Raw genomic sequence first — 144,179 nt, forward strand, 5'->3', positions numbered from 1 at the left:
TATTGAATTCTAAATTATTTCCATGTTCCATTAATGGAAAATCTAGAGATAGGTATAGGTGTATAACACCTGATACAAGCTTTGTAGGAGAGAATATTTTTATAAAATTTTATTATTGAATTTCCTCCTCCTACCAACCACTTTGAGATTTTTCCTAAGGACCTTCAATGTGACTTTTGCAATGTCCTCAGTGAGAAAATTACTTATGAATTGTTCTTAAAATTTAAGCTTGAATATCAAACAAATCCTCATCTTTTCTTGACCACCGAAGAGGGTAATCACATAGGTCATGTTACTTAATCTTCATAAATTTGTAAGGAATCTTCAACCTACCAATATTCCCTCATGATCTCTGATCATCAAGATTTTTCGATTCTTCCCTTTTAATGCTACCTTTGTTAAGACACATACTGAAGAAAATTACATGTTCCATCTTCAACATCATATTTCAAGTGAGTCTCTACCTAAATCCTCCATCGAGCCCCTAATTTTAAATATGACTATGACTCTTTCACCATTTGTGAGTAAAAGCATGAATGCTACGATGATTACCATCACACCATAACACTTAATGATCACTTGATTTTCTCTGGCCTTCCACGTTCGATGATGATCAAATTCAACCTCATGATTATGATTTCTCTTTGACCTCTCATAAATGTGTATGTAATTATGTTCATCCCCAAACATATTTTGAACTTCTATACCCTATAAATGATGTTATCTATGATAATTATGATAATTAAAGGTTGAATTTTGGTTATGAAAGTAGTTTTCTTGAACTGCTTGATGTATACTTCTTTAGGGATGTTGATAAAGAAGTCTTCACTTTTGTTCTTGGAGATGCCACATGAATTGATCCAGTTGAATTTCAAAGGTTTGAAATTGAAACATCTAATGCATACACAATTTATCTCATTTGTGATATTAATTATTCAATATTGTATTGATGTAGTTCTTGATGTGAGCCACAACCATGATACGTGTGAAACTCTTGACATTCTTCATTAGAGAAAGTTTGAGGTAAAAAATGGGCCTCAAAACAAAAATGTACAACCCAAATGACCTTTATAAGAACCAATAGGATTCAATAAGATGATGTCAATCATGGGGGATGATTCACCATTTTTGGAGTAAAAAGGTAAAAAAAATAAAAAACTACTTTTTCAACTCATATTTTCAAATTATCTCCCTACAATTTTACTTAAATTTCGAGCGGTTGAACTCATTGGATGTATAATTTAATTGCTCATCCAAGGAGTACTCGTGTTGCATACTTTCAATGGGCCCTTCTACACAAAAAAAGATAAATACATGAAAAAAATTGATTATAATCATGTTTTTCATGTATTTTTCATTTTTCATGTAACGGGTTCCATCGAAAGTATGAAACATGGGTACTCCTTGGGTGAGGAATTAAATTATGCATCCAACAAGTGCTCCCACTCGAAATTTGAGTAAAACCATAGGGAGATAAGTTGAAAAAGTAGTTTTTTATTTTTTCCCTCTCAAATTTGATGATGTAATCTAATCTTATTTTATTATTTCCATTATTATTTTATAATATTCTTTAGGAGGCCCATTTTAGACCTCAAGATTTCTCTAATGAGTATGGTCTCCAACCTTATGATTTTTGGTTGGCATGCCATACAAGATGGTGGGAAATTCTTCTGGCTTCTGGTTAAGCCTTCATCATCACTACATATGGTTTTTCATTGACAAGACAATCATCCTTTCTCGATTATCAACCCTCATAATGTAGATTTAAAATTTTAAGCATAATTTTATTAGCTCTATTGTGACAAATTGTCCAAAGCAATATCCATGTTAGTTTATAAATCATATTGGTATTAGAGAAGATTTATTTAGGTATACTATGGGGATTTTTATGGGATCTAGATCATCTAAGTTGAAATTCATATAATGCCAATGATGATCAACGAATATGTTAATAACCCTCAAGATCTAATAGAGGAGAGGTTTACATAGATGGAAGCACAAGCTGCATATATAAATCATAATGTTAGCCTTCTCATGGTGGCCCTAACCAATAAACTTGGGTTATTCAGAGAAGATGGAGGTTCTAACTTGGAGGATAGATCAAAGGGGAAATTGATAGATTAGGAAGAACCAAATAGGGAGTCTAAGAAAGAACACAAAAAGGATCAACTTGGTTTTGGTGTTGTGAACCATTCATAGTCCTTATTGAAAATGGAAGCAAAGAGATCAATCCATATCAAGATAAGATTGAAACACTAAAGTTAAATCATTAGTTACATCAATTAGAAGCTTATTTTAGTATTCATCATGTAGAGGAAGAAAAAAAAATATTTCATTCACTCGACTAAAATTAGAGGGCCATGCCCTAACCTAGTGGGAAATCCTTACGAAGATCTTGAGGTTGGAGGGAAATCCTTATGAAGATCTTGAGGTTGGAGGGAAATCCTCCAATGACTAAGTGGGATGATTTTAAAACCATCATAAATTCACAATTTGACCATATTGGGTATGTACAGGACTAGTGGATTAGGTGGAACTACTTCAAGTAGAGACATGGGCAGAGTGTATAGGAGTACACCACGAAAATTTAGAAACATGGCTAGAATGTTTGGTATCTCCCAATGAACTCATATGTACTCCTCAAGTATCTAGTCAACCTACATAGCCATTTTTGAAAGAAAGTGATGATGTTCAATCCCATATCGGTGGATGTGGATTTTATATAGGCATAGTACTTGGAGAACATAGGCCAAAAGAAATAGCAATCAAGTCGGTCAAAATAGAAAGAGCACCAAGAAGATTCTAAGGAGGGGAAGAAGAAGTGAAGAGGAGGAAAAGACAAAAATAAAGCAACAAAAACACATAGATGCAAAGATCACATAAACCATTGCAATCACTATAACATTGATAGTCATACAAAGGAGAAATGTTGGAAGTGACATCCAAAGATCAATCGAAGAACAAAAAGAAAGATACTAATAAGAAAAATCTCATGGCAGGTGGATGTGTATTGATTACAAGGAACTAAACAAAATTATGCTTAAAAAAATATACCCCTTTACCAATATTGATGATCTACTGGATCAATTGCAGCAAGCCAAATGCTTAACCAAGTTAAACTCAAAGTCTAAAGATCACCACGTTCAAGTCAGAGAATAACATACCTAGAAGATGGTTTCCAAAACCAGGCAAGGTTTGTATGAGTGGTTGGTCATGTTTTTTGGCCTATATAATGCACTCGCTATGTTTATGAGGTTAATGAATGATATATTTTTCCATTTTATAGATTCATTTGTTATTGTCTATTTAAATGATATACTAGTATATAATTTTACCTAGGAGGAGAATATCTCACATTTTATGCAGGTGCTAGAGACATTAAAGAGTACCAACTACTAGAAAATATTAATAAGTGTGAGTTTTCACAATAGTCTTTGGTGGATATGGGATATTTGATAGGTGGGAGAGAGCTAAATATAGATCCTGTGAAGATGGAGGCCATCACGAAGTGGTTGTTTCCTAGAAATATTTTCGAGGTCGAGCGTTCCATTGGGGTCACACTATAACTTAGGAAATTCATAGACTCATTTTCAATAGTAGCAACACTACTCCATGCCATAATAGTGAATGGAATGAGATTATAGTGGGGAAAGGGTAACAGAGGGCCTTTGAGGAGTTAAATATAAAGATTAGTCAAGAACCTATTCCAGAATTACCGAATTTGTAATAACTCTTAAAAGTGGAAAGAGATGTGAATGGGTATGCTATGGGAGCAATCTTGATGCATGGAGGAAGGCCTCTATGCTACCATTCCAAATTATTTCATGGGGCAATTGTTAACTACCATAACTACGATAAGGAGCTCTATGCCCTGGTACAAGATATCAAGAAGTGGAAACAATATCTTATGGAAAAAGAGATAGTAATCCACATAGATCACAAACAACTATAGTACCTATAGGACCAAAGTAAGATACAGCAGACCATGCATTACAAGTGGATGGGGTTTCTACAATAATTTCATATATTAATCAAGTACAAGAAGGGTGGAACAAATAAGTTGGTGAAATTGCTTGCAAGGCCACCCGAATCAAATATTGTAGCTTTGGGAACTCTAATGCACATTGAGTCTTTCACCCATGATACATACAAAGAAGCATATGTAGAATATAATGACTTCAAGGACGTGTTTTAGTAGTTGCAAAGCATGAGTCATTTGCACAATAGTGACATCACAATTGACTGTCATTCCCAAAATTTGTTACTCTATAAGTTAGATAAGTTATGTGTTCAAAAGGTGAGTGATTGCATATTATCAAATGGTCTCACACCTCCAAGGTTGTAGGTAATTTTGGTGTAGGAAAGATAATGGCCACCTTACATATTTATGTGTATGGACCCAAGATGTAAGAAGAGGTAGTTATATTCATAAGAGGATGCATGCTTTGTTGGAAAAGAAAGCCTAGTAACAGGAAATAGGTTGTATATAATCCCTTTCCTATACCAAATCATCCTTGGGAAATCATTTCCATGGACTTTGTTGGAGGTTTACCAACAACTAGGAAGGGACATGATTACCTATTCATGGTAGTTGACAACTTCAACAACATCTATGTTCTAATTCCCTTTAAAAAGACCATCAACGAGAAAGAAGAAACAAACATTTTCTTTGCAAAGGTTTGGGTGCACTTTGGGATACCAAGGAACATATTTTCGGATAGGGACACTTTTGGAGAATCTAGTAGCCTAGCTATTTAATTCAATCCTCCTTATACTTAATAATTACCTGTGAACTTTAGTAATCTTCTTATTGATCTTTATCATATATATTAATCAAACAATTATCAAAAGTAGAAATAGTAAATACAATAGACACAAGAAGTAGTATCCATGCCAGGGAAAAACCCCTCCAAATGGAAAACCAAAAAAGAATCTCTTCTCTTCTTATAGAATCTAATCAAATGAGAAAACCAAGACCCAAGGACCAAATTCAAAACTTCCTCCAAGCACCAAGTCAACCCTCAAAGTGATCTTCTACAAAAAAAGACAAGGTCTACCAAAGTCAATAAAAGTCAACTCCTTCAAGGTATTCTCCAATCAAGGTTTCGACCCTCACTTCAAATATGCATCGGCCCTTACTTCAGATCTGCAACTTCGACTTCTAGAAATAGTAGAAACCCTAGTCTTCTTGCATGTGACAATCTTCCAAGCAATCTTCCTTCAAGAAAATTAAGGGCTTAAAGGTCAACCAAATTCAAAGTTACTCAAGTCATAGTCTTGACCCTTTATCGAAGTCTGCAACTTTGACTGCAACTTTTGGTCCTACAACAATAACAAAAGCCTAATTCCTTCGCACATGTGAGCAGAAATATGCACGAAAATCAGGATTTTGATTTCTTCTGAAGATGCTTCCTTTTCTTAGATATTTGCTCATTTCTTCTTGTTTCTTGATTGATATCGAATTGTAGTTTGTATCCAAATGAATCAAACTCGCTTCATTTATATAGCCTTTTTGTGATGTTGAGTATGCCTTTTCTAGGACGACTTGTCACTGGTAGGGATGACTTGTGCTTGGAGGCTTATTTTGACTTTCTAGAATCAAAATAATATATTTTACATGTTACAACTTGCCCAATAGGGTCTTATACAAACTATGAAGACTCTTTTGACTCAAGAAAAATATTATTTTGACTAGAGAAACCCTGGGAGCATGAAATGCATGCTTGACCTAGATGACCAATACCAATAGAGCATGAAACCCATGCTTAAAAATAATAATGTTCTTTCTTATTTTAATTGTAACATAAGATACACATAATTAAATGAGTACAATGAAAATTATGGAGACCGAAACTAGTTACATTTTCCAACACTCCCTCTTAACTAGGGAGGTATTCATAATTATACAACTGGTACTAGGATATTCTCAAATTGACGAGTTCTCATAAGAAGAGTCGGAATGGTTAGCCATCTTTAAGCATCAACATCATGACCAACATTGTCAAGATAGTAAGGCCTTAAATTGAAAAGCTCTATTTATATTAGAGCATAATGTTGGGAGGCTTTACGTGAGACAACAAACTACCTATTAAGGTACATACCTGATATGGATGTTCACTAGGTATGTCTTTTTAGGTCTATCCTTATCTTGGATTCAAATCCTCAAATAATATTGGTCCTCTTTGACTACTCTTTTTTTGGATACCTATCCAATCCTCAAAGAGTGTCAGTTAATAAGAATACTTCCTATCTTGGATTATTTATCCTGAAGCGGTATCAAACTTAGATTCTTGTCTAATCACCCATTCTCCTTCCTAGTGCCTTCACTAAGACTTACAGTGGTTAGCCTGGTCCAGTGCATGACACATTGATAGTATGATGTCTTTAACATTTCTGCCTCTCAACCTAGATAATATATCCTCATTCCCTCTTAATTGGGGAATAGATCCTTGCTCCTTCTCAAACATTTAAGGATACTTCTTACTCCCTCTAAATCATAGAGAATATTCTTTTACTTCCTTTCAAATGGGAAGCTTTCTATTGTGTCACCATTAATACATCAACTACTATTCCTTCATGGAGATCTTCAAGTAGCTACATGGATCCTCCTCTTCTTCGTATCTTCATGAAATTGAGATTTCATCTTCCTGAATGTACTAGAGCCAAACTATGATAGGATTCAGGCCATCAACCTTTCATATCACTTTTCTCTAGTCATCATCAACAAAGGCATTATATTTAGCCAATCAAAGTAGAGCTTAGTCATAACTTCCTTTAAACATGAAAGTGATCTTCATCATCATCAAAATATGAACATCAAGTTATCTCTTTGTACTGCTACCTTTTAATCCCAAGATGATGTAAACATCTTGACCATATAATCCCTCAAGTATTACCAAATCCACCCAATCCATGTATTCATTAAATTGAGTTCAAAACCAATAGTTGTAGATATACTTGCCTCAACTGCCATTATGCTTTTCTGTAATTTCCTTCTAGGTAGAAAAACATATATTGACCAGATAACCCAAATCAAAACATTAATATCAAAATTACCTCAATATGATGGCCTCTTCAGATTTTTCTTACTTCTGAGATCAACATCCTTTTGCATAATATATATTCATATTTTACCAAAGAGTCTTCTCCATGCTAATCACTTGTAATAAAAGTTCTCATGGAGAAAGTTGTGATGAATTCTTCCTTGGAGTTGTCATTATTAACTCTCTTTCTTTTCATAGGAGACCACACTTGATGTTGCTCAATATCATTACGTCAAGTCTTACTTTTGTGGAAAAGTCTTGATCCAAACTTCAAGCATCAAGTAATTGTATGAAAGAATTCCATGCATATTTTTACAACCATCTCCTCTTTGCAAGATTCATGAATTCTGTGTAAAGAAGAGTTAATAAGAACATACATACCTTTTCTTTCATATAACCATCTAGCCATCCTTCCTTGAAAAAGCATGCTTGTTATACGTATTAAAGATAGGTTTCTTTTCCTAAGAGGAGAAATACTTTAACTATGCCTTTCATAGTAGATTTGAGGCTTCTGCGATCTGCATTTTGTGTGGTGATGTCTTCCGGAGTAATTGCATTCATGTTTTTTGTATCGACGTTTTGAGCCAACCTTTGTGGTTCATCATCAAGGTTAGATATGTGAAAAAGTCAAAGATTCATGGGTAATAAATAGAGGATAGGGTAGGGATGGTAATGTAAGGAGCCGACAGGTTTGATAATGCTATGAATCAGATTTAGTTTAATTAATTAATTTTATTATTAAATTTTTTATTATTATTAAAAGAAAAATTATTAATGATTATTAGCATATTTAATAGTTGTAAGTTTAGTTTTTGATTAAAATATTGATATTAATTGCTATGATATACTATTAGTAATGGTTGTGCACTAACTAAATATTTCCTGTATTTAATTAGTTTTGTTGAAAATAAGATTATTAATGCTTAATTAGCTTTTTATTAATACTAATGTTCTAAATGTTGCAAGATCTTTATTAAAGCATGTTAATGCCTTTCATACTACAACTTGATCATATACATTCCTTCATCCTTCAAGAGTATTGTTTCCACACTAGGTGGAGTATACTAGTCATAATGCTTCTTCCAAGAGCCTTTCCTAGATGATCGTGATTATAGGAGGACCTTGATGATCCTTTCTACAAGATGACTACCACTAATATTATATTAGAAAACACTTGGATTAACTATGATGTGTAAGATGGTCCAAATCTTCTCATTCTTATTAGCTAGATGACTTTTTCCAAAGAAATTTTATCATGTAGACTCTAATTCATCTACTATCATACGCTTTCTACTATGATGCCATGCTTCCTTTCATGATGCCACAGAAATAATAATAATAATAAAAAAAAAAAAAAAAATCTTCTGGAGAATTCAATGATGCATGCTACTCTAACTGCTACTTTCTAATAAAACAAAGACAAGTTTTACATAAACCTAATAGAGATGGATCTCCCTTCAATAATATAGATCCTTGGGATCCTCACCTTTCAGCTTCTTCTCAAGTTCTTCCTTTTCTTTAGTTGTGTGAGCTCCACTCATTTCCTTCCTTTTGTCTGTGGATTATTCGGACAGTCTCTCTTAAAATGTCCATACTCATTGAATTCATAGCATTGAAACTTGGACATATATGGTTTTCCTTTGGACTTTCCAAACATCCCTTTCTTCTTCTTCTTGTATTTTACAACAAAAGCTTAAGACTTCTCATTTTATTTGGTGTCATACTTTGACTTTATCCTAGTTTCTTATAGGATACATTGATCCCATAGTTCATCAAAAGGAGTAGTATCCTTTCTTGAATAGACAGTATTTGCAAAACTATTTCAATCAGGTGGAAAAACATTTAATACACAAGTAGTCATTTATGAACTAGAAAAGACTTCCCAAAGCCATTACAACTGGTCCCTTATTTGAGATATTTTCATAAGATATGTGGATATATCTTCATACTTTAACATCCTTGTTCTATATATTTGGTTCTTCGAGGATATTTTTCTGACTTGATGTACTTTCATTGAGTTCTGTCAGATCTTGTTAGGGCACATGTTAGCCCTAATACTCTATTGCAACCTCTCCTTACAAACATGTGTTCTCTTCCAATCAACTGCGATGGAACTTCTATGCATGCAATCTAGAGCTTGGATACTTTCTAGGCGTGATCCTTCTTAAGAGAGAGTTATTTTATGTGAAATACAACATAAGGTCTACTTCCTACATAGAAATGCACCTCAGATATGAACCAAAAATGCCTATACTTCTCCTTCCATCCTTTGGCCTCCTGCCTATGAAACTTAGACCTCTAAACAGTTATGAAAAGTCACAAAATTGTACTTCTTTTCTCCTTTGCTGAGGTCCTTCAAATTTGCGGTCAAATCAGAGAAATCTTCTTAATGTGTTTTCACTTGGATTATTTCAATAATCTTCAAAAGATTTCAAAGATGCCCTAGAATGATGACTTCTAAGATGCTTTTAACAACAATGTCTTCAAACAACTTCAAAGATTGAATGATGATCCCAAGATTCTTTAATGCTTCCTTTTCTTCAAGATGATGGAGTGCACTAGAGAGCCTTTAACAAGAGTTTATCCTTACTTTCTTCAATGAGATCTTAATCCTTCTTAAGGTGATGAGGTATTCAATGAAATATTGATGTACTAATATTCCTTCTAGGTCAATAAGTCTTCTTCTTCTTTGCTTGTGTCCTTTTGCAAATGATTCCCCTTGACAAGAAATCCCTTCTCATGTCAACAAGATTATATTAAAGCTACCTTCTCTTTCTTCACCTTAGCTCTAATGCCATGTTGGAGAATCTAGTAGGACAACTATTTAATTCAATTCTCCTTATCCTTAATAATTTCTTGTGAACTTTAGTTATCTTCTTATTGTTATTTATTATATATTTTCATCAAAAAATTATGAAGAGTAGAAAAATTAAATAAAATAGACACAAGAAATAGGCTCCAAGCCAGCGGAAAACCTAGAAAGAAACTCTTCTCTTCTTATAGAATTTGATCAAATGAGAAAAAAAGGACCAATTGACCAAATTTAAACCTTCCTCCAAGCACCAAGTCAACCCTCCAAGCAATATCCTCCAAAACAAGACAAGGTCTACTAAAGGCAACAAAATTCAACTCCTTCAAGGTCTAATCCAATCAAGGTTTCGACCCTCACTTCAGATCTACAACTTCAGCCTCTAGAAATAGTAGAAACCCTAGTCTTCTTGCACGTGTCAACCTTCCAAGAGATATTGCTTCAATAAAATTAAGGTCTTCAAGTTCAACCAAAGTCAAACTTGATCAAATCAAAGTCCCATCGCTTTATCCAAGTTTGCAACTTCGAGCTACAACTTTCGGTCTCACAAATACTACAAAAACTCTAATTCCTTCGCACGTGTGGGCATAAATATGCACAAAAATTAGAATGTTGATTTCTTCTTAAGATTCTTAATTTTCTTAGATCTTCACTCTTTCTTTCTTTTTTTTTTCTTGTTTGAGATTGAATTGCAGTGTGTATCCAAATGAATCAAACTTGCTTCATTTATATAACCTTTTCATGAGGTCGAGTATGCCTTTTCTAGGTTGCCTTATCACTAGTAGGGCTCACTTGTGCTTGAAGGCTTATTTTGAATTTCTAGACTCAAAATAATATCTTTTACATCTTACAAATTTCCCAATAGGGTCTTATACAAATGATAAAGACTCTTTTGACTCAAGAAAATAATTATTTTGACTAGACAAGCCCTAGGAGCATGAAATGCATGCTTGCCCTAGATTACTAATACAAACGGAGCTTGAAATCCATGCTCAAAAATAGTATTTTTCTTTCTTCTTTTTCTTGTAACATAATATATACATAATGACATGAGTATAATGACAATTATGAAGATTGAAACAAGTTACATTTTCCAACAAACACAATATTTCTTGGTGCATTTTGGACTACAATGTGGCAGAATATGGAAATGAAGTTGAAGAGATATACAATGTGGCAGAATATGGAAACGAAGTTGAAGAGATATACCACATTCCATCCACAAATAGATGGGAAAATTGTAGTCAACATGACTTTGGTATGGATTTTGAGGGGTAACAATAAGAAGAATTTGAATACTTGGGATGAAACTATGGCATATATACAACACTCTTATAATAGAGGATGTAGAAACTCTCACTGTAGATTAAACTAATTATGCAATGTACTAAAGAAAAATACTTAATCTACTTCTACAATCATACTTTCGGAAGCTTAATTGATTTTTGAGAAAGATCAAATAGAACACATATAACAGAGAAGAAGAATCAATCACGCATGAAACACAGAAGAATACTTTGGGGAAAGCCTCAACTAAAAACCCCGGCTATCTATATTATCATACAAGTGGAAATATCTCAGGATTACACAAAGCTTTAGCTCACAAGCTATCCAACTCTCAATACAATCCCTCATTGCTGCTCATAGATAGAATAAACAACACATATTCCTGCTCCTCTATCCTCCAAGCCTCCTATTTCCTTGTGCAGTTTTCCCTGGGTCCTCCAGTTGTAACCTGTGTGATTCTGACCTCACACTACTCTAACCTCTGTAGTAACTGCGCAATCCTCAAGGAATGAACTCCTTCTGCATGAAAGAGATATTCACATGGGAATATTCTAGCAGCTGATAGTACAATGTCCCTGCCTTTAATATCAATTGGGTCTTTGTCTGAACTGACATGCATGAGTTATTTATGAGAGAATATTCAGTTATCTGGAGAACACTAGTTGCATGCATGCATGCATTAACTGAATGAACTCACAATTAGTTCCACAAACTGTTTGGAACTAATTTAACTGGACTTAACTCAGTTACTTGAGCTAACTAATTACAACTCAAATACAACTCATCCTTATCTCCTTAATTAAGGGACAACTGTTGCATGTCTTCACAAAGACTTCATGTTTGATTTTCACCAACTAATTAACTCAAGATGAATTAATTAATTATTTTTCAAATAGCTGGTGAGACTAAATTTAAATTTTAATTCAAGGACAAATTAAAATTGGATGGAATGTTGTAGAAATCTTCAACTTCGTGTCCATCTTCTCCCAAAATGTAGTTCAACTACATTGAGAAATATTGTGTTCTTGTATGTAGTTACACTCCTTGGTATCCCAAAGTGCACCCAAACCTATCCAAATAACAATTTTGGTGTTTCTAGCTCATTGATGGTCTTTTTATAAGGCATGAGAACACACATCTTTTTGAAGTTGTTAACTATCATGAACATGTATTCATGTCCCTTTTTGGTTATTGGTAAGCCTCCCACAAATTCCACAAAAAGCTATTTCCCAAGGATGAGTGGGTATAGGTAAGGTATGGTATAGACCTTGTCTCTTGTTACTAGGCTTGTTGTGATGATAAAGTGTACATCCTCTTATGAGCCTAGCTACATATTATTTCATCCTAGGCTAGTACACATACCACTCTAAGTTGGCCACTATTTTCCCTACACTAAGATTCCCTATAACCTTGCAAGTGTGAGCCTCTCTAATTAGTTGCATTTTCTCACCTTTACAAGCACATTACTTATTCAGCATGCAGAGTAACCCATTCTGGAGATGATAGTTAAATTTATTGTCACCATCATGCACATGAATCTAGTTCTACAACTATTAAAACATCTCCATGAAGTCCTCATCCTTTGTATATGCCTCTCTATATGCATCATGGGTGAAAGGTTCCATGTGCATCAAAGTCCCAAATTGTGATATTTGATGTGGGTGGCCTTGAAAGAATGTCAACCAACTTGTTTGTGTTACCCTTCTTGTACTTGATCACTAAATGAAACTATTATAAAACTCCAACCACTTGTAGTCTTAGGTCTATCGTAACTTACTCTAGGCCTAGATGTATTATAGTGGCTAATGATCCATGTGGATGGTTGTCTCATTTCCCATAAGATATTGTTTCCACTTTTTGACTACTTGTACTAGCACATAGATTTCCTTTTCATAGATAGGGTTATTGAGAACCACCCCATGAAACACTTCAAAATGGTAGCATACATACCTTCATCACATCAATATTTCTCCCATAACATACCCACTCGCCCACTTTGAATAGCTACTACAAGTTCAATAATGGAAGAACCAATGCTTGATTTATTTTGTTACTTAACTTATCAAAGGCCTTATGTTAACCCTTTCCCCATTAGAAACTCTTTCCACTCACTATTATGGCATGGAGTGGTACTACTACTACTTATAATGAGGCTATGAATTTTCTCATGTATTATGCTACCCCAATGAAACTCATGAATGTAGAAACATTTGTAGACATTAACCACTTCATGATGGCCTCCAACTTGGTGATATTTATCTTTATCTCTCCTCAACCAATCACATATCTTTAATACAACAAGTAATATTATGTAAAGTCACATTCCTTGAGATTTTACTACAACTTGTTTTACTTTAATGTCTCCAACACCTATATTAAATGTGATATGTGTTGCTTCTAGGTTGCACTGTATACTAGTATATCAGCCAAATAAACAATAACAAATGGATATTAAAAAGGGTGCAATATGCCATCCATTAATCTCATGAATGTATCAAATGAATTGCATAGGCCAAATGGCATGACTAGCCACTCAGACAAACCTTGTCTCGTTTTCAAGGCATTTTTCCATGTATCTTATTCTCTAAATCGAACCTGATGATACCCCAATTTTAAGTCAATCTTAAAAAGGTATTTTGGTTGTTAACTATTCCAACAAATCATGTTTCCTTGATAGGAGGCACTCTTTCATGAGCATAATTTTATTTAACATGTTGTAATCAATGCACATTCTCCAAGTCCCATCCTTCTTTGGCACAATTAGGATGGGCGACCCACATAGTGAAGCACTTGGTTGAATAACACCCTACTCCAATAGTTGTTGCAATTACTTATTCACCTCCTTTACTTCTATAATGAATTTCTTATACATCTTGATGTTTGGAAATAGGGAGTTCGTCAATATTTGGATCTCGTGCTCCACTTCCCTCTTGGGTGGTAGCCCTTTAGGCTCCTAAGCAACTCTCTTTTGTATTCTTGTAGAAACTCTTCTACTTATAATCTCTAATCCTCAATCAAACCCTCCAAGTATGACTCTACTCTCATTGACTCTTCTACTAACTAATTTTTCCTTAAGAATAAGAAAACATACTTCTTTTTGGAACTAATCAATTTCTTAGCCTGGTTGGCACATACTAGCGAAATATTTGACTTACCCTTGTGTTCATTGATGATGAAGGATTCTACATCCTTAATGAGGTGATATTGGTTGGATCTCTACATGAAGATAGTGCCCCACATGTACATATACAGAATTCCAAACACAACTCCACATACATCAAGTGGAATTACATCCAATTCCACTTCATTAATAAAAGCAACATTAATAGTAAACTTCATTCTGCATTGTTTGGTTACTTTTATTTCTATCTCCTTATTGGCCCATCCAAATGGAAATGGACTAGGATAGCCATAACCTCCAATCCAAGTTAAATTTTTTGACCATGCCCATTTCTATGAGATTTTCCTGTGATCCTAAGTCGAAGAGAACATCAACTTTTGTCTTCTTAATCTATATTTATATATGTAATAGTTTGATCATCATCTCCTCTTCATGGTGTTGAAGGATACTCAAATTCACCCCCTTCTGCACCGATGTATAGACAATCTTCTCATGCATATCTAAGCTTCTTTTCACTTGATTGCTTGAATCTATGGCAATGAGATTTTTGTTCTTCACATTTTTCTTCTAATTCTTTGGCTTTAGCTCCAGATGTAATTTCCAACATTTCTCCATTGTGTTACCATTTTTTGTATAGGCATCTTAGGCCTATGTTTGTCATCATACATAATGTACTATGTAAATGTTAGTAAATCTTGGTAACTTTATATGGTAAAGTGAATGGTTGGTTGAGAGCAGGTGCAGTTGCCCCAACCACATTATCCATGTATAAATATATGTAAAGTCTAATAGAAACGTGGTTGGAATACCATCCCAACTTTGTTTATGTTTGTGCATTCTCATGTATGTTCTTGTTTTTCTGCATGATGTATTCTATTCTGACTACACGAAGGCTAGGTTAACAAGATCTTGGTTCCATTGTCATCGATACTTGAGTCTGGGACTGTAGCAATATTAAAAGAATATGTTGAGAACCTTCAAGAAGAAAAGAGAAATGAAGAATAATCTATAAGAAGATAAAAGATATGTAAATTGAAGATATACTTGAGAAAGATGGTTTTAGCGAAAAGCTCGTTGCCTGGAAATTGTTAGTGAACGTTAAACCTTGTGAAGAAGATGCAACCTTTAAGTTTTAAAGAATAATTATTAAGGAGTTTCTCTTGAATATGACGAATTTGTATAATTGATCCTGCCAGTAAAATAAAAGTGAAAATATTTGGTGTGAAACCTAAATGAAAGTTAGGACAAATTTGTGCAAAAGAAATTGAATAAGGAATTTTCATTTACTCATGATTGGATGTGAGAGAGAGTGGTTGTTATTTTTTTGTATGTCCATTATATAATTTGAAACATGGAAATACATCTACTTTTGGTGTGAGATATTACGGTTGAATATTGTGGTCATTCATCCTATTGGCAAGAAATTGCATTACAAGTCGATGTTTGAGTTACTTCTAAATGATATAAAAAGTATATTTGTTAAAACTAGATCGATTTTGATAACAAAATCGATTGAGAAAATGGTTTAACTTAGATCAAAAATTGGACTCATGTTGGAAAAAATTTAATGCATAATGTAGATAAAGAAAATTTGCAAAGAGTTTTTTTTTATAAAATTGTGTGCTTGTTCGTTCAGTTGTTGGGTAAATTTTTTGCATGACCAGTCGGCATATTGGTCAATTTAATTACACACTTTGATCAAGTTTAGACCTTGACTAATTTCGACATGTTTGGCCTGGATATTTACTAAGGGTACAATACTGTCGATGGGTTCTTGTATTCTGGACATTAATTGTTGGAAGAAAATAATATGACCACTTATGTTTATCATTGTCAACTAACTGGTAAACTTGACTAGAATAAAGCAATTAGATTTCAATTAGATTGGTCAATTTTTTACTTGTGCGATGAATGAATGATTTTGGTCAGCATGAAAATTTCTTAGGTTGCTTGGCAGTTACTTGTCAACTTATATCAAGCAATTGTTAGGATTCAGTTATTTAAGAAGAGTGTTTGGGAAGGCCAATTCCATATTTTAAATCTATTATTCTTATTGATTCCATTGTTCCTGGTTGAATAGAAATTCCATTTATGTTTGCATGTTACCATTTATATCATGTGATGGCACTTGGCTTACTCACTATAAACTGTGGATCACCCTCTACAGTGTTGTTTCCCCCTCAATAAATAAAATCTTGTCAGTTTACCACAACAAAAATTGATGGCTATTATAGTGATTGTAGCTATGCTTAGAGTAATGTTTATGAAGTAAATTATTACAGTGGTCAAGAATAATGCGTTGGTTTCAAGTCATCCAAGGATTTTGCTTCCCCAACAATGTCCCTCTTGGTAATTTCGGGCTAGTGTTTGCAATTTATAAAAGTTTCATTATTAATTCTCTCAAAATATGATAGAAATTTGTGATAAGCTAATGATATTGACTTATTGTCTAAAAAATATTTCTAGACTAGCATGAAAACATCATTTTCTATCTAGAAGATAAATATAGGAAAAAGCAGTCACCGATGTGGAATAAAGGTTTCAACAATTTGAATTTGGACCAGACCATCTCCCACATTAATCGGATTGAATTCTATAGACCATCTGAAAGATGGTCGATATAGTGCCCTTGACCCTACTAATGGAAACTAATAACCAATTTTTTTATGTTAAGTTGACTTACATAAGCCAACGACCGAATAAATCCACCACGACTTCGACTTGTGGTAAATCTGACCAAATGGAACCTTGAATTAATAGGATCTAGTCGATCCATTCAATCAAAAGGAGAGTCGGGCTCATCGACTATAATGTATATTGTACTATTTAAGCTATATCCATGATCTTACACATTTTAAGAAAATGGGTGCATGAGATGTTTCTATTGGTTTAAGTGTAATAGAGTTATACATTGTACTTAAATTTTAAATTATGAATACAACTACCAAAACTCATGGGACATTGTTGGCTTAATGGGTCATGACCCAAGTTCAGAGTTAGTTGCACCAAACAAAGCCCTACACTACCAGCCCTTTTGGCATCAATTCGCGTAGTGCAGACTGAAGGCTCACCCGAATCAGTATGGGGGGATGCTAGAACCAAGTTTCCACATACAGAGATCAATGTGATGTCTTTTTATGCCCTAGATATGCCTTCGCACAAATCTATAAGCCCTTAGGGCTTGGTAGTGCAATTCCCTTCAAACGTTTTTCAGTCCTTCGCGAAGGTCTACGACTGGCTTTTGTAGACCCTGAATAGAGGAATTAGCTACTTACGCACACCTTAGATTACTCTTAGATCAATATGTACTTAGATATACCCAAGTGTTCAATAAACCTAACAGAAAGTGTTATGATCTTCGCGTAATCACTTAACATTAATTGCATTCATTTAATAAGACAGATCCAATAAATTCACGCATCAATACATCATTATTTCATAAAGACATTATTCATTACAACATATATCACAATCATAAATAACAGAAGTATGGAAATAAAACAATGTAATTTCTGCAACAACCTTCTTTATTGATCTTCAGTTTAAGTTTACAGACTTAAAACTTCCTTGCGCACTCATATGCAGGGGTCCACGCACTTAGTTACAGACTCTACTCTAGGCCTCTGCGCACTCAGCTACAGAGCCTTTCCCCCTTCTAAGACGTACTTCTATGTGCTAATTCTCTAAGATTCCATTCATCGTGCCCATAGACAAAGACATAGATCTGCCTTAGACTCTCTAAGACACAACTATTTATACAATTCCATGGTCCACGGACCATGGGTAGAACTTCCAAAACTGACTCAAGTTTACATAAATGAGGGTAAAAACCCTTTTTGAATATTAACTAACTACATGCTCCATATCCACAATGCACCGATACTTTACTACTTTTTATCATACTGTACATCAAAACTTGGGCTTTTGCCCCAAAACTGACCTAGGGAATCCCATCCCAACAGGCTCCCAACACAAAGTTCGTTACTCTCCCTCGAGTCACTCGGCTGACATGGTGATCTTGATACGAAGATCCCCCAACTACACCTGTACAACTTCTACTTCAGTCGCGCTCTATGTGGCTGCCTGCTTCACTTATTTGACCACCTACTCTATAGTTGGTCCTTCGCCAACTAGCTTAATATTTTGTTGTGTGAGTTGCTAGTTCATTAGCTTTTCCTAAATGTTGGTTGAGACTTGGTAGGCTTCTTCCAACCAAGGATCCAACCTGGCCTTAAGCAATGCCTCTTTTTTCTACGCTGCTTCCACTTGTGCAAGGAGTTTCTTCTCCTCCTACAGCTTGGCAAGGCGCTGCACTGTAGAAATGGAGCACGTCATCGCTTTAACCTCGTCGTAATGCTTTTGGAGCTCGCGGACCTCCGTACTCAATATCTACAGGTTGGGATCTTCCTGCAGGGTATTTACTAATTCCATGGCCAGTTCAAACAAAGTTGTGCAGTCAACAACCGCGACATCCACAATAACAATCCCTTCCTTCATGGCAGTGTCGCGTTGTTCCTTGACCTCAGGCTGAGTCGAAGGCTGTGACTTGAGTTCTAGCTCTGTGATTTTCATATTGAGTTCAAATTGAACTATCACCACCTTTACCTTTGCATCGCAGACATCAGCAACAAGTTTCTGGATCTTGGCCTCTGGTTGGGCGTCCTCAGGTATGTGCAACTCCGGCACTGTTCTGCATGCCTCTACAATCGCAGCCGCCAACTGGGCGTTCTGCACCTAAATCGTATCCCTTTCTTTCAGGGCCTTCACCTTCTCAATGAAAATTTGTGCATTGTTCACCTGATACTCGCCTATTAAACTGAGATCACGTTGCTCTCGTGCTCTCAATTCCATTGTCACTCCTGTCTGCAACACATGAAGAAATTCGTTAGGGAGTGATGCAATATTGAGGTCGATGTTCTTCAGGGTGCTAACGATGACCTTATCATCAACTGATTCCACACTCAGGGATCCTTCTGGCAGTGCAACTTTCCTGAGGTCCATTGTCCTAACCAGCTCGGTATCCTGACTTATCCTCGGTGCCAGGCTCGTTTGTGCGCCACTCACCTTACCTACACCCACCTATATTCTACTAGTCTGGATCTGAAGTTCATGCAGATCCTTCTGAACATTACCCAATGACTACATGTACTATTGCTCGAATTGCTGCAACACTTCAGCTGTAGTGTCCTGCACTCTGTCCTCGATCTCGTTGAGATTTCCCTCCCTCAGCATAATGGGATCCACCTGTGGTTTAGTCACCTGTTTTTTCTTCTAGGACCCCTCCTGCTATTGTTCTCTACACTTCCTTACTTGAAATGGGGTGCTTTGCCCCTCATCGCCTCCACCGCCTTGCACCAATTGCTCTTCCTCTTCCATTTCGGGTGAAGGGGATTTACCACTTTGTTCGAAGTCGTGTTGTTCCTGTTCAGCCTGCTCCTTTGCAGCACGCTCCTTTTCCATTCGGTCCTTCTCTTCAACCTCCTTTTTTCACTACGCAGAAAAATTTTGTGCCACCTGTTTCGCTGCATCCTTTCACTTCTTCTCTGCTAATCTCCCTGTGCCTTTGTTGGTACCGACGACCAAGTTGGACGGACTGTGCTAATACACTGGCCAGCGCTTGATCACTTCCTGTATGGCATCATTAGTGATGAGATACGGTAGATCGAACCACTTCTGTTGTGGGTCCTTCCGTGCCCGGATGTAAATGCGGTGGAAGTCTACCTTGAACTCGGCATATTCATACAGTTGTTCATACAAGGTTGGGGAAAACCTTGGGTGCAGGTTGATCACCATACGGAAGCTCAACTCCATCAATACCCAGAAAATATTTATTTTTGTGACTCGCCCGGGGTCCTTCATGCCCTAGAGGGCGGCAAACTGTGCCGCCTCCAGTAATCCTACCTGCAATGGAGGAAACTAACTATTCTCCTAGAGATCCCATGCAACCAGCACAATAGAGAGCAATAGCCAGGCGTAATGGAAGGTCTTTCTCTCATCTTGGGCCTCACGACAATTTGCAAGGAAATCATTGCATAAGTATCGCAACCAGTTAAACTGCACGCCCTCTGTGTATTATGTAGCTAATGAGATCACAAGCACCAGAACCTCGTTCGCGCAGTAATTCCTCATAACTTTGTCGGCTAGTATCTGGGTGGCAATATTCACCGCGGGATCGTTGATGGATGTTATGGAGTAGCTACGCGGTTTTCTTGATAAGCTCAAATTTCTTTTTCATCCTTTCCACCAAGTCTCACTCGCTTTTCTTTCCGCCAAACTCCTTGGTTAGATTCAAACCCTCATGTGGCAGGTGCGTGATCCTATGGATGAGAATATCCGTGATGGGGATAGGTGTGCCAAGCCATAAGCACCCATCATGCACCAAAGTAAGCAATTGTCGTATACAGGTGGTATTAATGTTAGAGCAGTGGTAGTGGGGCACCCACAGCAGGTTCAACGACTCGGATTGCTCTACTCCGTGGATCCATTCAACTGTCTCCAACTCAGTGACACCTAACTCTTTGTATTACACATGCCTCATATAGTTTTCTGTCGTGAGGTGCGGAAACCTCTCATGGTCAGTCAGGTCCCAATCTTCCATCTTTAATAGAGGAAACCGTGCCAAGCACGGACCTTCAAAGGTTATCTTCTCTGGAAACAGGGACGTGTGAATGAAAAATTGCTCCAAGTCTGGGTCCTTGGTGACCTTCGCCTTCCCTTTACGTGGAGGGATATATTCTAGCAAATTGGTGATGGGCTCCACACCCTCAGCATCTATATCTTTAGCGCCCTCTTCAGCCTCCAAATCTAAAACCTTCTCAGGATTCTTATCCTTCTTCTGTGTCTGGGCAGTAGAATGCTTCCTAGGCAATTCGCGCACTGGCATCGGCCTATTTTGCTGTCTTTCTTCGACTTTTTGGTCTCTCACACAAGTGTAGGCTTCGGCCTAGGCGACCTTGATGCCGTAGGCACAGGATCTAGAGCCTCCATGCTCACAACCTCTAGAGAAGCTCCTTCAAAGGTGACAGTTCCTCTAGTGCTTGCAGTCTCAGCGGGGCCTATTCCTGCGATGGTGTCGCAAATGAATTTCTGAGTTAACTCGAGCAATTGATCAAATGCAGGGCTTGCGACCAAATCTTCAAAGAACTTATAATTCATAAGCGACAGATAACACAACTCAAAAACTCTAAGGGTGAAAAGTGTTCTCTGCTAGACTAGTACACATAATTTATAGGATAATTCAAATTCAAATCTAACCGTTCCCCCCAAAATCCGTCCATTAATGCTGAGTGGGCGGCAAATCTCCAAAGATTTCAGCCTTAAATGTCACCCACCCTCTCCTCTTAACCATCTCCAGGCTGTCAAATCATGAACAGTGACTCTAACGGTCCCTTTCGGGCTATGCTGCATGGTATCTCCCTCCATAGTATAGCTCCCTTCACACAGCCTCTGATACAGTGACAACTTCCTTTTATGCGTAGCCCCTCTATCGCGTAAATCCTTAAGCCAGGCAGTGTAGTTTATAGTCCTACGCTTCCTTGCAGCTGCCTAGAGTGCTAAGACTATCCGACCATCATATAGTCATTGAGTCGGATCTCCTGTATACAACTTCAATTGGCTTCCATTTACTTTTCCCAGAAAAGGTTCTTCGTTTAGCTTTGTGAGCTGAACCGTGCCCCCATTTGTGATTTCTTTGATGACATATGGCCCAACTAGTGCATCTGAAACTTTCCTGGAAACTTACCGAACTTACTATCATATAATAAAACCAAGTCATTTACCTTAAATGTGTGCTGCTTGATGTGTCAATCATGTCATGCTTTTTCACGTTCCTTTTGTACTTGTTGATGGAATCCAGCCAAGAACCTGTCTTCTTTGATCTCCATCACCTATGCGAGCCATTCTTCTAAGGCTCCGCGGTCTGCCATCCCTGTGAAATTTGCTATACATAGACTAGGCATGATATATTCCATAGGCATCACAGCTTCTATGCCATATACTAATCGGAAAGGTGTTTGACCTATTAGCTTTTTGCAAGTAGTCTTGTATGCCCATAATACTGTCGGTATGCACATGTCCCAATCATTCCGCTGCACGTTGCAAATCTTTGTCAGCGTGTTCTCCAAATCTTTGTTAGCCTGAGGATGACATGGTGTACTTTTCTGATGGTAAACCTGGAACTCTTTGGTCAGCACGCTGATTGTTTCATTGAGGAAGTGTGTACTGCGATCACTCATCAGTACTTTTGGGCAACTGAACCTGGTTAACACGTACTCAAACAAGAACTTTTCCATTGTAACCCTTGTACAATCCTTCACAGGTTGTGCCTCTGCTCATCTGGCCAAATACACTGTCACGGTGATGATATAGCATGCACCTGTTTTCTTGCCTAGGGGATGAATTGGTCCTACAAAGTCGATTGCCCATTTCTCAAATGGTTGCAATGACACCTAAGGGTTCAAAGGTAGCTCATCCCTTCACGATGGCATGCCCGTTCTCTAACATGCATCACACACCCTACAATATACTTTGGTATCCTTATGTAATGTAGGCCACCACAAACCCGCACACAAAATCTTCTACGTTGTTGCTTTTCCTGCATAATGTCTCCCTAGATCCTCCATGAGCTTCAGCGAGGATGCTATTTCGTTCAAAATTGGGCACATATCATCAGAGTATCTCGTTTGATCCCATATTATATAAATGTCCTGCAATTACTGAGAATTTGGTCATGCGTACTACCAATGCTTTCTTCTGTTGACCCGTGTATCCTTCTGGAGTTGTCCCTATGGTCAAAAAGTGGATCGTATCTGCAAAGTGGTTATCCGCTACATGCAGCATGAAGAGCTACGCGCTGGGCAACCCTTCCTCCAAATTAGTAGGCTCCTCCCCTGTTTCAATTCGTGACAAATGGTCAGGTCTTGCATTCAACCTTCCTGGCTTCACAATTACCTCAAAGTCATATTCTTGAAATAGCAGCAGCCATCTGCATATCTTCCCCCCCAACACAGGCTTATTGACTAGATACTTCAAGGCAGAATGGTATGTGTACATCTTGAAATGTCCACCCAACAGATAGTGTCTGAACTTTTGGAGCGCGTACACCATAGCCAATCCTTCACGCTCTGTTGTTGAGTAATTCTTCTCAGCCTTTGACAACTTTATGCTTGCAAATGCTATAGGATGATCCATCTCTCCTTCACTAGCCTGTGTCAGTACTACTCCCAATGCAATACATGAGGCATCAACATGCACATGGAATTCCTTCTTCCAATTCGGGAAGACCAAGATTAGCGCAGTGACCATTTTTTCTTTCAATACATCCAGACTGCATTGACATTCTTCATCCCAATAGGATGTAGTGCCCTTCTTTAATAGATTCTCCATAAACACGGTAATCTAGGCATAAGTCTTGATGAAATTTCGATAATATCTAGAATGGCCCAGCGTTGTGCACAACTGTTTGACACTCCTTGGGGCCTCTTAATTGACTATTACCGTGATCTTTGCAGGATCCACCATTAGTCCTTTCTTGCACACCACATGACCCAACAAAATTCCAAAGGGGACACAGAATAAGAACTTCTTCAGGTTCAACGCGATCTAATACCTTCGACACGTATCCAACATCAAGCGTAGACTGGCTACATGGTGCTTGACTAACCCAAACACTTTCCAGTCATCAAAATACACCTCCAAGAATTTTTGAATGAACTCCTTGAACGGCGCGATGACTATGCAAGAGAATATTGCCAACACATTCTTGAGGTCGAATGGCATCACCGTGTACTGGAAACAACCCCATTCTATCGCGAAGGTTTTTTTCTCCTGTCTTCTGGCGCGATCATAATATGATGGTATCCATAGAACCCACCAGTGAATGAATAGGCATCATGTCCTCCAACATTGTCCAATACCTTGTCAGAAAATGGTGTCGGAAAAGGATCATGGACGCAGGCATCAATGAGTTTCCTAAGATCTATGCAAATCTGTATTTCTCCCTTCTGTTTCTTTTCTTGGACCACCATTGGGCTCACCCATTGGATTCCTCCATAGGTTCGACAATACCTACCTTTAGCATATTGTCCAACTCTAAGCGGACCTTCTCCTTATATTTGGGATTAATGTGATATGGCCTCTACTTAATGGGCTTCGTTTTGAACAGACCCAAATCGCCTATGATGCTCTTCAAGTCTGAAAATTTTGTAGGAAACAAATCCTAATATTCGAGAGCAACTCAACAACTTTATCTATCGTGGCATCATCCCAGTAATTTCCGATCTTCACAAATTTTGGCTCTGCTTTAGTACCAATGTTTACTTGCTGAGTCTTCAACAGTGTAGTGATATCTAGGTTTTCTATTTGCTGACCTTCGAGCTCATGATGGCCTTCTGCCTCTGGGATATTGATATTTCTTGGATCCTCATCCTCCCCTTCAACAGTCATAGTATAGCATTCCAATGCATGGCACAGCTGGGTGCTCCAATTTGGTTGAACCAATTCCAAAGGATCCTATGGGATTCTGAAGATCACTGCCTTAACCTCTTACAAGGCTTCATCAATGCTTTTGAACCCATCTTCAAAACTAATGGTCATCAAAAATCCTTCCCTTAAGATATCCCACTCTGCGGTGCAATGGTGGAGCTCCGTTTCCAGGTACCAATTCATAGGGATTATATCTAGAGTGTGATAGAATAAGTGCACTCACTCTAGCTGCGGCTCTATTCCGTAGGATTTAGTCCACTTTGCCAAATGATCACATGGATCATTCCTCCCATCATATTTCTTGGTTAATCACACGTTAGGATGACCAAATCACGTCCTCACCATCCTCATGTAATTGTGCCATTCATCAAAGTCGTCCTTGTGTGTACCCCACCATTGAGCAGGCGTAGTGCGCAGTTCCAAATCCAGTGCTTGAAAGCAATGATCCTCCGAGACTTCTCTTTCAAAAGCATCTAGAAAATTATCTACGTCAGTCAAAACATCATAATAAGGTAAATTTATTACCTCCGATGACACACAACGCAGTGATTTAGCCATCATGTTGCAGCGTAGCGTAGATACTTCATGCAAATTATTTTGCCAATGCTCCAATTATTCATATGAGTCTAAGGTACAGGATCTTTCACAGTCCCATTCAATCCATCCATCAAATATCAGATTAATCTAGTCTTGGTCTTGCGCTATAATTTTATAGATCTAATCCAAATCGTCATCATTGTCTTCATAGTCGCTAACTGGTTCAGTATATCGCGGTCTTTCTGTAGGGTCCAATGGTACTACAATGCGAAGTGATTTCCTTTCAAATGACATTGTCCGCCTCTTCAAATTGATTACCCCGCTCATATCAATAGCCCAATCAATTCCAGGGAGCGTGGGGTGTGGATTGTTGTCATCAACAATTTCTATCACTTCAAAATTAGCCAATGCACTCACACCTTCTATATCTACGGTAACTTCATGTAGACATCCCATAGGGATAATCTTATGCTGGTTCTCCATCTTCAACTGAATTGGAGAGCACTGCAGCGCAAGTATCCCTATTCTCTTCCATGTCTTTTTAGGCAAAACGTTCGCATCAGATCCCATATCCAAAATAACCTAGTCCATCTCATAGTCTCCTACTTGCGCGGTGAGCCTCATCTCATGCCCTGTTCTTGTCCTATGTTTGCCAATCTTTTTGACTATGTAGAGTCCTTCAGGAGAAGTTTCCTTACCAGCATACTTATTTATCAACTCCTATAGCCCTTTCATAGCCTTGCTATCACACAACAGTTTCATACAGGTTTCTAAGAATGTGGTGAGTACTGAGGGATCAATCTCTGCGGCCACACTGGTTTCTGGTAGTTTGTCCTGACTTCCTGAGGTGGATGCTTCAGTGAAGCTTTTCTTTTCCTCCATAAATTTCTCCTTCACGTGTTTTAGATCGAAGCCAACTTCCTTTTCTGGGGCCTTGCGGACCCACCCACTTTCCCCAGGTTGTTTTCATTTATCATCACCAGTCGTTATTCCGCTTCTCAACATGATATTCACATTTGTATCTTCCTCGCGGGGCTCAACCCTCATCATCTACAAGTTCTGGTTAGGTTGTTGAGGTTGCACCTTCTTTTCCTACATCTTATATATTAACACAGGGAATTTTTCTATTGTGTGGTCAAACTGAGTGTAGTATTGACATGACGGGCGTGTTTGACTTGTACACTCCCGTGCGTAGTGCCCTGGTGTTCTGCAATTATAGCAAATGACCTATCCATGACCTCTACCAAGCCCTCCTCCTCCTTGGCCTCGTTCATGCCCCTGATATCCTCCATGCGCTCCTCTAGCGCCTTGAGCCAAAGGCCAAGTTTCTTCTTGCATTCGATACGTAGTCATCCTTTCCATCATCAATTTGTAGCTATGGCAGTGGCGCTCATTGTGACCCACCATTTTGCAGAAATTGAAGAACAATTGTTGTAGTTTCTGCACAAACTTTCGCAACAAATGACAATTATTTGTTACATGTTTTCCAGCCACCTGAAAAATAGTGCACCACAGTGCGGGCCCCATGCCTGGTCCTGCTGGAGCTTCCTGCCTTAGGGGAATTACCCCCCCTCCCCCCCATGATATAATTCATGAAGACATGGCAGGATAGATCTGTAATGGTTTCTAGGTTACAAAGTGAGAATTTTATCTGATGGATGTAGCACACAAATATGTTTGAGTTTGTAATTGCAAAGTGGGTCAAATTTTGATAGCATTATGGAAGAATGTGGATCTTAGGTTGACTTCTTGGCCCAAATCGTAGATCCATTCTCAGATTTTGACTCGATTCATGGGCCATTGACTCGATATGTCTACATCATATGACAACATTTTTGTGATATGTGCAAAACTTTAAGCTATGTGTTTTTATTGGTTATTTTCAATTCTAGTAACAACAGTTTGTGTAAGATAAAAAGAAATTAAAGCCAAAGTCAAGATATCAAAAGGAAATGGTACTAGTTGATTGTGCCCATAGAGTAATGGAAAGATGACAAATTGTAATTTTACATATACTAAGAAAGGATACCATTCAGGCAGTTGTAAAATTTTAAAGAGATTCAAGGTGATGTGTGGTTGGATTTTAGATATTCGATGAATCATATTAATTGATGTTTTTTCTAGTGTGTGATTGTGTTGATGAGTTTATATAATAAACATGTAATGGATCTATTTTTTATGAAGGATTCTTGAGTCAAGTTGTCAATTGAGCCTTTCAGCCTGTGATTAAAGTCATCAGTTAGGAAAGGGTGAAACATCAACCTTGTTCAAGGCAGGCGATCTTCTCCTCCTTTATAATTTAAATCAATTCTTTGTTGATGAGATCATATTCTACTAAAATTAGTTGTAAAAATCCCAATGCTAGCACAAATCAGTCTGTCTAGTCATGATAAAAGTATCCTTCATAAATTTAATTACAAACTCTTATAAATCAGTATTAACGAGCAAGCAATCATCCCAGTCAATGTAGTGGTACATTACCAATAATCAATAGATACAAAACAAAATCCAATACAATACAAACACTAGAACATCCATTACAGCTAGCATACATAATTTTACAATAGAACTAATAGACCAATAGCATAAATAATTATTTGACAGAAATACAGTGGGTGAGGAACGAAATGATGTAGTCAATAATGAGACCAAATAAGCAGAACATACATAAATAATTGAAATCATAAGATAATGATTAGTAAACTGATCGTATCTCCCTAATATAAAATTACATCTTTTTTCTTGGGTTGTGATAGAAGTAAAATGTAAGATGGTTGATATGGTAAATGTTTAGTTATTTCTTGTTTGTATGAAAAGTATCTAAGGAATGACAATTACATGCTAGGCTCATTCATAAAGAAAGTGAAAAGGATGCCTCTGGATTGGAGAGGAGTTGCCTAATGGTTCCTAGTTGGAGTAGCAATCCATATGATTGAGAGACTACAGAGAATGTGAACAGTTGATATCTACAGTAAGTGACCAATAGATAAGTATAAGTCATAGTAAGCCTCATATACATGCATATTCCTATGTAGTTAGTGGTTTTTGTGGTTGAGTTACCTATGCAGACCGGTATGCATGGTTGATGTACAATAAGGATACTTCTATAAGAAATAGAGATTCAAGACTTTGTTGCATCCTTGCTTGGGACGAGCAAGGAATTGGGGGTGGGGGAGATGTTGTATGGGAATATTAGGCCTATGTTTGTCATCATACATAATGTACTATGTAAATGTTAGTAAAACTTGGTAAGTGTATATGGTAAAATGATTTGTTGGTTGAGAGAAGGTACAACTGCCCTAACCACATTATCCATGTATAAATATACACAAAATCTAATAGAAACTTGGTTGGAATTCCATCCCTACTTTGTTTCTCTTTGTGAATTCTCATGTATATTATTGTTGTTGTTCATGATGTAGTTTTTTCTCACTACACGAAGGCTAGGCTAACAATGCCATCAATGTTCTGGACAGTTGTTTCTAGGATATTTGCACCAGTGTGTTATGGTTGTCATATTTTTTTCCTTTCCTCATTTCCACTTCTTCTTCCCCTCTTAGAAGCTTCCTAGTGTTCCCTCTACTTTGATCCACTTGGCTACCCTCTCTTTTGGCCTATGTTTTCCAGGTACTATGCATTTATATAAGCCTTATCGATCATTCTGGGTTTGAATAACATCTTTTTCTTTCATGCATGATTGTGTAGACCCCCTAGACACTTGAGGATTCCAAAAAAGATTTTAAGGATATACTTAACATTATTTCCATGTTCCTAAATTTAGTGGTCTACTCATGTATACTCTAACCTTGTCTCTACCTAAAGTAATTCCACCAGATTCACTTTCCCTATACATACCTGGTAGGGTAGAATTGGGACTTTATGATAGTTGTAAAATCCTCCCACTTGGTCATTGGAGGATCCCCCTCTAGCCTTAGTTCTCTTTGGATTTACCACCAATTCAAGGCTTGGCTCTGTAGTTTCAAATGAGAAAATGAAATTTGGTGTTCCTTCTCTATGTGATGAACACTAAAATAAACCTCTAACTATTTGTTGAGATAGGGTTCCTGGGGTCAAGTTTGGTCAAATTTTGAGTAAATTTTGTAATATCTTTATGAAAGAATGTAAAGTCTCTGCGAAATGTGGAAGTGGAGCACGAAGCTAATATGAGTCAAAGGGGCTTTAGTCCCTTAGGTGGGTAGGGGCTCGAGTCTAGAAAAGTAACTTTTTGATAAGAATTGTTGCAAGGGAAAGTAAACTCAAGCAGGAAAGGTCGGCTTCCTATACTTAGGTGAAAGGGAAAGGATCTTGCAGCTAAGTGCGTGGAGACCTTGATAAGTCTACAAGCTGAGTGTGCGGGCCCCTACAACTGAGTGCGCAGGCAAAAGAAGTATGTACTTGAATGATTCTACTTAATAAAGATATTTTTGAGCCAATTCTGATACACACATTGGAGTATAACAAATTCAGTCGCAGTTGGCAAGCCTGCACATGGAGTTGCAGAGTTTGAAGATAGGAAAGGAAGCTCAGCCTGAGGTGCGCATAGAAGTTTGGTGCATAAAATGTAAAGATAAGGGACATGATAAGGATCAATGTCTGGTTTATTAGAATTACCTGATTGGATGAGGTCTCGTTCCTTTCAAGACTGAGAACATTTCAGGACCAAGCGTAGGAGTACCGTTATGGTGTGTTATCTGCCAAATAGCTGGGAAGCATGTGACCAACCATTGTCACCTCTTGCAAAAGTTTGTACAGAATTCGAAACAGTTGTTTTGTACCTTTTGTAAATTGGTTGGGCATGATGAGCGAAATTGTCGAAGCTATGAATTGTTGATGGATTGAACACCTACATATTGAATGCAAGTAGAAACTTGGCCTCATGATCAGGGCGCGAGTACAACATGTGGAGAATTCTAGGTCTGAAGAAGAGGAAGAGGAGGAGGGGTTGGAAGAGGTAGCAGACAAGTTATTTGCTACAACTGTCGAGAGGTCGGTCATTTTGTGTGTCACTGTCAGAACCTGACACATCCATCCTATCAGTATTACAGACAGTTTGACCATGTGATAGAAGATTTCCTGGTGCTGATAGCCAATATGCAGGAGAAGGAAGACACAGATGCATCAAAATTGGCTCAAAACTTTCTTTATTAAGTAGAATCATTCAAGTACAAACTTCTTTTACTTGTGCACTCAGCTACAAGGGCCCGCACACTCATCCTGCAGACTTAACAAGGTCTCCACGCACTTAGCTGCATGAGCCTTCCCCTTTCATCTACATACAAGAAACATACCTTTCCTGCCTTAGCTTACTTTCACTTACAAAAATTATTATAAAAAAATTTACTTTTCTGGACTCGCTATGACTCCTTTATATATAGCATTTCACTTACAATACCATGGTCCGTGGACCATGGGCGGGTCTCAAAACTCTTTATCACCTACCCACCTAAGGGACTAAAGCGCCTTTGACTCATATTAGCTTCGCGCTCCACTTCCATGTTACACGGAGACTTTACATTCTTTCTAAAAGATATTACAAAATTTACTCAAAATTTGACCAAACTTGACCTAGGGGCCCTATCCCAACACTATTGTAACCAATGATTTAATTTCAAAGTGTCAATATCACCTTGATACGGCTTAATGTCAACCTTCATTTCCATATTGAAGAGGGAATGCAAATGGTTTACAACACTTGAACCAAGCTATTATTTTCATATTCTTTGTTAAACTTCTTCCCTGGTTCCTCTCAAATCCTCAATTTTCCCTCTAATTTGGACTTTGAGTTGTAACCTCCATCTTCTCTAATTCCAATATTGTTTTCTAGAGTCTCCATTAGGAGATTTATATTGAGGCTTATATATGTGACCTTCTCTTCCATTGTTGAGAATATCTCCTTTGCTAAATATTAAGGGTTATTAAAAATAGTTTCATTGACCATGACTAGGATTTTATGAATTTCTAGTTATATTGATCTGGATCCACTACAAATTCCCACAAAAACCAAAATACACCTACTCTCATAATAATATGGTTCATAAAATTTTGTGGATATTCCACTGGATAGTTCATCACAAAGGATCTAATGGAAAATAAGAGACTATAAATTGAAAACTGTAATATGAGGGTTAATTTTCCTTAGATTTATTAATTTACTATTTTCTTTGCTTATGCATGTAATAGATAAATTACAGAAAATAGTGAACAGTGAAAAAAAGCACACACCAATCACAAGAAAACCAAATATGACTTGGGAAACCATTTTGGGAGAAAACCTAGTTAAAGGTTGAGCTCTCTCTTCTCTCTCTCCTTATTTGAATGGAAATTATGAAAATACAAAGGAGTGACACCTTTGGCCCATGGGATACTATAGAGCACAAACCTTATACATTCTTCCATCTCTCTCTCCACTCTCAACTACTTTTCTCTTCTATGAGACAAAATCCACTCGAATAGAATGGAACCCCTTTTCCTCTTAGTGGCCCAGTTATCAAATAACATGATGACCAACTATTGGTTAAATTTTACCTATTCAACCCTAAGTAAGAGTTACAAATTGACCCTTGCAAATTATTCTTCATAGTTTTCACTTTGGTGGCCCATTTTCTATGAATAATGGAGGTTGACGTGGCATCCTCTCGAATTATAATTTTCAATCATGATGCATCAACTTCTATGATGCATAAATTTTGCATCTAAACTCTTATTGACATGAATATTACACTATTGGAAAGGAATTTGAATGTAGAATATTTCTAGGGTGTGTAAAAAGTGGCAAATTTTTACCCCCGAGAAATGTCATTTAAGGCCTCAAATTGGCCCTAGAAGGTTTATGACCCAAATTATCCAAACTTGTCCACTCGCTAAAAATACTCTTGTAAGATGATTTCTTTGATTTTTCCACCCATAAATCATCAAGATGGATGAAAAAAAATATAATGATCCAATCCAAGTCACTTCATTATGAACTTAGCACCTTATCCTTGCTTCTTTCCATTTCTCAAAATTAGCAAGAAAAAATTCTTTGTACTTCCCATGATTCTTCTAACTTGATAAGAATTAATCAAAGACAGTTTGGCTTTATCCTTTTTCATTTTTGATATATGCTTTTCCATCCTCAACTAGCATATTTTTTTTCCTTTCCTCCTATAGATAGCATCTCTCATGCATAAGTATGGACTTCACAAAACAAATCCACTAAATCCTATGGAACAACTTTTGTAATCACTTAATCAACAAATTTCTAGTTGATGGAAAACTTGAATTCACATTTGTTTTTCACCTTCAATTCCAATTCTTTCCTCACGCAACCTAGGGGGTAATATTTTGGATGATCCTATGTCTCTAGCCCAAGTTTCTCAACTAGTTATGTAAAGATCAAGTTGGACTAGGAATTTGGATCAAATAAATAATCTACCATTCTTTGTTTCATGTGGATTTTAATGCAGAATAACTTGGTCATCTCCTTCTCCTCCTTGTGACTGTGAGAAACTAATTCCATCATTTTATAAAGGTTAGTGTAATTGATCTTCCCTTGTAGGTCTAGGGTTCTATCCACCCTTTCTTCAACATCCAATATTATTAGCACTTTCTTCTTCTCCTCCTTTTGGAAATGTTTGAGTGCTTCTCAATGTTGTGGAAGGAAACCTTTTTCTTTGATTCTATGTGAGAAAAACAAAATTGTTCACAAAATATGGGTTTACCCCTTAATTTATCAACTATCCAATTAAAAATTATAATTTTTGTATAAATTTTCATAATGGTTAATGTAGTGCATGACACAAAAATCTATGGAAAATATCTATTACCCCCCGACCCCCCCCCCCTACTAGCATGGTGGATAATGGCTTGGGGTTGAGGCGGTCTGTAATAAAACTAGGTGGTGAACCATTAGTTGTACATGATAGATAAATATTTTTTGCATCCTCCCCTTCCCCTCCCCACTTGTGCAATTTAAAACTACCAGATGCCCCCCCCCCCCCCCCAAAACAAATTTCTTGTTGATGTATGGGTGGTCTCACAACACACTACAACATGATGGGACTGGGCATCTGACAAGACGATTGATAACCAATGGATAGACAATGGGGCCAAATGATAAGTGAACATGTTGATAGTAACGGTGGTCTGGCAACTGATATATCAACTAAACTAGTAGATGAGAATGTAGTGATGTCGATGTAACGTGGCATGACACGTGGAAAATGACATTGGCATGATGTTAGGTGACATGACCCTCAAAAGTTCAACAATTAAATTTCATGCCAATTTCATCCAATATTGATTGCCACATAGTTTGAAGGAGTATTTTTGAGGTTGAAAAGGAAAAGTGATGGGTAAACTATCACCATGTTTAAAAAATTTGGACAAGAATAATGCCAGAGCCAAAACCATCACATTCAAAAGAGTCCTCAGATATATTCAACCATCAAATCTAGGTCACCAAACAAACTTTGATTATTTGTATTTCCTCTTTCCTATCTATTATAAAGAAAAAAATATGAAGATAAGAAGTTCCTTTGCATCTGAGTCTACTTGTCTTCCCAACCTTAAAGAATTGAATCTAATTGGCAGACTCAAATGTCTTTAACACTATTATCTCTCACTACCTATTCAACCTGCATCAACAAGCCCTCACATGACTAAAAAAACTGTAAGATTACCTTTAGGCTTGGGAGTCAAATTTCGCCAAATTTATTGTCCCACAAACCTACCAATTTCTCAAGTTTATCATGTGGTGTGCCAAAAACCACATTCTGAGTAAAAGGAGAATTATTTCATGGAATGGAATCATTTTTTCCATATCAATTTATATTTCATTTTTCAAATGATTAAGGTAATTGTGATAAATGAAAATCAACCATTATAAGGAGAAACCTTAGTAGACTCATTCAAAGGATTATCCATTGAAGAAAAGACCACCCTCATGCAGTCACTTCCTGCTCCAAAAACCATTGTTCCTAAAAGTATTCCCCCATTCAGTAGTGATTTTTTCCCATACATTCCTCATTAAATTTTTACCATGATTTGTTCTATATTATGGTGTGATAATGATTAGAAAATAAACAAAATTATCCTAGGTTTCTTGAAATTTCTCTGTCTCATTACTACTAATAAATTTTAGTTAGGTTTTGTTTAAGTGAATATTTGGAAGAATCCATTCATTTGCAATTATTTCAATTCAATTTGACTACAATTTTTAGTGTCAATCTTATTTAGTCTATTTTTCCTATTTTTTCAAGTTGAAAAGTTTGTTAGTTTTCATTTAAATCTTCAAGACAACATGGATAACTCTACTTATGTCATACAATGGACCTCCTTAGTATGAAAACAACCTCAAAATTTTTGTTTTTCATATTTTGTAAAAAAAAATATTTCAATTGTCTATTTCGTCATTCATGAAGAGTTTCCCTCGAGAGTGTTCCCTAAGGTCAAGAAAAAAATCCAATTAAGTCCTGATACTAGGGTAGGCAATTGGTACTATATGTAGATCAAATTTTATGGTTTTGATTCTCCTCCTTTTCAATTTTATGTCTTTATAACAATGAGTATATTTTCCTTATAATACATTAGAATAATATGGGGATAGATCAAGTACATTTCATTGCAAAAAAGTAACAAGCCACATTCGAATTATAGACGCAAGTTGGGCCATTCATTGTGAATATCAGAGAACCAATTTAGAGGTTGATAGAATGCCAAGAGAATTAAATTTTCCAATAGGATATCCTTGGGAATATGATCCCTAGATGATAATTTCAAACAATGAAAAGACTAAAATATGGGTCAGTTTCTTATATACACTAAGAAAAACCAAATTTTTAGAAGTTAGCAAATCAAGATTGTCGCAGGATTGACTAGTAGGTCCTATAGAAAAACCTATAGATTCACAAGCTCATGTAATATAATAAAACAAGATACAAGAATCTACTTCTACTCTTTACAACGGAAGCCCATAAACATCGATCAAACAATAATCAATAGAGGAAGAGAATCAAAGGCACATAACACAATAAATATCTGAGGAAAGCCACAACTCAAAACCCCACTATCTGTTTTGTATTAATCTGGAAAATCAAGATGAAATTACAATGCTTGTTCTCTCTAGAACAATCCCAACACTCAGCAAATTCAATCTCCAACTCATAAGAAAGATCAAGGCCAAAGCTTAGCCTCTTCACAAGCTCTCCAAGTCTCTATTCCAATGTGTAATTCCTATGAAGGATAGCTTGTATTTAAAGGGAAATAAAGCCTCTAAAAATAGCACAATCACTCAAGGATCAGTTCCTAATTGCATGCACTGTCAGTGCAACTCAAAAAAATCTAAAACAAATAGTACATTGTCCCTGCACTCTAGTCTCAATTAGGTCTTTCTCATAATTGACATGCATGAGTTTTTGATGGTGGAATCTTCAATTAACTAGAGTAGCACTAATTAGGTCACTAGTGTCCCAACTGACTATTTACTCACTATTATTTCCTGAAACTGATTGGAACTAATTTAACTGGAGTTACCTCAATCAATTGAGTTAACTAATTACAACTCATTCATAACTCATCTTAAACTCCTATAAGTTAGGGAGAATATATACATATCTTCTAAAAGACTTCCAATTCGAATTTCCTAAATTAATTTAGTTAATTAAACTTAATTAATTATTTTGAAATTGCTATGAGAAAAGAATTCTATTTTAATTCAAAGTTTAATTCAAGGACAAATTAAACTGGAATTTCTTGTTGCCATTTCTCAACAGGTCCTTCGATAACAAGTTTTAGAGACAGACAAGTCTTATTAGCCTCCCATAATTCATACACCTTAGTAGAATTATAATATTTGTATAGAATCATAAATATATTTCACAGTTATCCTTTGAGATGGATGAACATGATCAACAATCACTCAAGAAGCAAAGAACAAAGAATCAAGGAGATGACAAAGAAATTTCAGTTTAGAGTAAAGTCAATACTTTGTCAAGTCGGACTGTTTTTACTATGGAGTATGTAAACAATGATTTCAACACCTTTCAATCAAGGCAGTCCTACAATCACTCCATCATCTAAAGATCAAAACAAAAAGGAAAAATTATTTTCTCAATATTTGAAGATGAAGGGAAAAAATATAAAATCCAAGAAATATTTGTGTGTCGAACTTTGGAAGAAAGGCTCTTCTCAAGCCAAGTTGTTATCAGCATTGGATTTTTAAAAAGGAAAATTAAATATGGCTATTCTAGAGCCTAATGTTTAAAATGTCAAGACTATTGAATACTAGAGGCATTGAAATTCTCTATGAATTTGTATAAAATATATCTAATTAATAAGATGGATTTACATAGATAGACTAGTGATATGTCTTAGAGATGTTATTAAATCTTCATTAAGTATGTCAAAGGCACAAACCGTGGTTTCCAAAATTGACACTCAACTTAAATAGGAAAAAGTTGCCATTAGAACAAAGCAAATGAGGAGATGAATTTGAACATTGGGTAATTATGCTAGGAGTTAATCCCTCTGATTCTAGCTCCATTCAAGCTTTGATAAATTCAAAGGATATTGATGTCCTTGCCTTAAAAAAAAGATTGAAAATTCCTAGTGTTGAGAATGTTCAAACTCTATAGCTATTAGTAATTGAGACAGAAAATGACCAACTATTAAAACATATTATCTAGGTGAACACGTAAATAGAAATAATGAGAAACAGATTGAAACATCAACAAAATAGATATAACATGTATGTCATAATGTTTCATGAAACCACTCATCTACATCAACACCTACACTATTCATATCAAAAGGTCCATCAGAAGATATAGCCAAGAATCTTTCTAATTTGAGTTTAATAGAAGTAGAAGTAGATAATTTAAAGAGAAAATTCACTATTAAATATGATGAAATCCACATTCTAAAAGAACATTTTTCTAAGAAATATGGCACCATTACAACCTATCATGAGCTTAAAGAAAAATTACAATAGGATATAGATCACATGTCAAATAGTTATTAAGGAAAACTTATTTGATTGGAGTCGGGCATATCCTATGGGATCAAATTATATCTAAAACAAATGTGAAATTACTTTATATTTATTGGAAAGGAGTTTGTATTGGCAAATAAAACACAACAAGCTAGTTGACAAACTTGGGAGGAATAAGAAAACAAAGCTTTTATTGCCAATAGAATTATATAATTTCTCAATCCTAAGTCTTGGTAGGAATTAAACACACTTGGCATCACATATAGGACATGATTAATCATGAAAACAAACAAAGTCTCGACAAAGAAAATCTTACTTAGCAAGCTCAAAACAAGTGCAATACAATAGAAAAAGGTGTGAAACAATGAATGAACAAGTTCAGCAATTTGCTAGAGATAGGTTTGCCCACTTGTTGGGGTAAAATGGGAAATATAATTTCATAGGAAGCATATAGGGCTTTGTTATTGAGAGGAAATAAAGCTACCTAATTTAAAGATATGAAAAACACATTATAACTGAAAACAATTATGGATAATTTAATAAATGGCTTCTATCTCTTATGGTGGATCAAGAATTTATTTTATACACGTCCTACACATATATAGAATTAGATATAGCATGCAAGAAAATGTCTACATTCGATTATGCTACAAGTGATGATTGGGATTTCCTTGCTTGGTTTGTGCTATGATGATTCATCAATGTAGTTGGAAAATGAAAGCATGTGATACTAGGCATGTGTCAATATTACAACTTATTTCTCCAATTAAAGCTATCTTTGTAATTATGGCCCGAAAATCCTACTCAATGTAACTAATAGTTGTTAGTTTTATTTTTTATAAAAACATTTGAAGGCTTTATACCAAGGGATTGAGGTTCTTGTATCTTTTGAAAAGGTGTTACACTAGACAATAATTTCTTTTCCAAGGAAAAAATTCTATAGCATTCATTATATAAAATAATAAAATTTGCATTAGTAGATGCACGAGCATTCCTTGGATGACACATACTCCCGAATAGAAAAATATATTTCCTTCTATGTTCGTCTATATTCATCAGCATGTTGATATAAAAACAATCCATCAATGTTGATTTACCCAATCAAAATTCATAGTGTGAAACAATAATATCCACTACAAAGACAACAACATTGATGTCTCTATAGTTCCCCCAAATGTTGCATGTTAGATACAATAGTAAGATAATAGAAATTTTGATTTATCAGATATTAAAAAAGTATATGGAATGATATAAAACCCACTAGAGGACTAGCCAGACCCAAGGGTCAAAAATATTTTTTGTCCTCTAGCCTTCTTTATTTTTAGATACCTTGCATGTTCCATGGTCTAGATCCATTACACACTTCAAGATTCTGTCAGCTTCTTCATTCTTGTGCCTGTAGATGTTATCAAAAGTAATATGAGTAAAATATGTGATGTTGTGTGTGATTTTTTAATGAAGTGGAAGTAAGGAATAATACTTGAGGACAACTTTCCCTTGCATCCATTTTATGACAAACTGTGAATCACCATATATGTGTATGGAGAAAACTTCCCAAGGAATGGCCAAAAGGATGATGGTATGAAGGGAAAAAAGGTTCACTATAGTTATTTGTGGCCATACCTATATTTGCAGAGAAAGATAGAAAATGGGAAACTGACAAATCTAATACTCCTCTAGTTCTTCCATGATAAGGTGAGCCTTGAGCCACCCCATCAAAGAAAGCCTAGGGAAAGTTTGTTTGTAGTTCCATTGGAATAGGAGGGATGGATGCACTGATAGAGGAGGAAAGAGAGATAGAGGAACAAATAACAAGACATTTAGAAGACATTTTGTAAGAGTTAGGTTCTCCATTATTAAATATAACAAGATTTTGTTCCAGCCAAATACTCCAACTAATACATAGGGGAAGCCCTTTTTTGTGATTCAGGAGCTTATGACAGAGTTAAGTCTATAGGTAGAGTGAGATATTACTAGCTTCCCAAAGGGGAGGTTCAGGGAGAGAGAGGGAGAGAGAGTGTTGACACGGTACATGAAATATTCAAGCAATCAGATTAGATCATTTGCATACATTAAAAAAGTGTTGGTAAAAGAATTTAAGAAGCCGAAGTCTGAGTCACAGTGTATCAAAAAGCTAAAAGAAATCAAACAGAAGCTTATTGAGTCTATTTGGGAATTTGATCAAAGATTCAAGATATTATTGGATCAGGTGAGCTTTGAAATAGCTCTGCAACAACATAAATAATGGTTTATAGTTGCGTTTCTTCCACATATAAGATTTCCTTTATCACAATAGAAGATAGAAACTCAAGCCGAAGCTTTAGAACTTGCAATGAAATTAGAAGCTTTGCCTATAGGGGATACCAATGCAGGTATGCAGCAAATCTAGAGTCAACTGGAAAATTTGACTCTGCAGATACAAGATATGAAGAAAAGTAAGGAAGTCAGAGAAGAAGTGTGGTGTACAAAGTGTAAATCAGAAGGCCACTCTAAAGAACAATGCCCTCTCTTCAGAAACTACATGGCTAGTGGAGCACTGAATCCTTTGAATCTTGGATCCAGCTTATGGTGCGAGATATGTAAAACTAGAGGTGAACATCGTGCAGAAGATTTCTACCTATTGCAGAAGTATGTCCAGACTCCAAGAAACTTATATTGCAAATTCTGCAAATCAGTAGGGCATGATGAGAACAACTGTCGAGCTTATGAATTGATGATAGAGCACAGTACTGATGCCTATAGAATGCAAGCTAAAGAACATGGACATGAGGAACATGGAAAATATAGTGGTCTAGGTGCATATCAAGGTTGAGGTCAAGGTGTTGGTCAAGATGGCGGAGTTGGTCGAGGTCGTGGATAGATTATTTGTTACAACTGCAGCCCATGTAGGTCACTTTGCAAGGGATTGTCAGAATCCTACTACGACATGTAACTATTGCAAATCATTTGATCATGTAATTGAGGAGTGTCTGATACTTACGGAAAAAATGCAAGAAAAGAAAAATCAACAACTGAGACAAAACATTTACATGATGACTATGAGACCAAGAACCAATGAACCTCACATTAATATGGTAACAAGGAGTGGAGATGTGAATGATAAAGCAAATGGAAAAAAGGAATTTGAAGCTACATGGGTTAGAAATACTGTGGAGAAAGCTCTTGTGTTTGATATTCAAAATAAAAAATAAGTCTTTATGGAAGTGAAGTGAATCTTTATGGATGTAGGAGCTTCGACATCTAGCTCGCAACAGAATTAGAAGAATAACTGCGATATATAATCTTCAACACAAGGCCAAGCTCTAACAGTACAAGAACATGATGCAACATATAAGGTAGATATTTTAAAATCTTTTCTTCAAACTTGTATGAAATTGTTTCGAGATCAAAGAGTTGTAGAAGGACGTCAAGAATTGATAAATTCTTGTGAATCTAAAGAAGTACCACAGAGTGAAATGTGCGAAGCTAACAATTTACATAGACATAAGAGAACTAGAAAGGAAATGAGGCTTAGTGTACAAATAAGAGAATATGACATGGACCAAGTTAGTTTAGATCTGGTATCTGAAGCTAATTTCATGACAAAGAAAACATGGGATTTAATGGGTAAAATAAAGATGCAATGGTCACATATTCAACTACGAATGGTGAATCAACAAAAGATTATTCCTCTAGGAAGATTATCAGACATTACAGTGGACGTTGAAGGGGTGCGCACTACTACTGATTTTGAAGTAATAGAAATTGTGGATGACAATAACCCCTATTCTACGTTAGTTGGACTGGATTGGGAATTTTACAACATGGCTATAATCAACTTAAAGAAGAGGCAAATGATATTTGAAACCAACAATATGAGAGTGATCATTCCCTTGGATCCATCAGAAGGAGCAAGGTAAACTGAACCAATCAAAGAGGAGTACAAAGAAATTGATATAGATAACATCTATCAGATGATGATAAAAGAACAAGACTATGTTAACCCTACTAAAGGCAAGTGGAGTTGGAAGCATGAGAGTTCGTGTGCTTTAGTTTCAGAAGAAGAATTGGAAAAATTAGCAAAACAGGTTACATGAGGTACCTATGAGGCGATGTGCAAGAGTTACTAAAGCAGTTCTTTGTATGATAGCTGAGGTATGTGACTTACCTTTTTATGATGGTTTGAGTGATATAAATACTTTTCTGGAAGAATATGAAGAACAGGTACCAAAGTGTCAAAGATTGTTAGCTCTGGATATAGCCCTAAGAGCTACTCCTGCTAGATGGTGGGGTACACATAATAAGAATATAGGAACTTGGCAAGAATGTTGAAGGTTGATATGGATAAGGTTTGGTCAAGTAGAAACAGAGTTGGAAGATAAGTATGATGGTAAAACCAATCCTAGAGAGTAGATACAGCTCCGCATGATAGCATGGAAGGAGATTCCACAAGAAGAATGGGTGCATGGGTTCATCCATACGTTAGAGACAATTCCTCAAAATTGGTACCTGGAAACAGAACTTCAACATGGTATTGCGAACTAGGCAGAGATGGTTGATGGGTTTATATTGACATTTAGCTTTGAAGATGATTGTCCATGTATAGATTCAGCCCTTCATATAGTTAAAAATAAGATTTTTGAGAATGAAATTCCACTCACTTGGTGTTATAGACATTTTTGTGCCTTGCAGCTCCAAGCATGAAATGTCCATAAACCAAGGGCTCCTAAGTCCCTAAAAGTGTTTTTCCAACCCCTAAAGGAACAAGGTCAACAAATTACAGCTTCTCCTAGAAGTTCTCCACCAGAAACTGCTCAGAATAAGTCAAAACAGGATCATTTCAGCTGCTCCACTGGCTAGCTGCGTTGCATAGCACCTAAACACACTAGCTAGGTGCGTTGCAACGCACCTAAATGCACTATGAGGGTGCGTTGAGCGGGAAATGACAAATGGCAGTGCCATTCCGCGAGGTGGAAAGACAATGGAAGCTTCCAGAATCTTCTCCTATGACACTTGCCTCACTAAATTCGACCAAGGATGAGTAAGAGGCTTTCAGTCTCCAAGTGGAAGCAAGAACTGATAGAGAGAAGACACTAATCAAATCACAAGCTGACTCATCCTCCTTGCATACATCTATATATGGATCCCTCATCCCAGAGATCCAGAGGCTGGAATTTTGCACATTGTAAGGAATTGTTGTTGGTTTTGAGATTGATATCAGAGTATTGGGTGATTTATGCTTTGTTGGAGGTGAAGAGGGGCTTCTTTGCTGGGAGGTTGATGCTGGGTCAGGAATCATCGGTTGTAAATCCTCCCGGATCTTCTTGTATATCAATAAAAACTATTTGAGTTTTCCCTCCATGCTTTTGTATCATTGATGCTTGTTACATTTGTATGGTTAGCTTAAATCTGATCCTAAGCTGTTTATGAATATAGATCCATGTCTTTGTATAGTTTTCTTCTTCTGTGATCTTACAGGTACTTGGTGAAGCTGGGCAAGTAAGGGAGCAGGTAGCTGGAAGCTGTCAAGGAAGAGAGGGATTGGATCAAAGGAATAGCGCAAGGAACAGGTTGGTTCTTTCTATCCCCCTCTATCTTTAATTCATAAAGGAAATACAAAAGTAGTTTTCACTGTTTGTTTCTAAGGCAGCTGTCACACCTTAGTGGGATAGAGCAGTTCTAAATAGACACTTTTCCCGGTAACAAAATGGCGACTCCACTGGGGAGATTGTCTAATTAGTTTGTTTGTGTATCTCTTTGTTGTTTGTTTCATAAACTTATAAGTAGCATTCGAACTGCATTTGCCATAACAAATGCAAAGTAGACATCTACTGCTTCAATCCATTCACTGGATCTGTTTATGATTTGAACAGCTGATTCACAAATGATTTGATTGCCCTTTGTGATAGCTCTTAGACCCTCCATAGATCTACCCCCTGATTGTGCATTACGGATTGCTTTTACTCGGCCAAAAACCAAAGACTAAACTGCAAATCGTGACCCAGAACCCGGACAGATTCTCGTTTCTGGCCCAACGCAAGTACTGTTAAGAGTTCCTGCATTTCAGCGCACTTCCCAAAAGGGTAACCTACACTGCAATCCAGTTTCTCTGTGTTACAGGTGCGCTGATCAGACTAGCCCTGTGCAGCTGAGGTTCTTGTGTTTCATTCTTTCCAGTTTTTTCTCTGATTTTTGCAGCCTGTGATCAGTATATGCCTGTTTAAAAACCCCTTTTCCTTGCTGTTATTCCACCTCCTTTGTACAAAAGAAACTGTAGATGTTTTTGTGTGTTTGTTGCGTCGTTTACAGTTTTCCATTGCAAAAGTAGAATAGTCGTACTATCGTCCTTTGATTTAGATATGTCGTAAGTGTCGATTTCGATCATAGGATAAAGTTTGATTACTGTTGATGGTCGATTATACTTTTACTATTGCCTTTGGTCTGAATTTGTGAGTTTTCTAGTGTCAAAAACAAGTGTTCATTTCAAAATCGTAAAGTGTCGTAATCATCTTTATCTTTTGATTTCGAAAAGAATCTTGTTTGTGTTTGTCGCTTGAAAGCAAATTCAGATTTGTACATCAACTTTATTTTTAGCATCAATATTAAGAAAGTCGAAAACAAATACATGCACATGTGCATTTGCATATTGACAGTCTGTTTGGCTTGCTTTAGGAAAGTGCATTTACAGTGTGCTCTTTGCTCTTTGTGAAAAGATTGTGTCTTTCTTTTCCCTTAGTAGCTAGGATTTTCATTGCAGAAAAGAGATAAAAGTTTGCTTATCATCTTTAGATTGCATTTTAGGAATTACATCTACATCTCGTGGTGAACCCAAAAGGAAAACTTCATAAGAAAGATCAAATTAAAATAAATTCAATGAATCTAACAACGCTTTGGAACTTAACGCACAACATTTAGAGGTCTAGGCTAGAGACGTATTACGGCGTCGTAAAGCCTGGTAACTATTGTCCTCACTGATGGTTGGGTGATTCCTCCACTTTGAGACGATAAGTGCCAGTACGGACTTGTGCTCCCACGTACCGTCGAGTATATTTTGGGAGACCCCTATAGGCTTAAATCCTTTATCCATAGGAAGCCGTGCCTGCCGCCCTATCGATCGCAATGCACTGAACACAGCATTCGGGAAGATTGACTGCCGTACCGTAAAAGGTATTCTGCAGTTTTGTGATTGGTTTGGTACTCCCTCTACCTAGATCTCCAGAGCAGTCCCTTTCGTTCCTTTTCAGACTCCTTAACGGAAAAGGTCCATCTGAGCACTTGTCACTTCAGGCTCATTAAAAATCGAAGGAGACTAGAGTCATATTTTGCTTTTTCTCGACTCTTAAAAACTGAAAAAACAAGTTGTGTCAAAGCGTCTAAAAATTTATTTTAAACGGAATATTCGTTACCCTTTCCTACGTTGATCTTGGGTTGAGAAAATGGAGTCTACCAACCAAGGAATTCCCCTTGGAGGAAATCCTAGTCCCTTCTCCTCTTGGGGAGATGTTGGTGCGCCCCATATGGCCACATTGTCGCTTCCAGGACTGACAATTGGTTTGTCTGTATGGCTCTTCTCAACCTCTGTGTTGTTGGGAAAAGTATCCAATACGGAATGACCCTATCCCACTCTAAGGGTGATAGTTCCTTAGCAACAATCAAAGCAAAGCTATCTGAGATTACTTCTTTATGAGATGTAAAAGAGGGGAGAAAGAGATCCACTAACCGATGTCTTTCGCTAATGATTGATCCAATCTTCTCTCCTTGCTGCTTGCCCCCAGCTCCTTGCTCTTTCACTGGCCCAGCTACACCAAGATCCTGCAAAATAGCAAGAGAGGGAAACTACAAGAAGCATACATTCATAATTGATTCAAGGATTAGAATAAATCAAATACACAAGTATAACAACACACCATTGAGACACATGCATATAGAAGAACCTCAAATGCTTTATTAATGGAAGAAGTAAGGTTCAGGAAGTGATACAACCATAAAAGACCCAATCCAGCATCACCTTCCCAGCAGAAAGAAATCTCCTCTTCACCTCCTTCAAAGCAAATCACCCAATAGTTCTGAACTCAAACCAATAGCAATTCTTTACATTCACCAGATTCCAGCCTCCTCAGACCTCATGAGAGAGATCTATATATAGGAGTTTTGGAGAAAGGATGAGTCAGCTTGAGGCTGGCATGAAGCTGACTAGTGTCCTCTCTCACTTCAGTTATTCTTCAGTTCTTGAGTCCACTTGGAGGTTCTTGCTTCCACTTGGAGATTTAGAACCTCTTACTCATCACCAGTCGAATTCCCTGATCCAAGTGTCATTTTGGAAGCTCCCTGGGCATTGACACCTTGAGGAATGACTGTGCCACATGTCCAAACTCGCCCAGCGTAGGTAGCCTTCTTTGCAGTTGACATTCAACGCAGGTAGACAGTGGAGCAGTTGACATTCAGCGCAGATGCTCAGTGGAGCAGTTGACGTGATCCAGAATTGCCTTGTTTTTGAGTGTTTTCAGGTGGAGAACTTTTATTCAGTGCTGTGGTTTGCTGACCTTGTTCCTCTAGGGGTAGGAACAACCTGTTTAGGGACTTTGGATCCCTTAGATTATGGACATTTCATGCTTCATGCTGCAAGGCACAAAAATGTCTATAACAGTTGCCCCCTAAAGTATGAGGTCGTTTATCGGGTGAAATGCTTTATCAGGAGGATCCGAAGTTCATTCAATCGCTGGGAGGTGACCTGTAATAAGATACAATACAATACATTATTTTTCATACTGCTTTCATGATCTAGCTGAGGCGGGCATTCCCATGCTCAGCTTTATAAATACATTTTTTTGTACATAGAACAGACAATCGTCTGATGGTAGACTGATAATTCTCTGCTGAAATTATCATCCTTTGAGTAGGATAATCATCTGCTGCACATGTCAATGTTTTTATTTCCTGAATATATATCGCAGCCCGGATGGATGAAACTAGATCCGGGGTCTTCAAACTCGTCCGATCTTCACTCTAAGTACAAGTCGGTCCATGTGAGAATTTCTTGGAGTCGAACATGGAAAGACATCGCTTGATTACCAGTCAATGATGTAAACTGTTAACAAGCGCGAGAGGAATCACCGATAATGATGATGACCCTCAAGGTACGGCAGTACAATCCACATGGTGTGAATAAAGGACTTGGCGTCGAACACCACGCAAAATCTTTCGGTCGAAGGTCATTGATGTATACCTGTCGCCGGAAGTGAGAAACTTGCCATTGAGGCATGCAAGCTTCAAAGTACTGGGGGGGGTGTTCCTAGATCAACCTCTTGGATAATGAGCTGAAGTCGACAAGAAGCGATCCGTCAAAGGAGGGCCTTAATGAATCCCACATCAGTGACACGGAACGGAGCTAATGATTGTGATGAAGGTGAAAACGATCTGTGAAATATGATTCAGGGTGGCAGTCATGAAAGGATGAAAGATGATGTACGGTAGTGGATGGGACACGGTTGACTCTTTCTGAACAACATCTCTTGAACATATAACGACACTGATGCGATGGATCGGTAGCATTACCCCAAATGTGGATGGTTTGGCGAGACCATGGTGATGAGACCGGTGAATGAAACAACCCAACCCGATGTGGTACGGAGGAAAAGTGTCATGTTCAAGAGCGACTTGCTACCATTAAAGCTATGAGGTTCTCCCAATTTTTCCCCAGTCATTTCTGACCAGTACCTCTTTATTTTTGTCAAGCTTGAGGAGGATAACATATGCTTGTTCTATAACCTGCCCTTCGGGCAAGCCCGTCGCTATGTTTTAACGAGCCTAGCGATAGGGAAACTCGTTCTCGTCTAAAGACAAGTTTGTCGCTATTTAATCATTTTAACGAGTCTAACGACAAGGAAAACTCGGTCCTTTTCATTTTTAGAGAGTCTGAAAAAGTACATAAAGTCAACTCCAAAATTCCTTTTTCGTCATCTAATCCCTTAAGTCCGAAAAAGTATAAAACAATACAAAAGGGATGAGTTTTCGATATCTTTAACGAGCCGAACAAAACAAGCGCTCGATCTTTTTGTGCAATAATCCCTCAGTCCAAAAAGATTAAAATCTAGAGGAGGGATAGCTCTTCCGGTCCTTTAACGAGCTGGAAGGCCAAAACTCGGCAATCTTTTCATATTTTACGAGTCAGTTGAAAAGAGCTTAAAGAAGACTCGTCTTTTGAGGAACGAGTGATAAACAGGGATAGCAGCAGATTCCAGGTACAGGTTGGAATTTTCCAATCACGGCAGTGTCACAAGGATGGCTAGGTGAAATCACTCTTCGCAGCTGTTCCTCAAAATGGGTAAACAATCATATGGAGGTGAACGATCGGCCAAATGAAAGTGAAGGTGGTAGGTGCACATACGACCAAGGCTTTTTATGGCTGATAAATTTACGATCACAGTGGTTATTTACCGAGATAGGTTCATTTTTTAAAGAGCTTGAATGCGCCAAAACACTGCTCAATCTTATGTTTATTTTTTAACGAGCATGAACTATGTGCTAAAACTGCTCGGATCTTCGCTTTTCTATTTTTTAACGAGCATAAATTCCGCGGTAAAACTACTCGAATTACCAGTCATAAGATAAGAAATGTCCCCTGTGAGATCTCTATTTTTTAAGGAGTTTCATCTTCACTAAGCTTTACTCCATATCCTTTCTTTATGCAAGTTAGGAAACGGCTAACCCAAAAAATAGATAAATAACCGCTCTTAGCTTGCACTCCAAAAGGTTTGCATGCCCCCAGGTATAAAATACAATTTCAAGGCTGCCCCTCCTCCTTCTCACCTCTGCTTTTCTTTGGGTGTTCACAGCTACTTGTCGTCTTGCCAGTCTAATGTTAACGATACTTGTCTTCTCGTTATTTTAACGGGTGTTATGCGATACTTGTCTTCTCGTCAGCCCAACTTTCAACAGGTTTTTCGCAAGATCGCAAGAGAACAGCTACTTGCGACAAGAGAGCAGCTACTTGCGACAAGAGAAGAACACTACTCAAAGACAAAACATTTGTGTTATTGAGGGAGGCTTACCTCTTTCGGTTACCCAAAGATTGTTTCGTTAATCTTTCAAACAAAACACTTCCTCGGCAATGTCTACCGAAGTAGACAGAGGTGAGTGACGACCCCCGCCCTCTCACATAACTTTGACAAGAGAATCTTATTCCAGAACAACCCCTCTTCCAACCACGGACGGGGTACGGACTAGTCATATTCTCCCGCGGAAATTCTACCTTATACTCAGGGTTTTTCTGCCCGAAACAGACCAGGATGCATGCCCCCTGGGTTCCAGTCCCATCTTTCTGAATCACTCGCATTCATTGGGAAGAAGGACTGGGGGTGGAGACATTTCTTGATTGAAAAGACCATTCAGGGTTGGTATGTGACTATTTGCGATGCGTGATCCCAGAAATGAAAGTTGGTCTACGAGCTTGACCATTCTTCCTTCGTGTGGAAAACACATTACTCTAAAGAGTGAGGAGACTATTGCTCCCATGCAATATATATAGTCTCGTCCAAGGAGTAGGTTATAATCCAAGGGTCCTTGAACGACCATCACGTTCATTTGAACGACCTTCCCTTTCAATGTAATGGGCACATCGGGGAGGATCCCTAATGGTCGACTGGTTCCTTTATCGAAACCCGAGAGATTTCTTATCTCAGGCAAAAGCGTCGGGGAACCCAGTGCTTTCCAAGCAACAGAGGAAAGGATACTCACAGATGCCCCTTCATCAATGATAGTGCCAGCCATTACCATTCTGTATATTTGGACTATGATTCTGATGGTATACTGGCTGGCAACCGGGGTCTGCCTAGTTGGTTCCAATCAAAGGACACAACCAGGTTGCTTGGTGGTGGGACCGAATACACGGCCGGATATGACCCTGACGATGTTCCTTCCTGCGATAAAGGAATGGGCGCATTGCCCTGACGCTCATCAGAGTCTGTGTTGATGAAAAGAATCTGGATGGTGTCATCCTTATTCTCTTCAGTGAGGGTGTCATTTGAAGATGAATCTTCAGTGACGGTGTCATTTGAAGATGAAGCTTCTGAAGGGAGAACCGGGTCAACTGCCGTTTCGACCTTTGGACTTTCGTCCGGTCTGGATTCAGTAGGTTCATTTTCAATGACTGACGCTTCAGCTGACCACTTGAGCGGGCCAGCTGTATTCTCAACCAACGAAGGACTTGGCACGAGTTTTTTGTATCCAGGAGGAAGTCTCAACGGTGAAACCGACGATCTTCCAAAACTCTCTTTGCTTCGTCTAAGAAGGGACAACGGTGGATGGCGTGATCGCCTTCACACAGTCTGCAGGGGGATCTTGCTCCCCCTCTTTGTCTTGAACCTTCACTTTCGCTGGTTGACGGTAAGCATTCAACATGGCTATCAGAGGTTGATGCTCCCGAACTGTGCAAACGAGGGGACCAGTCCCTTAGTATCCGGGGAATACATGGAAAATCTCTATGGAAGTGGTCTCCTCTACATATGACACATGGCGATTTAGGCCCGGTCTGTGCTATGTGTGGATTTTTGTCAGATGTCTTTTGCTTGCCCCCAGTCGCCTTAGGCTCCTTCTTCTTCTTCTCTCTCTTCTTCTTCTCCTTCTTCTCCATGGGAGCTTGGCTTTTGCCGGCTCTACCTTGCGAAGATGAAGGATTGGAGGAAGAGTTATAGGAAGTAGAAGGCTGGTGGGCAGCTCTAGACTGATCTAACTGTTGACTCGACTGTTCAGGAACCATGGTGTTCTGAACTACATTGGTTGAGAAAAGCCAGATTGGCAGGCCAATTGTCAGTCCTGGAAGCGACAATGTGGCCATGTGGGGCGCACCAACTTCTCCCCAAGAGGAGAAAGGACTAGGATTTCCCTCATGGGGAATTCCTTGGTTGGTGTGTTCCATGTTCTCAACCTACAGATCAACATAGGAATAGGAGGTGATTATGTTCCGTTTTAAAATAAATTTTATAACGACGCTTTAGACACAACTTGCTTTTTCACTTTTTAAGAGTCGAGAAAAAGCTAAAGATGACTCTAGTCTCCTTCGATGTTTTAACGAGCCCGAAGTGACAAATGCTCGGATGGACTTTTTCAGTTATAGAGTTTGAAAAAGGCCAAAAGAAACTACTCTGGAGTTCTAGGCAGAGGGTGTGCCAAACTTTTCGCAAAACCACAGAATACGTTTTACGGTACGGGTGGTCGATCTTCGTGAATGTTGTGTTCACTGCATTGCGATCAGTAGGGCGGCCGACACGGCTTCCTATGGATAAAGGCTTTGTTCCTATAGGGGTCTCCCAATATATACGTGACGGTACGTGGGAGCACAAGTCCGTATTGATACTTATCGCTTCACCGTGGAGGAATCACCCAACCACTCAACGCTAAGATATCACGTTTAACGACGCCGGAACACGTCTCTAGCTTAGACCTCTATGTGTTTGCGTTATGTTTCAAAGCGTTGTTATGTAAATTCAATTTATTTTAGGTTGATCTTGTTTAGCAGTTTGCCTTTATGGATCACCACGAGATGTATGGTACAACTCCTAAATGCAGTCTAAAGATGAGAAGCAAGCTTTTTCAATCTTTTCAACTTATGAAAATCTTAACTACTGAGGGAAAAGAAAGACATCATCTTTTCACACAGATCATAGAGCACACACTAATGCACTTTTTCCTAAATCAACATGCAAACTGTCGAAATGCACATGCACAATGCAGGTATTTCTTTTCTCTTTCTTAATGTTGATGTACTACAAAAAGAAAGCTGTTGTATAACTTTGAATTCAATTTCAAGTGAAAGCAAACAAGCTTTTGTCCAAAATCAAAAGACACCTTAAGATTTACTTGTTTCAACACTAGAAATACATAAATTCAAACCATATGACGAAAGCAAAAGCTCAATCAGCTATGAACAGCAAACAAACTAACTCTTAAGATCAGAACGACACTTATCACAGGTCTAGATCTAAGAGGCCACAGCAAGAATAGTTCACTTTCGTTATGGGAAACTGCAAATGATGTAAGAAATACACAAAGAACAAATACAGCTTCTTTATACAACCGAGGCGGAATAGTGGCAAAGAAAGGTGGTTTCAGATAGGTACATTGACTGATAACAGGCTGCAAAAACAAGGATGAAAACAGGGCAACAGAAAGCAAGGAACCCCAGTTGCACAAGGCCTAACTGGTTCAGCACAGGTAGAACACTGTCAGTTTGACATTCAGCGCAGGTAGCCCCTTCGGGACCTACGATGAAATGCAGACTGCCTTCACAGTGCCTGCAATGAAGAGAGAAACTCTCGTTTCTCTTGGTTTCCAGGTTACAGATTGCTCAAAAATCAACAGTTTTTGGCCAAATCAAAGCTTAGATCAATCTAGTACACACTAAAGGATGATTCAAAGGAGGATGAAAAGCTATCACTAAGAGCTGTTCAGATTCCTTGTGGATCAGCTCTTCAAATCATAAACATGCCCAGAAACTGAGCTAGAGTAGCTGCCCTCTACTTTGCATTTGAAAGATCCAAATGCAGTTCGATTCGGTACTCCCTGTGTTTAGGAAATGAATAGCAAAAACACAAACAACCAACAAGATACGATCCCCAGCGGAGTCGCCAATTTGTTGTTGGGAAAAGTATCCAATACGGAATGACCCTATCCCACTCTAAGGGTGATAATTCCTTAGCAACAATCAAAGAAAAGCTATCTGAGATTACTTCTTTATGAGATGTAAAAGAGGGGAGAAAGAGATCCACTAACCGATGTCTTTCGCTAATGATTGATCCAATCTTCTCTCCTTGCTGCTTGCCCCTAGCTCCTTGCTCTTTCACTGGCCCAGCTACACCAAGATCCTGCAAAATAGCAAGAGAGGGAAACTACAAGAAGCATACATTCATAATTGATTCAAGGATTAGAATAAATCAAATACACAAGTATAACAACACACCATTGAGACACATGCATATAGAAGAACCTCAAATGCTTTATTAATGGAAAAAGTAAGGTTCAGGAAGTGATACAACCATAAAAGGCCCAATCCAGCATCACCTTCCCAGCAAAAAGAAATCTCCTCTTCACCTCCTTCAAAGCAAATCACCTAATAGTTCTGAACTCAAACCAACAGCAATTCTTTACATTCACCAGATTCCAGCCTCCTCAGACCTCATGAGAGAGATCTATATATAGGAGTTTTGGAGAAAGGATGAGTCAGCTTGAGGCTGGCATGAAGCTGACTAGTGTCCTCTCTCACTTCAGTTATTCTTCAGTTCTTGAGTCCACTTGGAGGTTCTTGCTTCCACTTGGAGATTTAGAACCTCTTACTCATCACCAGTCGAATTCCCTGATCCAAGTGTCATTTTGGAAGCTTCCTGGGCATTGACACCTTGAGGAATGACTGTGCCACATGTCCAAACTCGCCCAGTGCAGGTAGCCTTCTTTGCAGTTGACATTCAACGCAGGTAGATAGTGGAGCAGTTGACATTCAGCGCAGATGCTCAGTGGAGCAGTTGACATGATCCAGAATTGCCTTGTTTTTGAGTGTTTTCAGGTGGAGAACTTTTATTCAGTGCTGTGGTTTGCTGACCTTGTTCCTCTAGGGGTAGGAACAACCTGTTTAGGGACTTTGGATCCCTTAGATTATGGACATTTCATGCTTCATGCTGCAAGACACAAAAATGTCTATAACACTCTGTCGTTCAGAACACCACTATTCCTGAACAATCGAATCAGCAATTAGACGAGTCCAGAGTTGCCCACCAACCTTCTACTTCCTCTAATTCTTCCTCTCCTCCTTCCTCTTCGCTTGATGGGCTGGTAAAGCCAAAAGTCAAGTTCCTAAGGAGAAGAAGGAAAAGAAGAAGAAAGAGAAGAAGAAGAAGGAGCCAAAGGCGAATGGGGGAAAATGAGTGTCGTCTAACGAAAATCCACACACTACACCGACCAGGCCTAAATCGCCATGTGTCATTTGCAAAGGAGACCACTTTCACAGAGATTTTCCTTGCATCCCTTGGATATTAAGGGACTGGTCTCCTAGATTGCACAACCCGGTGTTGTCAACCTCTGATGATCATGTTGAAAAAACACCGTCGACTAGTGAAAGTGAAGCCCCAGGACAAAAAGGAAAATGTAGATTTCCTTGTAAACTGTGCGAAGGTGATCATGCCGTCCACCGTTGTCCCTTCTTAGACGAAGCTAAAAGAGTTTTGGATGATCGTCCGGTTTCACCGTTACGACTTCCGCCTGGATATAAAAAACTCTTGCCGAGTCCATCACTAGTTGAAAATCCGGCTGGCTCGCTCAGGTGGTCGGCTGAAGCACCTATCATTGAAGATAAACCATCTGGATCCATACCAGACAAAAGTCAAAAGGTCGAGGCGGCAGTTGACCCGGTCTTGCCTTCAGAGGTTTCATCTTCAGATGATACAGTCACTGAAGAGAACAAGGATGACACCATCCAAATTCTCTTCATAAGCACAGACTCCAACGAACATGGGGGAAATTCACCCGTTCCTTTACCGCAGGAAGGAAGTTCGTCAGAGTCGTACCCGGCCGTCTATTCGGTCCCACCTCCAAGCAACCTAGTTGTCTCCTTCGACTGGAATCAACTAGGCAGACCCCGTTTACCAGCCAGCATACCATTCCGAATTATCGTCCAAATATATAGAATGGTTATGGCTGGTACCATCATAGATGAGGGGGCTTCTGTGAGTATCCTTTCCTCAACTGCTTGGAAAGCGCTTGGTTCGCCATCGCTTCTGCCTGAGATGAGAAATCTGACAGGCTTTGATAAAGGAACCAGTCGACCTTTAGGGATCCTTCCTGATGTGACCATAACATTGAGAGGGAAAACAGTTCAAATGAACGTAATGGTAGTTCAAGGACCCCTGGATTACAATCTACTCCTTGGACGAGACTATATTTATTGCATGGGAGCAATTGTCTCCTCACTCTTTAGAGTAATGTGTTTTCCGCACGAAGGAAGAGTGGTCAAGCTCGTAGACCAACTTTCATTTCCCGGATCATGCATAGCAAATAGTCATATACCATCCCTGAATGGTCTTTTCACACAAGAAATGTCTCAATCTCCAGTCCGTCCTCCCGATGAATGCGAGTAATTCGGAGGGATATGACTGAAACCCAGGGGGCATGCATCCTGGTCTGCTTCGGCAGGAAAACTTCGAGTATAGAGCAGGTTTCCATGGGAGAATATGCCTAGTCTGTACCCCTGTCCGTGAGTGGAAGAGGGGGTTATTCTAGTACAGGATCCTCTTGTCAAAGTTATGTCAGGGATGGTCTCACTATATCATCCGTTCACCTTTGTTTACCTCGGTAGACATCGTCGAAGAAGTGTTTTGTTTGCACTGTGAATAAAACAATCTTTGGGTAACCTGTAAGAGGTAGGCCTCTCTTGGTAAAACAAATGTTTTGGCGTATAGAAGTAGAGGTAACCTTGAAACTCTGTTTTATACCTGGGGGCATGCAAACCTTTTGGAGTGCAAGCAAAGAGCGATTATTTATCTGTTTTTTAGATTAATCGTTACCTAACTTGCATAAAGAAAGGATGTGGGGCAAAACTCTAAAAGTTGCCGTTTTTATATGAGACATTCTTATCATATGACTGGATTGATCGAGTAGTATTACCGCAAGGTTCAAGCTCGTTAAAAAATAAACCCGCATCGAGAAAATGTTTCCACCCGCGTTTAAGCTCGTTAAAAAATGAACTATTCCCCAGTAAATAACCACCGTGAATGTAGTACTTCAACCATTAAAGCGTTGGTCGTGTTTGCACCGTCACCTCCACTTTTTCATTGGCCGATCATTCACCTCCATCATATGTTTACCCATTTTGAGGAACAGCTGCGAAGAGTGATTTCACTAGCCATCCTTGTGACACTGCCGTGATTGGAAAATTCCAAGCCTTACCTGGAATCAACTGCTACCCGTTTTATCACTCGTTCCTCAAAAGACGAGTCTCCTTTAAGCTCTTTTCAACTGACTCGTAAAATATGAAAAGATTTCCGAGCCATTGGCCTCTCTAGCTCGTTAAAGGGACAGGAAGTGCTATCCCTCCTCTAGATTTTAATCTTTTTGGACCTGAGGGATTATTACACAAAAGATCGAGCGCTTGTTTTGTTCGGCTCGTTAAAACTATCGAAAATTCATCCCTTCTGTATTGTTTTATACTTTTTCGGGCTTAAGGGATTAGATGACGAAAAAGGAATTTTGGAGTTACCTTTACATACCTTTTCAGACTCTCTAAAAATGAAAAGGACCGAGTTATCTTTGTCGTTAAACTCGTTAAAAAGATTAATAGCGACAAACTTGTCTTTAGACGAGAACGAGTTTCACTATCGCTAGGCTCGTTAAAACATAGCGATGGGTTTGCCCGAAGGGAAAATTATAGAACAAGCATATGTTATCCTCCTTAAGCTTGACAAAAATAAAGAGGTACTGGTCAGCAATGACTGGGGAAAAATTGGGAAGAAAACTCAAAGAATCTTTATTGGTAGCAAGTCACTCTTGAACATGACACTTCCACTCCGTGTCCGAGTCGGGTTGGGTTGTTTCATTCACCGGTCACATCCATACCATCCAAATTTGGGGTTAATGCTACCAATCCATCACATAAGTGTCGCCGACATGTTCAAGAGAAGTCATCCAGAGAAGTAACCTGTGTCCCATCCACTACCATACATTATACTCCATTCTTTCATGACCGCCACCTTGAACCGTATATCATCAGATCGTTTTCACCTCCATCAAAATCATTTGCTCCGTTCCGTGTCATTGATGTGGGATTCATTAAGGCCCTCCTTTGATGGATCACTTCTTGTCGACATCAGCTCATTATCCAAGAAGATGGTCTAGGAACACCCCATTCAGTACTTTGAAGCTTGCATGCCTTAATGGCAAGTTTCTCACTTCCGGCGACAGGTTTACATCAATGGCCTTCGACCGAAAGATTTTGCGTGGTGTTTGACGCCAATTCCTTTATTCACACCACGTGGATTGTACTGTAGTACCTTGAGGGTCATTATCATTATCGGTGATTCCTCTCGCGCTTGTTAACAGTTTACGTCATTGACTGGTAATCAAGCGATGTCTTTCCATGTTCGACTTCAAAACATTTCTCACATGGATCGACTTGTACTTCGAGTGAAGATCGGACGAGATTGAAGACCCCGGATCTAGTTTCATCCATCCGGGCTGCGATATATATTCAGGGAAATAAAGACATTAAATGTACAGCATTGCAGCACAGATAATCATCCTACCAAAAGGATGGTGGCTCTATCAGAATCATCAGTCTACACTCAGACGATTGTCTGTCCTATGTACATGAAAATGAATTTATAAAGTTGAGCATGGGAATGCCAGCCTCAGCTAGATCATGAAAAACAGTATGAAGATAATGTATTGTATTGTATCTTATTACAGGTCTCTTCCCAGCATTGAAAGAACTTCGGATCCTCATAATAAAGCATTTCACCCGATTAACGGCCTCATACTTTAGGGGGCAACTGTTATAGACATTTTTGTGCCTTGCAGCTCCAAGCATGAAATGTCCATAAACCAAGGGCTCCTAAGTCCCTAAAATTGTTGTTCCAACCCCTAAAGGAACAAGGTCAACAAATTACAGCTTCTCCCAGAAGTTCTCCACCAGAAACTGCTCAAAATAAGTCAAAACGGGATCATTTCAGCTGCTCCACTGGCTAGCTGCGTTGCATAGCACCTAAACACACTAGCTAGGTGCGTTGCAACTCACCTAAATGCACTATGAGGGTGCGTTGAGCGGGAAATGACAAATGGCAGTGCCATTCCGCGAGGTGGAAAGACAATGGAAGCTTCCAGAATCTTCTCCTATGACACTTGCCTCACTGAATTCGACCAAGGATGAGTAAGAGGCTTTCAGTCTCCAAGTGGAAGCAAGAACTGACAGAGAGAATACACTAATCAAATCACAAGCTGACTCATCCTCCTTGCATACATCTATATATGGATCCCTCATCCCAGAGATCCAGAGGCTGGAATTTTGCACATTGTAAGGAATTTCTGTTGGTTTTGAGATTGATATCAGAGTATTGGGTGATTTATGCTTTGTTGGAGGTGAAGAGGGGCTTCTTTGCTGGGAGGTTGATGCTGGGTCAGGAATCATCGGTTGTAACTCCTCCCGGATCTTCTTATATATCAATAAAAACTATTTGAGTTTTTCCTCCATGCTTTTGTATCATTGATGCTTGTTACATTTGTATGGTTAGCTTAAATCTGATCCTAAGCTGTTTATGAATATAGATCCATGTCTTTGTATAGTTTTCTTCTTCTGTGATCTTACAGGTACTTGGTGAAGCTGGGCAAGTAAGGGAGCAGGTAGTTGGAAGCTGTCAAGGAAGAGAGGGATTGGATCAAAGGACTAGTGCAAGACACAGGTCGGTTCTTTCTATCCCCCTCTATCTTTAATTCATAAAGGAAATACAAAAGTAGTTTTCTCTGTTTGTTTCTAAGGCAGCTGTCACACCTTAGTGGGATAGAGCAGTTCTAAATAGACACTTTTCCTGGTAACACTTGGTAGCCTGATTGGGTTGTGCAGCTACAGAATGTACTAGAATGGTACAACATCACTGCAGAAGAAGATGAATACCCTCACAATATTGACATAGCAGAATTTGAAGGCGACTGCAATGTGAATGGACATGAGTTAGAAATGTCTGATATAAAAAAAGTCATTGAAGACAAAGAAGGTGAATATAGGATTAGAAGAGGAGCCGAATTTTGCAACCATAGGAGATTATTAGGATGAAGAAACAGTCAGAAAAGTGGCAGATATTCTGCATGAATACCAAGAGTTATTCCCCACTAAGTGTTCAGATATGGAGGGCATAGTAGGAGATTTAGGAGTTATGAAGATTCCTCTAAATCCTGATGTGAATCCAGTTAAGAAAAGGCCTTTTGGAATGAATCCAAAGTACAAAGAAAAATTGAAGAAATAACTTGACAAAATGATAACAGGTGGAATCATTGAACTTGTGGAAGAATCAGAGTGGGTAGGTCCTATGGTGGTACAAGAAAAGAAAACATAAGGAGAAATCATGATTTGTGTTGATTTAAGGAAGTTAAATGATTCATGTATGCATGACCCATTCCCTACTCCTTTCACTGATGAATTTTTGGACAATGTAGGAGGTCAGGAATCCTATTCATTTACAGATGGATTTTCAGGATACCATTAGATTAGAATTGCACCAGAGGATTGACATAAGACCACCTTCAATACAAAATGGGTTCATATTAGTATACAATGATGCCTTTTTGGACTGAAGAATGCCCCTGCCATATTTTCAAGAGTGGTGGTTGTAACTTTCAAAGAATATATTCACAAGTTTTTAGAAGTATACTTCAATGATTAGACAGTATTTGGGTTATTGAAAAAACATGTTGCGAGCTTAAGACTGATGCTCAACACATGTAGGCAGTATCAGATTTCTCTGAATATCAAAAAGTGCATATTCTTTGTACCTTTTGGTAATTTGTTGGGACATATTGTTTGCAAACAAGGATTGATGGTGGATCTTGCGAAGATTGCTATTATTGTGAATTTACCTCCACCAAAGATAGTGAGATAGCTTCGCACCACATTGGGACATACAGGATATTACAAAAAAATTATCAAAGGATATGCATAGATCACTACACCTATAGAAAAATTGTTGAAGAAAGATGTAACATTCCTAAGGAATGAAAAATGTCAAAAGAGCCTTGACACATTAAAAGAAAAGACGGTAATTGCTCTTATACTGGTATTACCATATTGGAATAAGGAATTTCATGTTCATGTGACGCTTCATGCATAGCTTTAGGAGTGGCATTGCTACAGCCTGGTGGAGGAGAAATTGATCACCCTAGAGATTTTCCACATAGGAAACTATTTAAAGCGGAAAAGAACTATACAACTACAGAAAGGGAAGGATCAACTATGGTATATGCTTTACAGAAGTTTAGACATTATTTGTAAGGATCACATTTCACGGTGTTCACAGATCACTCTGCACTAAAATATTTGGTCAATAATCCTGTTTTAGGAGGAAAGATTTGCAGATGGCTATTATTGTTTCAAGATTATGACTTTTAAGTTGTTGTTAAGAAAGGAAGACTAAATGTTAGACCTGATCATTTGTCAAGGTTGGAAACAGGAGAAGAACCAACAAATGTAGAGGATATTCTTCTTGATGCACAGTTGTTTGAAATTAGGATTGTAGATGATCACTTCATTGATATTATTCAGTTATTAACCACAGGGATGACCCCTTCAAAATAACTACACAACAGAAGAAAGAATTGATGGTTAAGGCATCATATTTTCCACTAATAGCAAGACATTTATATCAAATAGGACCAGATTAAATATTGCAAAGGCATGTTCTTGAGCATGAAAGACAAATAATTTTAACAAAATCTCATAGTGGCGCAGCTAGTGGACATTTTGCAGGAAAAGACACTTCCCAGAAAATTTTAAGAGCGAGATACAAAAATATGCAAAGGAGTACTGTCAAGCTTCTGATATCTACTAAAGAATAGGAAAACCTTCAAGAAGAGATGAAATTCCACTAGTGCCACAAGTAACATTGTAGGATTTTGATAAATGGGCTATTGATTTTGTTGGACCTATTAATCCACTAGGAAAAAGGACTGGTGCGAGGTATATAATCACTGTGACTAATTATTTGACAAGGTGAGCCGAAGCACAACCAATAAAGGATTGCACCGCAGAAATTACTGTGAATTTCATATTTGAATACATATTGTCCAGATTTGGGTGTCCAAAGATATTGAAAAGGGATCAAGGATCACATTTCTTGAATAAGACCATTAAAGCATTAACTAAGGAATTTCAAGTTTACCACCAAAAGAGCAATACTTATCATCCTCAGGAAAATGGAATTGTGGAAGCATCCAATAAAATTTTGGAGAATGCACTAACCAAGGTATGCAATGTAAATAGGGATGACTGGGATCTTAGGATTCCAATTGTATTATGGGCTTATAGGACCACATGCAAAAATTTGACAGGTGAGACACCCTTTAGATTGGTTTATGGGCAATAAGTTGTGATGCCCATGGAATACATCGTCCCTAGCCTAATAATTGCAGCTTTTACAAATATGGCAGACCCTGACATAATGGAAGAAAGGATGTCGCAATTAGCTGCTCTGGAAAGACAGGTTTATAGCAGGATTTCATCAACAAGTACAAAAAGCAAGAGCAAAGGCTTGGCATGGAAGGCACATTAAGGAAAAGAATCTTGAGGTAGGAGACCTTGTTCTCCTCTATGACAGTAAGTTTGTGAAATTTCTAGGGAAATTCAAAACACATTGGTTAGGCTCATATATTTTTAAGTATATCACTGATGGAGGCACAGTGCAGTTAGCGAAGTTAAATGGAGAATTAATTCAGAGAAAAGTAAATGGTAGTAGTTTGAAGTAGTACAGGGATAACCCTGCCCCTACAACTTCTCCCTAAAGAAGAAAAAAAGGAAATTCTTAGTGTCACATGCAGTTGAAAGTGGGCATTGGACTATAAAATATGTTGTAGAAAGAGATTCGATGAAGAAATTACTTCAGTACAGTCGGGAATATGTCGAAATTCACACGAAGCTGCGACGTAAGACAAAGGTGTGCTATAATAGGGGTCATGTCGAAGTTCGTCGGAAAAGTAGAAATATGACCGTTAAAAGGGAAAATACGCACGCAAAGTTGAATTTAAGATGACACACTAGAAGAATTTAAGGATAGATATGCATTTAATTGTAGGTTTTAACCCTGTACAGAAATTACCTGCACATGAATTCTAAAAATAGAAAATAAACAATGACGAGAGCATAAAACATAAAGCAAATATACACAGAGATTTTCCCCTGGATCCAAACACTGGGACTACCAGATCGATTTTTCATTATATTCCATTCAATGTTACTATATATATATATATATATATATACATGTCGAAGCATCCATAAACCCCATTCCATTAACCCTGGATTAGAACATAACCATAGTTCCTTTGACTAGATCTACAAAATACCATGGATAGTAAACCATCATGCCAAAAACCATGTGCGAAATCCATGCACCAAACCATAGGTAGGTCCACCTACCTAATATAGGGTTCAAAAAAAAATTCCCAGTGCACTACCCCGAACCCCGTGCAGGGGGGCTACCGCCCCTCGGTGCAATGTACAGGGTGTCATAGGAGGTCTTAATCATTGATCCAGCCCCGCAACACCCATTGTTTCTCTACACCAAGAGAACTTCTCAGTGGTCACAGACTTTGCCAATGCATTTGTAGTATTCTTCAAAATGTCCACCTTTACCAGCAACACCTTTTTGTCCTCAACCATATCCCTCAGAAAGTGATATTGAACATCAATGTGCTTTGTCTTTCAATGATAAGTAGGGTTCTTTGCCAAGAAAAATACACTTTGGTTGTCAAAGTCTATCCTTATAGCTCGATGTACTACCCCCATACTTGAACACAATCTCTGCAACCAAATTGCTTCCTTGCTTGCATGAGTGGCTTCCATGTATTCTCCCTCTGTAGTTGAGAGTTCCATTACAGATTATCTCTTTCTCATCCAACTAATTGCACCTCCAAATAGGTTAAACACATACCCACTTGTAGATCTTCTCTGATCCAGATCTCCAACCCAATCTGTATCAACAAAGCCACGGATGTCCAAAACTCTCTCTAATCCTGGTCTTCCTTGGTAGCATAAATCATGATCACTAGTGGCATGCAAATACCTGAAAACCCGCTTCATTGTTGTCCAATGCTCCTTCCCTGGTTTTGACATAAACCTGCTCAATACTCCCACTGCATGTGCAATGTCTAGTCTAGTACAAACCATTGCATACATCAGGCTACCAACTACACTTGCATATGGAACACGATACATGTCCTCTTCCTCTTCTTTTGTCTTGGGACATTGTTGAATAGATAACTTTACACCTACAGGAATAGGAACCTTCACCGGTTTACTTTCCTGCATATTAAAGCTCTGTAGTATTGTCTCGACATACTTCCTCTAGTTTAGCTAGAGCTTCCTTTTTTCTCGATCTCATTTAATTTCCATGCCCAAAATATAGTTTTCAGCAGCAAGATCTTTCATGTCGAATTTGGAGGACAATTGGGTCTTCAAATCATGGATAATTTCTTTGTCATTTCCAACCAACAACATATCATCCACATATAAGACCAGATAAATAACACGGTCACCAATTAATTTAAAATACACACACTGATCTACTTTGCTTTTGGTGAAGCCAAGCCCCCGTATAAATGTATCAAATTTCTGATACCACATCCTTGGTGAATGTTTTAACCCATACAGAGACTTTTTTAACTTGCATACCCGTTCTTTCTTTCCCTTCATCACAAAGCCTTCAAGTTGCTTCATGTAGATCTCTTCTTCCAGATCCTTGTGAATAAGTGTTGTCTTCACATCCATCTGTTCTACCTCAAAATCAAAAGTAGCAGCAACAGCTAAAAGTAATCTAATAGAATCCACCTTGGCAAAAGGAGAAAAAATATCACCAAAATCAATTCTCGTCATGTGGGAATAACCTTTTGCTACCAATCGAGTTTTGTATTTCTCCACATTTCCTTCTGCATTCATCTTCTTCTTAAACACCCATTTTCTTCCAATGGGTTTCCTTCCAACCAGCAACTCCACTAGATCCCAGGCCTCATTTTTGTGCAAAGATGCCATTTCATCAACCATGACCTCTTTCCAGAGTTTGCTATCCTCTGAATCTACTGCTTCCCTCACAGTTCTGGGATCATCATCAGTAATAGATAAAGAAAAATTTGAACATAAATCATATGAACTATACCTTTCTGGCTACCTTCTTTCTTGAACTTATCTTCTCACAGCCAGAGTTTGTGGCTCTTCATCTTCTGATTCCTCTTCTACTGTAGAGTCAAATTCTTCCTCCTTTAGCTCAAACTCTATATTCTCAGGTTCCTTTTGTAGGAAACCATGTTTAATAAAATCTTTCACCTCTCTAAACACCACATCTCGGCTGTACACAACCTTCCTTGACCAGGTAACATGTAGTCTCCACTGCCTCTACCTAGAATTCTTGTCCTAACGCTACACCACTGAGCATGCTTCTTCCCTTTTCCATCAACGTCTTGTTCATTCTTTCTGCAACTCCATTTTGTTGAGGTGTGTATGGAGTAGTCTTTTTCCATGCTATACCACAATTCTTACAGAACTCTTCAAATTCCTTCTTGCAAAATTCTCCACTGTTATCTGTCCTCAATACCTTTATCTTCTTCTCTGTTTATTTTTCCACTAGAGCCTTAAATTCTTTGAACCTGTCAAAGACTTCAAATTTCTTCCTGAGGAAATATATCCATTTATTCCTTGAGAAGTCATCTATAAATGATACATAGTACATAGACTTGCCCAGTGATGGAACTGGCATAGGTCCAAACACATCAATGTGCACAAGCTCTAATATTTGTTTCACCCCTTTAGCAATAGAGGGGAAACTCACCCAATTCTGCTTCCCATATACACAATTTTCACAGAAATCAAAATCAAGAGAGAAATTAGACATACCTTCTATCATACCATTACCATGAAGTATTTTAAGGCCCTTCTCTCCAATATTTCCAAGCCTTTGATGCCATAGTATGGTCTTTTATCCAAAGACCACTAGATTTTCTACTCCACTTTCAAGAACCACAGAATTGTTGCAACCATCAATAACAGTTCTACCTTGAAGCTTGTACAGATTTCCAATCCGAACCCCCTCATCAATACCAGTGCTCCTCGAACCATCTTGCAGGTATCTTTCTCGAACATTGTTTTTACACCTGCATCATCTAGCTTGCTTACAGAAATCATATTTATGGCCAATGTAGGAATATGTAGAACACCTAGAAGTGTACTAATCCTTCCACCTTTCAACTTCAACTTGAATTTTCCGCGACCAATGATTTTAGCCTTCTTGTCATCCCCTAAGAAGACATCACCACCATCATATTTCTCATACTCGCAGAACCACTCTCTATGGGGAGTGAAGTGAAATGATGCACCTGAGTCAATCAACCATGCCTCATGATCTACATGTGTACTTAAAGAAGAAGCCAAGTACACATCCCCACCTTCATCTGAGGTGGTTTTCGCCTTTGCAGAAGGAGCATCATCAAATCCATTTCCTTTCTCAAGAGCTTTAGATTTACAGTCCCTTTTGAAGTGCCCTTCATTTTCACATTTCCAGCACACCTTTACAAGTTTTCTTGGAAATTTAGATCTCCCTCTAGATTTAGATCTCCCACTCAAGGACTTATTTTTGTTTATGTTCTGGGACTGTCCTCATATAAAAAAGGCATCACCATTCTGTCCCTCCATATTTTTCCATCTCATCTCCTCCTACAGCAATGATGAGACTATTTCATCAAATTGCAAGGCAGTTGCATTGCTACCTATTGCAACAACCAGACTATCCCACGAATCTGGTAGAGAACACAACAAACGGATGCACTTATCTTCGTCTAAAATTTTAATATCAATAGATAATAATTGGCTTACCACAGTATTAAATGCATTCAGATGCTCTATCACCGAGTCTCCATCTTTCATCCTCAGGTTATACAATTTTTTCCGTAGGAACAGTTTATTCACTAGAGACTTATATTGGTACAAAGTCCCTAACTTGTCCCACAAAGCCTTCACCGAAGCTTCCCCTGATACATTTAGCAATACTGAATATGAGACACACAATAACATTGTGCTCTTTGCCTTCTGATCCAACTTTTCCCAGTCTTCAACTGACATTGTTGTTGGTTTAGTACCTAGACCTACCGTGATCCACTGATCTTTATCCACCAGCAGATCCCCCATCTTGAGTTTCCACAACTCAAAACTCTGATCATTAAATTTCTCGATCTCTATCTTTCCAATGATCACCATATTCTTTCACCACAAGAATCGATCCCATAGATCTCCCACTAAACTGCATCTACGACAGGCTCGAGGAAAAACCCCTCAGTAACAAAGGCATCCCCTTGAATCCAAAACAACTCTAATAGCAAATGTAGGTTTTAACCCTGTACATAAATTACCTGCATACAAATTTTAAAAATAGAAAATAAACAATGGCGAGAGAATAAAACATAAAACAGATATAAATAGATATTTTCCCCTGGATCACAAAACCAGGACTACTAGATTGATTTTTCATTATATTCCCTTCAATGTTACAATACATATATATACATGCCGAAGCATCCATAAAACCCAATCCATTAACCTTGGATTAGAACATAACCATAGTTCCCTTGACTGGATATACAAAATACCATGGACAATAAACCATCATTCCCAAAACCATGTGCGAAATCCATGCACAAAACCATAGGTAGGTCCACCCACCTAATATAGGGTCCAAAAAAATTTCCCAGGGCGTTGCCCCGGACCCCGTGCAGGGGGGTTACCGCCCCCCTGGCAATGCCCACCACAACATACATGGGGGGTTTATCATCCCCCACACAAGGGGTAGTCGTGGAAAGAATATAACACAACCCACGATTAATGACGAAATCTGAACAAAATCGGGACAAAATCAAATCTAATGATGAGTTTGGAAGGTCGGAATTGTTATAAATAGCTGACTCCTGCTCAGATTAAGAAATTTGTTGAATCAAGAGCTTGAGTGATTAATAATGCGAAGAAGTTGCAGAAGACTTTGCTGTGTATGTCGTCTAAGAGATCTTGGGAGAAGATTGTGCAAAATTTTCATGAGAAGGGATTGTCTGGATTTATGGAACCCGCTGATATGTCTACGCCGACAGTCAAAACACCCACAGTAGCACCACCCATAGTAGGAGCACCTTCACCATAGAAACAATAGACATCACTGATGAGCCCCATAAATGGGTAATTATATGGGCTCATTTGGCCTCCTAACTTAGCTTAATCCACCATTCGCATTAGTTTATTGCATGCTTTTTATTATATTTATGCTAATAGAGTGAGTTGGGTTAGTCATTATGCCATGAAGTCTAATGTGTGCTTTATGCAGATTTTTGGTCAATTTTGAAACAAAGTCAAAGGTTTAATGAGCACTTAGCTGCCAATATTCGAGGAAGACAAGGGAGAGGATTTATAGGAGGGTGTCCCCCTCATTGATGACCCCCTACTTCGAATCCTCCTTCAAAAAGCTCAGAGAACAAGCAGCCACATCAATGCATCAAAGAGGCAGCCAAGCAAGTGAATGTTAACTGTTGTCTATCTCAAGTCCTGCGAGCCAAGCCTCCCTGATTTTAGGAGAGTTGTTGGGAGCTCTAGTTGTATAAATAGAGAGGCCTAGGGCCTCAGTAGGTTGTTCGATGTTAGTCAAATTTCCATACTTTTGTTGCAGCTCTTTCTCGGCTCATTTCGAGCTTACTTTTGTGAACAATTTTATGTAATGTGACTATTATTTTGACAATGGAGATGAAATATTTTCTGAGCCAGCATTGAGTTCTTTTAGAGGGCTGAAGCTCTTGGGTTGGGGCCCAACCCAAGCTACCCAGCACCTCTTGTTTTGTACTTACATGTCTTGTTTCAGTTCATGAATTAGTTGTTGTTAGATAGATTTCTTCCTTGGTTAGAGTAGGTTGTTTTTGGTGATTTACATAGCTGTTTCCATTTCAGATTGCTGGAGTAGGTTAAATAGTGATAGGAGAAAGATAAAAAAAGGCCATCAATAGAACCTTGACCTCCTTTCCTCCATTTGGGACCATGAGCTTAGGTCAAGACACTCTGGCTGCCATAAAAACACAGTTTTGCTTCCTCCATGCAATTTCTAGTGTTACAATTTGATTTAGAAGTTAATGCTTTGCTTTAGATCCATTTTTCCATGCTCATTTTTGTTTCTATAATAAATCTCTTTCCATGCTTTCCTTTCCATATAGCATTTTTCAGCATTTTATTTTCCTAGATCATAATTTAGGTTAACATGAGATATATTTCTGTTTTTTTGGTGCAGCTAGTTCTTTTCTCGCTCAGTTTCAGGATTTGATTTGCAGCTCTCTTGCAGTACATATCTGCTCATAATAAGTCAATAAAGCAGCCATCACCATCTCTTTTGCTACATGTTTCACAGGTCATTCACAGCTCTTCGCAAATCTACCCTAATTTTCTACACTTTTCTCATAAACTTTCCTCTCGACTCTTGAACAAATCCAACCATCATTTTATTTCCTAATCCTTGTTGATGAACCTCAAACACCTGAACACATCCCTCTAGTCTTCAGCTACCCTTTCCCACCATTTTTCCACCTTTAAAACCTCTAAAACAACCCTCGGCATCCTCCTGTAGATCCTCCTATAGATCTCCTACAGCCTCTTGTAGAATTTCTTGTAAGTGGCTTTTTGAAGTCCGATTGCAGGGAAAGCCTCCAGAAGGTTACCAGAGGCCTCCTAGGACCCCTCCACACCTTCCTACACCTCTGAAAATCCCAAATTCACCCTCCATCGCCACCTAATAGCTGCCGCATCCACAAACAAATAAATTACATGCATAACAATTTCACATAGAATACATAAAAATCCAAAAAAGATGTTTTTTTCTCATTTCCTTCTAGAAATATCTTGAATAGATGTTGTTTACTTTCTAAGTAGGTAGTGGCATTCATTTTATGGTTTTTCATCTCTCTTTCTGCAAAAGTAGGGTTAGTTGGATAATTAGGGTTTGCTAGGTTTACTTCACATTTCAGTCTTCTTTCTCTTTCTGCAAGTAGAATAGCCTCTGTAGAGTAAGCTTTCCTTTATTTCATCACATATAAAGCTTCTTCTGGAATTCATACAAGTTGGCTTGAGCTCCTAGTGATCTTGCGCCAGCTGACCAAGTGATAGCCTGCAGTAAGAACTAGTACTTGTGCATATAGCATCGTCGCTTCCAAGTTTGTTACGAACTATGAGGTTGATAAAAGTGAAGTAAGAAGCCCAGGAGTTGTCACATTATTGCTGCAATACTGGTGCTCACCACTTTTTGGCGCCGTTGTCGGGGAAGCGTCAGAGTATTTTGTGATTACTGCTTTTCTTCTATTTAATACTGCAACATTTTGTTAAGTAGTTCATTTCAGCAAAAGAAGAGTAGTTGTTTCTTTCAATTTTTGCATTTCCTTGCTTTCATTTCAATTTTTCAATTTCCATTTCAGCAAAAGTAGATTAGCCCTTTCAATTTTGCAATTTTTGTTTCAGCAAAATTAGATTAGCCATTTCAATTCTGCAATTTCCATTTCAGCAAAAGTAGATTAGTCTTCTCAATTCTGCAATTTTCATTCCATATTAGTCATTTCCTTACTTTCATTTCAATTTTGCAATTTCCTTTCAACAAGTTCATTTCAGTAGTTGCAATTTGTTTGTTCAATCAATTTCAGTTTTGCAGGTACAAGCAGAAAAACAAAAATCACCAAAAAAAGATTTCCTTTCATGCCTCGTAGGAATAGAGATAATTCAGGAAAATTCTTACCCAACACCCCCACCACATCACAAAGCCACCCTTCTCTCTTCTTCGGTGGCAGTGATCCAGAAGAACCTTTAGGAGAACAACCTAAGATATTTAAAGAACCTATAGGAGGAGAAGAAGAAGAAAACATCCCTCTTAAGACAATGGCTGAAAATAGAAATGCCCGGGGGAATGGAGAAAGAGTAGAGGGTACCTTTCCCATCCAAGAGACCAATGGGGACACTAAAATGAATAACATTAGCCCTTCGGCCCTACCTCACTTCCATGGATTGACTATAGAAGATCCTGACACCTTCCTGTTTGAGTTTGTTGTTATCTGTCGAACCTATGACTATGTAGAAGATGAGCAAAAGTTGAAGTTGTTTCCTTCTACCCTCAAGGATGTAGCATTGCGCTAGTTCATGGGGTTACCTGGCAACAGCATCACAACTTGGGCTCAGATGTAGCAAGCCTTTAATAACAAATATCGAGACTACTATAGGTCAAAAGATACCAAGGAAGAAATCTTCCGAATGACCATGGGAAGTGATGAATCCTTGGAAGATTACGAAGAAAGGTTCCAGCTTAGTTATAAAAGGGCCAGGGGCACACTTGACCCTGTTATAGACATTTTTGTGCCTTACAGCATTGAGCATGAAATGTCCATAATCTAAGGGATCCAAAGTCCCTAAACATGTTGTTCCTACCCCTAGAGGAACAAGGCTAACAAACCACAGCAATTCACAGAAGTTCTCCACCAGAAACTGCTCAAAAACAAGTCAATTCAGGATCATTTCAGTGGCTACACTAGCTGTTTGCGCTGAATGTCAAAACCAACACTGGCTACCTGCGTTGAATGTCAAAGGGAACACTGGCTACCTGCGCTGAACGAGAATGGACATGTGGCAAGCTCATTTCTCAAGGTGTCAAAACCCAGGAAGCTTCCAAAATGACACTTGCCTCAGGGAATTCGACTGGTGATGAGTAAGAGGTTCCAAATCTCCAAGTGGAAGCAAGAACCTCCAAGTGGAATCAAGAACTGACAGAGGGAGAGGACACTAGTCAAATCTCAAGCTGACTCATCCTCTCTCCAAACATCTATATATGGATCTCTCCTCCATGAGATCTAGAGGCTGGAATTTTATTATTGCAAAGAATTGTTGTTGGTTTGAGATTGGAATCATTGGGTGCTTAATGCTTTGAAGGGGGTGAAGATAGGAATTCCATTTGCTGGGAAGGAGATGCTGGATTGGAGCCCTATGGGTTGTATCTCTTCCTGAACCTTGTTATTCATCAATAAAGCTATCTTGGTTTCTCCTATATACTGATGTATTTTTTATGTATGATTGCATTAGTGTATTTGGTTCATTTCTAATCCTGAACTAGTTATGAATGTGAATATCTATCTTTGTGTAGTGTTCTTCTCTTGTCGCAAGTAGCTGTTCTCTTGTCACAAGTAGTTGTTCTCTTGTGATCTTGCAGGAATTTATTGAAGCTGGGCTAGCGAGAAGGCAAGTAGCTGTTCTCTTGTGATCTCGTATGAACCCGTTGAAGCTGGGCGAGCAAGAAGGCAAGTAGCTGTGAACACCCAAAGAGAAGAGAGATCGGATCGAGGGACAAACAGAAGACATCGGTTAGTCCATCTATCTCTCTTCATTCTAAATTCATAAAGGAAGAATCCTAGAATAGTTGTCTCTGTTTGTTGCTAAGGCACTGTCACACCTTAGGTGGATAGGATCGTCCTGCATAGGCATTTTTCCCCACAACAAATTGGCGACTCCGCTGGGGAGATTTTTTTAGTAATTTTATTTGTGTTTCTATCATTTTTTGTTTCATAGACTCGACAACAACAATCGAACTGCATCTGCTATTCCTGGATGCAAAGTAGACAGTTGCTGCTTTGATCCAATCACTGGACTTGTCTATGATTTGAACTATGGACTCACAAATGATTTGATGATCCTTTGTGATAGATCTTAGTACCCATTCAAAGCATCCCTTTGATTGTACCTTTCTTGTTGCTTTTATTTGGCCTGAAACAGTGAATTAAATAGCAATCTGTGACCCAGAACCAGTGAGAAACGAGAGTTTCTCCTTCAGCGCAGACCCAGTGAAGGGATTCTGCATTTCAACATAGGTCTCGTGAAGGCTACCTACGCTGAATGTCAAAACCCCTGTGTTGAGGTTGCGCTAAACCAGATTGTCCTAGTGCAGCTGGGGTTCTCTGCTCTGTTTTGCGTTGTTTTGATCTCTGATTTTTGCAGCCTGTAACCAGCATAGGTACCAGTCTGATAACTCCTTTTCTCTGCTTAGATTCCGCCTCCTTTTGTACAAAAAGACTGTGAGTGTTTTTATGTGTTTGTGGCATCATTTACAGTCTTCCTTTGCATGAGTGAAATAATCATCCTGTAGCCCTTGATTCAGATCTGTTGATTGTGATCTTAGGAGAGAGTTCATTGGCTGTTTGCAGTTGATTATACATTTGCTTTTGCTTATTGGTTTGGGTTTGTCTCTTTTAAGTGTTGAAACAAGTATTCATTTCGAAAATCGTTAAGTGTTGTAATCTCTTCTACCCTTTCTGATTTCGAAAAAGTAAACTTGTTTGTATTTGTCATTTAAAAGCAAATTCAAAGTTGTGCAAAAAGCTTTCTTTGTAGGCATCAATACTAAGAAAGCGGAAAACAAACACCTGCATTGTGCATTTGCATCTTGATAGTTTGCATGCTTGATTTAGGAAAAGTGCATTAGAGTGTGCTGATTGCTCTTTGAGAAAAGATGGTGTCTTTCTTTTCCCTTAGTAGCTAGGATTTTCAAAGTTGAAAAGATAAAAAGCTTGCTTATCATCTTTAGACTGCATTTAGGAATTTGTATCATACATCTCGTGGTGAACCTTGAAAGGCAAACTTTAAAAAGATCAACCTAAAATAAACTGAATGAACTTAACAACGCTTTGCAACATAACGCCACAACATAGAGGTCTAGGTTAGAGACGTGTTCTGGCGTCGTAAAGCCTGGTGACTGTCGATCTCGTTGATGGTGGGTGATTCCTCCTGAGGGACGATAGCACCAGTACGGATTGTGCTCCCACGTACCATCGTGTATATATTGGGAGACCCCTATAGGCATAAAACCTTTATCCTTAGGAAGCCGTGTCGGCCGCCCTACTGATCGCAATGCACTGAACACAACATTCAGGAAGATCGACCGCCCGTACCCTAAAAAGTATTCTGCGGTTTTGCGAAAAGTTTGGCACACCCTCTGCCTAGAACTCCAGAGCAGTTCCTTTTGGCCTTTTTCAGACTCTATAACGGAAAAAGTCCATCCGAGCATTTGTCACTTCGGGCTCGTTAAAACATCGAAGGAGACTAGATTCATCTTTAGCTTTTTCTCGACTCTTTAAAATTGAAAAAGCAAGTTGTGTCTAAGCGTCGTTAAAAATTTATTTTAAACGGAACAATCACCCTTTATTCCTGCGTTGATCTTTAGGTTGAAAAGATGGAGCACACCAACCAAGGAATTCCCCTTGGTGGAAATCCTAGTCCCTTCTCCTCTTGGGGAGATGTTGGCGCGCCCCACATGGCCACATTGTCGCTTCCAGGGCTGACAATTGGCCTGCCGGTCTGGCTCTTTTCAACCAATGTCGTTCAGAACACCACTATTCCTGAACAGTCGAGTCAACAATTAGATCAGACTAGGGTTGCCCACCAGCCTTCCACTTCATCTAATTCTTCCTCTCCTCCTTCCTCTTCGCTGGACGGAACTGGTAAAAACCAAGTTCCTAAGGAGAAGAAGGAAAAGAAGAAGAAAGAGAAGAAGAAGAAGGAGCCAAAAGCGACTGGGGGCAAACAAGTGTCGTCTGACAAAAATCCACACACAGCACTGACCAGGCCTAAATCGCCATGTGTCATATGCAAGGGAGACCACTTCCACAGAGATTGTCCCTGCATCCCTCGGATACTAAGGGACTGGTCTCCCCGTTTGCACAATTCGGTAGCATCAACCTTTGATAGCCATGTTGACTGCTCACCGTCAACTAGTGAAAGTGAAGCCCCAGGACAGAGAGGGAAAGCTAGATTTCCCTGCAAACTGTGTGAAGGCGACCACGCCATCCACCGTTGTCCCTTCTTAGACGAGGCTAAAAGAGTTCTGGAAGATCGCCCGATTTTACGAGCGCAACTTCCTCCTGGATATCAAAAACTCCTGCCAAGTCCTTCACTAGTTGAGAACCCGGCTGGCCCACCCAGGTGGTCAGCCGAAGCACCTATCATTGAAGATGAACTGTCTGGATCCATGCCTGACGAAAGTCAAAAGGTTGAGGCGGCAGTTGACCCGGTTTTGCCTTCAGAGGCTCTATCTTCGAATGATACCATCACAGAGGAGAATAAAGACGACACCGTCCAAATTCTCTTCATCAACACAGACTCCGACGAACAAGGGGGAAATTTGCCCATTCCTTTATCGCAGGAAGGAACTTCGTCAGAGTCATACCCGGCCGTCTATTCGGTCCCACCACCAAGCAACCTAGTTGTCTCGTTCGACTGGAACCAACTAGGCAGACCCCGGTTGCCAGCAAGCATACCATTCAGGATTATCGTTCAAATATACAGAATGGTAATGGCTGGCACTATCATTGATGAGGGGGCTTCTGTGAGTATCCTTTCCTCTATTGCTTGGAAAGCGCTTGGTTCGCCAGCGCTTTTGCCTGAAATGAGAAATCTATCAGGCTTTGATAAAGGAACCAGTCGACCTTTAGGGATCCTCCCCAATGTGCCCATAACATTGAAAGGGAAGACCGTTCAAATGAACGTGATGGTCGTTCAAGGACCCTTGGATTATAACCTACTCCTTAGACGAGACTATATATATTGCATGGGAGCTATAGTCTCCTCACTCTTTAGAGTAATGTGTTTTCCGCACAAAGGAAGAGTGGTCAAGCTCGTGGACCAACTTTCATTTCCCGGATCACGCATCGCAAATAGTCATGTACCATCCCTAAATGGTCTATTCACGCAAGAAATGTCTCAACCCACGGTCCGTCCTCCTGATGAGCGCGAGTAATCCGGGAGGATATGACTGGAACCCAGGGGGCATGCGTCCTGGTCTGCTTCGGCAGGAAAACTTTGGGTATAAGGTAGGTTTCCGCGGGAAAATATGACTAGTCCGTACCCCATTCGTGATTGGAAGAGGGGTTGTTCTGGAATAAGATTCTCTTGTCAAAGTTATGTGAGAGGGCGGGTCTCATCACTCACCTTTTTTTATCTCGGTAGACATCGCCGAAGAAGTGTTTTGTTGAAAGAATAACAGAACGATCTTTGGGTAACCTAAAAGAGGTAGGCCTCTCCCGATAGAACGAATGTTTTGTCTGCAAATTGAGGGGTAACCTTGAAATCATATTTTATACCTGGGGGCATGCAAACCTTTTGGAGTGCAAGCAAAGAGCGGTTATTTATCTGTTTTTTGGGTTAGCCGTTTCCTAACTTACATAAAGAAAGGATGCGGGGCATAGCTTTGTGAGATGAAGCTCCATAAAAAATAAAATCTCAATGAGACACTCTTATCATATGACTGGGTAATCGAGCAGTTTTAGCACACAGTTCATGCTCGTTAAAAAATAAACGCAAGATCCGAGCAGTTTTAGCACATAGTTCATGCTCGTTAAAAAATAAACATAAGACCGAGCAAATGTTTCCACCCGCGTTTAAGCTCGTTAAAAAATGAACTATCCCGGTAAATAACCACTGTGAATGTAATATCATCAGCCATTAAAGCCTTGGTCATGTTTGCACCGTCACCTCCACTTTTCCATTGGCAAATCGTTCACCTCCATATGATTGTTTACCCATTTTGAGGAACAGCTGCGAAGAGTGATTTCACTAGCCATCCTTGTGACACTGCCGTGATTGGAAAATTCCAACCTGTACCTGGAATCAGCTGCTAACCCTGTTTATCACTCGTTCCTCAAAAGACGAGTCTTCTTTAAGCTCTTTTCAACTGACTCGTAAAATATGAAAAGATTGCCGAGTCCTTGGCCTTCCAGCTCGTTAAAGGGACAGGAAGTGCTATCCCTCCTCTAGATTTTAATCTTTTTGGACCTGAGGGATTATTGCACAAAAAGATCGAGCGCTTGTTTTGTTCGGCTCGTTAAAACTATCGAAAACTCATCCCTTCTGTATTGTTTTATACTTTTTCGGACCTAAGGGATTAGATGACGAAAAAGGACTTTTGGAGTTAACTTTATGTACCTTTTCAGACTCTCTAAAAATGAAAAGGACCGAGTTATCCTTGTCGTTAGACTCGTTAAAATCATTAAATAGCGACAAACTTGTCTTTAGACGAGAACGAGTTTCACTATCGCTAGGCTCGTTAAAACATAGCGATGGGCTTGCCCGAAGGGCAGGTTATAGAACAAGCATATGTTATCCTCCTCAAGCTTGACAAAAATAAAGAGGTACTGGTCAGCAATGACTGGGGAAAAATTGGGAGAAACTAAAGAAAACTTTGATGGTAGCAAGTCGCTCTTGAACATGACACTTTTCCTCTGTACCACAATCGGGTTGGGTTGTTTCATTCACCGGTCACATCCATGGTCTCGCCATACCATCCATATTTGGGGTAATGCTACCGATCCATCGCATCAGTGTCGCCACATGTTCAAGAGAAGTCGTTCAGAAAAGTCAACAATGTCCCATCCACTGCCATACATTATCCTTCATCCTTTCATGACCGCCACCCTGAATCATATGTCACAGATCGTTTTCACCTCCATTAAAATCATTAGCTCCGTTCCGTGTCACTGATGTGGGATTCATTAAGGCCCTCCTTTGACAGATCGCTTCTTGTCGACATCAGCTCATTATCCAGGAAGTTGATCTAGGAACAACCCCTTCAGTACTTTGAAGCTTGCATGCCTCAATGGCAAGTTTCTCACTTCCGGCGACAGGTATACATCAATGACCTTCGACCGAAAGATTTTGCGTGGTGTTCGACGCCAAGTCCTTTATTCACACCACGTGAATTGTACTGCAGTACCTTGAGGGTCATTATCATTATCGGTGATTCCTCTCGCGCTTGTTAACGGTTTACATCATTGACCGGTAATCAAGCGATGTCTTTCCATGTTCGACTTCAGAACAATTCTCACATGGATCGACTTGTACTTAGAGTGAAGATCGAACGAGTTTGAAGACCTCGGATCTAGTTTCATCCATCCGGGCTGCGATATATATTCAGGAAAGATAAAGACATTGACATGTACATCATTGCAGCAGATAATCATCCTACTCAAAGGATGATAATTTCATCAAAATTATCAGTCTACCATCAGACGATTGTCTGTTCTATGTACAGAAAAATGAATTTATAAAGCTGAGCATGGGAATGCCCGCCTCAGCTAGATCATGAAAGCAGTATGAAAAATAATGTATTGTATTGTATCTTATTACAGGTCTCCTCCCAGCATTGGATGAACTTCGGATCCCCCTGATAAAGCATTTCACCCGATAAACAGCCTCATACTTTAGGGGGCAACTGTTATAGACATTTTTGTGCCTTACAGCATTGAGCATGAAATGTCCATAATCTAAGGGATCCAAAGTCCCTAAACATGTTTTTCCTACCCCTAGAGGAACAAGGCTAACAAACCACAGCAATTCACAGAAGTTCTCCACCAGAAACTGCTCAAAAACAAGTCAATTCAGGATCATTTCAGTGGCTACACTAGCTGTTTGCGCTGAATGTCAAAACCAACACTGGCTACCTACGTTGAATGTCAAAGGGAACACTGGCTACCTGCGCTGAACGAGAATGGACATGTGGCAAGCTCATTTCTCAAGGTGTCAAAACCCAGGAAGCTTCCAAAATGACACTTGCCTCAGGGAATTCGACTGGTGATGAGTAAGAGGTTCCAAATCTCTAAGTGGAAGCAAGAACCTCCAAGTGGAATCAAGAACTGACAGAGGGAGAGGACACTAGTCAAATCTCAAGCTGACTCATCCTCTCTCCAAACATCTATATATGGATCTCTCCTCCATGAGATCTAGAGGCTGGAATTTTATTATTACAAAGAATTGCTGTTGGTTTGAGATTGGAATCATTGGGTGCTTAATGCTTTGAAGGGGGTGAAGATAGGAATTCCATTTGCTGGGAAGGAGATGCTGGATTGGAGCCCTATGGGTTGTATCTCTTCCTGAACCTTGTTATTCATCAATAAAGCTATCTTGGTTTCTCCTATATACTGATGTATTTTTTATGTATGATTGCATTAGTGTATTTGGTTCATTTCTAATCCTGAACTAGTTATGAATGTGAATATCTGTCTTTGTGTAGTGTTCTTCTCTTATCGCAAGTAGCTGGTCTCTTGTCACAAGTAGCTGTTCTCTTGTGATCTTGCAGGAATTTATTGAAGCTGGGCTAGCGAGAAGGCAAGTAGCTGTTCTCTTGTGATCTCGTATGAACTCGTTGAAGCTGGGCGAGCAAGAAGGCAAGTAGCTGTGAACACCCAAAGAGAAGAGAGACCGGATCGAGGGACAAACGGAAGACACCGGTTAGTCCATCTATCTCTCTTCATTCTAAATTCATAAAGGAAGAATCCTAGAATAGCTATCTCTGTTTGTTGCTAAGGCACTGTCACACCTTAGGTGGATAGGATCGTCCTGCATAGGCATTTTTCCCCACAACAGACCCCGAATCACTAAAGTTGGTACTGCTCAGAAGAATTCTGGAAGACCTTCTAGACACCCTCCATTTACTGGCTGGGGGAGACATCTACCAACTACCTTATGAAGACATAAAGACTGTTTTTAGAAACCATTCTAGGGTAGCTAGAAAGAGAGGTAGGGGGAGTCAACCCATAGCCAATACCTCCTCATCTAGTTCATCCCTTAAAGGTGAACTTGGAAACATGCTGGAAGACTTCAAGAGTGAGATGTTGCAGACTCTTGCCATGCAAATGGATACCTTGCATATCAAAAGGAAACAAGAGGAAGCAGAGAGGGCTTTGGCCATTTTTTGTCCTAGGTGCACCAAAAGGCATCCTAGGAATGAATGTCCATTGAACTCTATAAAGGTTTGTTCAGTCTGTGAAGAAGATCATTCTACAAATAAGTGCCCTTCCTTGCCCAAACTTAAAACTGTATACCAAGGGGCCAAAGGAGACACTGAACCACTCGATTTCATGAACCAAAGGAGACCGCATGGTCCTAGACCCTACTAGTAGGGAATGCAAGGGACATCTCAGGCATACTACAACCCCAATCAAGCCACTTCCATACCTTCTTGGGGTCCCCCTGCTCATCCTTCCTGGTCCACACCTCCTCCTTGGTCATATCCATCTTAATATCATGCCAACTAGCCGCTCATTCATTCCATTCCTATACTCAGCCACAACCTTAGTGGAATGCATCTCATCAAGGGTGGAGGCCCCAGTACAACTCTCCTCCCGCTCTTTTGCCTCCACCACCTACTCAACCACAACCATTGCCTTCTGCTCCACCAAGGCAACCCCAAATGGCTTCTCAACCAAACCTGAACCCGAACAACAGACAGGCTCAGCAAGTATATAGTGGGGAAGCATCATGCCCAACCTATACTGTGGAGATTCAGGAGATTATCCTACGATCTGGGAAGGTTCTCCCATATAGCCAGCCTCCCCCTTAGGAGGTTGAGGAAGATAAAGAGGAAAGTGAACCAAAAGCAATTCCACCCTTTCCTAAGAGATTATTTGGAATAGCGCAGCCCACCCCAGAAGAAACTGAACTTCTGGGAGAATTGAAACAGCTATGTGTAAAGATACCACTTCTCCAAGCCATAAAGGATGTGCCTATATACAATAAGATGATCAAAGAGAAGTGCTTCAGGCATCCAGGCAAGTGCAAGAGAGATGCCCCAACCATCAATGTCATAGGACAATTGTCCGACCTGATGTTGGGGCAGGTAATCTATCTGAAATATCTAGACCCTAGAAGCCTAGTAGTTGATGTCCACATCAATGGCACCATGATCCCACATACCTTGATTGATCTGGGGGCTGCCATTAATGTGATGAACAAGGACACCATGCTCAAGCTCAAACTCCAAGGCTCCTTGAGAAAGACCACGATAGTATTGTAGCTAGCAAACCGCTCCACTGTGACCCTTGAGGGGATTGTGGAGGATGTGATGGTCTCCATTGATTCTTGGGAGTACCTTGCTAATTTCTTGGTTCTCCAGCCGAAAGAAAAACTCACTAGGTATCCTCTCATCCTGGGAAGACCCTGGTTGGCTACTACAGATGCCTACATTAGCTGTCGAGCTAGGAACATGACCATCAAGAACGGGCATATGTCCAAGAAACTCATCCCATACCCTCCTGCACAACCCTTGCTAGAACATGATCTACCTCTCTAGTTGGAGGAGGCGGATGAGGATGAATTCTATTCTGTACCACTGTGTGTGGTAGAAACTGCCATGAGGGGGAAACCGCAAAATGAGGATGATATCATTGAAAGTTTAATTCAGAATCCACCCCCCAGTATTTTGCCATTAGAAGATCCAGTAAAAGAAACCCAAGACAATCCTTTAACTGATCTCTATGGGGCCGACCCGACCTCTTTCCATGTTAAGAATATAGAGTTCAGCCCAGAAAGAACCTTGAAAATCAACTCATCCCTATCCACCTCCCAGGAGAAGGAACTGTGTAGCTTATTGAGAAAACATTTAGATGCCTTCGCCTGGAGTTATAAGGAGATGAAGGGAGTGCACCCTTCAGTTTGTACTCATCACATATACATTATGGAAGATTGCAAACCAAACAGGCAGCCTCAAAGGAGGATGAATCTAGCCCTCAAAGACATTGCCAAGGAAGAATAGCAAAAGTTACTGGATGCAGGATTCATCTACCCCATCTCCGATAGTGAATGGGTCTCTCCTTTGGTGCTAGTGTTAAAGAAAAATGGTAAGTGGAGGATCTATGTCGATTAACGGGAACTGAACAAGGCCACTAAAAAGGACCATTTCCCTTTACCTTTCATAGATCAAGTGTTAGATGGTTTGGCAGGGAAAAAGTTTTTCTCCTTCCTAGATGGGTTTAGCAGGTACAATCAGATTCAAATCAGCTCGAAAGACCAAGATAAGACCACCTTCACTTGTCCTTGGGGTACCTTTGCATATCAGGTCCTTCCTTTTGGTTTGTGCAATGCTCCTGCCACTTTCCAGAGAGTAGTATTGAGTATATTTTCCGAACTGATTCATGATGCAATGGAAATATATATGGATGATTTTACTCCTTATGGTTCTAACTTCCAGGAAGCTTTATCTAACCTAGGAAAAGTTTGGGACAAGTGTATTTAAATGAACCTGTCCCTCAGTCTGGAAAAATGTGAATTCATAATGACTGAAGGGACCGTGCTAGGTCATGCAATATCTCAACAAGGATTGCAGGTGGGCCCCAACAAAATTGCCATCATTCAAAGGGTCCCACCTCCTCAAAAGGTAAGAGATGTCTGAAGTTTCCTAGCTTTGGCGGGATATTACAGTAGATTCATTAGAGATTTCAATAAGTTAGCCTCTCCATTGTTTGGTCTTTTAGGAAAAGATGTCGAGTTCATATGGACTGAAACTTGTCAAGAATCCCTAGATACCTTGAAAAGCAAACTTGTGACTGCCCCAATTTTGAGAGGCGCAAACTGGGCCCTACCTTTCCACATTCACACAGATGCCTCGAACAAAGAAATAGGAGCAGCCTTAGGGCAAGTTGATGAAAAGTTACCTTATGCCATATACTTTATAAGTAAAAATTTGTCAAAGGCAGAGTTAAACTACACAGTAACCGAGAAGGAACTCCTAGTTGTAGTACATTCCTTAAATAAATTCAGAAATTATATCACAAGCTATCAAACCTTTTTACACACTGATCATGTTGTAGTTAGGTATTTAATGAACAAACCAAATGTAAATGCTCGCATTATTAGATGGTTGCTTTTATTACAACAGTTTGATTTAACCATTGTTAATAAGCCTGGTAAGGAAAATGTTATTGAATTGAGGCTTTTGTGATCCATATCAATTATAAGAAGAGTTTCGGTGAAAATCACATGAAGAAAACCTTTGTTGCTGACTTTTTGTCTAGAATAGATTTGCCTGTAGGTTAGGAAGGAATGGTGGATGATCAAATTCCAAATGAACACCTATTTGCTATCTCAGTACTCTCTCCATGGTTTGCTGATATAGCAAATTACTTGGTTTCAGCACAGTTCCCACCACACCTGTCCTCAAAAGAGAAGAGAAAGATCATGAGGAAAAGTGCCCCTTTCACCTAGATTGGGGGCAATCTCTTCAAACTTGGCCCAAATCAGATCTTGAGAAGATGTGTCAGGGAGGAGGAAGTTTTTGACATTCTCCTGACCTGTCATGACAGGCCTTGTGGAGGCCATTTTGCAGCAAAGAGGACTGCCTTCAAAATTCTGCAAGCAGGTTACTATTGGCCCACTCTTCATCAAGATGTGAAGAGATATATCAGCCAATGTGATCGGTGCCAAAGGATGGGGAAACCTACTCCAAAGGATGAGATGCCCATGCAACCTCAAGTGACTTTTGAGCCATTTGAGAAGTGGGGCATGGACTTTGTGGGTCCTATCAACCCTCCTTCAAAACAGAAACAATACATCATTGTGTGCACTAATTATCTGACAAAATGGGTAGAGACAAAGGCAATCAAGGCAACAACAGAAGAAAAAGTAGCTGAGTTTTTAAGAGAGAACATCTTCTATAAGTTCGGGTATCCAAGAGAACTGGTTACAGATCAAGGCAGTCAGTTCACTTCCAATTTGATTGAAGACCTGCTCACACATCATAAAATCAAGCACAGGACTTCCACCCCTTACCATCCACAAGCCAATGGACAGGTGGAAGTCACTAACAAAACTTTGGAAGGAATTTTAACCAAGGTAGTGAGCAGCAGGAGAAAAGATTGGGCAGATCGATTAGTTGAGGCCACCTAGGCCCACAACACCACATGGAAGACCACCACTGTGTTCACACCCTATGAACTGGTCTATGGGAAGAAGGCTTTGTTGTCAATAGAAATTGAATACAATACACAAAGGATGGTAGCTCAGCTGGACCTAGACCTCAGCCATGCACAAAGGGAAAGGTTACTCCAACTCAATGGATTGGATGAACAAAGATTGCAGGCCCTTCTCCACACAGAGGTAGTCCAGCTTCAAAGGAAGATATGGCACGACAAAAATATCAAGGAGAAGCAATTCCAAGAAGGAGATTGGGCACTGTTATCGGGAAATCTAGTGTCTATGCAGAGCTGCTAGTCCCACTAAGGTTGGTAGCTACCTTAGAAACAAACAAACTAAAACCACTTTCGTTTTCCTTTATGAGAGGTAAACAAGAGGGGAAAGAAGGAGACCAACCTCTGTCTTGCACTTGGTTCCTTGCTTGATTCCTCTCCCTTCTGATAGATCTTTGGCGCTTGCTTCCCCGTTTACCCAGCTTCAAAGAGTACCTGTAGAATCAAAGCAACATAACACTATCCAAGAACAAAGATCTACTATCATAAACAATATAGGACCAGATATATATTGACCACACAAATGCATATATCATCAATCATACAAGAATGTGGAGGAAAACTCGAATAGCTTTATTAGTAATCAAGAATAGCAAAGAGGATTACAACCAATTGTTCTGACCCAGCGTCATCCTCTCAGCAAGAAAGCCCTTCTTCACCTCATGAAAAGCTTAGATCACCCAACATTATGATGTTACACCAAGAAACTAGCAGCACTTCCTTACAAGATACAAAATTCCAGCCTCTGGATCTCTGGGATGAGGGATCCATATATAGATGTTTGCAAGGGGGGTGAGTCAGCTTCTGAGATTTGATTAGTGTCCTCTCTCTGATAGTTCTTGATTCCACTTGGAGATTGATGATCTCTTACTCATCCCTGGGCGAATGCAGAGAGGCAAGTGTCACAAGAGAAGTTTCTGGAAGATTCCATGATCCTCCACCTCACAGATTGACCCTGCCATTTGTCCACTCTCGCCCATCGCACCCCATAGAAGGTCTTTTCAGTATGAATCGCACCTCCCGTGTGCATTTAGGTTGGATGCAGTGCACTTTGACCATGGAGAAGGTGAGATGGTCCAGTTTTGACCAATTCTCAGTAGTTTTTCATGGAGAACTTCTGGGAGATGCTGTAATCAGTTGACCTTGTTCTTTTAGGGGTTGGAACAACACTTTTAGGGACTTAGGAGCCCTTGGTTTATGGACATTTATGATTGGGGTTGCAGTGCCCAAAAATTTCTATAACAGTTGCCCCCTAAAGCATGAGGTCTTTAATATTTTTTTTTTATGTTGGGTGAAATGCTTTATCATGAGGATCCGAAGTTTTTTCGAGCTGGAAGGCGACCTGTAATAAGATACAATACAACACATTATCTTCATAACATTTTCATGATGTAGCTAAGGCAGGCATTCCCATGCTCAGCTTTATAAATTCATTTTCATGTACATAAGACAGACAATCGTCTGTGTGCAGACCGATGATTCTGGTAGAGCCATCATCCCTTGGATTGGATGATTATCTGTGCAGCAATGATGTACATTTGATGTCTTTATTTTCCTGAATATATATCGCAGCGCGGATGGATGAAACTAGATCCGGGGTCTTCAATCTCGTTCGATCTTCACTCAAAGTACAATTCAATCCATGTGAGAGATGTTTTGGAGTCGAACATGGAAAGACATTGCCTGATTACCAGCCAATGATATAGGCTGTTAACAGGCGTGAGAGGAATCACCGATAATGATGATGACCCTCAAGGTACTACAGTACATTCACGTGGTGTGAATAAGGGACTTGGCGTCAAACACCACGCAAAATCTTTCGGTCGAAGGTCATTGATGTAAACCTGTCGCCGAAAGTGAGAAACTTGCCATTGAGGCATGCAAGCTTCAATGTACTGAAAGGGTTGTTCCTAGATCGACATCCTAGATAATGAGCTGATGTCGATAAGAAGCTATCCATCATAGGAGGGCCTTAGTGAATCCCACATCAATGACACAGAATGGAGCAAATGATTTTAATGGAGGTGAAAATGATCTGATGACATAAGGTTTAGGGTGGTGGTCATGAAAGAATGGAGCGTAAATGTATTGCAGTGGATGAGACACAGGTGAATTCTCTGAGCGACTTCTCTTGAACATATCAGCGACACTGACATGATGGATTGGTAGCGTTAACCCCAAATATGGATGGTGTGATGGACCAATGGTGATATGACCAGTGAACGGAACAACCCAACCCAACTCGGATGCGGAGTGAAAGTGTCATGTTCAAGAGCGACTTGCTACCAATAAAGCTTCTTCAAGTTTTCTTCCCAATTTTTCCCCAGTCATTGCTGACCAGTACCTCTTTATTTTTGTCAAGCTTGAGGAGGATAACATATGCTTGTCCTATAACTTGGCCTTCGGGCAAACCCATCGCTATGTTTTAACGAGCCTAGCGATAGTGAAACTCGTTCTTGTCTATATGGACAAGCTTGTCTCTATCCGGTTTTAACGAGTTTAACGACAAAGATAACTCGGTCCTTTTCAATTTTAGAGAGTTTGAAAAGGGATTTAAAGAAAACTCCAATAATCCTTTTTCGTCATATAATCCCTTGAGTCTGAAAAAGTATAAAATAATACAAAGGGATGAATTTTCGGTAATTTTAACGAGCCGAACAAAACAAGCGCTCGATCTTTTTGTGTAATAATCCCTCAGGTCCAAAAAGATTAAAATCTAAAAGAGGGATAGCACTTTCGGTCACTTTAACGAGCTTGAGAGGCCAATTGCTCGGCAATCTTTTCATATTTTACGAGTCAGATGAAAAGAGCTTAAACGAGACTCATTTTTCGAGGAACGAGCGATAAAATTGGGTAGCAGCTAATTCCAGGTAAGGTTTGGAATTTTCCAATCACGGCAGTGTCACAAGGATGGCTAACAGGATCACTCTTCGCAGTTGTTCCTCAAAAGGGGTAAACAATCGAATGGAGATGAATGATCGGCCAATATGGAGTGGAGGTGATGATGAGAACACGCCCAAGGCTTAAAAGGCTGATGATAATGCATTCACGATGGTTATTTACCGGAAATTGGTTCATTTTTTAATGAGCTTAAACTCTGGGGGAAGGTTTGCTCATTGCTTATTTTTATTTTTTAATGAGCTTGAATTCCACGTTAAAACTGCTCGATCCAGTCGTATAATAAGGATGTCTCATCTAAAATGGAATTTTTTCAAAGCTTTGCCCCGCATCCTTTCTTTATGCAAGCTAGGAAATGACCAATCCTATGTTTAAAGGGTTAGAGGACCTACAAATTTAAAAAATAAATGGTCGCTCTTCGCTTGCATGCCAAAAGGTTTGCATGCCCCTGGGTATTACCAAAGACTTTTCTATCCATAATTCAGACAAAACACTTCCTCGGCGATGTCTACCGAAATAAACAAAGGTCAGTGGCGCATCTGGCTCCACTCACATAACTTTGACGAAGGAATCTTATTCCAGTCTAATTTCATAAACCAGTCATATAGCCTTCGCAGAAGCCTACCCTATACCCAAGGTTTTCCTGTCGAAACGGGCCAGGGTGCATGCCCCCTCGGTTTCAGTCATGTCCTCCGAATCACTCGCGCTCATCAGGTGGAAGGACTAGGGATTGATGAGACATTCCTTGTGTGAAAAGACCATTCAAGGATGGTATTTGACTATTTGCTATGTGTGAACTGGGGAATGAAAGCTGCTCTACGAGCTTGACCATTCTTCCTTCATGCGGAAAACACATTACTCTAAAGAGTGAGGAGACAATGGCTCCCATGCAATAAATATAGTCGCATCCAAGGAGTAGATTATAATCCAGGGGTCCTTGGACTACCATTACGTTCATGTGAACGGTTTTCCTTCTCAATGTTATCAGCACATTGGGAAGGATCCCTAACGGTCGACTGGTTCCTTTGTCAAAGCCTGTTAGATTTCTCATTTTAGGCAAAAGCGATGGCGAACCAAGTGCTTTCCAAGCAGTTGAGGAAAGGATACTCACAGAATCCCTTTCATCTATGATGGTACTGGCCATGACCATTCTATATATTTGAGCAAAGATTCGAAATGGTACACTAGACGGTAAACGGGGTCTGCCTAGCAGATTCCAATCAAAGGAAACAACTAGGTTGCTTGGAGGTGGGACCGAATAGACGGGCGGATACGACTCTGACGAACTTCCTTCCTACGGTAAAGGAACGGGTAGACTTCCCCCATGTTCGTCGGAGTCTGTGTTTACGAAGAGAATTTGAACAGTGTCATTCTTGTTCTCTCCAGTGACTATATCATCCGAAGATGGACCTTCTGAAGGCAAGACCGGGTCAACTGCCACCTCGACCTTTTGAATTTCGTCTGGTGTGGATTCAGAGGGTTCGTCTTCAATGATAGACGCTTCAGCAAACCACAATGGCATGTCAGCCGGATTTTCAACTAGTGATGGACTCGGCAAGAGTTTCTTATACCTAAGAGGAAGCCATAACGGTGAAACCGGGCAGTCATCCAAAACTCTTTTGGCCTCGTCTAAGAAGGGACAACGGTGGACGGCATGATCGCCTTCACACAGTTTACAAGGAAATTTACATTTTCCTTTTTGTCCAGGGACTTCACTTTCACTAGTTGATGGTGTATCTTCAACATGATCGTCAGAGGTTGATGACACCGGATTGTGCAAACGAGGAGACCAGTCCCTTAAGATCCGAGGGATGCAAGGACAATCTCGATGATAGTGGTCTCCTTTGCAAATGACACATGGCGATTTAGGCCTCGACGGTGCAGTGTGTGGATTTTCGCTAGATGATGCCTGGTTGCCCCTTTTCGCCTTTGGCTCCTTCTTCTTCTTCTCTTTCTTCTTCTTCTCCTTCTTCTTCTCGGTTACTTGATTTTTGGCTTTACTAGCTTCATCAGCGAAGAGGAAGGAGGAGAGGGAGAATTGGACGAAGTAGAAGGTTGGGGGGTAACTCTGGTATCGTTTAGTTTCTAATTTGATTGTTCAGGAATCACGGTGTTCTGAACGACAGAGGTCGAGAAGAGCCATATGGGCAAACCGATTGTCAATCCGGGAAGCGACAATGTGGCCATATGGGGTGCACCAACATCTCCCCAAGAAGAGAAAGGACTAGGATTTCCTCTAAGGGGAAATCCTTGGTTGGTGGACTCCATTTTTCTCAACATAAGACCAATGTAATAAAGATGATGTTTATTCCGATTAAAATAAATTTTAGAGGCTTTGACACAACTTGTTTTTTCAATTTTTAAGAGTCGAGAAAAAACAAAAGATGACTCTAGTCGCCTTCGATTTTTAATGAGCTTGAAGTGACAAGTGCTCAGATGGACCTTTTCCTTTAAGGAGTCTGAAAAGGAACGAAAGAGACTACTCTGGAAATCTAGACAGAGGGATTACCAAACCAATCGCGAAACTGCAGAATACTTTTTATGGTATGGCAGTCAATCTTCCTGAATGCTGTGTTCAGTGCATTGCGATCGATAAGGCGGCAGACACAGCTTCCTACGGATAAAGGATAAAGCCTATTGTGGTCTCCCAATATATACTCGATGGTACGTGGGAGCACAAGTCCGTACTGGCACTTATCGGCTCAAAGTGGAGGAATGACCCAACCAGCAATGAAAACAACAGTTACCAGGCTTTACGACGCCGGAATACGTCTCTAGCCTAGACTTCTAAATGTTGTGCATTAGGTTCCAAAGCATTTTTAGATTCATTACATTTATTTTACAGTTGATCTTGCTTAAGAAATTTTCCTTTCAGGTTCACTGCGTGATGTAGATATACAATTCCTAAAATGCAATCTAAGATGATAAACAATCGTTTAATCTTCTTTTTGCAATGAAAATCCTAGCTACTATGGAAAGAGAGACGATATTCTTTCAACATAGAGCAGAGAGCACACACTATATGCACTGTCCTAAATCAAACCAACAAACAGTCTAAATGCAAATGCACATGCATGTATTTGTTTTTCAGCCTTCTTAATGTGTGAATGATAAAAAGAAAGCTAAGCGCAAATCTGAATTATTTTCAAAGCGACATTACTAACAAGTTTCTTTTCGAGACAAAATGAAGACAATGATGACACTTTGTTATTTGGAATTGAAAACTTTCTTTCGACACTTGAAAAACTATTAATTCAAATCAAATACAAGAGTAATAGTGTAATTGACTATCAAGAACAATCGGATTCTCTTCTATGACTGAAAACGACACTTGCGACACTTTCAAATCAAGAAACGACAATTTAATTACGCTACTTCTTTGTAAAAGAGAACTGAAAATGGATCACAATACATAAAAACATTTACAGTTCTTTGCACAATAGAGGCGGAATAATGGCAAGGAAGGGGGTTTCCAACAGAGGTATACTGACTACAGACAGCAAAACTCCTGAATAGAGCTGAAAAGAGTGAAAAAACCAAAGTCTGAAGGAAAAATTAGCCTTTTTTATCAGCACACCTGTTACACAGGGATTCCAGTATGCATCCCACCTACAGCACACGGGAAGTGCGATGCATACTGATATCCTTGAAGGGAGGGTGCGATGGTACTGTGCGAGACTTTTGATCCAGTTCTTGATCACAGTTTGCAGCACAGTTCAGGGATTTTGGCCGAGCAAGTGGTAATCCGTAAATAAATCACAGGGGTAGATCTAAGGAGGTTACTAGAGCCACCACAAGGGCAATTAGAGAGCTTGTAAATCGATTGTTCAATTCATAAACAAAACCTGGAGATAGACTGAAGCATCATTGATCTACTTTGCACTTGCATAGCAAATGCAGTTCGAAGGCTAGCTGGCTTGACTTCAGGCTTCGTCTGTAAGTTTATAAAGCAGATAAATATAGACAAACAAACAATCTATTCTCTCCCCAGTGGAGTCGCCATTTTGTTATCGGGAAATCTAGTGTCTATGCAGAGCTGCTAGTCCCACTAAGGCTAGTAGCTACCTTAGAAACAAACAAACTAAAACCACTTTCGTTTTCCTTTATGAGAGGTAAATAAGAGGGGAAAGAAGGTGACCAACCTCTGTCTTGTGCTTGGTTCCTTGCTTGATTCCTCTCCCTTCTGATATATCTTTGCCGCTTGCTTCCTCGTTTACCCAGCTTCAAAGAGTACCTGTAGAATCAAAGCAGCATAACACTATCCAAGAACAGAGATCTACTATCATAAACAATACAGGACCAGATATATATTGACCACACAAATTCATATATCATCAATCATACAAGAATGTGGAGGAAAACTCGAATAGCTTTATTAATAATCAAGAATAGCAAAGAGGATTACAACCAATTGTTCTGACCCAGTGTCATCCTCTCAGCAAGAAAGCCCTTCTTCACCTAATGAAAAGCTTAGATCACCCAACACTATGATGTTACACCAAGAAACCAGCAGCACTTCCTTACAAGATACAAAATTCTAGCCTCCGAATCTCTGGGATGAGGGATCCATATATAGATGTTTGCAAGGGGGGTGAGTCAGCTTCTGAGATTTGATTAGTGTCCTCTCTCTGATAGTTCTTGATTCCACTTGGAGATTTATGTTCTCTTACTCATCCCTGGGTGAATGCAGAGAGGCAAGTGTCACAGGAGAAGTTTCTGGAAGATTCCATGATCCTCCACCTCACAGATTGACCCTGCCATTTGTCCACTCTCTCCCATCGCACCCCATAGAAGGGCTTTTCAGTATGCATCGCACCTCTCGTGTGCATTTAGGTGGGATGCAGTGCACTTTGACCATGGAGCAGGTGAGGCGGTCTAGTTTTGACCAGTTCTGAGTAGTTTTTCATGGAGAACTTCTGGGAGATGTTGTAATTAGTTGACCTTGTTCTTTTAGGGGTTGGAACAACACTTTTAGGGACTTAGGAGCCCTTGGTTTATGGACATTTATGATTGGGGTTGCAGTGCCCAAAAATGTCTATAACAGGCACTTCTCTATGACTCAAGGTATAAAGAATTCAAAGGCAAGCTGAGGACAAGATGGCTAGGACCTACACTGTAGAAAAATGCAATGACAATGGTTCAGTTCTGATCAGAAACATTGATGAGGAAGCCATCCCCATGCTTGTCTATGGACATAGGTTGAAAATTTACAAGAAGCCCCTCTCCAAGTGAGAGTTCATTGAAGATCTTAATAAGACAGTGTTGGTAATGGAGCGGGTCTTAGCCTCCACTCCAACCACTCACTGAGAAAAAAGAAAAAATAATAAGGACTCAAGTGAAAACCTCTATGAGGTGCTTGAGTCCCATCATTGGGTTGAAAACCTCTTTTGAGGCGGCCCAGTGATGACAAAAACAAAAAAGAGAGAGAATAAGAACCCTGGGTAAAAACCTCCCTTGGAGGCACCCAAGGTAGGCAAGTACGGTGAAAACCTCCTGGAGACACCCTAGTTGTCTTTTAAAAAAAAAACAGAGAAAAAAGGAAGAGAAAATTGACTTTTCAAATGAATTTCAGGTTACAGGTGGACCACAGGAAGCAAGAGGAAATGCCACAAAGCCTATTACTCATCCTCTATCCTCTTCTCCATCATTTCTAACCTTTTTTCCACCTCTCTGTGTTTCTTTCGGAAGACTATGTATCCTATAAGAGGCCCTGTGTATTCTACAAGAGGCTCTTGTAGAAATCAAAGAGAGTCTGAAATAGCTTTTAAAAATAGTTTGAGGAGCTGGGGATTTTCATAGAGAGCATGTAGGCCATCCTATAGATATCCACCATCCTAACCATCCATCCCACACCTGCACTACCTCATTTCCATTGATTTTTTTCCTTCATACAACAAAAACACAAAAACCAGTTTTAAAAAAAATAAAAATAAAAAAGAACAGCACCTCCACAACTCACCTGCAGCTTACCAAATCCTTCTCCATTACCATTAGGATCTTCAGTAGCATCCTCACAGCTCCCAGCACAAAAGTCAACTAAAAATTTTAGAGGGAGAAGCAGCTACAGGAGATCCTGTAGGATTTCCTATAGCAGCTGATCTCCTTAAAATCAAGCTCCAGTAGGAAAATAGGTTCAGCCACAGGAATGCAGAGGATGTACAAAGAAAGATTCAGCTAAAGGGAACCGATACAAACAAACAAGCCACATATCAAGAAGTAAAGAGCATATAGCAGAAGGGATACAGGCATGCAGCACTGAAATCCAAGCATGCAATAGCAACAAAACCACGCAGCACCGCAACACAAACATTCGACCTGCAGGTAAGTGTCTAACCCTCTCCTCTATTGCATCTATATAATTCAAAAATTCCATGAACGAATGAGATGGTTAGGGTTAAACCAAAAAGGTGGCCAGTTAACTGGCCACCCTCATCCAGTTCGACTGCGCTCATCTGGAGATCCCACACACGTGTGCCTAGTCAACTCACAGAAAATCCAAAAAGACAAGTAGTGGCGGGTATATAAACTCCGATAAAAATGATGGGAAGTGATTGCGGGCAAAAGTCATGAGGAGTCATGATGACACAGCAATTGGGACCAACGGTCTAAATAATGGCAATGTACCTTTTTTGCCACCTCACATCATCGCCAGAAATATCTCGAGTAAACATAAGTACTCCTCCTCGAACTTATTCACCACTTTTGTTTTCATTTGATCATCGTCCCTGCGGTTGCAACAAGCTCCATACCACCTCCATAGCCTTGAAACTATCGTTCTCTGTTGTTTTCAGTCCTCCTCCTCCTATCGGGGTTCTATAGGAGCATTATCAGGTTCTACAGGAGCATTATCGGGTTATACAGGAGCAGTAATAGGTTCTACAGGAGAACCCACAGCCATTTCTACAGGAGGGGCAGTAAGCAGTTTTACAGGAGAAAACACGGGGTTTTCTCTCAAATTCAGACTTGAAGAGGTAGGCTCTGTACAAACCCACCTTGGATATTCATATGTGCAAGGAGTGGTGAAATTTTAAGGACGAATTAAGCCTAAAAAGAAGAGGAATCACATTAAAAAAATTATGCCTGTTTCTTAAAAAAAAAACATAGTTTTTTTCTCTGTTTCCTGTTTCTGCAAAAATTGTTGTCACCTTCTCCACTTGGGGTGTTCCAAAAGATTATAAACATAATGATAAGGGGATTCATGAGGAAGGAGCCCATATTTTAGTCAGGCTCCATGAACATCCCGAGGCAATAGCCATTTTTACCAGAGCCAATTGGATGCTATTTTTCGAAAAACTTAGAGGGTATGATGAAGAAGTGACTTAGGAGTTTTCCCTTTCCTTGGTACCCCACTCAAAGACCCATGCCATTGTTAGTTTTAGAGGTCTCACCATGGAAATCACCCAAGAATTTATCAGTAGGGTTACCAGTCTTCCACTTGGACTACCCTAGAGCAAAGATGAAAAGCCATTGGGTCAAGTTGCCAAGAAAACCTTCTTCCAACCAAATGAGCATCCTGTAGAGGAAAAAAATGGCATCAAAAGAATAAGCATACCTTACCCTTGGGATGAGTTCAGTTACCAAATTATCAAGTACATTTCCTATGAAGGGAGATATAGCATAGTTTATGGTTACCATTTCAGACTTCTACATGAGCTAAGATATGGCATGGATATTCCCACACCCCAAAAACTCAGCATTCCCTATTTTCTCCTACAGTCCCTTATAGAATCCAACATTAAATTGAAGGTAGGAGGTCCAGATCAATTGGCTCGCCATGGACTAATTAAACTGTTGGTGGAAGAAGCCCTCCACACCTTCACAATCCCCATAGCCTGGGAGATCTTCAGAAATATGACAAGAGAATATGATATAAAATCCCTCACATATGACCTCATCTCTTCTGAAAGTGAGGGGGAAGAACAAAAAGGGGAAGATGAGGAGGAAACCAAAACAGAGAAGGAAGAACCTAAAACAGGGAAGGAAGAGACTAAAACAGAGGAGGGAAAGACCAAAGAAGAGAAGAAGGAACCTAGGACAGAAATGAAAAAGACTAAAACAGAAAAGAAAAAGACTAAACTATAGAAGAAAAAGACTAAAGCAGAGAAGGCAGAAACTAAACAAGATGAGAAGGAAACCAAAACAGAGCTAGAGGAAACAAAGCTAGTAGAGGCAGAGAAGACAAAAGAAGAGGAAAAAGAAGCAAAGAATACAGAAGTGTCTCCTGAGACACTAGAAAGGGAGGCAGCAATTGTTCTTGCTGCCCTTAGCACCCCAGTTAAACCCAAACCAAAGAGTAAAAGGCAACCATTAATGTATTTCAAGGCTCGAAAAAGCACAAGAATAAATATAGGGAAGACACAACCATCCTCAAAAGAGGTTATCATAATTGAAGACTCCCCTACTGTCAAAAGGGAAGAATCTCCATCCAAAACCCCCATTACTTATGAAAGAGGAAGTCCTAGATCCTCCACTTGGAAGGAAAGAATAAAACTACAGGACTCAAAAACAGTCCTACAGGAGGCACAGACTGCTCTACAGGAGACCCTAACAAAGCTACAGGAGACTGAGAAACTTGAGAAAAGGGCAGAAGAGTAGACCAAGGGGAAGGATGAAACAACAGAGATTCAAGAACCTGACCCCCAGCCTAGTTTGGGCTCTTATTACAATCTCCTGGAGAGGGAAAAAAACATCCCATAGAAGTTTGCAGTCCCACTTTTCTTTGAGCCAGAGAAAGAAAGAGTAAGGAGCCATAGATGGATGCAAATTTCCAAGTCCAAAGGGGTGGAAGGCATTGGCCACATGGAGAGAAAGCTTAGAGGAATGGGTAAGGAATTGAGCACTGTAAGACATACAAAAGTAATCAGAAGAGCTCACTTGGAAGCAGAAAATGAAATGTTAAGAAAACAGCTACAAGAAAAGGACACACAATTGGCATGCATGGCCAGCTAGTCTATGGAGGCACTATAGTGTAGGCAACCAGCAAAATCATATGGAGTATACCTCAAAGACCAGTGGCTACAGTTTCAGATCAAGACCTTGGCACAGAGAGGCACCATGCCTTTTTAGGATTATAAACAATTAACAGACCTATGTGACCAAAGTTCAGCAGAAGACAAGGCAAAGAAAACAGAGTTTTATTTGCATAACTTGGCCCTCACTGATATGAACCTATGGGACCCTAATGTTAGGCTAGGGGACTTCCAGCTGATGGCCATGGAATCATGGATGAATCATGAGGAGAAAATGGCAACAAAAATCAAAAAGTTGATGGAAAAGAACAAAATGAACCCTTAATGATCCAAGCTGAGCCAGCAGGCCCCATGGCTCTTATCAGTGTCCACCAGCTGCTTTCAAATAATCCTCAAAGTGCCCCTAAGTATATCAATGAGCAGGCCTAGGCCATTGCACATTTTGAAGACATGGAAAGATTACTTGGGGAAGACTGTATTCATGCTTGTATGAGGAGGTGGAACACTCTCCCACACAGTCTGCAAATCAGGGAGTATCACTCCCCAACAAGGATGAAAGAAGCATTAAGGAGAGTGCCACTGTACAAGCACTCTATGCAGAGTTTGAAGGCCAATTGGATTGGCCTCAAATTGAGTCCTCCACTGCTGCTAGGCCTACTGGAAGGTGTAAAAGAGGAAGAAGAACAACAACAGTGGGAAGAGGTGGACAGAAAGGTAGGATTCCATGATAAAGAAGAGGATCTCACATCAGAAGCATGGGATGTCAGGGAGACCATCAGGGCCATCAAAGATGAGGAGATAGACTAGTTTCTCAGAGGATGAGCAACACATTCAGTAGGGAGGTGATGATGAGCCCCATAAATGGGTAATTATATGGGCTCATTTGGCCTCCTAACTTAGCTTAATCCAACATTCTCATTATTTTATTGCATTTTTTTTATTATATTTATGCTAATGGAGTGAGTTCAGTTAGTCATTATGCCATGAAGTCTAATGTTTGCTTTATGAATATTTTTGGTCAATTTTGAGACAAAGTCAAAGGTTTAATGAGCATTTGGCAGCCAATATTCGAGTAAGACAAGGGAGAGGATTTATAGGAGGGTGTCCCCCTCATTGATGACCCCCTACTTTGAATCCTCCTTTAGAAAGCTCGGAGCACAAGTAGCCACATCAATGCATCAAAGAGGTAGCCAAGCAAGTGAATGTTAACTATTGTCTATCTCAAGTCCTAGGAGCCAAGCCTCCCTGATTTTAGGGGAGTTGTTGGGAGCTCCAGTTGTATAAATAGAGAAGCCTAGGGCCTCAGTAGGTTGTTGGATGTTAGTCAAATTTTCATACTTTTGTTGCAGCTCTTGCTCAGCTCATTTCAAGCTTACTTTTGTGAACGGTTTTATGTAATGTGACTATTATTTTGAAAATGGAGATAAAATATTTTCTGAGCCAGCATTGAGTTCTTTCAGAGAGCTAAAGTTCTTGGGTTAGGGCCCAACCCAAGCTGCCCAGCACCTCTTGTTTTGTTTCAGTTCATGAATTAGTTGCTGTTAGATAGATTTCTTCCTTGGTTAGAGTAGGTTGTTTTTGGTGATTTACATAGTTGTTTCCATTTCAGTTTGCTGGAGTAGGTTAAATAGTGATAGGAGAAAGATACAAAAAGGCCATCAATAGAACCTTGACCTCCTTTCCTCCATTTGGGACCATGAGCTAAGGTCAAGACACTCTGGCTACCATGAAAACACAGTTTTGCTTCCTCCATGCAATTTCTAGTGTTACAATTTGATTTAGAGGTTAATGCTTTGCTTCAGATCCATTTTGCCATGCTCATTTTTGTTTCTGCAATAAATCTCTTTCCATGTTTTCCTTTCCATATAGAATTGTTCAACATTTTATTTTCTTAGATCAGAATTTAGGTTAACATGAGATATAGTTCTGTTTTTTTGGTGCAGCTAGTTCTTTTCTCGCTCAGTTTCAGGATTTGATTTGTAGCTCTCTTGCAGTACATCTTTGCTCATAATAATTCAATAAAGAAGCCATCACCATCTCTTTTGCTACATGTTTCACGGGTCATTCACATCTCTTCACAAATCTACCCTCATTTTCTGCACTTTTCTCATAAACTTTCCTCTCGGCTCTTGAACAAATCCAACCATCATTTTCTTTCCTAATCCTCGTTGATGAACCTAATACACCTTAACACATCCCTCTAGTCTTCAGCTACCCTTTCCCACCATTTTTCCACCTTTAAAACCTATAAAACAACCCTCAGCATCCTCCTATAGATCCTCCTGTAGATCCTCCTGTAGATCTCCTATAGCCTCCTATAGAATTTCCTATAAGTGGCTTTTTGAAGTCTGATTGTAGGGAAAGCCTCCAGAAGGTTACCAGAGGCCTCCTAGGACCCCTCCACACCTTCCTACACCTCTACAAATCCCAAATTCGCCCTCCATCGCCACCTAATCGCTGCCACATCCACAAACAAATAAATTACATGCATAACAATTTCACATAAAATACATAAAAATCCAAAAAAGATATTTTTTTCTCATTTCCTTCTAGAAATAGCTTGAATAGATGTTGTCTACTTTCTAGGTAGGTAGTGGCATTCATTTTATGGTTTTTCATCTCTCTTTCTGCAAAAATAGGGTTAGTTGGATAACTAGGGTTTGCTAGGTTTACTTCACATTTCAGTCTTCTTTCTCTTTCTGTAAGTAGAATAGCCTCTGTAGAGTAAGCTTTCCTTTATTTCATCACATATAAAGCTTCTTCTAGAATTCATAGAAGTTGGCTTGAGCTCCTAGTGATATTGCACCAGCTGACCAAGTGACAGCCTGCAGTAAGAACTAGTACTTGTGAATACAGCATCGTCGCTTCCAAGTTTGTTAAAAACTGCCGGGTTGATAAAAGTAAAGTAGGAAGCCCAGGAATTGCAGAATTATTGCTGCAATACTGGTGCTCACCAATCACCAAGGCAGAAGCAAACCAAGGAAGAAAGAACCAAGAAGAACCAGGATAAGAAGCTTACCAAACCTGTGAAACCTCATAAGAAACTTGAGCAAGTTAATATTGAAGAAGAAGTGGAGGATATACAAGTGAAGGAAGGTGGCACAATGTTCATCTCACCTCTACCCTCATGCATCTCATTGAGGAATCCAAATTCCAAACCAGTAAAGGATTCCAAACATGCGAAGTATGGGACATTCACACCACTATTACAGAAAATTGTGCCATTTTCAGGAGAAATTTTAGGGAAAGTCCCGTAGCTCAAATTTACAGACTATGATTTTCATGACTAGAATAAGTACCCTCAATTCAAACCAGATAGGTACTTATAGTAGGTTCTCTACCCAGATAGCAGAGTGACGAGATTGGAACCATAAGGGTGGGTGAATGGGTTGGCGTAGTCAAGATTGCTCAATATGTTAAATGTGTTGCACTTCGGCAGAAGTTCAACAAACATAGCATGTGTGTGCCAATTGTTGGTATTGATACATGATGGACGCTTGTGGATGGGGAATAAGATCCCCATATACCAAATGTGTATCTGGAGAATCACTAGATTACCTTACCAAAGATGGAACCCTACAGAGGAGTTCATGGGAAAGGATCAGGACCGCGTTGTGCTGGAGAATATGAAGAAGAAATATGGGTTGGTCAAAGGAAATAGGGGCTATGACATAAAATTGATCAATGACCAAGTATTCTACTTTGCCACACATAGGCTGGAAAAATCATAAGTGCCACGCAAACGAAGTTCTTGTGTTGGTGTTGTATTTAGCCGCGCAATGCACAAATGGAGTCTAGTATAATTGGGATGGATATTTATGCCAGGAATTCCTAGACAACTACCAAGAGGTCCAGGAGAAAGGTACATATTTCCATTATGCAAGGCTAATAGTGATCATTGTTATGTTGGCATGGAAGGAGTCAGAGGATACACAATTTCCTCTCATAGAAGCATATGTATGTGAGGTCATGAGGTATGCTTCACTGTAGCATACCACTCAAGCATCGCGAGTGCAGGAGAATAGAATATTATTCATATTATATCAAATGGATCTACACATATTATTAAACCAACATCCATGCCTTTCTTCAAGTTTTCACAAACAGTACAACCTTGTGGCGAGGTTCAAGGCAGATTTCCATAAATTGTACATACATGTGCACAGAGACAGGGAGAAGGAATGGAATGCATTTCCATATATGGTCAAAGAACATGATCTGGTAGAAGTAATATAGACATGGCCTACAGAATGGATGACTGCACTGGAGGAAGCAGTAGACAACATAATAGAAGAAGAAGATTTGGACACTTTGCATCATGGCGAAGGCAGTGGAAAAGACAAGGAGAAGGAAGTAGAGGAAGAAGAACACCATGATGAAGAACACTATGAGGAGGATCCTCAAGGAGGAAAGGATACAACTAAGGATAAATAAAAGGCAGAAACATTGAAAATTGTCACGGAGAAAAGAAAAATCAAAGGCGAAGCTACCATTAAGAGCATAAAGAAACATAAGGCAGATAAATCAAAACAAATCGCACCAATGGTTCTCACTAAAGGTGACCTGAATCATATCAGAGACAAGGTTCAGGAGATAACAACGGAATCCTGGAATAGGGTGGAATATCGCTATAGCAAGCTTATCATAGGTGTGTAGCAGAGTATTGCAGATTGAATATTTTGGCGCAAACATCCAAACCACCAGCGCAGATAGGCTAAGGAGTCCACTGAGAAAGATAGATAGAAACTACATTTTGGATGAGGATAATGCAGATACCTTCCGGAGCTCTATAGTTCGACTTCGTCGAATTCAAGCAACAGGAAAAAGGTTGGGACAATGTCAATATTAACATGGCAGCACTACCCACTCCTATCCTACATGAATTGCATCAAGATACAACAAATGGGCTCAAAGAGCATGAAAAACACACCTCACACGTAAACATTTAGATATAACAAGAGCACATTGCACTAAAGAAACAACTCGACCGGCCCATCAAGGACAAGGAACAGGAAAAGCTATAGCATAAAAGACTGAAGGAGGTGGTTGAAGCCACTTGCAAGGAAATTCTGAACATGGATGTCCGTGAGGATGAATCAGTAGAAGACAAGGTTGCGAAACTCAGCCTTGCATTCAATGAGCAGAAGGATAAAATTGTCATAGTGCAATTTAAGTATGAGATGCATATCAGTGAGTTGCAAATGAAGTTGTAGCCAGCCACAACACCAGAAGTGCATGAACAGAGGGAGATTAACTAAAAGAGTGGGATGGCTAACATCTCTGCAGCATTGACAAATTGTGGAAAATTGCTAGATGAGAGCATGCAAATTTGGACTTCGCTGCAAGAAGATCTAAATGTTCAAAAACTGAAAGAGGAAATACAGAAAAAGCAGCATCAGTTGGAAGAGTGTCGGGTAGCTGCGAAGACTTTTCCAATCTCGTAGAGGCTCACAAAAATTAATGAGCCAAAGGAGTTGCAGATGAAAATCAAAGAGTTGAAGAACGAGGAGAAAAGTTTGATAGAAATGACTCAGCCTTGGTAGGATGAGTCCCTCCAGCTATCACAGGTTGTGGATGAGAAGCTTCAATAGCTTCGACAAAGGGAGACATAATTGGTAAAGAAGGTTGCAAAACATGTCATAAAAGCACTATTAGAAGAATTATTAAGCAAGGAAAAGTTGTTGGCAGAGATTATGCAACAATTCAACAAGTCATACAACAACATTGTAGACAATATCAGAGGCAAAGCAATTGAGTGACTAAGGATGAGTCACATGTGAGTGTTGGGGGCATGTTGGGTGCAGCCTAACTTGACTAGATTTTGGGCAAGAATTCTGAATTTTGTGGAGCACATAGTACAAAGGATGTCACGGAGTGCGAAGTGGACCGTGTTGTAGAGCAGTGGAGCACAATGAAGACCATGCAACAAACTCACCATGCAGTATAGGGGCTTCATGGTGAAGCCCCTCACTTTTTGTAAAAGCATATAATATTGTAAAAGTTGAATGGTTTTGGACCATAGTCCCTTGTATTTTGGAAACCATGGTATTGGGTCCATGGTAATGTAGCAATGTAATATCTCAATGTAATTGTATATATAGGGATGAATAATAAAGGAGTAAGGCATCTATGTTTTGGATCCAAATTTGTTTTTATGGTTGTATCTTTGTGATGTGTACTTCAGAGAAAGGGGCAAGGCTTCATAGTTGAGTGTGTGGAGGCATGGGTCTGCAGCTTCGTACGCAGACCGTCTGCAACTTAGTGCATAGGAAAAGAAATGGTTGTTGTACCAAACTCTCTATTATAAGCAACATTTCTTGTGGATGTAGTCCCACATTGGGATGAACCAATGTAAAATAATTGTCTTCATGTGTTTTGCTTATTATCTGCACTTTATTTCAGTATTGTAAAGTTTATGTATTTTTATGATATGTTTAAGTGATGAATGTAATTCTACGAAGTAATATATAAGTGTGAAGTAGTTCATGAATGTGAATTAATTTATAAGTGTTAAAGCATAAGAAAATGCAAAATTGCCACATCGCAGTATCCCTCAAGGTTGCAGAAATGAGGTTTTGCAACCTCCCATAATCACTTCGGGTGAGACTGCGACTTGCTTGTAGGTCGTTGCCGAAAGGGCTAGTGATTGGGGGTTTTGTTGGTGCGTAGTAAAATATGAACCTAGTTCAACCCAAACTAAGCCAACAAACTAAGAAAATGAAATATTGTGTTTCCTAATGACCTCATGTATACTTCAATTTGCTATAGCCACTAGTTCAATTTGATGTCACAAACTTCCCTTAGGAAATGGCCTTATGTCCACCTTGGCATCCAAAATAAAAGGTACTTATGATTTCTTATAGTTGCATTCTCCCATCCCTGTCTCAATCTTGCACTTTAACTAAAGTTCCTTTTTCATATTTCTTGGGGTTTTCAAGACAATTCTCTAATGAAGGGTTTACATATCCTTCACTACTAGTAGCTATGACACCATCAATGTTAGCTTACCTGGGCCTTACGCAAATCAACCCAACCTGAATATAGGATTTTCTTCCTCATCGTTTGCATGATGTCCCTCTATCATTCTCGATGCTCCAATTATTGTATCATTGGCAAAAACTCCACTTCTTGTGTACCATATAAGCCTCACTAGATTTATTTGAACTTATGTTCTAATACCATATGATCTATAAAATGTAGGATTATAGGCTATCTGTTTCATCAACATGGATATTTGTGGAGTTAAAATTATTAAGGTATATATGTCTCAATACGTATTGTGTAGGCTTCTTGTGTTTTTTTAAGATTGATTACAAGATGTGTGTGTTTGTAAAAGGCATTAAGACCAATGTATAACTAGGGATCTAATTCAATTCTATCCCTAATCTTATGCCCCTATACACAAACAATACTTTGCCAACCACCCTAAATTCTACTTTCCAATTGAGTGATGATATTGTGCACATACTCTCTTCCTTATTAAACATAAAGTGCTATTAATCCAATTTACGCAAATTTGGTGTCAATGTTGAAGCATGAGAAAGGAACTCTTATGTTTTATGTTATTCATTGATACCATTATGAATAAAACATCATTAGTTTTTAAACCACACAATCACACCAAAACACAGAAACTTACGCCAATTAAGAAACATGAGCTAATACCCAATCCCACCACTAAGTGAAGGGAATGTATTGTTCAATGTGGGAGGAATGGTTGCTATGAGAGAGAGAGAGAGAGAGAGAGAGAGAGAGAGAAAGAGAGGATGTGTGAGAATGTGTATGGCCCATAGGTGAGAGAGAGGATGTATGAGAAGGTGTATGGCCGATAAGTGATGGTATTCACCTTGAAAATATCAAATGAATAATGTATGACCTATGGAAACAATGAAGACAACAACTAGCGAAGAAATTGTAGTCCAAAGTGACAGTGTCATGGATGGGAATCTAGAGAGCACTAGAAAAAAAAAATGTGGCCCAAAAGAGAGTATGGCCTATAGAAATGGTGGTCCAAAGGGAGTGAGAAACCTGTGAAGGAGTGAAAACATAGCCAACAAAACAAAATTCAACTTTGGGAACGAACTAGAAACTTGTAGGAGAGAGAAAAAACTCCATTAGCCATGAATTGATTGAATTAACAACATCTTAAACATTTGCAATAGCTCTAGAATCATATCCACTAATATTCCATATCCAAAACAAATGTATATAAGTGATTAAGCTACTACATTTATTTATTAGTTTATGGAGACTATATACATGGAAATCAACCTCAAACATATCTCATGAAGAATTCCTCCTCGATAAACAACATACAAACAACCATTAAACCATAGAAAAAATCCATTTCAACCCATAAATAGAGAAAGCAAAGCATTAGCCAACAAATTAACACATGAAAAAATCAAAATCTACATTGAAAATCGAAATGGGAAAACCAACATTGAATGCCTTCAACCAAGCTCTTTATTATGAATCAATTGGTAGGTTATAGTCTCTCTAGTTCATCTCTATGCTCCACAATGAAGCCTAGGGAACTTTCATCTCCCTTTTTAGCCAAAGAACCCCTCTTCCCTTACAAGGAAGCAATATATAGGAGGCTAGCTCAACTAGTGGGGATATCTAGAAGGTTAAGCATCCCCATCCCTTTAGCTTCCCCCAAGATTTTTTCTCCTCTTTATTCCTTATTGGTCTCTTGTACATAGGGGAATAGGTCTATAAAAGTTTTATTTTCTTATTACATGATTTTTTTTACAATAATATTATTTCTTAACTTTACATCCCATGGCTTACCTTAAAATTCAATTGAATATATAGGTGGAAACTAATCATGATGGTATGAGGCCCTTCATGCCAGCAAGTCAATCTTAAAATCGTGATGGTATGGGGCCCTTCACACCAACAAGCTAGTATCCTTCATGGTCTATAGCCTCAAATGTTTCTAATGTTGATTGTTGCAAATCTTGTGTTGGTAACAAATTGTTCATGTGTAGATCCAATTTATATCATGTTCAAAATGGTTATTTTTGGAACTATTATCAAATTTTTAAAGTCTACATCTGCTTTGTGTGTATATATTTTGGTGTATAATATTTGGAACATTTTCCTACTTATCCACATCTTAGCAATAGTTATAAGTAACCAATAGCCTTATATTTCACTATTTTGTGTTGTTTGTAAATAAATCACTATAAAAAAAGTGTTGTAATTACAATGGTAGTTTCTCAAATACTTCCCCACATTCAGTACACAATCCCTCTTATCCTCCTAATTCAATCTCTAAATCCATACATGTAGATCAGCTACTCAATTAAGTTCCCAAACAATGCATGTTAGCAATACACTTTCTACCTCTAACAATATTCATGTCATGATAGAACAGTGCTTTGATCCTTGTAATGAACATTGAATTCATCAAAAGAGGTGGTAAGAAAAGAAGGCCTGATGAGATAAGTCAATCATAAAATTAAAACAATAGGGCATCCCTTGAAAATCAAAAAACATACCTAGTTCAAAACCCTAGATCTTTGAGTCTTGTAAATAAAGCAAACTTCATGGGCATCATTCAAGCATTGCTTAAATATTATAAGGATAGGCATCAAGGGGACATTTATTTTTCATTATTAAAATTTCTCAATCAGGAAGAGAGGAAAGAGAACTAAGCGTTGAATGGGAGAAAGTGTAATCACCCTTCTTAACCCCTTTAGATCTCAAAATAACTCAAGAATAGAGAACTCTCTTGTAACCTATTTTTAGAGTAGAATAAAAAATTAGGGATATAGTTGTAGGCATGGCCATAAGATTCAAATAAACCTTTAAATTCAAGGGGATACAATTGACACATTTTTTTTCATTATTAAAATTGATTTATGGGAAAGAAAGGAAAGAGAATTAAGTGTTGAATAGGAGCAAGGTAATCCGTCTTCTTGACCCCCTTAAATATCAATACAAATCAATACCAGAGAACTGTTTTTTAAGCTATTATCAAAGTAGAATCAATAATCATGGGTATATCTGTAAGTATGGCTATAAGATTTGAATTTTAGGGGGGGGGGGGGGTGGGTAAGGTTGATACCATATAAATTTTTTCAAGGAGTTTGCCCATTATTTTTGGTTGCTTGTCTCCTCCACTTAAAATTTCCTCATATCTAACGTTTGTTAAAGACATCACTCAACCAATCCATCACCATCTATGGCTTAATAAATTAATTTTGAGGTCTAAAATAGGCATATTAAGAATAATGATAAAATAATTCTTAAAATAATGGATAAGAATTTTCAAAGAAAAATAAAGAAAACTATTTTTTTGATCTTATCTTATTATATGTTTTCTCAAATTTCAAGTGTAAGCACTTGTTAGATGCATATTTTCAATGAGTACCCATGCTTCTTACTTTTAATAGACCCACAGTGAGATAAAATAAAAGAAATTTTTCTTTGCAAATATTTGTTTTTCATGTGTTTCCAATTTATCTTATTATGAATGTATTAAAAAGTATGCAGTGTGAGTACTTGTTGGATGCAAAAATTAATTTCACATCCAACAAGTGCCTAGAATTAAAGTTTTAGTAAAAAGGTATAAAAAAAAGTCAAAAATAATATTAAAAAAAATAGTTCCCCTGAAAACTATTTACCCTTATAATTGACATCATGATTTTAAATCCTATTGATTTTTAAAAATTGATAACACATTTTCTGTTTTAAATCCTATTTTTAATTTCAAATTTTTTTTGTAAGTTTAAGTTTGTATTACCTCATAAATTTAAAATATCAGTATACATATGTCATATGTCCATGTATTTCTAAGATCACTGAAGGCAATCTCAATTTGCCTCTAGGGAAACCAGATATATTGACTGCCTTCTTGAGAAAAAATCATACTAGTACAAAATTAATGAAGGTCAAACAACCTATGAACTAAGATGTTGGAAAGGAGAATACCTTTGGAAATCATAAAAAATCAGGAATCTGAAGAGGTTGCATGTGTAGGATCTTTCGTGCTCGAACCAAGAGGATCTATAGGATTAATCTCACATTGGAGGTGGATCTCAAGCTAAGCATCCAAACTTTCCAGAAAAGAATGTTGAAATCTATGAGCACACTTAATATCATTTAGGGAAGAATAGATATCATTATGTTCTTCTTGCTTCTCCCTTAATACACTTCCAAGAAGATTTTTTATTTTCCAGTGGAGAGATATTGAGTTTACATATTATTATTTTCTTCCACTAGTGTGTCTAGGGTTGGAAGCCCAATGGGAAACATCCTCAATAATGCCTGAGTCTAAAAAAACAATATGTTCATCAATAGGATGGGTCTCTAGGTGCCTAATCTCTACTTGGATCTCAGGAGTAATAACAACATAATAAATTTTTGCAACTTCATATGCATGTGCTTGGGCACTATTTCTAATCTGGGGAGCACGATGACCCTCACCTCCATGGCCACCCTGCCTGTTGAGAAACCAAGTGTAGTGTATATTAATGTTTGATTCCTCTTCTTGATAATTACTTGTGAATCTTAGATGTCCTATTATTACTTTTTATTTCTTTTTCATCAAGAAATTATACAAATGTACAAAACATAAAGATCACAATGAGACAAGAGACACCAAATTAGGTTGTTAGTCGAGGAAAAAACCATAAGGGGAAAACCCAACAATCCTTCTCTTATAGAATCATATCAAAATGAGATATCGAAGACCAAGACCAATTCTGCCACAAATATTCCAAGTCAAACCCTCTTCCAAGTCCCCTTTGTTGAAGAATGTAACTAGGTTCGGTCTTCATACTTATATTTGAGTCAAATAATGAAAAAAATATTATTACAAAGACTTATTAAAGCATGGGTTTCATGCTAGGGTCATATTTTATAGGTCAAACTCCCCATTGAGGACTTCTAGGTTTTATATTGAGTCATTTTCCTTTCAATGACACCCTTCTTGGGCTTTTGAATGATGTAAAAGGTATTATTATTGAGTCAAATATGTAATTTGTCACCTCCACACCAAGTCGGCCCTTGCCTGATGAAGTTGACCTACAAGAGGACAATTTCGACCCACATAAGAGGCTATATTTGGACATTAACTCAACAAGTTCGATACACAAGAAGGAAGTGTAGGAAAAGTGTGAAATTCAAGGAGAAGAAGGAATGATTGCAGAAGAATAACAAGTCGACGTTTCTGGGCTATCGATCTCTCTCTTTTATGTGAAGTTACTCAGCTATTTGCTAGGTTGAAGTTCTACTGCTGGGAAGTTCAAAGCTCTGAATTTGTTGGGTTGAAGTTCTGCTACTGGGAAGGTCAAAGTTCTAAATTTGTTGGGTCTAAGTTCTACTACTGGGAAGGTTGAAATTCTAGATTTGCTGGGTTGAAGTTCTGTTGCTGCAAGGTCGAAGGTCTACATCAAAGTTGTTGGAAGGAAGGGTTGACTTGTTGGTTCAAGGAAGTTTGTGTCTAGGTTTAAGAGCCTTGGATTATCTCATTTTACTACTGAAGGAAGAAGTTTGACTGGGTTTTCCCCTAGATAGGGATTTTACCCTGGCTGAGTTCTGACATCTTGTGTCTCATGTTCTTGCGATCTTCATACACACATAATTTGGCAAATTGCTTGATGAAAGATAATATAATAAAGAATTAAAATAATCCAACATAATTCACAAGCAATTATCAAGAAAAAGAAACCAAACCCTAATACTAATAGCATTGATTTCTCAACACCCTCCAATAGTCAAAGTCAACATTGGTCAACCTTCTCCAAATTTGGTGAAAATCAGAGATTTTTGGCCCTGCATTAGAGGAAAAATTTAGGCCTTGCAATCTCTTCAAAATTTCGGCCCTTTTCCATAGAAACATGTCACATGTGCGAGCTGCATTAGGGTAGAAATTTTAGTTTCTTCTTCTCCTTTGACTTCCTTCTCTCTCCTTTGACTCTAGCATTTCTTCTTCTTGTCCTAGGTGCAAAAAATGATAGATTATGTGATGATGAATGATGTCTCCAATAGGTCAAAATTGTCTCTTATATAAAATTTTCTAGGAGGGTTGAATAGGTGCCACTAAGCCAACACATCCAAGGAGGACTGACTTGAACATCTTGTGGGCTTATGGCACAAAAATGAAATTTGATTTATTTTTCTTTCAAATGTCCAAATGGGACATGACTCAAATAAATATTCTTTTGAATTATAATAAATTATTTTTGACTCCTTTGACTCTAAGCATGAAGAACGTGCTTTAACAAAATATAAATAAATATAATAAATACATCAATGATAATTTTATATTATGAAGACCAACTCTAGTTACAATTTCAACACTACCTTTTAACTAGGGAGGTACTCATAATGACTCAATAAGATAATCTCAAGTTGAAATATTCATATAAGAAGGATCTAAATTGATAAGTATCAATGATGGTAGCATCATCATAACCACCATTATCAAAATACCAAGGACTTGACAAGTAAGCTACATCTTTCCACTAGATCAGAGCACAATGTTGGGAGGCATACAATAGGACACCATCGCCTCTCAAGGCCCATACCCCACCTAGGTTCACCAAGGTATGTCCTCACAAGACCATTCCCTAATCCCAAGGAAAAGTTCATCAACTAGACCATTCTTTACCAAGTCCATGTATTCGACCTAGGGTGTTAATCGTAATTGACCACAATACATAACTCAAGAATGTTGGTCCAAGATTCTTATCCAATCCACCATTTTCACTATTTGTGTTCATGCACTAGAATTACGATGGTTATTCATGTCCATAGTACATGACACGTGGAGAACAAGGTGTCCATCCTCACTCCCTCTCAATATAGGAGGAGATATCCACAAGCCCGAGGTTGTCTAAAAATACTCAAGATTTCCCTTAGGAAGAGGCTTCATAAATACATCAAATACCTATTCATTAGTGGATATATAATGTAGCTTCACGACTTAATCATGCACCATGCTTCGAATGTAGTGGTATTTGATCATAATGTGCTTCGACCTTGCATGGAAGACTAGGTTCTCTGGAAACATTATGTGGCTTTGATTATCACGACATATTATAGTTGAATCCAAAAATCCTTCAAACAAATCTACAAGCAACTTACAGAGCCAAACTGCTTCACGAAAACTTCCCTAGCTATCATATATTCAACTTCAACGATACTTAGCACAATTGAATCTTGTTTTTTGCTCATCCAAGAAACCATAGTAGCTCCCAAACAAAAACAACCACTAGTAGTACTTTTCCCATTATCATTACTACCTACCCAATCAAAATCAATGTAACCTAATAATTGAATCTCATTTCCTGCAATATATCCCAAACAATGATGTAAGGTTCTGTGGAGATATCTCAAGATGTGCTTTGTTGTTATCCAATGATCATGTTTGGGTTCCATATGAAACTAACTTAGATTATTTACTGCATAACATATATTTGGTTGGGTGTTCACTAAGTACATTAAAGAACCAATCAATTGCATGTATGATGATGGATCAACAAGGTTTGAATTTGAACTTCTCAACTTTTCCAAATTGGTGATCATTGGTGTTGCCATAGGATTACAACCCATCATCCCAAATTTATGTGGAATATTTGATCACATGTTTTCCTTGACCAAGAAAGATCTCATCGAGTTTCTGCCAAACTTCAAGTCCCAAGTAATAGTGCATTAGTGCAAGATCTTTCATGTCGAATTCAGGTGCTAGATCCTTCTTCAAATGATGAATAAGATACTACATGCCTGTTATTAATAAGTCATCCTCATATAGAAAAATAATTTCTAGATCATTCTTTACTACTTTGATGTAGAGATTTGGATCTACAACACCTATGAAAAAGACAAGCCTTATTAGATAAGCATCCATACAAGCATACCATGCTCTAAGGGATTGTTTTAAGCCATATAGAGACTTCTTTAATCTATAAGCATGGGATTCCTTATCATGGACTTAAAATACTTGAGGTTGTTCAATGTAAACTTCTTCATCAATTGTTCGATTAAGAAAAATTGTCTTCACATCCATTTGGTGTATATTCCATCCCATAGAAGTTGCAATAGAAATAAGAGTTCTAATAGTTTTGTATCTAGATGTAGGAGCAAAAGTTTCATCATAATCAATTCCCTCTTGTTGAGAGAATCCTCTAGCCACAAATCTAGCCTTATATTTGTCAATGCTTCCATCAATTGCATGCTTAATTTTATAAACCCACTTGGAGGTCACAATAGATTTATCCTTTGGTCTAGGAACGATTTCCCAAACATCATTCTTCATTATTGATTGATATTCTTCCATCATTGCATTCTTCCATACTTGTTTTTTAGCAGCCTTTTCATAAGTAGAGGGTTCTGATTCAATGAGTTTGGTCATATATGTTTCATAACCAGAGTTTATTTTGAGTTTTTTTCTTTCTCTGAATCTTCCTTATGAAGTTTCATGTCCTTTAACTTCTTGTAAGTTTGTTCTAAGCTAAGCTAGCCTTTTTTTGGTTTTTGGAATGTTGACTCTATAGGTTCACTAGGTCTTTTTGGTTCTTCATGATGATCCATTGTAGGTTCTAGAGAGTTGACTTGCCTTGGACTATCTTCATTGGAAAGACTAGTCCTTCTTCATCAGAGTCAATAGGGATATCTTTGGACTTCTTATATGCAACATTTTCATCAAATGTGACTTCTTTTTTTACTTCAATATGACATTGTTCTTTAAGGTAGATTTTATATGCTTTGGATGATTTATTGTAGCCAACGAAGATTCCTTTCATACCTGCAATATCCAACTTCTTTCTTTTGTCCTTGGGAATATGAATATAGACTAGACATCTAAATTTTTTAGATGATCAAAATTAGGATTCTTTCTAGTAAAAGCTTCTTCCGAAGTTATGCCGCCAAGAATTATATGAGGACTTCTATTTTGAATGTAGACTGTGGTCATAAAGGCTTCTCCCCATAAGAATTTGGGAATATCTTGGTCATGTAACATGGCTCTTACACATTCTTTGATAGATCGGTTCTTCCTTTCAGCTACACCATTCTATTGGGGATTATATGGAACTATCATCTCCCTCTTAATCTCATCTTCTTTGCAAAAATCCACAAGTTCTTTAGATGTATATTCACCTCCATTATCAGATCTCAAGATCTTGATCTTCCTTTCTATCATATTCTCAACTTTGTCTTTGAACTCTTGGAATTTTTCGTACACTTCATCTTTATACTTTAGAAAGTAGACCCAAGTCTTTATGGAATAGTCATAAATAAATGTTACATAGTATATATGACCACTAATTGATTTTTCCGACATTGGACCACATACATCATAATGGATTAGGTCCAAGATTTCTTTGGATCATGAGTCACTGCTAGGAAATGGATTCTTCACATTTTCTCCAAGATCATACCCTTTACAAACTCCTTCACGTTCTTCTTTTAATTGGGGCATACATGTAACAATTTAACTTAAGGATGGAAATATCTTGTAATGGATATGGCCATATTTTCTATGCCACAATTCACATGGATTGATGTTAATGTATACTAAAGCTTGATGAGGAGGAGTTAGAAGTCTATACAACCTCCCCTCATGAATCCCAATAATTCTAGCATTATCTATACTAGATCCTTTAGCCCAAACAACCACCTTGCCATCAATAAATGCTATCATGTCTCCTTTATCTTCTAAACAAGAAATATAAAGTAAATTCTTTTTCAAATCTGGAACATAAAGGATGTTGTTGAGATGAATGTTCCCACCAGATTCCAGCTTGATAGAGGTAGATCTAATGCCTTTGACTAGATAGTTATTTTTGTCTCCAAGTTTAACTTTGTGAGAAGAGCTTCCTTTTGATAGATTGTTGAGATGCCATTCACCTGTCATATGCCTTGAAGCTCCACTATCAATTACCCATGTGTTTCCATCTTCAATTGAACCTATAAGAGCAAAGTAGAGATTCCCATCCTTGACTTCCTTAGATAGTTTAGAAACAAAGTTGGTGATGTATCATTTGATGGATTCAAGGAGAATCCTTAGAACTTTGAGACCTTCCTTCGTGTACTTGGCCATTGAAAGAGAGAGAAAGAGCTGCTATAAAGATATCTTCAATTAAGAGTGCCAACAGAATGTGACCTTCAAGCTTCCTTCCTTAACCTTAGCTCTGATACCATGTTGAGAAAAAAGGTGTAGTGTAGATTAATGTTTGATTCCTCTTCTTGATAATTACTTGTGAATGTTAGATGTCTTATTATTACTTGTTATTTATTTTTAATCAAGAAATTATACAAATGTACAAAACATAAAGATCACAATGGGACAAGAGAAACCAAATTAGGTTGCTAGCCAAGGAAAGACCCATAAGGGCAAATCCCAACAATCATTATCTTATAGAATCAGATCAAAATGAGATATCCAAGACTAAGACCAAGACCAAGTCTGCCACAAAGATTCCAAGTCAAACCCTCCTCCAAGTCCCCTCCAATAGTCAAAGTCAATACTGGTCAACCTTCTTCAAATTTGGTCAAGGTTAGATATTTTTGGCCCTGTAGTAGAGGCTGAATTTCGACCCTGTAGTAGAGGTTGAATTTCAGCCCTAAAATCATATAAAAAATTCATCCCTTTTCCATAGAAATATGTCACATGTGTGAGTTGTAGTAGGGTAGAAATTTTGGTTTCTTCTTCTCATTTGACTTCCTTCTCTCTCCTTTGACTCCGACCTTTCTTCTTGTTGTCTTAGGTGCAGAAAATGATAGATGATGTGATGATGAATGATGTCTCCAAGAGATCGAACTTGTATCTTTTATATAGTTGTCCAGGAGGGTTGAATAGGTGCCACTAGGCCGACTCGTCCAAGGAGGGCCAACTTGAACATATTATGGACTTATGATACAAAAATAAAATATGAATTATGTTTCTTTCAAATTTCCAAATGGGACATAACTCAAATAAATATTCTTTTGACTTATAATAAATTATTTTTCACTCTTTTGAACCTAAGCATGAAGAACATGCTTTCACAAAATATAAACAAATATAATAAATACATCAATGATATTTTATATAATGAAGGCAGACTCTAGTTACAATTTCAACACTGCCCACCTCAATGGTTGTGCCTACACCGTCGAGGTTGGGTGCTCATGTTGTTCAAACACCAAGGGTATAATACATTAGCAACATAACTAGCATAGAAAAAGCAGATGTCAAGGTAAAACTGAGACTTATATAGGTCAAGATAAGATAGAGACTTATACAGGTAGAAAATGGGAGCAGGTTTGTAGATAAAGAGAGAGCAACAAGTGGAACCAAAGAGAAGTAGAGAGATAACCAACCCAGAATTCAAGATATATAAGTCATGCTACCCTTCTTGGCTTTGAGAATAATCGCTTCAGAATAGCCACCCACAAAAAACCGTCAATTATTCTATTAGAAGTAAATGGAATCGAGACAAAGAGAATAGAGAGTACTTCTAGAATGGCCGTGTTGCATGACTCGGGAAGCAAGTTTAAGTTGACTGCGAAGAATGATTGTGCACCAGTGAAAGAAACATGCACCATCCTAGTGAACCCATCAGTAAAACGAGGTTTTCCCATGCTCTTGAGGCTCAAATTTTGACTGATTCATGAGGAATCTACCGTCAGGAGCCCAAGCCCACGAATTCTCAGAGTACAACAATCACAGTACACGAGTTTTCTTCAAACTGAACCAAGATTGGGTTTGAAATGAGAAAAAGCACTAAGACTACCAAAGGCGGACCACTTTGAAAGAATTCCATAATGAAAGTCCTTGTCCACCACCCAACCTGCACCAAAGAGGTAACTGATTCACCTCTACTAAGCCTCTACTTCAACTGAGTAGTAACAAACGCCCCATCGAGAATAGAAATAACCCACTTCATATTTTCCAATTGCATTTGCATGCACATGCATGTGGGGGATAGGCCATGCCACCCTACCTCTTAAATGCTTCTTGAGGTGGTGGGGTGGCGGGCTTGCCCCCCAACACCTTGCTCATCCGCGTCTCCCACCCACATTGGGGATTTTATTTCCATTTTTTTTTAACTAAAAAAAATTGACAATCAAATAGGTTCAATAAATAAGATTAATTGCTACAACCTTGTTATCTTTGAAATCTTAAGACATACTTACATTTCACTCCACGAACAAGTCATCATAAATAACACAATTAATGATTTAAATCAAATGATATCTATATTAGATAATAAAATGCATCGTATTATTTTCTAAGTGAACCAAATAAATGCATAGTCAAGCACATGGGTGTTTACTAGTTAGGTAATACCTTATAACATTGAAAAATGTTCTAAATTCATGTTTTATTATTATTATAATAATCTATGTTTTTGTTTATTATTATTGTTACTAGTATTTTTTTGGTTATAAGTTAAGTGAAAATTTATATATTAATTGAAAAATGCAAAATAGTACATAAGTTGTGTTGCTTGTTTGCCACCAGGAAAACTAAACTAATAGTAAAAATAATCTTTTTATTCATAACATTTGTGATATATTATTAGTCCAAAAAGCATAACTAAGAAGTTCAATGCCTAAATATAAATTTCTTAAAATCCTATGTCCAGTGATATGAGAGGCAATGCTTCCTAATATGATTAAACTAAACAAAAAGCTAAAAAGGGGCATAAGCATGAAGAAACTTAAAGCAAGGAAGATTTATCACTGAAATATAAGCCTTGGACATAGGTACTTGCTAATGCAAGAATGTCGAAGTCCAACATTGATTGGGCTTGAGCTGAAATTTTGTGATTTAACTCTTTAATTTGAAGTTGTAGTTCATCTAAATGGAGTAGGATGACCTGATATTCCTCATTGTGCTCCACCAATACCTCACTCACAATGGTTTTTATCTTCCAATATAAGTCAATTTCCTTAAAGTATTTGGTATCCCAAGTTCTGAAGATGCTTGTATCGGAAACTTGGTGGGGAAACTCGCCTCGAATCTAAATATATGGAAGAAAATCCCTCTCCAAGTAGGCTTTAACTTTGATCGACTCAATGCCTACCTTAGCTGCAGGAGAAGTACAATTTTGATAGATGCTTGTTGAGGATGTTGCTTCATGCTTAGCATAGGTAAGATGACGACAATAAGGGTTATGTTTCCTATTGTTGGGATGTCTCTAAGCCACAAGGACAATAAAAGGCAACACACTCCTAGAAAGTGCCACAATAGGATCCCCCTTGTATTTTGCTACCAAGACCATAGCAAGGAGCCACCGTAGATAAAGCCACAAACAAGATGAGTTAACGAGCCATTCCAAAAAATGGATGAAGCAAACAGTGAGTGGAATCCAATTAAGAAAGGAATGAAGTGCGACAGATCTCTAGGCAAAAGCCTTGACATAAACTCTAACATTCATTGCCAAGTGCGATGATAGAACCCTTTGGAGGCTTGCCAATACCAAGCTAGTTTCCATAACTTTAAGTGCCATGATGAAACAACATGTTATCCATGATAACTCCTAGAAATAACTTTTAGTTTGATTAGTTATTTGAGATAAGGTTTTTTACCATTTCTTTTTACATCTATCTATTGCTTTTCTGAAAGAGGTTGTTGTGCTTACATTTAGAGATTTAAGGAAGATGAGCAGGTCCAATTTAAATTGTTTTTGAGAAATTCTCTAAAACCCATTTCTTTCACCCATCTCATTTCATCATTTGTTTTTAAAAACTCTAGCCATTTCCATTCATTTATTAATATTCCAACTCTAGCCGCATTAATCCATTTCCAACTCTAGTCGTATTTCCCCATTCCCCTTTGAAATACTTTAAAACATTAATAAAAACATGCCACATTCCTTGTAAAGGTCTAGGACCTGCAAACCATATCGCTATCGGCCCTTCTCTTTTTTCCTTTGCAATACATCTCCACCCATCACCCTTTTCCTTTTGTGATTGAGATATCGTATTCCCACTGATTGTGATATCATATTCCTGCCGATTGCGATAAAGTCCTTCTCCCGCCAATTGCGATAAATCCATCCGTCGCCAATATCGCATATCGCAAGTCCTTCATCGATATCACATATCGCAAAATTCTCTGTTGATTGTCATATCCAAGTCCCATTATCCTCCATCTTGTCGATTGTGATATCTGTTCCACCTGCCGAATTCGATAGACCCCGGCGATTGTGATAAGTCTTTCTCCTGTCGATTGCGATATAGCAATCGGGAATCGCATAGTCATAAGTTCCTGCTCCTCGAAGTCCTTTCGACTTGCAATTGCAATGTGCGAGAACTTTCCGGATGCGATATTTTATGTGATGCGTTCTATAAACCGTTACTCCGAAAAATCAAGGAATTACCATAAATCAATGTTAAAAGGCCTTCCCCTGTATTGCGATTGCAATAACAATAGGCCCAGATTGAATCAACCCGGAACAATGACCCAGATCAACGAGCATTAAAGTGCCCATTCCGCTTCTACTCAAAGGATAATGAGGTTGTTTTTCGGCGTATATCCAACAACATGGTCATCAAACAGAATGCAGAGAAAATAAGACAGTGAGACACAGTGGGACAACAAGAACACTTTCAAGCACGTTTTAATCATAAAACAACATTGCACATTCAAAGGGCCAAATGTTCTAAATTTCTACAAATACAATGCCACATTACAAACAATTTTATTTTCCTAAATAATTGTAATTGTTAGATAGATTTTGTTTAGGCGACTCTCATTTGTATTCAAACTCTATTAAAATAGAGAATCTCTATGAAGGCTCAATGTTTTATTAATCAAATAGGATTAAATCTCTTAATTGTTGATCGAATCTAGCCCAGGTCGCAGATTTTGTAAAGAAGTCTCACTTTATATATGGGTGGTTTCTTGACTTTAAAGAGGGGGGATCGATGATGTGAGGACACCACTTTTGTATACTTTTCAGTTAATAGAAATACAATTTGCAACAATACTCTGTTTTAACCTGAGATTCATTTTTGGTCTCAGTTCCATCCTATCATGCTTCTATATTGTTATCAATTTTCATAGCTTATTTGATTACTTGGAATTCAATGTTATATTGCTCCAACTTTCTTCAATTTGTTGTGATTACTGTAAATATCCATATTCACATTAGTAAACCAAAAATGCCTCAACTTCCACAAAACAGTGTTGTTTGTTATTAATTTTCTTTAATTGACTCCATGCCCAATGGTGGCTTTCCTCACACTCTTTCACCTGCAAAATCACATAGAAAACCAGAGTTAGCCATCTATATTTTTGAGCTTATCATAGACAAATTTTTAAGTATATTGAGAAAGCCCTCTGAGATTGGAAAGGCTAACTTCCAATCAAAAGTTGGTTTGAAATAGTTACATTAGGTTGAAGATTGACACAACCTAACCTGCTCTAGCCTAGTAATAACACAACATATCAAAACATAATCTGCATTAACCATTAGTGTCGCCAGCTACAGATGAACCTGACTCTCACTTAGTGTGACCTTGAAGTACAAAATGGGTGACCGTGGTAGATATTCATTCCCTTAAAAATCTTACATCTTTGTCACCAAATTCAAAATATTATGATATATTAATTATTAGTTTTAATTAGGTAAAAAAGTTAATATTATTAAAATAAACTCTAATTTTTTTCAAAATTATTATTATTATTATTATTATTTTGTGGGCCGAACTTAGCATTCAAGCCAACAAACAATGAACGCATTTGGCACTTTGATGCATAGAATTGTATTAAATTTGTAATACAATGTAATATAGAATTGTATTAAATTTGTAATACAATGAATTGATTGCTTTGTCATTGTGCTTCTTTCTCCCGGGTTTCTCTAACCAGGCAAGCAATGACGAGAAATTTCCCTTACCAGGTTCAGATGGCATTCTTATTATTAGCTTTGATGGTCACCCAAAACATTTTGGAGAGGACAAACATGAGCATGAAGGTGAGAGGGCAAATCACAAATGAATATGGCACCCCTTTCTGCCCTGAAGGAATTCTTACATTTAACAGCTGCATCACCTCCCACACAGTCACCATCCACCCCATGAATTCCATAACCAGTCCCCCAAAATTCAAAATCTCTCTGATAAATCTGTTCCATTTCCAATTATACTGCAAGAACCCAAAACCCAGCCGGAGCAACAATACCGATGCCACAACGAAGCTTCCATATGACCAGGCCCCAGGCCAAAAGGCCCCTCCTGCTACAAGGGGCTCCCTCCTGCAAATACAGGACGTGCAAATCCCAGAGAGGGACGAAGACATAAAGGCATCCAGGCCTGTAAAATAAGGCATCGCCACAGAGTCCACATAAAGACTAGCATGCACGATCCCGGAAACCATGGAAACTTCAAAAACCAGGGCATTCACTCGATTTTTAACAGGGATTCGCCCTGCAAAAAGCTCCTCGTAAGACCCCAAGTTCCCCAGAGCTGAGATATGCAGAAGCTGGAGCCAGGCGGGAGCGATGTAGGATAGAGGGAATAGAGAATCGATCCTGTGACCTTGGGCCAGGGGAAGAAGAGTCAGGGGAAGGATCAGGGGGCCGGATGGCAGCCAGTATCTGGCAGTGATCTTGTTGAAGACCCGACCGAAGATGCTGCCTCTGGACTCCCATAAAGCCACGGCGCCCAAAAACAAGAACGAGGCTGCTGCCAGAGCCAGGGCAAACCAGTCAGCAATGGCGGGGTAGCTGCCCGGGTGATTACTGTTGGTGCAGTAATAGTGATATGGGCAGCTCAGTGGCGAGTAAATTGTTTCTTCTTCCTGCCATACCCTGCATTTCAGAAAGTTATTGGATGCATATTTCCATTCCCAGTCGGGGAACTCTCGGGCTCCCCTGTTACTGCTTAAAAAATTAAGTTCCCATGGCTTCTTGCTCATTAAAGCAGGGAACACATCTCTCCCACAACGACGGCCCTTGCATGAGGACGAGGCCGAGGCCAGTGTACAGAGCACAGAGACAAATACAAAGGCAAAATTCCAGCCACTGGCAGCTCTGGCTATTGTCATTAGTTCTGAGTTTAGTTCTGAGATGAGTTGGACGAGTTTCATTGTATTGTTATTAGGACCCGTGCCATCCAACCTTGACTGTTACATCGCAACAGCAACGATGGGTGAAGGGAAATGAGACGAGGAAAGGAACAGGTTGGGTGGGCGGTTAGGTAGGAGGGAGGGAGATATTGGGGTGTTAAATAAGAAATTAGTTTGCTCCAAAGATGTTGTAGGGTACAAGGAAAGTAATGGACTAGGTGAAATAACCCTTTCTCAATTACATCAGATCACCCATCAATGTGTTTAATTTAAGTAAATAAGGTTAATTTGAATAATGTGATTAATCCGAAGATAATCATATTATCAATGTGGATTAAATATAAGATTGTAGTGAAAGTTTTTTACCTTAAGTAATTTTAATTTAAAGTGTTGAGTGATATTTGGTAAAAAAAAACATTTTTTAAAAGATTTTATATAGTTTTAAGATAATTTTGACAATTTAAATTTAAAATATCTTTATTTAAGTATGGTGTTTTAGCATTCAATTCTAAAAATGATATCTAATATATTGCACAACCAAAGCCTTATGTTTAAATTAAAAAAATATATAAAACCTCATGGTTAAATGAAAAAGTGAAGAGAGTTTAGAGTGAATAGTTCATATAAAGCCCCATGCTTAAATGAAAAAAGTGAAGACAACTTTAAGTGAATAGTTCATAAAAAGTCTCATGGTTAAATGAAAAAAGTGAACTAAGTTTTCATTAAATAGTTAGTATGGCATAATACTTGCTAAGACTTTGTAAATGGGGTAAGAAGTTAAATGGACTTGAGTGTAGAGAAAACTCCATAATTAAGCACGTTTGATCCAAATTTTATTTAAGTATGGGGCTTTACACTTAATTCTAATAATAATATTCAATATATTGTTGTAGGTTTTAACCCCGTACAGAAATTACCTGCATATGAATTCTTAAAACATAGAAAATAAACAATGCGAAAACATAACACATAAAACACATATACTAGAGATTTTCTCCTGGATCCTAAAACCGGGACTACCAGCTTGATTTTGCATTATGTTCCTTTCAATGTTACAATACATATATATATACATGTTGAAGCATCCAATACCATGTATCGAAAACCATCGCGCCTAAAACAATGTGCGAAAACCATGCACAAAACCATAGGTAGGTTCGCCCCACCTAATATAGGGTCCAAATTTTTTTTTCCCGGGGCACTACTTTGGACCCTGTAAAGGGGGGCTACCCGCCCCCCTCAAACCCCCTATGACCCCCCCGACTGCGCAATCGGCCCAACGAAGAGGGGGCTCCACCCCCCTCTAACCCCCTCGGTTAACTAGGGGAGCTAGTTGTGGAAAGAATATAACACAACCCAACAATTGTACTATTAATGCCCCATGTTTAATAGAAAAGGATGAAGAGAGTTTTAATTGAATAGCTTATATGGAAGAATACATGCCAAGGTCTTGCAAATGGGGTAACAAGTTAAGTGGACTTTATTATGGAGAAAAATCCATAATTAAGCATGCTTGAGCTAAAGGAATCTATCAAATGCAAGCCCTAAAGGTGATGATTGATGTTATGTGATTTATTTCACGAGCATCAACCCCACTTCTTCACCCCTATAAGCATTACTTGATGCAATGAGTGTTATGTGGACTGCTCAGAATCATGAGAAATTTGATTAGTTGACACTAATGTTCATGAATATCATCATGGCTTAATCACTTAGTTTATACACTTAGCCCAAAAATGATATCTAATATCTTTATTTTATAAAATTTGAATAAATAATTAAAAAAATAGCATTCTCAGAAGGTAAAAAAACAAAAACAAAACATAAAAATTAAAACAAAATTTAACTCCTAAATTACACACTTTAAAGTATATATATAGACAAGAAAGAATCCAAGAACATGTACCTATAACAACATTTTAATGCGTTTCTTTCTATTAAGGAAAGCAAAGCACGGGAAAAATAAAACCTTATTTCCATATCCAAATTCGCCCCATCCCATCCATCCACATAACAAACCCATTGTCTTATGGGGTTGCAACTTACCCTATATTTCTTTCTTTCCTTATAAACGGGAATGATGTTGGAACTTGCCGAGCAAAATGTTTCTCACTAGATATTTTGTTGTTTATAAATACATCAATATTTATAATGTGTTTTTTCAAATTCTAATTTGAAAGGGTAGCTTTTTAAAATAAAAGCTTAATGTTTGCAATACGAGGAGAAACAATGGCTTTTAGGGTTTGCGTCGTGACTACCAAATATTTGCAAGAAGTTGGTGGCATTGAGTAGGTCGAGGTAGGCCTAGACATGGTTAATGACGAGGCCTTTGGGTTGGATAGTGTAGAGGATAACCTTGATATTTTTGAACTTCTTAAACAAGACAGTGTCATGGTTTCAACATATGGCAGGCATGAATCTCTTTCAAATGAAGTTATCCTAGGATTGTGGCAACATAGGTCTTTTGTTGTTGTCATTGCCGCAACGGCTAACCCTAATCTCTTGACCTAGCAAGCCAAAGATCTCATATGCAGTCACACGACTTTGTGCTCTAGCAATCCCATTCCATTGCTTTTAGGGTTAATGTCGCTCATGACAGCGAGGGCTCATTTTTTGTTTTGAGATTTGGATTTTTTGGCCCACTTTCTATTGTTGCTACAAATTAGGCCTATTTCATCCCACTACCAAGTTTGTATTGGGCCGCAAGCCCAGATACTGGCTCACACAATTTGGACAACCCACAGAATGTAGCAAATCTACAAGATAAAACCATATACCCTAATCGATATGGATTTGGTGAAGGGTTCGAAGGTTTGAATTATGGGGCGAATTTTCAAAATTTTACTAAGGATATTCATGGGAAATCCTTCCTTTTTGGGGTTTCATGTTCGAATTATGTGACAGATCTCAGGCAACAGATAGAGAAACAATTGGGATATCCTGTAGATATATAGGGTCTCCTTTATGAAGGGAAGTAGCTACAAGATCATTTTCAGCTGCATGGTTACAATGTCTCAAGAAATCCCGCCATTGGCTTGAATCTAAGGCTACAAGGGGGTGCGTCATGAGCCAAAAACCCAGGAGGCTTTATTTCCTACAAGGATGTTGTGCTGGGTGAAGGCTCTAATCCATCGGACCTGCCACAATACAATTCTAGACCTTACATTTTTGAACAACAGCAAAAAGCGCCAGCCATGGAGATAAATCTGACAAAGGTAATTAACTTTTTTATGTCCTTCATTCTAGAGCATTGATTTGTAGATTCAATGGTTTTTAGCCTAGATCTGATGCTTTTCATCAGTGGGCTTTCACAACCTAGACCAAGAACTGTGACATATACTTTCGCTCATAAGGTTTCTTTATTGTTCAGTTCGATACCCAGGAAGATGTGGAGAGAACATTGAAAGAAGGGCCTTGGTTTTGGGGAAATGCAGGACTCTTCATTACCCCTTAGTTCCCATATTTTGATGCCATAACAATGGTAGTCTCAACAATTCCAGTATGGGTGAGGCCACGAAATCTATCCCTTCCTTTTTGCAACCACAAGGTTCTAGAGGAAATTGGGAACACCCTAGGGTCATTCGAAAAGATGGATCTCAAAGAATGAAGAAAGGATTATTTATCTTTGTCAGAATCTGTGTGGAAATAGACATAATTAAAGGTCTACCTGATCACCTTCAGTTGAGACATAAAAAACTTATAGTGGACCCAAATTCTAGATTATGAACATACGACATTCAAATGTTGATCATGTTACCAAACATGACACTTGTAGAACACATGCCCATAGGCAAAAAATAACACAAAAAATAGAAAGGGGTAGGATCACAAATAAAATGGATGGTAGCCTTCTTCTCCCTACCTCACAGAGAAAGAAGAAGAAATCACAGAGAACCCTCCAAACCAAGAAGGGGATGCTCTAGTCCAGAATGGAAATGCAACCCACAAGCATAATGGTACAAAATCAAAAGAGATCCATGAACTAGAAAAACATAAAAATGTGTCACACAAAGAGAATAGGACGATGGGCACAAAGAGAGTTCATATATTTAAAAGTTTAGATTCAAACAAAGAACTCCCACCAAAGATAACTAGAATTGATTTGGCAACGGTTCTAGTCGACTCCAACTCACGGGGATCACAAAAAGTGTCGCAATTGTTGTCATTAATGGCAAAGGAGCAACACGATATGCTTGTTATGTTTGGGTGCAAGGTATGCTTGATATGTTTGTGTTGATGGCTTGGTTGTTATGGTTGCAGAGCAACAAGGTATGTTGTAAAGGGTGTTTGAAGTACTTATGTTGCTGAAGTGAAGAAACCCTTATGTTGCTTGCATATGTTATAATGTTGTGATGCTATGATTGCAAAACTTGTTGAGGTTGCAGCAGAACATATATGTTGCTTATGGCCTAGATGTTGATTAGCTAATGATGACATAGTAGTAAAGATACGTGAAAAAGTTGTAGTGCAAGGCAATGGAAATGAAAAATGTTATGTTACAAGGCAACAACAATGGCAAATGCTATGTTGTAGATTTTAAGGTTGATTTGAAGGTTTATTTGTGCATTGTGTAAAGATGACTAAAAGTTGATTAAAGGTTGATTATTGGTTCTTAAAATGTTGTGATGCAAGAGGACTTTGGTTGTTGTAATTTTTAAAGGTGGATTAGATTAATGCATGTTTTGAAATTCATTTTATGTATTTTTAATATTCAAAAGTTGAAAGAGTTTGAAAACAAAGAGACAACCTTGGAATGTAAAGAGGCAAGATTGTTCATTTTAGATTATTGCACGGAATACTAACAAACAAAAAATTGTCTTTATAAAAACATGTGATTTTGGAAGACTAAATGGTTAGAGAGGTTAGAGAGTATGTGGAAGAGTTGAGTTGTTGTTCGTGAGTTATTTGGCACATGTGAAGCATATGTGAAGCAGATTTGAGGAGAAGAAGATGAAACAAAGATGGAGGTATGCAAAATTATTGTCTAGGTAAGCCAACACATTATATTTTTTTTTATGTATTATGGGATTGTAGTCTCCTTTCAAGTTGTACCTTGAAAAAAAATAGGTTGGAGCCTGTTGAGGTAGGAACCACCCGTGCATTGTAGTCTACAGAAAATTTATGCAAGCGGGAGTTGGAGCTTCTCAACAAGTTGTAGCTTGTAGAATAGCAGAGAGGTTGGAGCCTCCAAACGATGATGTAATGGAGGAAGTAGGAGATTGTCTTTGCATCACAACAATAACAAATTCATGGTTTTTTCCCTTTATGGGTTTCCACTTATATATGGTGTCCACATGTGTTGAATTTGTGCGTTGATTTTTATATTATGGTTTACATTTTACATGTTGTTTATATTTAAATCTATTGTTTATAAGGTGCCATTTTTCACATTTAATGGTTCAGACAAATATTTAAAATAAAAGTAAATAGAAAATTTAATGTCCACCCCCCCGCCCGCCCCCTCAGTTTATACAAGCTTCCAATAAAAGGTCCAAAAAAGAAAGGAAAGAAAGAGAAGTTAAGTGATTACTACCACACTTAACTTCACAAGTTTTTGTTATTTTCTAAGTTTTTTCTTATGCACATAAGTCAAGAGGCTACTCTTACTTAATGTGGTTAGCATATACAAAATGTAATTTTGTTCCTTTTTAAAAGTTGAATAAAATTACAAGTTTTTTTCCCTTTGGGAAAAAAAATACAAAAAATCTTAATGGTTTAAAATTTAATAATGGTTTTTAATTTAATGATTTAGTTGGGTTTGCATGTTTGTAATTTTGGGTAAAATATATAAATAGAATAGAACTATTTTGTTATAATTTATTAATGTAAATTTAGTATGATCTTGAATTCATCAAATGCTGAGAGAGATCGAATTTATTAAAATACTAACTTTTTTATGGTAAAGAAGGAGGAGGAGGAAGGTATTATTTGATCCCCCAGATCATTTTGTCACAGCTTGATAATCTTATCATATAGCTGGATTTCTCCCATGCTGATCCCATTTTGACTAAATTCTATGGGTCTTTTTCAGATGTAAATATTTGAACTCTTATATTTCTCATATAATATAATATTCAGCTTTTTCGTCCTGAAAAAAAAAGGAGGAAGAGGAGGAGGAGGAGGAGGAGGAGGAGAATTGATATTTTAATGTTTCATTATATTTGATGTGTCGCATACATGGATTTAACAATGTGATTACTTTTTTCAATATTATATTGGTCAATGCATATTGATATTAACATTACCTAATCACACATTTATTTCATATTGGATTGTAGAATACAATATTTGCACCATATATATATATATATATATATATATAATGGTAAAAGTGTTAAAAATTGAGTTGTTTTAGTAATTATCTTCAAAGGAGGAGGAGGGAGTTGTTTATTTAATTGATATTTTAATGTTACATTGTATTTGATGTGTTGTATACATGAATTAACAATGTGATTGATTTTTTCAATATTATATTGGTCAATGCATATTGATATTAACATTACCTAATCACACATTTATTTCATATTGGATTGTGGAATACAATATGTGCACCAATTATATATATATATATATATATATATATATATATATATATGTTAAAAATTGAGTTGTTTTAGTAATTATTTTCAATGTAATTTTTTTAAATTTATATAAAAATATTACAAAATCAATTTTATATGTTCATAGTTTTACATTTTCCCAAGTCTTTTTGACATGTGTGAATTAATCCTAACTTTGTTTAACAATGTTCATCTAAAATTCCGAGTAATTTGAAATATAATGAGCTTGTCAATTTAAATAAAGAATTGTAAAAAAAATGACAAATTACTACATATTTATCTCTTATAAATAATTATACATTAGGCATATGCTTGATAGATAACATAACAAAATTGTGAAGAACTAAATCAAAGAACATGGGGTTTTGGGTTCTGCATTCTATAGAACCTTGTTATTATAATAATAATAATAAAAAAATCCATGGTATTTAGTAATGAGTGGCTTATATGTAAAATGAGAGACTTGTTCACATTAGAATTTAGATGCTTAATTGTTTTTGTTGAAATCATAATAAAATGTTCAAACCTATGTTTTAGTTTTAACTTATTGCCAAGTTTTCTTAGAGTGGATTCAATATTTTTGTAATTAATTTCTATCATATCCATTTTTTAGAAGCCAACTTTTATGGAAATGAACTTCTTTGTATTATATAAGTTCAAGCTTCATCAAATATGAATTTTCTTAGAGTGGATTCAATACTTTTGTAATTAATTTCTATCATATCCATTTCTTAGAAGCCAACTTTTATGGAAATGAACTTCTTTGTATTATATAAGTTCAAGCTTCATCAAAATAGGAATTTTCTTTTGCTTATGGAAGAAGAAAGGATGACATATTTATTGAATATTTTTCCTAGTTTGAAAACATAATTAATGTAGATTTGTATTTGAATATTATTGTCTAATTATATAGTAAGATGGAGATGGTTGATCTAAAGAACTATTATGAAAATGCTAGAGAGGAACCTTGTGCACCATGAGTGAGTATTAACTTAACGCCTTCTTTGTTTATTGTTTACCATTCCAAAGCTTTAGATTAAATTGACCATATTAATAAGTTGATAAAGTAATCTGATAGAGAGATTAAATAGAATAGGTTATCTTAATGTGTATAATGAATCAACATGTTCCCAACATTAATACTTGTAATATCTAAAATTGAAAAACTACAAGAACCTAATAATGATGATTGAGATTCAGTCATCACAAATATTGAGCTATTGGCACTAATTGAGACTAACCCACATGATAACTTGCCACCCAATTTCTAATGTAATGAATTTGTTTCTTTGTTTATGCCTTGGGACATTAATTGAGACTAACACTTAGCAACCATGACAACTTGCCATCTCATACCAAATCTCTATTTCCAATGTAATGAATGTGTTTCTTTGTTTATGCCTTGGGTAAGAGTGATGTAAGGAAAATTTTAAAGATCCATACTTATTTTGAAGTGTAGAAAACTTGGCAATCTTTAATATTTCTTAAAATTCTAATCATAAAATGTTTGATGATATTTTAATAAAATATTTAGAGTAAAATTCTTTATGTTATAAAATTTGCACATATAAAATGGCAGTTTGTGAACCATTTTTTGGAAAATAAACTAGGAAAATTAGTTGGGGTATAATTTGGTTTTAAAAATTTTCCCTAGAGCCTTTCATATAAAGCACATGTTTTTCACTAGCTTTATAATTGATCATATCCATTATCAATACTTTTAAGAGAAATTTGAGGCTATTTGCAAAGGTGTGTTTGGTCTGGAGATTGAAGTGTCCTAGGTTCATGAGGAGGCAACAAAGCAGTAGGATGGGGGAGTTCACAGAGTCCAACCCAACACTAGGAACTAGACAACCAAGAAATATGTGGCCTCTACAATTTTGAATATGGAATCGAAGATCAAAGAGAAACCTCAACAATCTAATACTTAACTCCAAGCTTGAATTATGTTTTTTCTCTCTTTGAGTTTAAGATTATAACTAATTTTAGTTCATTATTTTTTTGGTATTTATCGTTTTATTAAGATAAAAATGAATCATTATTCTATCGTATTTTATACTGGTTAATTAAATTTAAAAAAAAAAAATTAAAAAGAATTAATTTTCATTATAATAGTCCTCCACTGAATATTATAAATAACTTCATTTTATTTATAAAATAAATATCATTCATATTTTTAAATTAAAAAAATAATTTTAATTACCAATAATTTTAATAATCAACAAAAATAAATTTTAAGTAATACAATATAAAATAAAATATTGAAAAACAAATTTCTAAAATTCCAATAATGAGTCCATCTCATAATAGATGTAGTTACCTCTTCAACATCAAGTGGATCAACTTTGATGTTTGGGATTTGGTGGAATGGTGGGTGATTATGGGCCTTCCCTTGTACCATATGTGATATTTGAACTTCCCCTTCCCTTCAATCTTATTCAGAATAGAAAAAGAGTATCTTATAAAATTAAGCACGATTCGATCTCAAATAGAAAAATAATATTTTATAATACTCCATATGATTGGATTGAAAGTAATTGAATAAATTGATGCAGCGAAGGATTCTTACCATATGGTGTTTATAATGGTATAATTTTTGTTTATAATTATAAAAATTTTAATATGAAAATAATTTCAATAAATTATATTGTATTAATTTTTACATGGATAAATTCAATTTGTGTGGATAATTGTTTTCCTACTCTATACTAAATTATAGAGTTCTTTAGTACTCTAGGTGCAATTAAATGGTATTGTCATCAACTGTAACATAAAAGAATATTTTAATAATTATTAAAGAAAATATATAATGTTAGGATAATTTTATATAATTTTAAGATAAGTTTTAAAGTCTTTATAGTTTTATTGAATTATATAAGTATAGAAGCAAGTTAATAAAGGGATAAATTTGATTTTTTTTGTTAGTAATTTTTTTTCTCTTTTATACTAAATTACAAAGCATATCATTTCTCTTATTGCTCTAAAGCATTTAGCATCTCACTACTCTTATTGCTATAAAGCATTCAATTCACTAGCATCTAGCATCTTGATACTCTTATTGCTATAAAGTATGCAACTGTGATTAACACACTAATTGAAAAAATATCTCAAGTCAACTCAAGTGCAATCTCTCCAGTTATTGTTTTAGATTAATATTTATGTGCTTAGTCTCTTTTGGGCTATGCTTTGTTTATCTCTACCATGCAGGCATGGGACTTTTATGGAATATTAGACTATAGATACTTCTGGTTTCTCTTTTGTCAAGCCCAACACATCCATTTTATGGAATTTTTGAAGGGTTATCTAGTTAATATGCTATTTTGTACTTTCTTTTGGCTAGTTATGGATAACTGGGAACAAGTTATGGTTAGTATATTATCTTGAAAGTTGCCACACTTGGGACAATTTTGTTATCTATGTAAACTCAGTTTTTTCTAATACAAATATTACCATCTAGCTTACAAAAAAAAATGCATCAATATGTATTAAACCATAGCATATAAAATGTTTTAATAATAATTAAATAAGAAAATATATAATGCTAGGATAAGTTTTGAAGTGTTTATAGCCTTAATAAACTATATAAGTATAGAAGCAAGTTAATAATTCCATAAATTCAACTTTTTTTGGTAATTTTTTTTCTCCCAGATTGGTAGGAATTGATGGAAGCTATTTTCAAACTAATGGAGAAATCTAGAATCTACTATTATTAGAATTTGCTATGTGTCGCTAGAGTTTTGTTTGGACTGATTGTCCTAATTAGTTATTCTTTGTTTTCAATCCTATATTCTAGGATTTTGTTCAACTAGAATCTAATCATATATATGTACTTGATTGTTGGCTTGGTGAATGTAAGTGCGAGTAGTCTCCTAAATGAGTGATTGTCTCACCCCAGCGTTGCAACTCAGCCTCCAATAAGTGTCTGTTGGCCCTTAGTTTTGGTCTATTTTGCTTAGGGAAACCTACTTAATCCTTATATTTTCCATCCATTTTCCATCACATCCATCTCATTTTGATGTATTTTATGGATATTCAGGTGTTTAATTTTAATTTTGCAATTTCTAGAAGTTTTTATGAAAATTGAGTTTCAAGTGCAATTTTGGACTGAATCAGAAATTCCCATAATAGCTATGTGGATGACATGTTTGCAGGACACTTGGGCTCGAGTTTGATGCATGGATGGATAGCTTGGGAAATAGGACTAAGCTAACTCCACTTGGTTCGGCCAGAACAAGCTTTATTAGGCTCAGTCAAGGCTGGTCAAACATGACTAATCACCATAAAATCCCTAGGAAATAGGGCAGTTTTGAGAATTTATGGGATTGACCATATTTCTTGGGATGAATTGGATGAGTTCGACTTAGATAGGTGGATATGAGTAGATATGAGTGTTAGAGATAATATAGATCAGTTTGTTTCATTAAACCTCTATTTAAAGCCAAGACTTTGATGGCTTTTGTAATGGAATTTGTATGTAACTTTTATATAATTGGAGTTGGGAGCTAATTTGAAGAACTTGTTTCATTCCAATTTGTTGTTCATGCTTGGTTGATTTACTAAAGTTGCTGTAGCTGAGATTTCTTCAAGTGTGCAAGGCAAGGGTGGAGGGCCCCCACACCAAGCTAAGTACACTTCTTGGTTCAATTTTCATAGTTTTCATAGACTAGTTTTTGTTTCAAATGTATTTAGATGTGTGATGATTGCTGAATGAATATTGGTTTAATTCTAATCTACATATGAAGGGACACAAAGGAATTTAAGTTAAATTCTCCTTCTATTTGATCTTCAACTAAAACTGAATTTCATTCTCCATTTCTCATTTGAAGTTATTTCTGCATTTCTGGTTTGAAGCAATGGTGATTGTGATATAGTAGGATTGTGAAGAAGGACAATCTGGACCTCCTTAGTTAGGAGAATCTTCTTCTACATCTTCTGCATCATAAACCATTGTTAATTAGTGCTCTTAGATTTATCTTCATGAAAGTAGTATTGTAGGGAAGGACAACCTGGTTTTCCTAAGTTAGGAGCCTCTTCCCTCATATATTACGTAAATGAAGTAGAAATTGTTAAAATAGGTTTATATTTGTAATATATACTTCCTTAATTCTTCAAATTTTATCTTCTAAACTTGATTATATCTGATGTCCATATACAATAGATTTGCCTCCAAGTTTTACAAACCTGGATTGATAATTAAATACTTGTGTTAATTTATGTTAATAAATTAGCCCAACATTTTGGCGCCGTTTCCGGGGAGGTAATTATCAGCATAGTCAAATAGAAGATAAACAAAAACACTAAAAATTTAGTTGAGATACATTTCTCTTAGTTATGTTTCTTTATGCCTAGAAATAGAGATCCTAAAATTAGGTTTCCAAAACAAAACCCCCCAACAAAAACATAAAGCAAAAAATAACTACAAAATCCATTTTCAACAACAAGATCTAAAAAGATGATGTTAAAGAATAGGCTACAACACTACTCCATTCCTCAACATTCTTTCTCATCAAATCTTTATGATAAAATAAATTTGCATGTCCAAACATTCATTAAAGTATATTTTTCAAATTTGGATATGAGTTTACTTATGATCTTGTTACGAAAATGGATGCACTGGAAATTCTCTTATACTTGAGAGAATGAATTATTTTTCTAAAATAGAATAGGATAGAATAGAATAAATAAACAAGTATAATGAATTCACAATAAGACTTCCATAATAAATTTGTTTCAAACAATTTCTTCAAATCATTGTTCAATATTCATTTGAAAGGACTACATGGCAAAATGCAGTAAGAGAAAGCCTATTTTGGGTAGTCATATAGGATCATTTTGAAATCATGGTTTATTTTACATATCTATTGAAATCTAGTTTTGGAATCCATTTTGAAGTTTTCAATTTATATCACAAATAAAAATGTGATCAAAATCAAAACTAGATCTCAAGTGAAATGTTGAGGACAGAGTTAGAATAGCCTATATTTGAAGTGTCTAATGGAAACATTTTTATCTGAAATTCATAGGGAAGATAGCCCTTGGAATCTAGTTTCCAAATCAATTTGAATCACTTCAATCAGGTATCATATGAAAAATTTATTCTTGAAATACTAACTGCTTGTCAAAAATATGCATGGTGACAATTCTAGGTCTTGACTGTTCATTGGCATATTTGAAATACCAAATCATCTTCTTTTCAAAACCTATTTATATGGGAGATATATATTCAAGTCTAGTTTAAGACACAATTTGAATCATCCCATTTGGAGGTGAAATGAAAAAGTTATGCCACATTTAATGACTGCATGTCTTCAAAACAATATAGTAAAACTATGCCTCCTAGGCCTGTTCATCACCAATTTTGTGATATCAAGCCTAAGAATTTTTAAAACATGTTTCTATTGGAAATAAAAAAATGAATCTAATTTAATATCCAAGTGGAATCACATTGATCTGATCTTTATCAAAGAAGTTACGCTTCAAATAGTGACTGTTGGTCTAATTAAAAATTAACAAGCAGCTCTATCAAACATGGCACTCCTTATAATTTTTACCATATCATTTTAAATCATTTTGAAAACCTGTTTATACAGGAGGTATCCATATGAATTCACTTCAACTTGGCTTTGGAATCACTCTAATTGGATATAAAACAAATATTTTGTAAACAAAATACCGCTAGGAGGTCTACCCTGGCCACCATTCCTCAAAGGGGTAAATAAATGTATTTTGTTTGTATATCATATTTGGACTTGTTTTCTAAGCAATGCTTGTAATGATTTACATATATATTGGAAGAAGAGAGACTGTACACCTCTCTTCCTCCATCATCTAATGTTGTATTGCAGGCAAGTGCTATGTTTTTGCAGGTCATAGGAAGAATGAAGGAGTGAACTCCATGGATGAAGTAATTTTCAAAAGTCAAATTCATATTCCAGAATATGAATACAAATGTTCAAGTCAAAGCAAAGTGAAAATTCACTTGATGTTGAGTTCATTCGATGGAACTCCAACTCTTGAAGCTTGCTCTTCAATGTTGACCAACAACACCACCAAACCCTACAACATGATCGAGATCAAGGAAAAAAGACATGAAGACAATCATCAGAAGAAGCAGTCAAGTTCAGTACCATGTCAAGTCACATCAATTTTTAAAGAAGCCTTTCATATTGAACTCATATTTTGATCATCATCATTTGTTCATGATTTGAATTCATATTGTTCATCATCCATATTGTATGTTAAGCTCCATGACCAAGCATGTTGAAGTCCAGACTTACTACTACATCATGACTTCAATATAACCTATTTTCATAAGCTTTCATACTTCCCTACTCCATTACACCCCACCTCCATCTAGAAAAGAAAAAATAGAAAAAGATCAAAAATAATAAAGGAGTTTGGTTGTGAAAATCCACGAAAGTGGCACAATACAAACTCGAATTCATATTGGAAAACCAACCAGCTTGGCCAATATGAATTCTCTATTTTGTTTTACCATTTCTTCAGTTTGAGTTTGCAGGAATCATCCTCCAGAATAAAGAAGACTTGAGGACAAGTCTTCCCATCAGCAAGGGGGAAGGTTCACAAAAAGAAACTTAGTTATGCAGCTGCATTGACGACGGAACTTGTATTGTTGGCAGTTGGGACCTGAAATATGTTTGAAATCAATTGCAGAGGGACCTGAAATGTTAGAAAAAACATGTATATATTGCATAAAAATGTACATGACAAAAGGGACCTGAGTTATCATGAATCAATTGCAGAGGGACCTGAACGACATCAACAATCAATGGACCAGAATCAATGAAGGATGCTAGAACATGAAGCATAAATAAGCTCTATGTTTCTATCTATCTACGATATTCGATCAAGACAACTTCATCCAATATTGTTAAAGAACAACAACATTCATCCAATACTACAGGGAAGTACAAGAATAGTAAGTGCACAATTTTGCTCTTGTAAATTCAAATTTTTGTAGAAATTTTTAGACTTTGTTAAAATTGAGTTAATACCTGAATGCATATTTTATACATTTTCCTCATCTTATACCCATTATCTTAGACCTAATCCTATATTCTATTCATTCCATAACCCTAACATTCCATAACCTTAAAAACATTCTACATTTACCTATGTGCATCCTACATTCCCTTCATATATTCCATATTCATTTCCTAACCCTAACCCTAAGTATGTTTCCGTAAAGCAAAAGGGATCAAAGTGAGGATTTAAAAAGTTGAACCTGCACAAACAAAGCAAGCGTTAGTCCCATGGAAGTAATTTTAAATATGACCTGAATGGTCATTTTAAAATTAAAACAATATTAAAACAATATAGGAGATATAAGAGATTTGCATATTGTAAAGAATACAAATCAACACAATTTAACCTTATTATGGCGCATAAGAAGAAATGCTATTAGTAATATATGCATGCAATACGATACGGTGGCAAGTATATGGTAATATGATGGGGTAAGGCTATTATCATCGCAGACTTATGGAAATACATTGCAGTAAATAGCACACATGCACATTATGGAAGCCATTAAATCGAAATGATTTATGAGTACATGGTTCATATGGTGGAAATACAATGCAACGAAGGCCATGGAATTATGATGCAAACAAACTAAAGTATGGGCAGTGTAATGAGGGTGGTTATGATTGAAAGATGAAATGTTAAAGAATGTGGGCAGCGTAATAAGGATGGCAAATGGAATGACAAGAACGTAGTAAGAGAGTACACACAGTGAAACATAAGCAACCACAAGTACGCAAGTGAAAGACATCGCTGCATGTGAAAAATAGTCAAAATCTATTCAAAAACTATTTTGCTGGTTGCTAAACGCATTTTTTTTTACAGAATAGAAGGATGGCTTCAAAGATGAATTCAAATATGAGATGGTGGCGACAACATGGTATAAACAGTTCTATTCAGCAGCCCAATGGAAACTATACACGGCATATCAGTCAAAAGGACAACAACCAAATAATATAACAGTCAAATATGCATTTGAAGCTCAGAGAATTAAGCAGTTCTGAAACCCCATGAGCTGTAGAACAACGTTGGAGCTGTAGTAAAACATTCATGGCCATGAAAAATATTATTCTGAACTGTAGCTCTACGTAATTCTCTACAACTCACAGCAGCTCTACGTTTTGCTATTGTGCAGCCACTTGCGTTCATACAACACAATGAAAATATTTAACAATGAAAATATTTAAACACGGTTCCAATTATCAGTTTGATGGTTATGCACGGCGTACCAGACAACAGTAAATGGTAAAAACGTTTTGGAAAAAACCTTGTGGGAAGTAAAACGTTTTAACAAAAGCTACAACTACAGTCAACAAGTAAAAACGTTTTGACATAAACCCTGTGCGTTACTCAAAATAACTCTGCCATTTTGTAGCTCAAAATCATGAATTTGTTGCCATCACAGTCGTTGAGGAGCTCAGGAAAGACGATAGGTGCGAGAAGCAAAACATTTTGACAGAGGAGGTAAGGATAAAAATAGTTGAGACCGTGTAGGTAAATTAATGGAGATAATCCCAAGCCGTAATTTATGCAAAGAATCCCAGATTTTATGTTCCAGATCTCGTATGCATAAAATCCTCTGCCACCTGTAGATTTTGAGATACGCTGCCACATGTTGCCTTCTTGTTTTGAAATGTCGAGAGAAGATTTTAAATTGAAATTGTCTTGATTACACGATAAGCCAACAAATTCCAGAAAATCTGTAGTATGAGGAGGAACGCAGGTTAATTGAGCCACGTTGCAGAGGAAATCACTACAGTTCATCACAGCCAGGTAATCGATTTAAATTCTCCATGCAATCACCGAGTTTATTAGATAAAACAGAGTGTTTGCATAGTAAAGTTGATTGCTTACATGATGACATCTTCAGATTAATTGCACAGTGAAGTTTGCTTGCACAAATAATGCACGAGGAATGAGTTGTTAGCTGTGATTCCGGTTCTCCACGCAATAAAATGTTTATTACGGTTTGACTGCATGTTGGAAGTAATGAATGAAAAGTTTGAGTGAAGTCTTGAAAACATGTAGTTCGCTGAGCCTAAACTACACCTGTCCATGCGTTTTATGATCAAACAGTCGCATTTCAGTTTGATGCATGAAGGGAATGGGTCTTTAAAAACAAAGTGTGCACTTATGTTCGAAGAATTGAGTTTATTTTTAAGTGCGCAAAGCCAAATTGACTGTCATGATTAAATAAAACAGCGCATGGGTTTATATTGGTCATTGGAGCAATGAAATGACATATGACGATTGTATAAACAATGCAATGTTTTATATTGGTCATTGAATGACGAAGGGTCATAGTTATATACAATGCTGAAGATTGATTTATACAGAGAACATAATTTTTCCTTCTTTCTTTTTTTACACACAGTGGGCAAAATGCGTTTCATCCATGTATGGTATGGGCAAATCCATTTCATCTATGTGCACAGTGAAAAAATTCGAAACAGAGAGGGGATTTTTGATGAATTTTGGCAAGACACAGGAATTGAAGGCAGAGAAGAATGATTTTTATTTTCTAGATTTCGATTATGATTGCCTTGTAGGTTGATTTTCATTTTCCAAGAATCAATTACTCAAAAGGTAGTGAATGAATGAGTGGTTATGTTGCATGCAGTGGTTACCTTGAGTAAATCTCCAGCTTTCAATTTTTGAGAAGGCGCAGAAGGTGAATTTGAAAACGATTATTCAGATTTGTGAAAATTGTTCATTTCAATAATTTGATTTCAATTGATTTCAAATCTAAGGATCATGAAATTTTATTCAATCCCAGAAAGGCATTTCGATTTTTGAAAGCCACTATTTTTCATTGCCTTTTTTTTTAGTAAAATAACATGAAATTTGAAAAACGAAAACAAGGGTTTTCTTCAGAATGAGCCTAATTAGACTCCAAATAGGCAGTTTTCTCAAATTCATTTTTATTTGGGGATATTTTTATGGTTCTTTCGACCCCTATTTTGCAGATTGCATGGGTAAATGAGTGGCTAAGTTGAAAGTGAATGCCTAGACATAATTTTTTTTTGCTTCTTTTAATGAGATGTAAGGGAAACTGAATATTGGATCCTTTGAGTAAAATTGCTGATTTGAGAGGGACATGAATCCTGTGTCAGAATGTATTGCAAAATTCAAGTTTTATTTGTCGTCTGAAGCTGCTCATCCAGAATGATATATTGGTAGAGAAAGTCATCCACAAGAAAAGAGAAGAAGTACATGAAAGCATAGATATCCTTTTACAGGTAGCTCAAGAGAAAGCTTCATATTCAGGGGACAGAGCCATCGGTAGAACAACAAGGGAGGTCAGCATACAGAGGCAGAAGATCAATGAGACAAAGACAAGCATGAGGACATGCTTGAAGATCAGCAAGGGGGAGATGTTGGCCCTCAGTTTTGGTCTATTTTTGCTTAGGGAAACCTACTTAATCCTTATATTTTCCATCCATTTTCCATCACATCCATCTCATTTTAATGTATTTTATGCATATTCAGGTGTTTAATTTTAATTTTGCAATTTCTAGAAGCTTTTATGAAAATTGAGTTTCAAGTGCAATTTTGGACTGAATCAGAAATTCCCGTAATAACTATGTGGATGAAATGTTTGCAGGACACTTGGGCTCGAGTTTGATGCATGGATGGACAACTTGGGAACTAGGACTAAGCTAAATCCACTTGGTTCGGCCAGAACAAGCTTTATTAGGCCCAGTCAAGGCTGGTCAAACATGACTAGTCACCAAAAAATCCCTAGGAAATAGGGCAATTTTGAGATTTTATGGGATTGACCATATTTCTTGGGATGAATTGGATGAGTTCGACTTAGATAGGTGGATATTAGTAGATATGAGTGTTAGAGATAATATAGATTAGTTTGTTTCATTAAACCTCTATTTAAAGCCAAGACTTTGATGGCTTTTGTAATGGAATTTGTATGTAACTTTTGTATAATTGGAGTTGGGAGCTAATTTGAAGAACTTGTTTCATTCCAATTTGTTGTTCATGCTTGGTTGATTTACTAAAGTTGCTGTAGCTGAGATTTCTTCAAGTGTGCAAGGCAAGGGTGGAGGGCCCCCACACCAAGCTAAGTACACTTCTTGGTTCAATTTTCATAGTTTTCATAGACTAGTTTTTGTTTCAAATGTATTTAGATGTGTGATGATTGTTGAATGAATATTGGTTTAATTCTAATCTACATATGAAGGGACACAAAGGAATTTAAGTTAAATTCTCCTTCTATTTGATCTTCAACTAAAACTGAATTTCATTCTCCATTTCTCATTTGAAGTTATTTCTGCATTTCTGGTTTGAAGCAATGGTGATTGTGATATAGTAGGATTGTGAAGAAGGACAATATGGACCTCCTTAGTTAGGAGCATCTTCTTCTACATCTCCTACATCATAAACCATTGTTAATTAGTGCTCTTAGATTTATCTTCATGAAAGTAGTATTGTAGGGAAGGACAACCTGGTTTTCCTAAGTTAGGAGCCTCTTCCCTCATATATTACGTAAATGAAGTAGAAATTGTTAAAATAGGTTTATATTTGTAATATGTACTTCCTTAATTCTTCAAATTTTATCTTATAAACTTGATTATATCTAATGTACATATACAATGGATTTGCCTCCAAGTTTTACAAACCCGGATTGATAATTAAATACTTGTGTTAATTTATGTTAATAAATTAGCCCAACAGTGTCTTTCATAATTTCTGAGTTGGTATTAAAGCTAAGGTTGCGACAGTCGAGATATATTCTTAGCATCAAAGTTTTGTCGAGTGTGTAGTTGTGTGAAGAAGTGCTTATCGAGTTCCAAGTCTTGATAATTTTTTAGGTTCACAAGATTATGAAATAAGAAGATCTATCAACTTTGGAGAACTAAATAGGATCTACAAGTGATTATTCGTTTCAATCCAAATAGGAGCTTCAGTTATTATAAAATGGTGTCAACTTGCCTATCTTTGTGCATTCGAGCTTAGGGTTTTTATGAATTTGTTTCACTCTTAGAGGCAGAGTGCATGGCTAGGTGTAGGATTCTTTGGCACATATTTGATTTTTTCAGAGCGTGTGGAGCCTAAGAGTTTGTGCTAACTAGTGAGAGCTCATGAAGAAATAGGGTGAGAGTAATAATACACACAAGAATAGCAAGTACTCCATCACATGTTGAGAACGAGTTATCTTCCATCTGATTTTGAATAATCCATTGGAGTGTTTGAGGAAAATAAAATGAATTTGAACAATTGTGGAAGCTTGTGGAGGTGAGTACCCATATTGTGAGAGGTTTTGTGTTGTGTGGAGTTCGTGAAATTTTAACGTTGTGTAGAGAATAATGCATAAAACAGAGCGAAATATTGTGATAATGCATGGGGGCTTTGAGGCTGGGTGAAACCTAGCGAGTCTATGGCTTGTTTTTATGTTGCACAGAGAATCTAAAAGATTCAATACCATTGAGGTTCCATGTGACTGGGGTGTGCTATAAAACATTCGACTCAGTTCCCATCCATTGTTTAAGTTAAGAGTTGAAGCATGATGAGCTATTTGGAAATTAAATTTACTGTTATGTTGTTACGGAATCAACTACTACATAATCCACTGGAATTGTGTACACTTGGTTTGATAGTATATTATTTACTTCCCTTTTTTTTCAGTTGTTTTTTAATCCCCTAAAGTCGGAAATAATTGTTGCATACTTATAAATTACTATTGATTGATTTGAAGTTGAAGAAGCATCTGTTTGAAAATGGCTAATTTTCTAGCAGAATCATATCTAAATGAAGCCACCAAGTTGGATGGTACCAATTATGTGAATTGGAAGATTAATATGTAAACATTGAAGGAAGGATATAATGTTTGGTTGATAGCAAGTGGTGATGAAGTGAATCCAGAGGACGAAACAAGAGTTACAACTACATCAATTCAAGATTGTGAGAGGTGAGGGACTAAGACAGAAGTGTTGCCAGAATGCCCGCAAAAGACAACATTATACCTCACATCAAAGACTACAAGGCATCTAACATGACATGGAAAACACTCAAAAATTTATGTGTCAAAGAATACAAATCAACTTTTGTCCTTTGAAGAGTGAGCTTTGTTCTATTAAAACGGAAGAAAATGAAAGCATCAATAATTTCATTTCAAGAATTAATGACATTAAAGATAATTTGGGAGATATAGGCGAAACAATATCTAGCATTGACCTAATCACTAAAATCTTAAATGGAATACGATATGAATATTAAATGTTCATCATAGGCCTTGTAGCTAGGGAGAAGACTCTCACTTTCAATGAGTTGGTAGGTATACTCACACAAGAAGAAGAAAGGAAAAAGAACCTTAAACCTCAAAGTTCTGATTTGGCACTGATGGTAGAAGGGAAACAACGTTTCAAAATGAAACCTTGGGAAGGTAATAAAGGAGGAAAGCCACCACATGGAAAGCCATTACTTGGTAAGCCACCATTTGCAAAACCACAACCAAGTATGACATATTTGAAGGTTGATGTTAGAGTTAAATATCATTTCTATGGCAATTTTGGACATTATTCTAGAGTTTGCATGAAAAGGAAGTATCATGAGTGCAAACATAGAAACATAATGCACAGTAGTTATTTTGTTGATAGAGGAAAAACAATGAATTGTTACTTCAAAAATCTTAGATTGATATAGATGGTTTATTTCAGAGGTTGCACTATATGTTGAAATAGATTATTCAAATACATGTTTTGTTGATTCTAGAGCCTCCATCCATATGTCCTGTAATAAGCACTCGTTTAAAACTTTCATGAAACTGATAATGGTACAAATATATATCTTAGGGATAATCATTCATGCAAAATTAAAGGGTATATGTGACATTAGTAAATAGTTGAGTTAAAAAATTCACAATGTGATATATGTGCCTCACATTAAGAATAATTTAATCTCAATTTCTACTATAACAAATTAGGGTTCAAAGGTAGAAGTTGTAAATTCACATTGTGTGGTGAAAGGTATGCAGGATCACTTCAAGGTTGTTGCAACATAAGTAAAATTTGAGGTTTATATAAGTTTAATGTGATGAGAAAAAGAAAAATTCATCAAGCATTGGCATCCACAACAATGCCAACAATATAAGTTCTTTGGCACCAAAGGTATGGCCACATTAATTATCATGATTTATTGCTACTTCAAAAAAGAGGAATGGTAGAAGGGCTTCCAATACTTAATAATGAATATTCTGCATGTGAAGGGTGTGCATTAGGGAAGATGCATAGGTAAGACTTCCCTACTCATATCGATGGAAGAAAAAGGGATACTCTTGAACTTGTGAATACATATGTATGTGGTCCTATGTTGACAAGATCATTAGGAGGAGCATAATATTTATTGATGATTGTATACAATATACATGGGTTTACTTCATGAGAAAGAAAACTAATTTATTTGAATAATTTAAAGAATTCAAATATTTGGTTGAGAAGTAAACAAGAATATACATCAATATCGTATGATCAGATCAAATGGGAGAATATACTTCAAGTGAACTCAGCAGGTACTGTAAAGCCCATGTATAATAAACATGATACCACATACTCCATAGCAGAATGGAGTGGAAGAACAAAACCCTAGTTGAATGTGTGCAAAGCATGTTAAAAGGTAAAAACTTTACCAATGCCTTCGAGGCTGAAGTTGTTAGCATTGATGTTTATGTGAAAATTGGGAGTCCAACTAAAATTTCAGATCATATGACTCCTTTTGAAGCTCTTTATAGTTATAAACAATCAATAAGCCATTTAATGTATTTGGAAGCAAATTATTTTCTCATGTTCTAAAAGAAGATAGGATAAAACTTGATGTAAAAGTTATCAACTGTATTTTCATTAGTTATTGTTTTGATCATAAAGCATATAAGTTATTTGATCCTTGCATAGATAAAGTTTCTGTAAGAAGATATGTGTTATTTCATGAGCATGCAGATGAAGGCCATAAGGAGGACATGTATGATGCATGGCATATTCCTTATGATTATGATGATGTCAAAGAGGAAAAGTTGATAAGAAAGAACAGAAAGAGGAGGAAGAATCCATTGACATGGACACCTCTAGCAACCACAACGCAACAAAAAGAAGAGATGATTCACCACAAAGGAGGAGAAGCGATGAAAACAATGAAGCACTAAGGAGGTCATCATGGAAAACTCAACCACAAGTAAGATTTAAAGATTATGCCTTAATGACTAAAGTAATGAATGTCATAGAACCTTTGAATTTTAAACAAGCTAATGAGCATAAAGAATGGAGAGATGTAATGAAGGAAGAATATGAGTCCATAATGAAAAATGATACTTGGGAATTAATAGAATTGTTTGAAAATAAAGTACCCATAGGATCCAAATGGTTGTTCAAACCCAAATTTAATGTTGATGGAAGTATAAATAAATATAAGGCCAGGTTGGTTGCAAAAGGTTATTCATAGAAAGAGGGAATTGATTATGAAGAAACTTTTGCACCTGTAGCTAGGATATGCAAAATAAGATTAATGATTGCATCAACTACAAAATATAAATGGAAACTACATCAACTAGATGTTAAATCTGCTTTTCTGAATGGGGAACTAGAGAAAGAAGTATATCATGTTCAACTGGAAGGATTTGTAAAGGATGGTCAAGAGCACCTTGTTTGAAAATTAAAGAAAGATTTATCTGGATTAAAACAAACACCAAGATCTTGGTATGTAAAGATTGGCTCTTACTTTCTTCAGAAAGGTTTTATGAGAAGAAAGAGTGACCCTAACGTGTATCTCAAGTCATATCAAAAGGGGCATATTATTATGATTTCTCTATATGCTGATGATATTATTATAATAGGAAATGCTTCTAAGTTAATTGATGAAGTTAAAGGGAAACTATCATAGGTTTTTGAAAGGAAAGACCTTGGTGAATTGCATTATTGATTAGGTCTTGAAATATGGAGGTAAGCTAGTTAGACATTGGTTACATAGAGCAAATATAAAATAGAGCTACTCAAAAAGTTCAAAATGGACCAATGTATGATAATATCAATACCTTTAGAATAGAATGCCAAACCCTATAGTGATGATGGGACAAGATAGGTGGATGGTGCACTATATTGTCAACTGGCCAAACCTCTTGAAAGCCATTAGAAAGTAGCGAAGAGAGTCCTTTGATATCTAAAAGGAACTATTAACTTTGGTATTAAATATACTTATGATTTTGATGTTGATTTGGCATGCTATTATGATTCAAATTAGGTCGAATATATAGATGAGAGAAGATCAACCTTAGGATATGCATTCAATCTCAGATCCAAGATTGTGGCATGGAGTAGCAAGAAACAACCAAATGTTTCTCTGTCATCAACTGAAGCTAAGGACAAAACTTTGCGTGATGCTACTTGTGAAGCAGTCTAGTTGAGGAAAGTTCTTGAAGATGTGGGAGAAGTAAAGAAAATGCCAACAATTATCAAATGTGAAAATCAAAGCTTCATCAAAGTAGCCAACAATCCTATATACAATGCAAGTTAAAAAAACTTTAAGGCTCACTATCATTTTTCAGGGAAAAGATGCAGTCCAAGGAAATTTATTTAGTTTGTTGTAATACTAATGAAAGTGTTGTTGAAATCTTTACAAAGCTTCTTGGACAGGAACAGTTTGACATATGTAGAAATCAATTGGTTGTGGTAGAAAACATATTTCTCCATTAAGGGGGAGTTTCACACCTTGTGGAGAAATCTAGAATCTCCTATTATTATAATTTATTATGTGTTTTTAGAGTTATGTTTAGACTAATTGTACTTATTAGTCCTTGTTTGTTTTCCAAACCTATATTCTAAGATTTTGTTAAAGTAGATTGTAATCATATGTATGTACTTGATTGTTGGCTTAGTGAATTAAGTGTGAGTGGAACAAAGTCCTGGATGAGCGATTTCCTTACCAGAGAGTTGCAACTCATATTCCAATAATTGTCTTCCATAATTTCTAAGTGTTATGATTGATAAATCATGAAGCTTTTGCCTTAGGTTTTTAGTTTCTTTAAGACGAATAAATTCATCAAAATTTTGAAAAAAAAATCAATTGAAGTGGAACTTTGCTTTGTTGGAAAACAAAACTTGTTAAAAAGATTAATTTTGTCAACTTATTAACTCACTTCAAGTATACACCCAATTAAAATCCTCTTAAAATTTTGATTGTAAGAGAAACATAAAATTTCATTACATGAGAAATACAAATACCAAATAAATGATTAATATTAATAAACTCGTTATAAACTTTGAATATGTGATAACTATCTAAGGTTATACAAGTGGAGAAGTGGAGTTTGATAAGGGTCTAGGTAACACTACAAATAATGAAGTGTTTGTAATTCTTAAAGGTCTAAACACTCTTATAGATAATGGGGTTCAAAAGTCCATAGTGGTAGGAAACTCAATGGTGATTATGTGATTCCTCCCATAGAATACTTCCTACAAACCTAAAGTTATAAAAAATTGTCAAAGAGTCATCATTTTGATAAATAGATTTGAGCATATCAAGTCATTTCAAATTTTAGGAAGAATTAACATGAACATAGACAAGAAGGAAAAATCTAGGGTTTCATTTGCAATAAGGGGTTTTAAGAGAATGAGGGGTTGACCAACCATAGTACCATCATTCCCCTCCCATGTTGTATAAGTAATTTGTGATGAACATGCTATCCCTCAACATTTACAAGTAGGTGTGAAAGGGAAGAGTTTTAAAACAATATTGTCACTCGAAAAGCAACATGAAAGCTACTTCATTGGGCACTCTAAATAGCTATACAATTTTAGCAACAACTCCTTTGTGTAGCATCTCTTGAAATTTAAATGGCTTATTGTAGTTCCCCTTAAAATCAATATAAATCCTGGATAAAAGGATAAGAGAGTAGGAAGATATTTAGTTTATAACTCTCTTATAACATTACAATTAGGAATTCTATCATTGAGTGGTCCTCATTGCCAAGGTTTGTGGTAGTTATGGTGCATTGTCATTCTCCCAAAAAGTGTTGTGTTATCTACAAAATAAATGGCCTACAGAAAGGGCTCATGCAATAGGACCCTTGAGGGACTCATCCTTTTTTCGTATTTCTATAACCTTAGATAATTGTCCAACAACCTAGCACACCCACCACTCATAGTAGATGGAATATTATATTGAAGTTCTCTTTGTAGCCAAAGATGCCAACACCAACATGATACACAAGAAAATGAAGAACTATATCAATTTAAAGGTAGTACACATGTAGAACTTTATTAGATTTTGTTGAAAATTCATGCCTAGCCTTTTTGTGGTTGGTAAGAACTCATATTTAAAGATATGGCAAAGGAAAAACATATCATAATTTTTTATATTTGGATGTTGTAAAATATTACTATAGTTTTTTTAATATAAAATATAATTCCTATTATGATTTTTTTTTTGATAGCTATTAAATACACATGTAACTTATAATGTCACATGGTAAAACACAAGAAAAGGAATATAAAATAATTTCACCATAGTAGTAATTTAATCACCTCTTCAAAGCTAATATAACATTATTTATAAATATACAAACACTTTGCACACTATTGTATGTTTCGTAATATTAAAACCTCTATTTATTACACAATTATAATTGAGTGAGGGAATTATATGTATAGTCAAAAGAGATAACAGTTGTTGGTTAGAAGCAAGAAATGTTTCATATTGTGAAAGGTTCAATACACATTGATGGTTTTTCATAGAGTCATGGGGTGATCTCGAGGTAATGCCTGAATATATGGTTGGGCTTAAAGAGATTACATTAATTGATGTCTTTACCTATGAACATTAAGTAGATTAAATCCCACCCCCATGTTTGTCAATGAAAATGCTTAATGGGTTAGCTTCATTTGTTTGAATGAAATTTTTCAAGGTGGAT

General features: G+C 37.6%; 1 protein-coding gene across 1 annotated transcript; it reads right to left on the reverse strand.

Annotated features, from left to right (window-relative positions):
• Nucleotides 1–116,363: 116,363 nt before the first annotated feature.
• Nucleotides 116,364–117,780, reverse strand: LOC149192198 (uncharacterized). The gene has a single exon (XM_089406333.1). The coding sequence runs from the start codon at nucleotides 117,687–117,689 to the stop codon at nucleotides 116,505–116,507; it is 1,185 nt and encodes a 394-aa protein (XP_089262459.1). The 5' UTR covers nucleotides 117,690–117,780; the 3' UTR covers nucleotides 116,364–116,504.
• Nucleotides 117,781–144,179: the final 26,399 nt, after the last annotated feature.

The sequence above is a fragment of the Pinus tabuliformis genome, chromosome 2_2 (assembly GCF_031772625.1).
Source record: "Pinus tabuliformis cultivar Carrire ecotype Pingquan chromosome 2_2, CPIR1, whole genome shotgun sequence".
Classification (NCBI taxonomy): domain Eukaryota; kingdom Viridiplantae; phylum Streptophyta; class Pinopsida; order Pinales; family Pinaceae; genus Pinus; species Pinus tabuliformis.

What these genes read in the sequence shown, in the direction of transcription:
- LOC149192198 (XM_089406333.1), bottom strand. Translation starts at nt 117,689, where the DNA reads ATGAAACTCGTCCAACTCATCTCAGAACTAAACTCAGAACTAATGACA.